General features: G+C 37.2%; 7 protein-coding genes across 10 annotated transcripts in view; 3 read left to right on the forward strand and 4 right to left on the reverse strand.

The window, feature by feature from the left end:
• Window positions 1-8209: 8209 nt before the first annotated feature.
• On the reverse strand, window positions 8210-21756 carry LOC121406764 (A-kinase anchor protein 17A-like). Of its 3 annotated transcripts, none has more exons than XM_041597655.1 (7): window positions 21704-21756; window positions 16880-17069; window positions 15876-16516; window positions 13509-13657; window positions 11848-12067; window positions 11110-11301; window positions 8210-10456 (listed from the first exon to the last, which is right to left on the reverse strand). In XM_041597655.1, exons 2-7 carry the CDS (start codon window positions 17010-17012, stop codon window positions 8990-8992), a joined length of 2802 nt encoding a protein of 933 aa, XP_041453589.1. In that variant the 5' UTR covers window positions 17013-17069; window positions 21704-21756; the 3' UTR covers window positions 8210-8989. The 3 variants fall into 3 exon arrangements, with proteins under 3 accessions (XP_041453589.1, XP_041453588.1, XP_041453593.1); XM_041597654.1 differs by lacking the exon at window positions 21704-21756 and adding an exon at window positions 20753-21249; XM_041597659.1 differs by lacking the exon at window positions 21704-21756 and adding an exon at window positions 20616-20746.
• Window positions 21757-22011: 255 nt separating this feature from the next.
• LOC121406796 (arginine--tRNA ligase, cytoplasmic-like) lies at window positions 22012-40843 on the forward strand. The gene is made up of 15 exons (XM_041597667.1): window positions 22012-22238; window positions 23886-24029; window positions 25656-25850; window positions 27048-27137; window positions 28068-28293; window positions 29357-29493; window positions 30712-30841; window positions 31166-31273; window positions 32278-32456; window positions 33216-33325; window positions 35343-35448; window positions 36821-36934; window positions 37664-37722; window positions 39332-39579; window positions 40585-40843. The coding sequence occupies exons 1-15, from the start codon at window positions 22194-22196 to the stop codon at window positions 40692-40694; spliced, it is 2001 nt and encodes a 666-aa protein (XP_041453601.1). The 5' UTR covers window positions 22012-22193; the 3' UTR covers window positions 40695-40843.
• Window positions 40844-43746: 2903 nt separating this feature from the next.
• On the reverse strand, window positions 43747-54732 carry LOC121406804 (protein ABHD18-like). The gene is made up of 11 exons (XM_041597677.1): window positions 54517-54732; window positions 53304-53388; window positions 52466-52566; window positions 51352-51430; window positions 50978-51090; window positions 50154-50292; window positions 48702-48899; window positions 47628-48276; window positions 46266-46459; window positions 45425-45483; window positions 43747-44338 (listed from the first exon to the last, which is right to left on the reverse strand). The coding sequence occupies exons 1-11, from the start codon at window positions 54612-54614 to the stop codon at window positions 44236-44238; spliced, it is 1818 nt and encodes a 605-aa protein (XP_041453611.1). The 5' UTR covers window positions 54615-54732; the 3' UTR covers window positions 43747-44235.
• A 189-nt stretch (window positions 54733-54921) lies between these two features.
• LOC121406813 (deoxycytidylate deaminase-like) lies at window positions 54922-77294 on the forward strand. The gene is made up of 5 exons (XM_041597686.1): window positions 54922-55573; window positions 61727-61841; window positions 64139-64274; window positions 68080-68293; window positions 69684-77294. Exons 1-5 carry the CDS (start codon window positions 55428-55430, stop codon window positions 69781-69783), a joined length of 711 nt encoding a protein of 236 aa, XP_041453620.1. The 5' UTR covers window positions 54922-55427; the 3' UTR covers window positions 69784-77294.
• A 20152-nt stretch (window positions 77295-97446) lies between these two features.
• On the reverse strand, window positions 97447-113807 carry LOC121406082 (monocarboxylate transporter 14-like). Its single transcript, XM_041597095.1, has 4 exons — window positions 113491-113807; window positions 104303-104443; window positions 101067-101972; window positions 97447-97591 (listed from the first exon to the last, which is right to left on the reverse strand). The coding sequence occupies exons 1-4, from the start codon at window positions 113738-113740 to the stop codon at window positions 97449-97451; spliced, it is 1440 nt and encodes a 479-aa protein (XP_041453029.1). The 5' UTR covers window positions 113741-113807; the 3' UTR covers window positions 97447-97448.
• Window positions 113808-119905: 6098 nt separating this feature from the next.
• LOC121406822 lies at window positions 119906-123727 on the forward strand. Its single transcript, XM_041597694.1, has 2 exons — window positions 119906-121726; window positions 123642-123727. Exon 1 carries the CDS (start codon window positions 120066-120068, stop codon window positions 121695-121697), a length of 1632 nt encoding a protein of 543 aa, XP_041453628.1. The 5' UTR covers window positions 119906-120065; the 3' UTR covers window positions 121698-121726; window positions 123642-123727.
• A 15847-nt stretch (window positions 123728-139574) lies between these two features.
• The window catches only part of LOC121406827 (monocarboxylate transporter 14-like), a 13645-nt gene continuing 9040 nt past the window's right edge, over window positions 139575-144179 (reverse strand). For both annotated transcript variants that reach the window (XM_041597698.1, XM_041597704.1), the window contains 2 exons: window positions 140934-141839; window positions 139575-140434 (listed from right to left, as the gene is read on the reverse strand). In XM_041597698.1, the coding sequence (XP_041453632.1) occupies window positions 140295-140434; window positions 140934-141839 (1046 nt within the window). In that variant the 3' untranslated portion in view covers window positions 139575-140294. The remainder of the gene's footprint in view (window positions 140435-140933; window positions 141840-144179) is intronic.

The following is a 144179-nucleotide window of genomic DNA, read 5'->3' on the forward strand; positions in this document are numbered from 1 at the left end:
ACTACAATGGAGTGATGTATGAACATTTGCCTTGCATGATTGATTATATATTGAATTCTTAAAGAAATATTTTGAACTTTTTACATCTTCCTAATTTACAAGACTTGTATTTTTCTGTAAATATGCTTTTCTGGGAATGATTTTACCATTTGGATGGCAATTTGGATATCGTTTTGATGTTTTGAGTATAGTATAGTTGTTTTTCTCTCATCCATTTTAATATTTTAAATCCTTTATCATGTATGGGGAATATATTTTTGAAGAAAGAAGTTATCACATATTGTTTGAAATTTAATTGCTTTAAAAATGAAAATGAGTTTTCTTTATGCACTATTGGAAAGAATTAAGTACCGGTAGTTAAAAACTAAAAACGGGAAAAAAAATGCAGAAAAAGTTGGACACAAATACATGTAAGAAGAGTCGACTTATGACTTATATATGATGTAATAATTAGGAGTGATTGATAAAGGTTTGTTTATCAATTCATATAAATTCATTGTTTCTATTTCAACATCAGATCATGGTTTATCTGTTAATTACCCATTATTCTAACTGTTTTCTTTGATACCTTGTGCTGACATCATTTATTACTCTTTATTAAACTTTATTCTCTGTGATATTTATCCTTCCACTTTCATACATATATTTTATACTGTGCAATGGTGTATGTGATATTCACTGATACATTGTTTATGTGGCAGTTATCTCACGTTTATGCCGGAGAGTAATTAGAATTATGATTGTACTTGTTTAATATAGCGCCTAAAACTTTGTAGCCAGTTATGCTTGGCAATAATGAGCAATTTTGTTGAGGCAAGAAAATTCATTTCCAACACAATAACAAATGAAGTATTGTATTATATTTAAGATTCAATTTTTGAAGTACCCGTAGTAGTTTGACACACACAAAAAAACAATATTTCTGATGTCTGTATGAATATGACATGGAAAAACCTGGCATTTGATAGAGTTCCATGCTTATTTTTTTGCATTTCTAAGCAATCACATGTACACATTTTCTTCCAGAGCCATTTGGCACATATTTTTTATTCATACATAAAATCTTGGGTGGTAATTTCATTTGATTCTGTTCAAACTCATTTTGAGATCGTTACCACAATTGACTTTTTCTTCAAATACATATAAGTCTTCAAAGAAGAGTTGATATAGAAATGAACAAAAGCACTAAGGATTGATGCTAAAAATAATTTTCATTTGATTTTTGTGTGAATCTTTTTTATCAAAGCTGGGTTCTGTTTCATGAAGACTTTCTATAAAAACAATGCATGATTTCTATAAGAAATTTACTGTCAGCCAATCAGAATGAAGGATTTGTTACCTTGTTGCTTTATGAAACAGACCACTAGTCATTTATTGTAACTTTCATTTGAACATAATTGAAAAGTAGGTTAATGTTGTTCATCTGTTTAGTCAATCCATGTTCATAAAATTGTTTTTCATGTGTGTGCCTTTCTCAGATTTCATCAAACTTCATTTCAAACCAGGGTCGTGGATATAATATGAGATGGAAAATGTGTTACTTTTTTTCTTTTTCCATCATTAATGTCGGTTTCCACATCTCATGACTACACGCATATTCTATTTGTGCTCTAAAAATTCTAGAAGATTTCTAGTTTATTTGTTCTGGCACTTGCTAGAGCCACTTCTCATGTCGGTCATATTTTTTCATTTTTGTTTGTGCACTCTTTTTTTTTCATGTTTGCTGTTGTATTTGAATGCAAATTCACTTCTAGTACTTGCTTCCATCGTATTGCTTTATAAATATCTACTTGAGAGAGAAAAAAAATCTTATAAAAAAAAAGGTTGTGAACTTTTCTAAGCTCTATTTTATCTTATAATGTTGTATATGGTGGAACGAATTGAGTAAACAGACAATAATATGGGATTGATCAAGAAAGATTGCTTGGCTAATTCAAAATCGATTTGATTGAATTCATTTACTTTCCTGAAAATGGTAATTCATATCAATGTTTCATTGTAGCCTTTTATTTACCATATTTAGTTTGATGGTAAACATAATGAATATATGTAAATATAATAAAAAAAATCACACAGTTGTCCTGCTTCTTTTGTTGAATTTCAAAGTTGTGTACGTCTTGTGGAAAGAAGAGAAAACCCCCAGTGCATTGTGAGATTTGTCTATTCTAGATGTTTATATTGTGAGAATTGTTGTCATTCACCACTCACCACCTGGTTGTAAAGAGCTAACAGGTACCTATCCAAGCAGGAGGCACATCATGTAAAATTTGAAAATGTAATAGTTTACCCTGTAGAATGCTTTCAGGTGAGTGTGCACCTTCATTTTGGAGTGGTGACTTTTCTTTTTCCTCTTTGCTTGTCAGATTTTTCATATAAATTCACACCTAATACGAGATTTGACAGGCCTTTGATTTTAATATTTGTAGGGTAAATTGAAGGCCAATGGGAGACCTCAACTTAACCTACCCTGACTAAAACTTTGATCAACAAGTAGGTCTTCACATAAGACTAGCACCTACATATAAAGCGGGTGTGGGAGGGGGCTCTTCTTTCTTTGCTCGTCTCTCAGTCAATCCAGTTTTTCTTACCACTTCTTGATAACATAAATCCTCTTTCTCTGTACCTTTATGGGTCAAGTATAACCCAGAAAATATATCTTACTGAGATTATTTTAAATGCGTAACTTATCTAAAAAATTATGCTGTATCACAAATCTAGTATTAACCCTATATTTCTTAACTGGGCTATTTCAGACCAACATAATACCCCCCCCCCCAGATCTCAGCCATTGATTGTGCGATCGCTGCAAAAATTTGCACGTGTAGAGCTGGATGTAATCTGCAAGACTATTGTAAAATTTAAATGAAATTAATTGCTTATTTTTTTTATTAATTATGCAAATTAGCGTATGAAATTTGCCCTAATTTTGTTTTAGGTGCATGTTTTTGCCTTTAAATCAATTTACATAGACAGTAGAATGCTTATTTATTATGAACATATAGATTTTTTCCATTTCTAACAAAAATCTACAAAAAAACTTGCCGAAAATAATAAATTTCCTCTGTATCTTCTTGTTTTTTTAAATTTTCTTATGAATTTCTTTGTTTTTTATTGTTTTTTTTCAATTAACTTTGTCAGGAACCTTTTGCGATCATAAATAAAATAAAACAAATCCATCTAAACCAAGAAACGTGAAAATAATCATACATTTATGATTTTTGGTTGAAAAACACCATTTGCATCATCTTTATAAATGTATACACGTTTTTGAGCAATTTTGGGACCGACATGCGTATACAAACTATTGCGTAATTTCTAAATCGTGTACCCGGCCATCACAAATTTGGTCTCAAAAGATGCGCAAGACTTGAAAGTAAAGAGTCAGCGAGCGACGCAGTCAAAAAATTTTGGTGACGTAGCGGCTAAATTTGTCGAGGGGTGAGGTCAAGTTGACCCCCACCCAGTTTAATAAGGTTTACAGCCAAGTCATGCTTGGTACACTGAAACTTTTAAGTACCTAAGAACTTCAGGATTTGAAATGCAATCCCCTTTTGTTAGTGAGAATGTTTTTCTTTATTACCATTTTCATAGATTATCGATCAACAACCTTGATCATTTTCAGGAAAAATCCTCCCCCTATAGTTTGCTATAGTAATATTCATCAGTGTTCTGTTTCACTTGTAAGCTTATTGTTGGTGTTATTTTTTTTCTCCCATAATGGAATGGCTCCTGTACACAAGGCATTGTGAGCTGCTCATTCAGACACCTTAACTCGAGTGAAAGGTTTGCTCAGCAGACCTGGCCATGGCCTTGGATTAAAGGGATGTCCAGGCTGAAAAAATCAATATCTAAATAAATAGAGTAAAATTCACAGAGCAAAATGCTGAAAATTTCAACGAAATCGGATAACAAAGTTATTGAATATTAAAGTTTATCAATATTTTGTGATAACAGTTATTTGCACATCGTTATGAATATTCATTAGGTGGGCTGATGATGTCACATCCCCACTTTCATTTTTCTTGTTATTACTTGAAATCATAATTTATTATTTTTTCATACATGTGTAAATGATGTGTCTCCATTATGATGAAATAAGTTGCGGCAATAAATAACTAATGCACTTAATCAGTTGTCAATCCAATTGTTTTAGATCTTGGTTGAAAATTTTTGAATAAACCTAATTTCATGTGTAATAAATACGAAAGAACAAGTGGGGATATGACATCAGCCCTTCTAAAGAATATTCATCAAGACATGCCCAGAACTGTTTCACTGGATTAATGCAAATCTTTAAAATTTAATAACTTTGTTGTCCGAATTTGATAAAATTTTCAGCATTTTACTCTTGAGATAAAAATATTTCCAGCCTGGACCATTCCTTTAAACTTAGTACAGGGGTAAACATTCACTCTGGAGTTGAATTTCATTTTTTGATTTCTCTCTCTTATTCTCTCTCTACTAATGTTTGATGATTTGCCCTGAATAGATGCAGGTTCAAAATGAAGATTAAGATAGAGGTTAAAGTTACGTTTGCAGTTTGGGCTTCTTAAAGGTTGGAAATATTCATTTCCAAATGAAAAGAGTAAAATTCACAGAGCAAAAATGCTGAAATTTCATCAAAATCTCATAACAAATAGTGAAGCCATTGAATTTAATGTTTAGCAATATATCGCGAAAATATGTATGTCATGAATTTTTATTAGATGGACTGATGTCGCATCCCCACTTTCCTGAAATCCCCACATGAAACAATAATCGTCACTTCATTTTTTTATACGTGTTAATATGTCTACCTTGTAATGAAATAAGTTGCAGCAATGAATATTTAATGCACCTAATCAGTTGTTATTCCAATATATTTGATCCTTGAAGGAAAAAAAAATCATGTAATACAATATAAAAGAACAAGTGGGGATATGACATCATCAGTTTGCTCAGACATTGAATATTCATGAAGACATGCCTAGAACTGTTACACCAAAATAATGCATATCTATAAAATGCCATAACTTTGTTATTGTCTGATTTTGATCAAATTTCCAGTATTTTGTTTGTCTGATATTTCTTTATCTGTTCAAATCATATTATTTTCAGCCTGGAGTACCCCTTGACATGACTGGACTTACGGAGCAAATCTGCCTTTTCATGACAGAAGGAAGCATCTCTGTGGAATGAGTTTCTTATCCAATTTATAGGACAATAGTGTCATTTACATTTTGTGTTTACATATATATGTATATATTATCATACTAGATCCGCCAGAAAGGCGAATTCTTGTCTTTTTTCATTGTTCACAGTTCGCCTTGACTCCCTCTACTTTCGCCTGTATGTCGAAATGTCTATTATGACGGAATAAACCCATTCATAGACTTTGCCCTTATGTAGGCATAAGATATATATATATATATATGTAGTGACTTGTTTCTGAAACACAATTTTGAGGGATATGATGAGAATTGAATACCTTTAGCATAACAGAGCAACTCAGCATACCCATAATATCCCAAATCAAGAAAAATAAAATCAATTTCGAAAAAAACCTAAAGTTGCTTCCCTTTGTCAGTGGACAGCAGACAATGGACTTCCTTTTGTCAATGGACAGTCATATATTCATGACGCAAAATAACTTCTTTTGAAATGAAACAAAAATATCACACACAAAATTGTAAAAAAGAAACATGGATAGCACAAACGTGTGCTAAACTTTAATACTCATGTGTTTCACATGGATTATTTTTTTTCTTCTCACGTTAAACTTTTCATCATTAACACGCCACATGTTCAGCTGAAATGAAATTATATGTGTGAAAGAAGATTGTAGTTTCTCGACAAGGTGTCTTGTACAAGAAATGACAAAAAGGGACTGAGCATCAAATCAGTTGCTCTTATGCCTGGTATGAGCCTAAGCTGGTAAATAACCTATTACATAGGATACATTTAATGTCAAAGTTAACCAGGCATAGTGGTTGACCTTACAGACACAAAATATACTCTTTGGTCTGTGTGATTGGCTGAACTCTTCCATGGCAAACATAAATAGCTGTTGCATATATATATATTAAAAAAGAACATCACCTTAATACTGACAAAATGTCACCTCTAATCCAAAGCTGCATGGATGTGAATACAACGCAGATATCAAAGACTGCATATTTGGTTCGGACAGCACCTCTTTAATGCCCATTCATATCCCATATTGTACATAGTCAAACTTTATCATAAAACAAAACAGCATGGGTTGTATCCAGGTTGGGTCCTGTAACACAAGATTTGAAGTTGTCATATGATTGATGTTCACGGTTGATAGTACATTGTGGTCTTTTCAAAATTTGCATGATCAATAAGCAAGTTTATAGTTTCATTCTGCGCATGATCAGAAGGTCATTTGAACTCAAATGGCATGGTGGTTTAATATTTAATGAGACAAGCATCAACTTAAGAGGTCTTGATTATTCATATATTCTTTTAAATTGTGCTTTGCATTAGATCCACTGGAAAACAATGCATCCACTAGCGACTGGTTTTAGCAGATGGCCAAATACATTGTGATAGCAGCATGCTATTCATTCAGGGTAGAAATTAATGTTAGTAGAAATGCAACAAGTACTAGAACCTTTATAATCATGAATTGTTTATTGTGCTATTCTAGTCACCTGGGGAGTGTTTCATCAACATTTTCGTCCGACAAGTTGTCAGGTTGACAACTTTTCTTGATTACGATTGGCTGAGAGGCAATGTTACCATAGTAACTGTCGGATAAAAACAGTACTTCATAAAATACTCCCCAATTCTATGCAATTTCTGCATCCTATATCAGAAATGTTTATGTAAAACCTTTCTTTAAAATAAATTTGCCTATCCTAATGCAAGAAAGGAAAGGTCATATGAACAAACTTGCTCCCATTTGGTACCTATGAACCGGTGGGTGTTTCATAAAGCTGTTCGTAAGTTACGAGTAACTTTACGAAGACTGGTGAACCTTTCTTAGGCTCTGAATCAACATCAAGGACAATTTGGTGTATACCATTAATTACCACAAGAAAGGATCACCAGTTGCTTGTAAAACTTGTAACTTTCGAACAGCTTTATGAAACACTGGTCTATTACCAAGCTGTGTATTACAGGAACTGGGACTCAATCGTAAATCTTAAATGACACTTCTGAGGTTTATAACATAAAGAGATACGATTGATATGTACAATTGATTGTAACTTTTTGTACAATGTATTCCACATAGTTACAGTTACACCTGATTGTACAATTGATTGCATCTTTATATTACAGGGCCCTGATTGGTTACTTGTCCATCTTGTGAACAAAATATACATTCAACAACAACCAGTCATTAGCCATGCATAACTTACAAAGGTGTGTTTTAATTTGGTCCAATGCCAATTCGTCCAATTACCAACTCGTCTACTATCATTTGGTCTACCATCGGTTCATCCACTATCCACATGGTCTAATTGCCAATTTGTCCATTCACCATTTTGTCTAAAAACCAGTTGGTCCAATAGCCATTTAGTCCACATACCATTTGGTCTAATTAGACTAAGTGTTAATTGGGCAAAATGAATGAAAATAAAATGGATATTAGACTAACTAGTTATGAGACGAACTGGTCATAAATGAACTGTTGATTTGACAAAGTGATGATTGGTTATTGGACCAAATGGTTGCTAGATGTAATGTTGATTGACGGAATGGCATTAGACAAAACGAAGGTAAACCACGCGGTGAGTGGGGAAGAGTAGGCAGTGGACGAATGGGCAATTTACCTCTTACAAATACTGTTGCTCTATGAAACGTCCATATGGTACATCAAGATGGAGAATATTTTAAGTTTGGGTGGAATTAGTTTCTGGCTATGGCAAGTAAAAGCATTAAACGGTAAGATAACATAAAGATTCTAAACACGTATCTCTCATCTGGTTAGCGATTGATTGTATGCTTTGATTTTCACTATTAATTGTACATTTAGTCAATGCAATCAATCATAAAATGTTCTATAATGATTGCTATAGCTTTGTGTTACCGGCCCCAAGGTACATTTTAAGACAGATCAATTGCTTAATGCACTAAACAATGTTGACAGACTCATCACATAAAATTTGTGAAGGACAACAGTCAAAACCAGACAAACTATTCAGGGAACTTGTCTCAATTTCTCAAATCAAACTTGACAAATATGCATTTTTCAACAAAAAAAATTGGAACCCACCCATAACTTTTTTGCTTCACATTTGAGAGGTTGTCTTCACTTATGTGGTGATACATTGCAATAGATGTCCATGTTTAATCAATCAAAAATGTCAATGGTGTAAGAAATACCTACATTTTTTAATAACAAGCCTATATCTTAGGACAGAGAAACTGGGGAAAAAACATTAAAAAATAATTGTATCTACTTTGTATGTTTCATCTTCACAAAAAATGCCCTGCACAAAACATGCCATGCACAGTAGATTGCATATAGTTATCCCTGTTGAATAAAAATTGGCAGAGGGTTCAACTAAACACCTACAAAATTAGGTGTTACTTTTGCATGAAAGCCCTCAAACTGTAGGATAAAGAAAACTTGAAAAAGAAATAAACCAACTGGATCTTCTTTCTTGGAAGATCAAAGCCTTATTTTCACATCAAATATGTTTTGCACATTGTAGTTATTCTTGTGTAATGAACATTGAAATGAGGTTTGATCAAATACATAATACTTGTAGCACATACATGTACATACATACAACCAACATCCTCCCTAGAAAAAAAGGTGAAAAGATGTATTTCAGACTGTGCACAGAATAAAACAAAAAGCCTACGCCCCCTACCACCGTCAGATCTAGAGACCGACACTCAACTGCACGTAGACAATCAATTTCAAGATTTATGATTGGTTTTATGACATAAGCTATTAAGTTGCAATCCATGGTAATTTTCCTGCAGCACCTACGGTGATAACGTGGCCCAGCAATCCACTCCCCCAGGATTATCAAAAAGCCCAATTAGCATTGACTTCGTCTTCATTTTGCGGAGTGGAAGCCCTTGATGCATTTCCAGACCCGATTCTGTCCTCCGACTCAGACACAACAGAGAATTCATCTTCGTCATCACCTTCTGGTATAGAGGCCTCTGACACGTTCACCGATTCAACTATATCTTCTTTCCTAGATCTTAGAGTCGATACCTCATTTGATTCATCACCATGATTTGGTGACAGGAAAACCCTTTCAGCAGACTCTAAATTTTCTGAAGCCAAATCATCCTGATCGCGAGTTGCAGAAGCTACAGACACAGGGTTCGCTTCCTCTGAGCTACAACCACCAGATGCAACACTCTCGTCATCATCCTTTTGGGACTGAACATCTCCCATAATATTCCCTGAGGTGAGTGTCTCCTTGGCTTGGGACATACTCGGAGACGCATCTACATGTTGTTTGTCTTCATTGTCTCTTTCTCCAGATTTAGACCTACTGGGTGATACATGTACACTGTCAACTGCACTGTCCAATAGGGGTTCAGAAGCTCTGGAATCATCTCTTGATCTCTCCCTAGACTCTGACCTATGTCCAGATCTGCTCCTAGAGCAATCTCTTGATCTGGACTTTTCTTTTGACTTGGATCTCTTTGTATCTCCAGACTTGGACCTGTCCCTGGTCCTTGACCTATGCTTTGACTTTGATTTCTTTTTTGACTTAGATTTCTTCTTAGCTTTAGATATAGACTTGTCTTGGGACCTACTTCTGGCTTTGTCTTGGTCCCGACTCTGAGATCTTGAATGAGATTTTTCCTCAGATTCTGACCTTGATCTTTCACGTGTCTTAGATCTTGACCTTTCTCTTGATCTAGATCTGCTGCTAGATCTAGATCTAGTCCTATACCTTTCCCTCTTCCATTTTCTGGAGCTAGACCTTGGCTCAGACCTTTCTCTTGATCTAGATCTTGTTCTTGACCTTGTCCGTGATCTAGTCCTAGATCGAGATCGTGATCTTGTCCTTGACCTAGATCTAGTCCTGTATCTAGATCTAGACCTACTTCTTGTTCTATTCCTACTTCTAGATCTTGACCTGGACCTGTAACGGTCCCTTCCCCGGTGCGAATGTTCCCTATCTTTCCAATTCTGATACTGTCTCTTTTTCAGTGTGAATGTTCCATACGGTGAGCGGAAGCTCCCAAACCGTCTTTGCTGGTTTCTGTTCTGGTAGTACGAGTGATTTGCCATATTCCGATGGTACGCTGCCAGCTGCCTCTGGTAGATGGCCAAACTGTGATGATACTCCTCAAGCCTTTGCAAAGCCTCTGGTGATATCATCTGTGTTTGGATGGTGTATGGCTGTTCGGGCGTGGTAGGGCGGTGACTCGACGAAGATGCCGTAACGACGCTGGACTTCAGTCTTGTTTTGGTCAGTTGCTTCCTGAGTTTTTCACGTTTTTCCTCTTGAGCTTTTTCTTCTTTGGTCTGTATCCATGGAAATAAGGCAAAACAATAAAAATACTTTTAGCATTCACCAACTATAAAGCATAAATTTACGCAAAAAAATCATGATCCTGTAACATGAAGCTTAGCAGTTGAAAAAAAAATCGACTTACTATTTGATTGTATACATGACGAGGTATGGACTGTGTGCAGGCAGTGGAAGCTTGTCCCCCCTAAATTTGATAACTTTTTTCTTCTTTTTCTTTTTCTATTTTCCTGAAACCTATGTATTTCCTTTATTTTTAAGCCCCATATATAAAATGGTTTAGATCTTTCAAAATATTTCTTATGAACAGGATGTGCTTAATTAATGTGACAACTTTAGAGTGAGTGTGAGGTTCCCTTCTAGGAAATCTTTATAAGGTCTCACCCTATTTTTGTCACCTTTGCACAATAGTACGAGAGAAAGTGGGCTCAATACACTTATAAGTTTTTGATAACCCCTTATTTCTTTAAAGTAGCATTCCATTTTTAGGAAATGTTCTTTTCTTTGTAATGAGGGCTAGGTTCATCCAATAATAGTGTTATGTATCATAATGCTGAGAATCTCTTCTTTCAAAACAGATATTTAGGTCAAAATTAATTTTTGATGGCAAATCACGGCATAATCAGTGACATAAGAGTTTATTTCTCACCTTCAAAGCGTTGATAATCTTAGATCGGAGTTTCTTTTCCTTGTGTCTGAGTTGCTTTTCCTTCCGTGCTTCTGCCCTCTTTTTCTTTCGCTCCTCCGCTTCTTTCTGCTCTTTTTCTCTCTGTAACTGCTCCTGTCGAGCCTTCTCGAGTTCATACAGCTTCTGCGCTACCTCTTCTTCCTGCCTCAGTGCCTACATGTACATGTACATACAAAGAGATAACAATATGAATTGAAATGATAAACTTCAAATTGTTCTGGGGTGTCAAGTGTGACTATCCAGTTGCATATGGTATACACTGCATTGGTTAGATATAAAAAAGGCGCTCGCTACTGCACATTAATCAATGAGATTGCGCATTACATACAAATGTTCTATGTGTCTGTCAACATTTAAGCACAACTTAAATAAAATTGCACTTAAATGTTTTTTAAATACCCCCTAACGCTTTATAGTTTGATTGTGGAAGAGAATGTCTAAATTCAAAGTGATTTGAAGGACACCTGTATTTTATAATGAATCTACAAAGTTGGTCTGCTGTGAATTAATGAATTTGTGCAAAATAATATCAACTTGAATGCGAGTCTTTTTTCAGAGTCTTTTGCACTCAACACAAAAATTGATGTTACTAAAAAGGAAGAAAATATGCAAAAGAAGTACAGATAATTTATAGAAAAAAAGGGACAAATATGCCAAAAAGAAACAGTCGGCACCTGGACATCTCTGTGAAGCACATACCTGAACTTTCTCTAGGAGCACTGTCAGAAGACGTATGGATTCTAGTTTCCTCTGAGCCAAGACAAGCTTCCTTTCCTCCATCATTATCTTTCTCTGCAATCTCCTTTCCTCTCTCTTCTGTCTCCGTCTCTCCTCTCGTTCTGTCTGTCGCTTCTTCCTCAGCTGTGTTTTCATCTGCTTTTGCAATTGCTTCAGTCTGATCTCCTCTTCTTTTTTTTTCCTGAATGCATGGGCGGATAATTATTTTTTTGTAAAGTGTTCTCAAACTGATCTAATACAACAGAACAAATAAGTGATTGTTCGTTATCCATTTTTTAAAGTTAATGTGATGCCAGTCATTAAGGTCTAAAATTTGAAGCCTACTCTGCCATAATTTGACACAAGGAACTGCAAAAAGTTCAAATTCTACAACAAAATACTGATCCCGCGTCGAGATACATGACTAACATGTGAACACGCCTTTCAGAGATAGAAATTTTAATACACTTTAGTTCCTCTGCTGTAGTTTGACACAGTCAAGCAGTAGACTGTGCCTGTATCCTGATAACACCGATTTCCTCTGATCAACCTAAAATAGAACCATGTCCACCCCAGAAAAAATGTTTATGTGAGTAAATAGAGAACTATCAAACTAGCATAATGCTGAAAATTTCATCAAAATCGGTTGTAAACTAAGAAAGTTATGACATTTTAAAGTTCTGATTATTTTTCACAAAACAGTGATACGCACAACTCAGTGACATGCAAATGACACGGTCAATGATGTCCCTCACTCAGGGGCGGAAATCTCTCCCAAAAGGTAGCGGGGACAAAGATCTGGAAAATTTGACAAGCAAAAAAAAAAAAGGCTATTACCTAAACTTATGGTCATTACGACGAAAATATATTTGACAAGCACAAAAAAAAAGGTCATCTCGTCCCAAAATGCACGTTTTATTCCAATTTTTAATGACATATTTCTTAGCATCACCAAAGGCACAAAATAGTACGGGGGACAGGGGGAACATGTCCCCCCTGGGATTTCCACCCATGCCCTCACTCACTATTTCTTTTGTTTTTAATGTTTGAATTATACAATATTCCATTTTTTATAGATCTTACAATAAGGACCAACTTGACTGAACCATATAGTATTAAATAATGCTTATTCCACATGTTCAGGGAGGAATTAATTGTTGTTTCACTTGGCAAGGAGGAGAAAATTAGAATATTTCATATAATAAGATACAAAAGAAATAGTGAGTGGAAGACATCATCAGTCTCCTAATTTGTGTACCGACCAGGATGTGCATTTTACTATTTTGTGAAATTAAACAAAAATTTAAAATGTCATAACTTTTTTATTGTACATCCGATTTTGATAAAATTTTCAGTGTTAGCTAGTTGGATAGTTCTCTTTCTATTAAAACCAACTTTTTGTTAGAGTGGATTTGTTCTTTAAATGATTACAAGTTTCTTGCCCACACCCCCTCCAAAATAATCTTTAAAAAATTATTATGAAAACTAAAAAAAAAGGCTCACTAAAATACAACATGTAACATATGGATAATAGGCAAATAATACATCTATTTATTTTATGTTTTCTATTTTTTCCTTTCAACATAGATGAATAAACATTTGACGTACATGTATATAGTAATAGGTAAATCTTGAGTACTTACCTTTCTTCCTCTTTCTTTCTCTCTTCCTCTTCTTTCTCCAATCTTTTTTGCTCTTCCCTCTTCCTAATCAATTCTATCAACTTCTGTCGTTCCTTCTCTCTCTTCTTTATTGATTTTGCACTGAGATGTCTTGTCTTATCAAAGTCCACCTTTCAAAAAAGAAATAATTCATTGCATTACATATAGCCCGAATTACAAGCAGACATGATTGTTGAAGCAAACAGCTTTTCTTTTCAAGATGACAACCTCTCCAAAACTATCAACAAATGAAACAATGTTATCAAAACATGAATACACATGATCAACATGGAATACTGTTTCATTCTTGTGAATGTCAAAGTTATGTAATTTTTTTTTGCCATATTAAAGACTGAAAGAAGACAATGGAGTTTTCTTTAAAGGCATATGCATGTATAGGCAGGTCCGTCACAACTCACTTGGCTTCCAAGTTTAACCTTTTCTTAGGTATACACATTACACATTCCCAGGCATGGATCGAGCCAGTTAAGATACCATGTCAGGGACCATATTGTTTTAGCACAATAGTCAGGCTCTCAAAACTATTGTGTCTCATCTGCCTGCATATTCCAACCTCCTCCTTGGTCCTGTAGCATAAAAGATTCTATTATGGTATTGGTATCAAACTTTGCTACATGTACCATCCAATGGTAGCATCAATAGTAACCACTACCGAATTTAAGAATTTGTAGTGGTTTCACGATACATCATGTATCTCTCATGGGCATACCAGTATGTTGGTCCTGAAAAGGACCACCCAACCACCCAAAGTTTGGGTGGTCCTTTTCAGTTCAGAATCAACATACAGGTGCCCACAAAAGAATACATGGTGTACTGTGAAACCAATAAACCCTTCTTATTTGCCATGGAACCCTTTAGAAGTTACATTGAAATGGAGTTAGGGTACATCTGCCTGAAATGTTTTTAGATAATTCAAATATATGTGCTGAGGAGGAATTACATTTATAATGGAATAAGAATCCATTGTCTATCACTTAATTTGAAAGTTTTGGGCTCCATTGCATAAAATTTACTATTATGGGAACTTTGCAACCCAATGTTTACTTTCATGGAGTTCCTGATTTTGCCGGCTGATGAGCATTGCTACAACCGTTGTTATCATTGGATGGTAGAGTTGCCACTAGGGCTGGGACTAAAACCCGGGTACCCGGGTCCCGCCCGGGAGCCTCGGGTACCCGGGTAGAAAAATCAATACCCGATACCCGAAAATTGCTCACCAGTATAACGTACATTTGATTTGTATTGCGTAGTGTAAGACATGATTGTAACACATGATCACAAAAGTACACAAGTCTCATTTTGAATCTCACCAATTACCCTCGAAATGTCCATAAATATACTAGTTTTTCAAGTGATGATGATGTGACTGAGATCGTTCAATCGTCGCCATTTTTCTTTTGCATCGCAGTGACGTCATCCAGCCACTGCGACACAAGCCAATTTATGAATGAAAATATAGTAAGCATGCTCATTTCAAGCCTCAGCCCCACGCAGTATTCCGTCAAAACAAGTCTGCAATACTCTGTCACCTCGTACCAAAATCGACCTAGAATTCCACTTTCCTTTATTTCATGTGAATTATGAAAGGTATTCTCAGAGAATCTGTTTTCTCACCGATACCACGCAGGTAAGCAAATTTTATTATTTCTTGCTTTTCCGTCAAAATCTTACGAAGTAGCGTCGATATTGCATCGTGTTTGTGAGTTTGTAGAATCTATCGCTACGTGAACAAAGTCAATTGATTTCCGGGTTTCGGAGCATACGAGGCGCCAGCCAATCACGTTCTTGATATCATTTTCAGTTCATCATAAACAGAAAATGGCACATTTGACGCTCCGAAACCCGAAAACCAATTGACTTTGTACACGCAGCGATAGATTCTACAAACTCACGAACACGATTTAATATCGACGCTGCTTCGTAAGATTTTGACGGAAAAGCAAGAAGTAATAAAAATTTGCTTATCTGTGCGGTATCGGTGAGAAAACAGACCCTCTGAGAATACCATTTATAATTCACATGAAATATAGAAAAGTGGAATTCTATTTCGATTTTGGTACGAGGTGACAGAGTATTGCAGACTTGTTTCGATGGAATACTGCGTGGGGCACGGGAGGCTCGCAATGCGCATGCTTACTATATTTTCATTCATAATTGGCTTGCATCGCATTGGCTTGATGACGTCACCTATGGGGTTTTTCCACCAGTCATATTTCGAGCGACATGATCTTCGGGTACCCGCCCGAAAATTACCACGGGTACCCGAATAATGGTAACTTTTATGCAACGGGCCCTGGAGCCAAACAAGTTATTGGAGAAGGATCATACCTTGATTTCAGCTGTATAAGACTTTTCATCCTGTCCAATTCTCATGAGTTTCATGCCTTTGAAGGTGTCCATTGCTTTCACAAATCCGATGTACTCCATGAACTGCACATAGACATCAAATGTTAGGTTGGTGCCAAGACTAGAGATCTTTCCAAAGTTCCCTCCAGTCACTTGACTCTCATGTCTGTATGGATCCAACATTGGGATGTCAATATTCCTGATCACGCCACAAGTGCCAAAGACATTCCTCACCACGATCTCGCTTGGTTTGTCCGGTTCGACGTCGATGGCAAACCATCGCACCGGAAGATTCTCCACGTGAATTGTATCCGGTCTCTCCCCAGGATTGTTTTCATTCATGTGCTTAGTATCGCGAAAGAAGACGTCCCAATCGTGGCGGTTTGGGAAAGGGATTTTTGCCTCGGCGGCTCGCACTTTCATGACCTCCGTGAACCCGCTAAGCTTGATGCTCTTTGTGTCGAGTCTTGTGATCATGACTTTGATGATGGAGCGCGCTTCAAGCTCAGCCTCGAATCGCAGGAAGTCCAGTGAACTTTTGGTGACACGCAAGACAAGGAAAGAGTCTGGTTTGGCCATCTTCTTTAGCTTTTCCATCACCTCCCAATTGCTGATTGACTTCCCTGTGAAGAAAAAAAAATATCAACACAATACACATTTCTAATGATATCACATTGTCATGTGACTCTATTTTCTTCTGGTTTGAGTGCAGTGAATAATGAAAACCCTAGACGTTATAGATTGAGGAGACTTTTACATTTCACATTGAATGGCCAATTGCCAGGGCTTGATATTGTTTGCTATTCAAACTCTTCACTCAACAAGAAATCATTCCATCACATTTCTTACCTTTTCATTCGATTGATTATATTTACAATACTTTTCTGTGCAAATTCTGCAGTTGCTTGAAACAAAAACTTGTGAACAGCCAATAGTTTTATCAGGAAAAAAATAGATATTGAAAAAGGAAAGTGATTTCAACTGACCTGGTGTTTTCATCTGGGGCAAGGTCACCGAGATGTTGATTTTCGCAATCGGCTTCAGGTAAAGGAACTTGCTCTCATACAACTCAACAGCCTCTGTTGAGTTGCTACAGAGCTGACACCCAACTGTTGCCATGGTGATGTGTGAATGTCTGCAATTAAGATGATTTTTGCCAACCAGGAGGTACTACCTCTGCAAGGGAAACAGACAAAATATTAATTCAAAAGGAAATATTCTCAGACCATCCCAAAACAAGAAAAGTGGAATGCCTCTGGCCGTCTCACCTGCATCACGCGGTTCAATATAGCAGCAGTGCTGACTTTGAATACTACTCTAACTCGCACAAGATGTTCAGTGATACATGGTTACTCTTATGTCCACTTTTTATGAACTAGACCAATAAACTTACAGAGATATGATGGTTATTCACCAAAAAACCCCAACATGGCCAAAGTTCATTGACCTTACATGACCTTTGACCATGATCATGTGACGTGAAACTCAAACAGGATATTCAGTGATACTTGATTACTCTTATGTACAAGTTTCATGAATCAGATCCATAAACTTTCAAAGTTATGATGGTAATTCAACAGATACACCCAATTCGGCCAAAGTTCATTGACCTTTGACCTTGGTCATGTGACCTGATATGTGCACAGGATGTTCAGTGATACTTGATTACTCTAATGTCCAAGTTTAATGAACTAGCCCAATAAACTTCCAAAGTTATGATGGTAATTCAACAGATACCCCCGATTCGGCCAAAGTTCATTGACCCTAATGACCTTTGACCTTAATCATGAGACCTGAAACTTGCACAAAATTTTCAGTGATGCTTGATTACTATTATGTCCAAGTTTCATGAATCAGATCCATAAATTTTCAAAGTTATGATGGGAATTCAACAGATATCTCCAATTCGGCCAAAGTTCATTGACCCTAAATGACCTTTGACCTTGGTCATGTGACGTGAAACTCATGCAGGATGTTCAGTGATACTTGATTAACCTTATGTCCAAGTTTCATGAACTAGGTCCATATATTTTCTAAGTTATGATGACATTTCAAAAACTTAACCACAGGTTAAGATTTCGATGTTGATTCCTCCAACATGGTCTAAGTTCATTGACCCTAAATGACCTCTGACCTTGGTCATGTGACATGAAACTCTAATAGGATGTTCAGTAATACTTGATTAACCTTATGGCCAAGTTTCATGAACTAGGTCCATATACTTTCTAAGTTATGATGTCATTTCAAAAACTTAACCTCAGGTTAAGATTTGATGTTGACGCCGCCGCCGCCGCCGTCGCCGCCGCCGTCGGAAAAGCGGCGCCTATAGTCTCACTTTGCTTCGCAGGTGAGACAAAAAACCCCGGAAAAAAAACCCAACCATATACCAAATTCTATGTATTTCTTTTCAAGTTGCATTAGCACATATTTAGAAAGAATTCCCAGATAATTAAAGAACTGATTCTAATAACTTTAAAAATAAATCTAAAGTCTGAAATTATCCATCTTCAATACGTGGAATGCCTCTAAGTTCTGGCAGTCTCACTTGCACGATTTAATATCAAGGCAATGCTGAGTTGACCTTAAAAACATGATTGAATACCGATAACTGGTTTACAAAAGCCCCCCATTCTTTGAATGAAAACATTTCATTCATCCATTTTTCAATGATCTCAAAATTTGCAAGTATCGGTACCTCAATCTTATAAATCGATACTAATACATGTACTATCTTAGATTCTTGCAATGAAATATCACAACCTTGGCCTGGTTTAGCTTTCTTTTTTTTATGCCAAAGCTACCACAATAGGATTTATTCTAACATGGTCGGTGCTGATACAGTTTCGCATCAGCCCACTTAAAGAACTAGAAAAATTGGATTGACAACTGATTTAGAGTATTAGATATTTATTGCTGCAACTTATTTCATTGTATAACCCTAACCCATATTATTCACACAAGTATGAAATAATGAAAAAAATATGGTTTTGTGTAATAACATAAGAAAACGGAAAGTGGAGATGTGACATCATCAGCCCACCTAATGAATATTCATGACAACTGTTTTCACCAAATATTGCTTAACTTTAAACTTCAATAACTTTATTATTTGTTATTAGATTTTGACGAAATTTTCGGCATTTTGCTCAGTGAGTTCTACTCTATGTATTAAGATATAAATATTTTCAGCCCGGTTAAGTTTAATTTTTCCGTTTTGGTGCATTTCAGGCCAAAACGGAATAATCTTTATTTTGTTCGTTTTTTAAAATATATTTCTATGAAAAAAAATTGATGAGCCCGTCGGGGGATTTTGCATTGTTTACCCCCTAATGATGGCGGCTGCACAATTGTGAGCAGTCTGTGTACGAGAAAAAAAATGTTAAAAAACTCCTCAAAACAGACTGCGGCCAGCTGTCTAGATCGGGAATCGACTAAATTTCAGCTTGATCTCGACATCATTGTTCAATTCTTATTTGGACATTCACAATCACATTGCTTGCTTCGCTTGTCCTGGCCCTTGGGCTTGGCATGCTTGGCTTTGCCATATTTTGAAATTTTATTTGGACCGAATTTACCATGGTTACCAACCAAATTAAAGATCTGCTTGCAGCTCACCTTCACTCAGTCCATAAGACTAGGGCAAAGCCAAGTGAAGCAGTGTCTGATTGATTCTAAAAATTTTAACATATGATGTCCAGTCTTGAGATCATTCGAACTTGAAATCTAACGCTACATTCAGTTCCTTGAAAGCCAAAAGGTTTTTTTTTTAGTCGATCGCGATATTTCAGATCTACACTGATGGATCAAAACAAGAGGACAAGAGAACCGGCTCTGCTTTTTATATACCAGAACTGGACATTAAAAGATACTATAGATTAAATTCTGTAAGTATAATGAGAGCCGAATTAACAGCAATGGTAATGGTACTTGATTGGCTAGGAGATAACAGAGGTATGTCTGTGGTAATTTTTACAGATTCATTGTCAGCTCTTCAAGCACTCGAAAGCAATCGAATTCAAAACAATCTTATTGTTGATATCTTGTATAAAATCAAAGTTTTACAATCATCAGATATTTATGTCAATTTTGAATGGAAACCATCCCATTGCGGTATTCACGGGAACAAAGTAGCAGACCTTTTAGCAAAAAAACGAGCATCAAAAGATGAAGTTGAATTACACATTCCATACCAAAGAGGAATGGAAAAACCACATGTCTTTGATTTCTAAAGAAATCTGGCAGGCTCAATGGGTATCCTCATCTAAAGGAAGACATTTATTTAGCATCCAACCCAACGTGGCAGAAACAAATAATTATCAAAGTCTCATTCGGTTTGAAGAGACTATGATTCACCAGCTAAGACTTGGAAAATGTAAATTGAATTATTATCAGTTTAAATGTAATCAACATGAAAATGGTTTATGTTCCCATTGTCAGGTTCCTGAGACAATAGAACATTTTTCACTACATTGTAATAAATATGAAAGAGAAAGAAGAACTATGCAAAGAAGCCTGAATTTAAACAAGCCAATATCAGACCTAGCAACATTACTCTCTCTCTCTCTTCCTTTTGTTCTGATGATTATATTTAGTGATGTTAATTCTTATAGACTACTAGAATGAGCTTTGACCGAGCTTCTTATAACAGTTTGCATACTAGTATGAAGTACAAACACGCACAATTTAATGGTGGAGGTAACTATAATCTTAATTATATTGCACCTCGCTATATGACAGGACACACTAGTCTAACGCCGAGGACATTGAAGCGGGAATTAAGCAACTTAAACTCGGAAACGACCTGGTGCAGATAATCTACCAGATTGAAGAGCGCCAACTCAACTCCAACACCAACCAACCTTCAGTAATTCGGTAGACATAACATGTCATTGAGAGAATTTGATAAGTTATTTGCAGTAGAGGCACACACTCACAGCAAATATGGGAGACTGTCTCCCATGAGAGAGATTAGATCCAATATCAGAGACTTTTGTAAAATCCAATTTCAAAGACAATCTCCAGTTTGTTTGGGAGACCAATATCCTTTGTTTACATTTGCTGCAAGAGGATTAGCTTGGTGGCAAATAAAAATGTGATAAGCCGATTCCTCATGAAAAATTACCCCTTTTCACACTCAGTCTACTTTAAAAATCCACCGTCTATATTTGTTTTGATAAAGATTTTTGTTGTCATCAACACACAAAACAAATGGGCTTCTGAAGACAGACCTCTGACTCAGTGAGACAAAATTTTGGATGGAAAATTAGTACGCCATTGGTGTTGTTTGTTTTAATTCTTTTGGCTTTTGCAAAGCAATTAGGCCCTAAGTCTCCAAAGAGTCCAATAATGTCAATGAAAATGAATTGAAAGACAATCTCCCACTCCCATGACTCCCATAATCCATATTGGCGAGAGTATCCCGAGCCCCATATTGGCCGTACGCCTCTACTGATTTGAGGAACATACACTGGTGGGGAAGTTTGCTTGAACTTTGAAGTTGGCCGGTGCGCGTGCGAAACTGCATCAGCGCGCGCAGCGCGAACCTGCCTGCCCTAGTTTTGGGGCCTGTCGGCTCCCCGGCGGCCGCCGCGGCAGAGCTGAGGCGGAGCGAGTCCGGGACTCGCCATTCCATGCCCCGCGCCGCATGAATTCCTTCGATTATTAAAGCTGTGAAAAAAAGTTTACTCTTTTAAATAACAACTATTATGGCACCAAAAGGTAATTCGCAGATTCGATTTAGAATCAGGAGATTTAAATTTGATTTCTGGGAGGAAAAATTATGGAATTGGAATATACGGTACTATTCTCACCGATTACAGAAAAAAATATCCTGTCTAGAAAGCTGCCATATTTAGCCTCTTTCATATATATTGATTACAGAAGTTAAAACATATCAGCAAAAAAAAAAAGGTGATATCAGTTTTATGTTAATAAAATATTAAAATTAATCATTAACTAGTTTTTTAAAAAAACATAAATATATAGGCCTAGCAGTTTAATCTTTACCATTTAAAAATATTGCTCTTACTTTAGTTAAATTACCAAGCTGCTGACGATCATTGCAACATGTGTGTGCATGTGTATTTATGACGTGAGCGCATGAGCTGTGCACCTGTGTAGCCTATTACAGTTAGCTGTGGCTCCTGGGTATAGCTTCGCTCCAGTGCATGCACGCACTACGCTGTCTTCTGATCTTGTCGTGGCATATTGCGAAATAATAAAACCGTGTAGGCCTAGGGTCTAAACAAGTTAACTGCTCATACATATGAACTCAACTTGAAGAACAATCTGGGATTCAGAATGGACAACCTGGTTGAAAAATTGACATCTCGAGCTTCCGAACAAGTAAGTTAGGCCTGATTAACATTGCCACATGATGCCAAAAAATTTATTGAACAAATAAATTACTAGGCCTAGTCCTAGGCTAGAGATTAACAATAACATGTTCAATAAAAAAATAGAAAAAAGGGTCCTATTAAAAAGTAAGAGTATTAAAGACTAACGAGTAACGTTAGATCTAATGTTAGATCTATAGCTTTAAACTTAAAGTTTGACTAATTGTAGGTATGTTGCAAAAGCGCCCTCTAGGTGCATTCTGAATGAGGCATTGTCATTGAGTGTGCTGGCTAGAATTGCAGGGCGACTGTGGAGGCATTGCTTTGTATTGTTTTTGTATGTCCAAGGAAAAGTTATTCCCCATTGGCATTGCATAATTGTTTTTACGTAGTTGAATGTTTATGGCAGCTATATAGACTTGAAAAAAATTCTCACTTGGTAATCTTGCGACTCTGTGTGCTACTGGAACTTTGGCCTTGCTTTCAACCTCTTGCTATTCACATTTACAGGTATCATACCACTCTAAAAATGTATTCATTCCGATAGAGCAACATTTAAACTATATTGTGGTGAAATTTGAATGAAATCTACTGACGCTAAAGATGTTTTTTATGTCCCTGTTTCGGCGGCGTCTGTTATTTTGGGGCACTTCCATATGCAAATGCATGCGCATTGCTGTTTTCTATTAGTGCACCTTGGTCCCAGTTAAGATCACAACTTTTGGCTTAAAAAACAAAGAAATACATAAGAATTGAATAGGCGATTTATATGACCTTAAAACTGCAATAACTTTCTTATTTCTGGAGCTATTGAGATAAATGAGGTGTTAAATTAAAGGTCTTGATGAGCTCTAAATGATGCCATGAAGAAAACTCCTTATTTCTGAGATTTATTTTTTTTGCAACATACCTACTAAATGAAACTTGTTTTATCTTAAATTCTTATTCAACTAAGAAAGTTAAGTAAATTATTTAGACTTTCACATTATAAGTATTAACTTGTTTTTTGTTAAATTTATAAAGTTTTTAAAATTTAGAATCTATCATTGTTGTTGACATGGCAAGAAAATTTTCTCACCATGTTCATGTCTTCTTACTATTTTTTTTAAACTAAAACTTCCATCTTATCAAGTTTGAAACAAAATTACAAGTTTTTGGAAACTGATGATGAATAAGTTGTGTATGCCAAAATATCAAAAACATCATCATGGAGTTCTCAAGGCTAGTCCAAACCACATTTATTTAAATGTCCAATTAGAGTCTACAAGTTTATAGATTCAACGAAAACACTGTTGATTGACATTATTTATACAGAATATCAGTCCAGTTACATTTTCATCCTTTCTTTTTTTTATTACTCCTTTAATATCCTTTTTTTTTCATGGTTATGGAACTTAAGCTAAGGGGGGGGGGGCAGGGATGTTCAAGCCCCTCCCAACTGTATGCCAGTATGATGGGCTGTACAGTACAGCTCAGTATGTAGATGTAGATAAAGATCTGCTATATGAACCAGGTTTGAGAATTTCCATAAAGTTTCATTCTTTTTCAAAGCAAGTCACCAATATAGGGGATTGTCTCCCATATTGGATAGAGTCTCCCATATTGGCCGTGCGCCTCTACCACTAAACCTTGGCTCTTATCAATGCTTTGTCTGCAGGAGGCTCAGATCGCGGAACTGAAGCAGCAGATCAGAGAACTGCAGAATGGTGGGACTGAAGAATGGGAGCAGGTGCCTCCTGAACTTGAGAAACTGCAGACTGAAAATCAAAAGCTCAAGTACCGCATTCTGCACCTAAAGAGGGTAGGTTTGACATGAATACTGGGGGCGTTTCATCAATATTTTTGTCCGACAAGTTGTCAGATCTGACAACTTTCCTGGATTCTGATTGGTTGAGAAGCATTGTTACTATAGTAACTTTCGGATAAAACAGGACTTGATGGATAAAACGTCTTGACATGTCCTTTCATGAAACACTCCCCAGGTTAGTGGCAGACCGTGACCTGGAGGATACAAAGCATTGGAGGGGCACAGCATTGTTCACAAACAATACAGTGTCCCTCGAATGATTGTCCCCTCAGGGTCATGGTCTGCCACTGTTACAGGTAATTAAAGACAAATCTTTCGGACCTAAAAAAATCTCTTTGACTTGGGACTAATTGGATTTACAGAAATAATGTCTTGCATAATTTCATAAAGAAATAGCTTCTACTTGCGCAATTGTTTGATTTAAAGGTCAAGTCCACCTCAGAAAAATTTTGATTTGAATCAATAGAGAAAAATCAGACAAGCACAATGCTGAAAATTTCATCAAAATCGGATGTAAAATAAGAAAGTTATGACATTTCAAAGTTTCGCTTATTTTCAACAAAATATGAACGAGCCAGTTACATCCAAATGAGAGAGTAGATGATGTCACTTACTATTTCTTTTGTTTTTTATTGTTTGAATTAAACAATATTTCAATTTTTACGAATTTGACAATTAGGACCTCCTTGCCTGAAGCACAAAATGTTAAAATAATGGAAATCCACGTGTTCAGGGAGGAATGAAACTTCATTTTTACATGACAATGACGAGAAAATGAAAATATTTCATATAATGAAATACAAAACAAATAGTGAGTGAGTGATGTCATCAACTCTTTCATTTGGATGTAACTGGCTCGTTCATATTACTATTTTGTTGAAAATAAGCGAAACTTTAAAATGCCATAACTTTCTTATTTTACATCCGATTTTGATGAAATTTTCAGCGTTATGCTTGTTGAATTTTTCTTTTTTTATTTAAATCAAGTTTTTGTCGGGGTGGACTTGTCCTTTAAAGAAGGTCACCTTATCCAGAGTTGACTGTATATCAATTTTATATTATCGACCAGTCGCCCTAACATCTGTGTTGTGCAGAGTGCTTGAGAAGGTGATCGTGAAGGATATTGATAATCATGTCGAATCGTTTGTAAAGAAGTAATTATACTTGCATTTTCTAGCTGAAGAAGAATGCCTTAAGCCATTATTGAATAAGAAATTTGATTTTTTTTTAAGTTTGATTTTAGGATTAGAGAAATATATAAAAAGGTATACTAAAAGATAAATTGTGTATCAGTGGTCAATTTTGTTTCCCAAATTTGATTAGTATTTTTGGTCATATGAGGAATGCTCTCAACCACATTTTATACACCCCTATGTAAAACATCTGCACCAAAAGACTTTTTTTTTGTGCAGCAGTCTGTACATGTAAGAAATGTGGAGCAAATTGCAATATGAAACCCGGAAAATAAGTACCTAATAAAAGTGAAGTGTAATTAATTTGAGTTTCCTCATTATTTTTAACAGTTATTTTTCTTTACTTTTCTTTGTTATGTGTGTCAGAATTCTATGCTTCGAAACTTGAAACAGTAGTACTAAAATGTGTTGTTGTTTTTTCTTCAAGAGCATTGATGAGGAGGAGTCTCAAAGCGGTGGTGATAGTCTCGGTAACAATGTCTGTGACAGGCTTACAGAGATCTTCAGGACTGCCCTTCGTGTTGCCTATCCTTCCCTTACCAATGCTGCTGTGTCGGTCCAGCCCAGCCAACAGGAGAGGTTTGGAGACTACCAGTGCAACAATGCTATGATTATTGCCCAGGTAATTTTACAGATGACGCGGTGGGTTCGGGGATACATGTGCTCGGTTGCGCGACCCGCCGAGCATCTCTAGTTTCATATTTGTCTTGCTCGTGATGATGATTATGATGATGATGATGATGATGATGGTGATGGTGAATGTGATGGTGATGATGATGATGATGATGATGATGATGGTGATGATGATGATGGTGATGATGGTGATGTTGATGATGGTGATAATAATGATGATGATGGTTGTGGTGATGGTTATGGTGATGGTGATGTTGATGGTGATGACGATGATGATGGAGATGATGATGATGATGGTGATGATGATGGTGATGATGGTGATGTTGATGATGGTGATAATGATGATGATGATGATGGTTGTGGTGATGGTTTTACTTAAGGTGCTGTTGATGTTGATGGTGATGACGATGATGATGGTGATGATGATGATGATGATGATGATGATGGTGATGATGGTGATGTTCATGATGGTGATGATGATGGTTGTGGTGATGGTTATACTTATGGTGCTGTTGATGGTGATGACGATGATGATGGTGATGATGATGATGATGGTGATGATGATGGTGATGATGATGATGATGATGGTGGTGATGTTGATGGTGATGATGTTGATGATGGTGCTATGATGATGGTGATAATGATGATGGTTATGGTGATGGTGATAATGATGGTGATGATAATGATGATGGTGATGATGTTGATGATGTTGATGATGATGGTCTAATGATGAAACCTCTGGTCTAATGATGAAACCTCTGGTCTAAAGGTGCAGTTGAAGTGTTGAACTGTGGAAAACCAGATGTTTAAAAAAGTTTTTGACATTTGTCAGCTCATTTTAAACATGTATTATTTATAATCATCTGGGAATGATGACTAAAAGTGTTTTCTTCATCAGTATGAGGAAAAAACAGAAAAAAACCCAAAACAAACATCATTTTTATTTTTGTTTAACATTCAGCTTCCCATAATTTGAAAACAGTGAGATCATTGTCTAAGTTAACTTGACTTCAGAAGTTCAGAATACGGGCCAATGTCACTGTTTTGTATATTTAAGTCAAATTATGATTATATCTTCAGTGACTTGCCAAGGGCAAGTACATGTAAGCATTATGGATAGTTTGAGAAGAGTAGCCTTGTTAAATCCAATATGTTTTGTTCTTTTTGAAATACATTTTTCTTCTAGCAATTGAAGGCTCAAGGCTCCCCAGTCTCTCCCCGAGTTGTTGCCCAGCAGATCCAGGCAAATATCCCTCCAAATGATGTCATCGAAAAGGTACGGATACAAATAATCTCCTATTATATGGTGCTTGATGTAGCAGAATAGTGTTTCTTTTTATAGAACTGGGACAAATACCCTTTTTGCCATTTCATTGTTCACCAGGGTAAAAAATCAAAATGGTTTGAAAAATCAAGATCCCTGTTAATCAGGAATGATAAAAAAGTTGGCATAGTTACACGACCTATCAGTGGTCAGTAATGAGCGAGCTTACTCAGTCGAGTGTCCCTCATTGTTATGTGTTGGAAGAGTTACAATGTTTGGATTCATTAATTTGTTTTACATACATTTCAATTGTTTACTGCATTTAGTTGTCAAATATCAAAGATTATATCTATGTACTTTTGATAATCGAATGTCTGAAATCATTATTTAACATCTGGCGATCATTTGTTGGTAAACTGGTTGAAAGCATCGATGGTTTGAGTTTTACTTCCAGGCCTAGTCTCTATATGCTTGACATTGCTTTGGTCATCAGATTCTGACCTAGATTTCTTATTCCATATCACAGCAGAGACTACTAAGCCCTAATTACTAACATATACTACATTGACTTTGCATCCTATTGGATACCCTTCCATCTCCTGAGTGGAGAGTTGGTTTGTGTCGGTTGACATCTGTGATCTAGAATGTAGTTTAAATGTGCTTTTTATCCATCAATGTTATTGGTACCTGATACATTGTTCATGATCATAATTGAAAGATTTAATTCTTCAGGTGATGAATGTTTCTCAATATTTTTGATCTTGAGCTATTAAAGTTAACAATAAATCATATTAAAGCAGCTATGGGGGAGGGGTGGTTGGATTGGACCCTGTTCAGCCAATTCATATACAGAATTTCAGTAGCTTGTTACAGTTTTTGTGAAAAAATTCCATGATAAATCACTACATGAAATACTCCCAATGGTTAACTCTCCTTTACCAGGTTGAAATTGCTGGACCGGGTTTCATCAACATCCACCTCAAGAAATCCTACATTACCCCCCTCATCACCGGTATCCTGACCCAAGGGGTACTCCCTCCGCCCCTCAAAAAGAAGAAGAGGGTCGTCATTGACATGTCTTCTCCCAATATAGCCAAGGAGATGCACATCGGTCACCTGAGGTCAACCATCATCGGGGAGAGCATTTCTCGGCTCATGGAGTTCGTAGGTCAGTCCTGAGAACTTTTTAAGACTGCATGGCCCGAAATCTGAACTTGTGTTGCATTCCACACTGGTCTCTTTTTATGGTTTTACTATGGAATATGGATGGCCAGCTGTGACATACATATCTAAAGGCCTCTGCACACCATACAAGTGGTCTGCACCCTGATTTTGGTATAAAATGTTGTAGAATTTGATGATAATATTGAGACTGGAATATCTTGTCGTGAAATGTTTTATATCATCTTACGAATATCTATGTTCAAATCTGTGACTATGCTTTCATCCGTTATACAATAAAAGTGAATTTAATATCTAGTTGTAATGATGTCATAGCAATGGTATGATTGGATTTGATTTGAAACTCCTATGGCCTTTACTCCAAAATAAACGCTTGCAAAAATCCAAAATTGTTGTATTAGTGTTCTTAGACTTGAAACAACAATGTAAACAGAATTGTGACATTTTCGGCTCCCCATAATTTTAGCTCAGAGTTAGACCATGGTCTAATCTCGACCAGACATCAGAGTACAGGCCTATGACAGGAAGAAGAAGTTATCAGGGTGCTATTGTGTTTTAATAAATTCCTGTCTGAATAGTGTAACTGCAAGGATTGGATTGAATTTTTGATAAATTCATTTGTTTATATATTGTATGAACTATGAAATAGCCTTAAAAACAGACATACTGAAGCTTTTCGACATGCACTCATCTGAGTAAATCTCATGAATGACTAAAACGCTAGAGCAAAACAATATATAATAGAACCGAAACTAGACAATGGATGGTAAATGGCGAGCCACAATTGGCTGTCAAGGTAAACAAGTTAGGCTTAGTACCAGCCGTAAATTGAAGTGAAGGAACTAAAATAAAGCAAGGGTTCTAATACAAACTTCTGGTGGCACAGAATCGGGTCTGTTAGCGGGATTTACGCTGCCTTGAGCATGCACAAATGAGTGAAACTCTTCTGGGCTTTGCACCTTAAAATTATATATTTCAAGTAATGAATTATTGTAAGATATTATGTTTTTGGCTTTAATTTCAATTAAATTTTAATTTGATTCCCTAAGGTCATGATGTATTGAAGGTTAACCATCTTGGAGACTGGGGAACTCAGTTTGGCATGCTCATCACCCATCTCGCTGATCAGTTTCCAAACTATCTCAATGAATCTCCTCCCATTCAGGATCTTCAAAAGTTCTACAAGGTCAGTTCATTGTGCATGTGTGTTTGAGTTTTTACAGAAGTGTATCAATCAGATCTAGTTATTTACGTCCGGGAATGACCTTTTAACGTCACCATCTGAAAGACATGGGCCCGTTTCATAAAGGATGTGCAACTGTTGTAACTTTGTCATTATTGCAACTACCATGGTAACCTTGATTTTGATTGGCTGCTGAGCCCTGATGCCATGGTAGTTGCCATTATGTCAAAGTTGCAACAGTTGCAAGTCCTTTATGAAACGGGGCCCCAGGGCTGGAACTTCTGAATCGATTTGTAACTTCCCCATGCAGCATGGCGCACGCTACAATGCCCAGTTCACTGCGGGTTTTATTTAGTCTTTTCAACGGGCAATTTTTTTTTTTCTACTTTGAGGGGCTACTTTACAATTTATAACCAAAGGGTTAATCTGCAACAATAGGGAAGCTCTAACATTGCAGTGAATAGGGATTTCCCCTGGGCTCTTATGAGCTTTGTGGGGATGAAATTTCCCTGAGTCACCATGTGACTTTTTTCTATAAATAAATAATATAGGATTTGTATAGCGCACGTATCCACCTTGCTAGGTGCTCAAGGCACTCCTATATTACCCCAGCTTAGCCTGTCTACCGATTCTGGTGTGCACAGCTTTTTGAGGAATTACTTCCTGCCGTTATCCATTTAGCTCACCTGGGTCAAGTGCAGCACAGTGTGGATAAATTTCTTGCTGAAGGAAAACACCCCATGGCTAGGATTCGAACCCATGACCCTCTGTTTGAAAGGTGAGAGTCAGAACCACTAGACCACGACCTGCCCACAAGCACATAAACATAAGGGCACTTCCTTCCATTTTTTTTTTGTCCGGTTTCCATTTTTCTCCATTGTTGTTTCACTTCGCAATTTGCTCAAGCCATGATAGTCTTGATCTTGAACCTTGAGGATATGAATCCAGGGGGGTGTTTCACAAAGAATTAAGTATGACTTAAGTCGCACTTAAATGCCGACGCGTACATGATATGCAACGCGCGATCGTATTGATAGATACGCAGTAGTGCGCATCCTCATGACACGATCTGACCAATGCGATCAGGCCTTTCATACCGTACGCAACTCGGTATTTAAGTGCGACTCTAAGTCATACTTAAATCTTTGTGAAACACCCCCCAGAACTGGTATCTTCAATTACTACATGATTACTTTTATTTTGTTTTTTTTTTGGTTGTAGGAATCAAAGGTGAGGTTTGATGGTGATGAAGAATTCAAGAAGAGGGCATACCAGATGGTTGTTAGACTCCAGGGTGGTGAACTGGCCATCATCAAGGCTTGGGAACTCATCTGTGACATCTCAAAGAGAGGTCAGTAATACAATAATAATTCTCATTTGGCACTTGAGAAAAACTTGGCCTGCCGAAATGTTACTTGTAGGTGCCGAATTTTGAGTCGGAAAACCCAACCCTTATCCTAAACCGAACCCCAACCGTATGGTAAGATTGATACTACATGTAAATTACAATAAATCAAATTATATCATAGTAAAAATATTTTTCAACAAACTAGTTATCCTATATTAGACAAATCAAATTCCTTTGTCTTTCACAGGTTTTTTGACTATGAATATGAGGTTAATGTAAGCAGAGTTTGCTGTGCTTATTTCACACTACTGCCTTTTTTCCATCCAGAATTCAACAAAATCTATGAGCGCCTTGATGTGAAGAATTTAATCCCTAGAGGAGAGTCGTTTTACCAAGAAAGAATGAATGTTGTGGTGGAGAAACTTGAGGCCGGAGGTAAGATGCTTTCCTTTGCACATTATTTGAGATTCATTTAGAGTCTTATTTATGGATTTGCCATTCAAATCATACTATACACGTGAGTGTTTGAACGACCAAAGTCCATCTTTTTGTCAAATTGGGTTTTAACGTGAGATATTTTTGCTTACCATAAGCCCATCTTTTGTGTGATTTATATCCTAGAATCCCAGGCAACATTTCCCAAAATGAATGTAAAACGTGACCAAAATCCCCATTGGATATACATGAAGTATACATGAAGATCATTTTCTTTTTCTTGATTTACTCAAAATGAACTATCGTGGACTTGGATTGTTTTTATGTTCATATTCTCACTTGTTTACAGGCATCGGAAAAATGAATCCAATTGAGGTAAACCATAGAAAAATCACTGAACATTTTATGTTATCATAAAAATAATTTCTTTGCCAATTGAATAACTCTTAGAATAATTGGCAACCACTTTATTACCTCTTGCACAATACCAGTACCCACAATGCACAATGACTCCATCTGAATTATAGTACCCAAACTGTCCAGCCTTGCATTTAGGGTGCATCACATAAACTGTGGTCTGTAAAAAAAGAAAAAAAGAGAGAGACACCATGAAATACGAGTAATAGAAAGAAGTCAATGGCAAGGACTTTGATGCTCTTTACTAAGGCACAAATCATGTTCCATGCTTGTGATATCGTTATTGAAAGTAGATGTGGCCTCTAACCTGTCATGTTATATAAAACAAATCATACATAGTTTAATGTAGGCACCTCATATATTCACAACATCATGCAAAAGCACTCAATGCAAGTGCCCCTTGCTTATCGTACATTGAAAATACCCCGAAATGCACTACATCGCCACTATCGCATTCACATTGCCACTAACACATTCATATAATTGTCCATTATTTGCGCAGTACAATATGTTTCAGTCAGTACAGAACAGACTTGTCCCATAAATACCCCATTCCAGAAAATCTTACCCTGACTTTTCTCCTATAGGATACTTGGAGTTAGATGAGGGTAGAAAGATCATGTTCACACCGGACAGCACCGTGCCTTTAACTATCGTCAAGTCCGATGGGGGCTACACTTACGACACCTCAGACATGGCCACTCTGTACCAGAGAGTGCATGAGGAGAAAGGAGAATGGCTCATATATGTAGTCGACATGGGACAGGTGAGTTTACATGCGTTCATTCAATTCAAATAAAAAATTATATTTCTTCCAGTTTAAAGAGAAATGAATGTCGTTGCTGTGGACTGATTTCATTTATAGAAAGTCTTCAAAGTCAAGATTATTTTTCATCACGTCAAGAAATCTGAGCCAAAAAACGATTAACACATATAAGCATGTGTGGGACAGTGTATTATTATTGCTCAGAAATTTAAAAGAAAAAACAGAACTTGGTTGGAATGCCAGGCGTTTTATGCTATTTATCAGCAATTACACATTTTCTCTATCTGAATCATTTGATATGTATTTTTTTTCTTTATTTATACATACAAACACTCATTTTTCAGATTCAAAAGAAGAGGAAAAGACTCGATGGAAGAAGAGAGGCTACAATGCACAAGATTATAAATGCCAGGGAATGTAAAAAATCAGATAGGACAAAATGGAATCCAATGAAATGATGTTGGACGCATAAAAAAGAAAATTGTACTAGACAGAGAGTCGGCGCCAACCAGATATGTGATGATATTGATGTTGGTAAACATGATACATTATTTTAACTAAAAAAAGAAAAAAAAAATCCACTTCATTGTTTATATCAGAGGTGTGAGAGCTTTGTACTCAAATTCAGATTTTTCAGTTATGAGTTTCAGCTTAATTTCAGCTCTTTTCAATATTAATCACTCTTTTTTCAGCTCTTTTTATTTTGTGATCACTTGCACCTCTGATGCGGCATTTACTTAATCTATTTTTCTATGTCAGGGAACTCATTTTGATGCAATCTTCAGCGGCTGTCGCAAGGTTGGATGGTATGATCCTAAGGAAGTCAGAATAGAGCATGTTGGATTTGGTGTTGTATTAGGAGAAGACAAGTAAGTAGTTTATTTTACTGTGTAATCCATTATACCAATAGCATATAGACCAATTTCACAACGTGAGAGGGCAGCAGACTGGTCGCCATGCTGCGGTGGGCGAATCAACTTTTATAGTACACAAGTCAATAGGGTATTTGGTACATTCGTTCGATTTTTTTTTTATTTTGGACCAATTGAGCAGATTTCTTGTAAGATTCACAATGAGCATTAATCGGAGAAGTTCAGGTCGCAGCTGTGCTGTGTTCAATTGCCACAACAATTGGAGAAAGCTTCAGGATTGGAAGTAAAGTGAATGTGAAATTCACTCGCCTTGGTCTCATGAAGCCTGTTTGTGTGTGAAGCCGTACTCCCTGCATAGGTTTCCAGGCCGTGATGAAGGAATGCGTCGCCAGTGGATCTCTCTTCCCCTTCCTCCTTTCTCCTTCCTCTCTGTTTTATTCTCTTGCCTTGCCCCCTCCTTTTGGATACTTATAGGCCTGCATAAAATGTAGTGGTGGTGGTTTTTTTGTGGGGGGGAGAGGGAGGGGGGATTTATTTGATCATGCTTAGATGGAAATATCAGTCCCTCTCTCTCTCCCTCTCTATCTCACACTATCCCTCTCTCTCTATCACTATCCCCTTCTCTGTATTACACTATCCTTCTCTTTCTCTCACACACACTCTCGCTAGCCCCCCCCCCCCTCTCTCTCTCTCACTACCCCCCCCCCTTTCTCACTATTCCCCTCTCACTATCCCCCTCCTCTCACACATACTCTCTCCCCCCCCCTCTCCCTCTCTCATCCTCTCTCTCATCCTCTGCTCTCACTCTATGTCTCGTTCACTCTCCCGCTACTCTAACACAATTTACTAGCAACAAGAAGTGAGCTCCCTGATGAAAACCAACAGCGATTCTTGGTCATCATCAACTCACTTTTACTGACAAAACTAAGGGGAAAAAGTAGCCAAAGTGCAAAAATTTATCATACCTTCATCGGTCAGATATGGCCATTGTCTTACATCGTCTACCCAGGTGTCCATGCTTTATTTTATTGATTTATGATGAAGTTAATGACACAATATCAGAGCTTATCTGTAATCTTTCATTGAATTTGTACACAGAGCCAATCGCGGTCAGCGCACTTGCCCACCGCAGCAATGGCGTCGCCGATAGAGGGCCAAATACATAAAACCGGCCGTGAAATTGGTCTATAGGCACTGGCGAGATGGTATGAGATTTTGCATGAGGTAAAAGAACGATGCTCTAATAGATTGTCTCTGTTTGACCTGATGCAAAATCGTGTACCGTTGCTGTAGTAAAAATATTTGCCATTTGTGTTTGTGCTTAACATATGTTTGTCCTTTTTGAAGCATCACAGTCACGTTATTGTAAACTAACACTGTGTGCAGCTTGAGCTGCCTGCGCGTGATGTCAACCACAAAGTTAGACAAGTATCTTGTTCGCCACAACTGATAGATGGCACACCATATGTGAATCCACTGAATTCTAACTTGATAGGTTTCAGAACTAGGTGGTTGTATGAACTGTGATATTTAATAACTGTCCCAGTACCTTTATTCTCTTACAAAACTTCTCAAGTTACCCATGATTCATTGTGGCCAAAACAATTTAGCCCCCAAGGATCTGTTTCATAAAGATTTGCATTTATTGTACATTTTTCATTATTGTATTAAACTACCATGGAATCCATGATTGTAATTGGCTGCTGAGCCCTGTTACCGTTGCCATAATGGCAAAGGTACAATGAATGTAGGTCTTTATAACTAATCCTTTGAACCTGATAGGACAGAATACCAACCTGAAGGCATGTGACTTGAAAAACATGGGTTCTAAATGTTGGTCTTTGATAATGACATCTCTGTATGTGGCTCCAATTCATTTAGCATAATGCAGAGTGTACAGGAAATATCGTAAATAGTGGAAAAAGTCAAGTTTGAAAAAAAAATAGAATGGACTCATTCTGTTATTGGACGGCAGCAGTTTGGATAACCGTTACTCTTTTTTGTTTGACGTTAGGAAGAAGTTCAAGACCCGTTCTGGAGATGTTGTCAAGCTGGTTGAGCTTCTTGATGAGGGGCTGAGGCGATCATTGGAAACACTTAAAGAGAAAGGAAGAGATGAGGTATTTTCAAACATTTTCCTACATGTTTATTTTACAGTTGTGGCATGGAGGAAGAAAATTATCCTTTATAAAATACGACTGTATGGCCATTCTGAGTACTCTGGTGACTACTCTCAAAACACCTGTATCTCGTTTCAGATTAATGTTTCTGTTTTGTTTTGTTTTGTGGTAACTCCCATAGGAACTCGGCAGCACAGCATTTTGCTGGTAAACGCCAAGCTGGTATATAACCAATTACCTTTGAAACTTTTTACGTCTAGGTTTATCAGTCATAGTGGCTGACGTTATAGATGACAGATATCACTCTCGGGCCTTTTTATCAAAGTGGAGACAATGGCAGAGTTGGGGTTCGAACTCACAACCTTGCGATTATGAGTCCAATGCTCTAACCACTGCACCACACGACCCGTGTACTTTGACTCGTTAGTGACATATCATATAAGATATGCAGCGTAATGTGATTCCATGTGAGATATTATTAAAGCAGAATGTAATGCAATGCAAATTTCGGTTTATAGTTAAAGTAGGGTTAACCTACGACTGCTTTTGCAAGTATACCACCATGAGGTCTGTATTCTGAAGTCTAGTTAGAATTAGAACGTGGTCTAACTCTGCTGAAATTATGGGAAGCCAACAATTTCAAAAGTTTGTTTACATTTTTTATTCCTTATGTTTAATTTCTTCTTTTTGGGAGATTAATGGTGAAGAAGACAATTTTAGTTATCATATGTGTGTGTCAAAGTTAATGATAAATTGAATTTGTAAGCTGATAAATTGAATATGTAGTGTTACAGGTTTTTTTGCAGTTGGCTATCCATAGCTAAACAGTTTATTTCCAATTCGTCCAATGCCAGTTCGTCCAATTGCCAACTCGTCTACTACCATTTGGTCTATCATCAGTTCATCTACTCACTACATGGTCTACTTTTATTTAGTCTAATGCCATTCCGTTTAATAACCAGTTGGTCCAATAGCCATTTATTCCATATACCATTTGGTCTGATTAAACTAAAGTGTTAGTTGTGCAAAATGAATGTAAAGAAAATGGGTATTATACCAACTTGTTATTAGACGAAATGGTAAGAGACGAAATGGTGATTAGACAAAGTGATGATTAGACCAATTGGTTGTTAGACAAAATGTTGATGGACGGAATGGCATTAGACTAAATGAAGGTAGACCATGTGGTGAATGAACGAGTTAGCAGTGGACGAATTGGCAATTTATCAGCTAAACCACAACTTTATACCAGAGTTTTGAATAAAGCCATGTTCAGAATACGGACTTATGAGTCTATTCTTTCATAAAAAACAACATCGTCAGTTCTAAGCATGAGTTGAAATCACTCTTGAAATACCCCCCCCCCTTGCAGGTACTAACAGCAGAGGAGCTCAAAGCAGCCCAGGAGTCTGTGGCCTATGGATGTATCAAGTATGCTGATCTCTGCCATCGTAGGACCAATGATTATATCTTCTCATTCGACAAGGTAATAACAAATTCATGCAACCCACGATGCCGCCAGCAGGCTATATTATCCAGTACCCATCACAAATTAGGAAACCTATTTCCTGTTAAGCTTTTATGCAATCATTTTTTATAGCAAACTGAGAGTACAAGAATTCACATTAACTGTCACGCTTTATGAATCGGTGTTGGTTGAAATCCAACTTAAAAGTCTATCATTGGAAATAAACTCCTTTTCATCTTTGTGAATATTAAATATAGGAAAACAAAATGAGCAACATCAAGACAAATCCTGAGATCGCTACAGCTAATGCAGTTGCGATGTGCTATAGCTACATTACATGTGCGATATATAGCCCGTACATAGGTATTTAGTATTCTTGGGTAACAATTTTGAATGGATCAGGGCCTTGATATGATATGAATAGGCCTATAGAGATAAGACTTGTTTTTCCAAAATTAGATCATATCGTCTGAGGCTTCATCTGAGGGTGTATAGGATCTAACAAGGGCAGTAAATTTTTTTTGTAAATATAGATACTAGCTGTGGTTGACTAAATTTAAACAGAATCAAATAAAAACGACCACCCAAGTGCTAGTTTTCATATTGTATAATCGTGACCCAAAACTTTTGGAAAGGAACACTCGTATCAAAATTCTGCAATTACTTATTGATAACAAGGGTTAATCATGCATTTTCATCTGTTATCATTTATTGAGAGTAGAGATTCATATGTTTATTTCCCATCAGATGTTGGATGACAAAGGGAACACCGCCGTCTACCTGCTCTATGCATACACCCGTATTAGGTGAGTCTGAGAAAGTTATGAATATTGAGGTCACTAATGCTATGGACATGACAAAGTGACCAGGGCTGTGTTGCATGAAATTCACTATTATGGTAACTTTGCCATCCAATGATTACTACCATGGTGATGCTGATCAAAGGCCAATCAAAATCAAGGATTCCATTCAAGTTACCATTGGATTGCAAAGTTACCATCATGGTGACTTTTATGCAACAGGCCCAAGGTTTTATTAAATCACACTTGTACAACTACCCCATTTTGCACATATTTTAATTCAATTCTCACTTTTATCAAGTCTACCTGTAGACCAGGGGGCGTTTCACAAAGAATTAAGTATGAGTTGGGGTGTGTTGCAAGAAAATATTCGTGATCGATTGCGAATATTCTGTTGCAATTTTACAATTGACAGATCAATTTTAATTGTAGCAAATCAGATTACACCCCTTCTTTTAAGAAGCAGTTTAACAATCAGTCAAAAATTGATAATCAATTGCGAGACGAATGATTGATTTAGGGCCTGAAAATAGACTTGCAATTGATTGCAAGTTTCTTGCAACGCCCCATTAGAGTCACACTTAAATGCTGACACGTAAATCTTTTTGTTTAATATGCAGTATGATCTTAGCATGATCTGGCCAATGTGGTCATGCCTTTTATAATGCATGCCACTTAGCATTTCAGTACGAGTCTCGAGTCTTAAGCCATACTTAAATCTTTGTGAAACATCCTACAGGTGTTCCTTTCAATCGAGGTTTTTTAAAAATTATGTATCGTTGAGTTTGTACTATCATTAGATTGAGCAATAAATAGAGATTTTTCAGTATCATGCAAAGGGGACTCATTCATGTGTGATAACACAAACCTTGGTTCGACGTATTGCCAATGGGAAGATCTCTATAGGATTAGTGATCCTTATATTCGCATGGTTAGAACTTGTTTATTGCTTATCCGAATGTTCCCAAACTTATTCAATTTTCCTTCAGCTGTGATAAATGGATTTACCCAGGTTTTCATAAAATTTTGTTTTCATTGAAAAAAAAACATGAAAATCACATTATACAAGGGAAATAAATGGATTTACCCATGTGTCGTTTTTGTGTACTCATTATCAATGAGATGTTTTAATAATCATGCTTCATTGGAAAATTCTTTAAGATGTGTGTAAGCTACGCTTCACTTTATGCATAGCATAGATCATATTTTGTATCCTTTATTCCTAACAGCTCAAGTTTTACTGATTTTTTAGTTGAAGTTCTTGTTGTTAAACGAGAATAGGAATGCAAAGACTTCAGTTTATTAAAATTTGGGTTAGAAGAAATTCAGTTCTACTTCAAAGACCATTTTAGCTCTCACAGGGCTTGTTTGTTGGCTTTTTTTCCTTGCTGTCCCTCATATTTTATCCAATGAATGTTTTTTTATTTTGTTTTCTTGATTTTTTGTATTTGAATTTTGTATATATTTTATGAAAAAATAAATTGAACATAAATAAGAACAAGTTCCAGTTGTGTACAAAGTTATGTGTAATTTATGAACAGCAACCACCCCCCCACCATGGCTGTGTGGTTCTTTATGCCCTTTATCATGGAGAATGTTTTCAATTTTGCTCCAGGTCTATCGCCAGGAACGCCAAGGTGCTGTCTAAGACCCTGCAGGAGGCTGCAAAGACCATGTCCATTCCCGTCGATCATCCAAAAGAATGGAAGCTAGCCAAGTGCCTAGCTAGGTTTCCTGAGGTCATCTCCCGTACGCTGGACGATCTCTTCATCCACAGCATCTGTGACTACCTCTACGAGGTGTCCAACACATTCACAGAGTTCTATGAAGTCTGCTATTGTATTACCAAGAACAAGCAGACAGGTATGATGGTTCTCTTGACAAGGAAGGGAGCATTTAACATAACTTGCAGTTCAGTCTTAGGTCCCAAATGATTGCTGCTCTTCTTATCACAATAGAAAAGGGAAATTGAAATATGAATTAGTTACCATTGATCTATCATTGTTGAATTTTGCATTGAAAATCAGAAAGTGATTGCAATCCAGCCACTTTCCACATCCCCTGTACTTCACAATATCCAGCTAAGTTGGAAATATCTCACTACTGAAAGTTCAGTGGGTAGTGGTACTTGTATTTGGGTTAGTTTATTAATGGCATATCAGTTCTCATGATATTGCGAAAACAGATAAATTGTTTTAGTCAGTCATCCAGGTTGTAATGCCAGTTGAGTCCCAGACGACATTGGTGGCCGGATTCACCTCGCCTCACATGATCACCCTCACTCCTTCCCTCGACTTAATAACTCTATTTGGTGCATCCTCCTCCCTCAAACCAACCCTCCTTGACTTCTCGAGTCTTCCCCTCTGACCAGCCAGCTGGAACTCGAGGGCCCTTATCAAAACATGATCATTATCCCTTAGTACATCAGAACGCATAAAGTGGACATTCAGTTTCATGTTTTGTAGCTTATATAAAATGTAAATTGTGTACAATTCAGCCTCTGGCTGCGAGATACAATTTGAAATTAACCATGAATAATGATAAAAATACCCATTCCGGTGTACTCTGTTCACCTCGCCATGTGGGGGGTGTTTCATCAATATATTTGGTTTGTGGTTGGCTGAGAAGCATTGTTACCATGGCAACTGTTGGATAAAACAGGACTTGTCAGATAAAATGTCTCACAAGTCCTCATGGAATGCTCCCCTTATCCATCATCTGCATCATACCTCTGTCGTCTTCCTTTCTATTTATTCCACACATTGCTCTCACCATCACTCCTCAAAATCCTCATCTTGTTTTCATTCAAACACCATTCATTCTTTTTTTACTGAGTCTATCAGCATTTTTATCTTTGTTCCATTGCAGGGGAAATTGAGAGTGTGGACACAGGACGCCTGCTCCTCTGTGAGGCTACAGCCGCCATCATGGCAAAGGGCTTCGACATTCTAGGACTCCACCCTGTCGAGAAGATGTAGCATTCATTTTCTCTGATGCTCAAATTAAAAAGAATAATGTCCTCGGACTATGAAAGTTAACTAAACCCTATGCCCCATATTCTGAGTCGGGTTTAAATCAAACCCTGGTTTAAAGTTGTGGTTTAACTATGGAGAGCCAATTGGAGCACAAATCATATGTCACCCAAATTGTTCATAAATGTCTGGGAATGATAACTCAAGTATTTTCTTCCTTATGATAGCAAAAGGAAACAAAATTGTAAACATAAGAAATATACAATATAAACATAATTTTTGAACTTTTGGCTCCCCATAAATTTAGCACAGAGTTAGACCATGGTCTAAGTTAAACCTGACTTCAGAATATGGGCCTATAAATCCTAGCTGGTAATCATGATATAGGATGTAAATGGCTTCTGATTATTATAAAAAAATTTCCATGAAAGGTTAACTAATCCCTTCAAATTCTAGTTGGTAATATTATTTAGATGAAGTAAAAAGGTATTTTTTTCATATTTAGTAAGCATTTAAACAAATTGCTAACATTCTAGATAGCCGAGAGTGTAAAGATGCCTGTTCAACACTAATAGATTTTATTGAAATGTCAGACAGGAGAGTTCTCTTATTGTCAAGGAACCACAGGTTTTTGGTTATGTGCACTTATAAAAAGGAAAAAGAGTAATGGGGGAAGTTCCTATAGGTAAGCCAGGTGTATCCTGCATTAATATAAAATGAATTTGTTGAATGAAGGGAAAAAGAAAATGTACATCGGTCGTAAGCGTACACAGTTTATACTCGTTACTGGCTTTGAAAAAGCAATATATAGCATGGAGAGAGGGTCCGGTAATGGGAATAGATGTCTATCTTTATCATTTTTCCAATTCCTTCGAGTTATTACGTTAAAACATTTGCCATATTCAATTGCTTTTTGTGTGTTACTGATACCTGAATTCTAACGAGAGGTATTTAGTCCCAAGGTTTAATATAATATGAAGCTGAAAATCTCAAAATCTTGTTAACATCGAAAGACTGTGTGCTGTGAATGAGCCAATGATTGAAACCTTCTCTGTTGGAAATTTAAAAGATATTACATTATCTACAGCAGGCCTATGTGCTGGAGGTGCAATCATTTGCGTAAATCACTGGCAGATCCAGGGGGGGCAAAGCTGGCCCGCCCCCCCCCCCCCCCCCACCCCCCCCCGAGTCATGATTGAACTTAATAATGTAAACACGCCGTTAAAACAGAAGTGTACCTCCCATCGAAAGTGAAGAGCTTTTTTTTTTGCTTGTCAAATTTTTCCTCACAAATTTGTGCCCCCCCCCCTTTGGAAAATCCTGGATCCGCCCCTGGCGTAAATCATATGAAAAGAGTAGTATGCAACAACATTCTTGGAACCAAATAATGCAAAAATGTGGCCAGCTTTATACAGAGTTATGATTGATCCAATCAATCGTAACTATGGAAATCTATCAATTTCATAATTTTTCTACAGGAAATTTGCACAATGTCCTTTTTAAACAAAGAAAAGCACAGTGAATGCATGAATATACATGTACATCATAGAAAGAAAATATTTTGAACATGTTTAATTACGTTGCTGGCCGTTCATAGTTGTGGTTGATGGGATCAATCACAACTCATAAGATAGGTCCCGGGACTGAGAAGTCTTAATAATACACAGCAAGCAGAAGCAGTTCAATATTGCAATATTTTATTTTATTTACATCAAATGGATTCTTTACATATATTTAGGTGTTATATATTTCCCTTAATATGATTTAATCATACTTGGTAATATATACCCCTTATTTACTTTATTGTATGCAGCATACTCTGTATTAAATTAGACACACTTTTGTTCCCATTTACATTCATGAAAGTCAATATAAAACTCTGAATGATAAACTATTAGAAATTCATCATGTTCATTATTTTCCTTTTCTGGGTACTTTGCTTACAAATTAGTTAAAAAACAACATGAAATATCTGTTTATGAAAAGCATACATGAGATATGATTGTATTAAACTGGTTAACTTTTCTCTTCTATATACCCGTGTGATGTCTGATTATTTTCGAGGATGCATTCATGCTTGATTTTAACTCTAAATAGACTGGGCTAACAAGACTGAAGGGGGTGATTTGGCCCCCCCCCCTTATGATCTGGGCCGTCGATCGTGACGAAAATTGGCATGCGCGTTACCCATGTCATGATCTACAAAACTATAAGATCAAATGGTGCGAAAAATCTCATTGCTAATCAATTATGCTAATTTATGCGTAAAATCGAAAGTTTGCTCTAAATAATGCCCCTAAAATGCTAATTTTTGGTTCACAGACTCTTCATAAGAATCTGATCAAATGTACTTTTAAAAAATTTCAACATCACATTTATTTTTTTATGTATTTTATTGCTTTTGAATTTCTTTTGTTTATCATTATTTGAATAGAAATTATCTGGGACTTTATTTTGACAATAAACAATGAAATTAAATCATTTTGATCAGTGAAAGGTAAAGTAATGATACATTGATGAATCTTTGGTTAAAAACACTATTTGTTGGTCTCAAATGTTGCGTTAGACTTGAAAGTAAAAATTTAGCGAGCAACACAGTAAAAAAAGTTTGTCCGGCAGATTTATCCCGAAATATATTGATCCCCGCCCCGCCTCCATCTTATTAGGGTTAATGTAGATTGTTTTGAATATTTTTTAAAATAATCGATGGGTAAGGATTGCTTTGCCAATAAGCCAGTTCGTAATTTCATTCTGTGCATGATCAGAAGAAGGTCATTAATACTAAAGTGATATGATGGTTATAATGAGATAAGCACCAACTTTGATGTCTTGATTATTCATAAACTCCTTTGAACTGTGTTTTTCACTAGATCCACACAAAAAAAAACAATGCATCCACTAATGACTGGTATTTCACAGTTGGCCAAGTACATTGTTATATAACATGCTAATGCATTCAAAGTAGAAATGCAACAAATACCTTCATGGAGTGTTCACTGGTGTGCTATTCTAGTCAACTGATCTATTCATTTCCTTCATCCTGCTATGTAAGGCATGCTTACATAATATCTAGCTTTGAAATCTGCCTATCATAATGAAAGAAATAAAAGATCATGTGACCAAAATTGCCCAGAACTGGTCTACACTCAACTTTGATGGGCTGAATTCAGTTACCAGGCATGGGTCTGCTAGCAGTATTGCCCAATATTTGGGAGTAACATACCTGCCGATACTATTTCAGTTCACTGATTATGAGAAAGTGTCAAGGTTAGTGGTTCTGACTCCCTCCTTTCAATCAGAGAATCTTTGGTTGAGTATTTCCTTCCGCTAAAAGTAAAATTCATCCACAATGGCGACACTTGATTCAGGTTAGTTGAATGGGTATGCAACGATCTTTGACACCTATGTGGTGGTTTAGTTAAAGTAATAATATGATACCAAGTATTAAGCACAGTAGCATATACTTTTCGTAAATATATATGTGCTATATAAATGGTTCAAATTATATTACTATTCTGGCCCTGAAAATACAAGTATAGATGCACCCTTAGTTGTTTTCCTGCCTTGATTTCAGATCTGATTTGCTTCCAGATGTAGGCATGCTCTCATACTTGATCAAGTACTTGTTGAAGGCATCATTTATAGCTTTCCTGTAGAGAAAGAAAAGGTGGAACAAGAAATATACATCGAGACTGAGATCTTGTTTCTATTAATGGGTGATCCAGTGGCGGACCGTGACCAAGAGGAGACAAAGCATTGGAGGGGCACAGCATTGTTCACTAACAATACAGTGCCCCTCCAATACTTTGCTTCCTCCGGTTCACGGTCCGCCACTGGGGCATTCCATAACATGAATCATTTTTAGCTTTGGAAAGAAAGAAAGGGAAAAAAAGTAAACAGGAAATGCACATTGTGAGAAATATTTTAGAGATATTTTGTTTTTACTTGTGGGCCACTCTAAAAAGCTTGTATGACTGACCCCTTTTCGGATGGATCAAGCTGACTTGGGTCATCATGAGGATGGAGAAAAATGGGGGTCAGGCTGCAAAAAGGATTATTATTTCAAGGCATTGGCCTAGTGCCTCCCACATATTAAAGGTCAAGTCTACATCTCAGCAAACGTTTATGAAACCATCAGATGTAACATAGGAAATGGGATTTATATAGTGCATTCTTTAGAGGATAAAAAGCATTAAAGCACGTTAAGATCGACAATCATAAACAGATGCTTTTTGAATAGATGGAGCGAGGTACTGTTTTGTACAGTTGGAGGGGGTTTGTCCCAGAGACATGGAGCAAAGGGTTGAAAGAATTGAAGCCAGCCTGTTTTCTTGTTTTGGGCATGACATAGGGGCAGTTGTTGAAGAAGAGCTTAGGTTGATCTTTATTGCTGAAAAAGTGAAGATACAGTGATGCCAGGAAGTTAGTGAACCCCACCACAATATGCACTCCTTCATGCCGAGTGTTGAATGTAGACAACCATCACAATGTGCGGCAACCCCACAGAAACAAACTTCATTGAATGCAATAATTTATCACCCGACTTCACAATTAAATATCTAAAACATGGCAGAACTTGAACACTTCATATGTTCATTTTCTGGCAGGTTCACTAACTTTTTAGCATGACTGTATGTGAAGAAGGAAGTGTGGTTGACAGAGGTTTGTAAGGTTGAACTGTTAAGTATAGGATAATGTATTCTGTTTGATTCAGATTCTGTTATATTATACAGTACCTGAATTCTGCCTGCTTGAAGAGAAAGGCTGCAACGTGTCCTCCATCAATGTATCGTACCTGTATCGATAAAACAAGGTTCAGTAAATGGACTGTTAAGCTATTTATTACATGAGCCACACACAACAGCCCAAAGGCTGAATTGCATGTAGTTTACATTGACAATGTTTTTCAATTTCGGTTAAATACAATATGATTTTACATGTGAACATTTGAGGAATCACTCAGAATTGTTAGAAAAGGTACAATTCGATGACATATTCATATTGACCACTATATGTACACCTTAAAACTAAAGGCAGAGGGTGAAGAGCAAGAGGGAAAGGAAAAGTGATATGATTGCAAAATTTACCATGAAACCTATTCATGAAAAGGTCCAATTTCCCTCGTGTTTTCTGGTGACTTTGCTGTTTAAATTCATATGACTACAATGCCAAATTCAATACCAAGTTATAGCACTCATGCCACCAACCTCTTGAAATACACATGTCTCTGTGAAATTTACAGGAACCTCTTTAAACTTATGAGGACTATTCTGCCATCCCATGACACAAGGAAGATTTTTTTTTCTTGATTGGGGATATTTTCTGTATGCTCTCCAACTACATGATGCTAAAAGGCATCACATAGCCTACCTCTAATTTTTTAAATACAAGGGTTTCAAAAGCAAGTACAGTAAACTCTCTTTACAGTATATTTCCAAATTTATAAAACAATGACATATCTAAGAGTAAGATACCCATTCCACAGAATTACAGTATTTTTTTTTGTCATGAGACAGCAGTATAGAGAAACCGCCCAGGGCCCCCCTTCAATTTTGCGTTGACCAAGGGTCAACTCACCTCAACTCCTGGCCATATATCATCAAGCCCTGGCACCCCCTTCCTTGGGATGTAGCCGTCCTTCAAGGCGCTAACGATGATCACCAAGCTAGAATCCACGGGAGTGGAGAAGTTTCCAACAAACGTAGTGACATCCATCACTCCTCTCATGAATTCCAATGCCTCCTTCTTCAACTCCTGGTAATTCTCCATATCTGACAGAAGTGGAGGGTAAGAACAGATTGACAATAATAATAATAATCTGGGGGGCGTTTCATCAATATTTTCGTCCGACAAGTCAGATCTGACAACTTTCCTGGATTCTGATTGGTTGAGAACACTGTTACTATAGCAACTGTTGGATAAAACAGGACTTGTCGGATAAAACGTCTGACAAGTCCTTTCATGAAACACTCCCCTGGTTACTTATAATGCGCTTAAGACATAAATTAGTTTGTACCGTGATAAATCAGTCTTTTAATCAGTCACTCCAGCACAAAATGTATGCACACCCTCCACTCCCCGGGGAGTATTCTGGCCAGTCACCATTGAGCCGTGGTGTAGTGGTTCTGACTCTCTCCTTGTAAAGAGGGTCATGTGCTCGAATCCCACTGTGGTCTAGCGTCCTTTGGCAAGGCGTTAATCCACACTTTGCCACTCTCGACCCAGGTGCTTAATGGGTACCCGGTAGGATGCGAAAGATATTGTATGTTTGAATTTGCCAGCGCCATAATGAGGCTGCGATGAATGCAAGGAATGCTCCCCAGGGAGTGGAAACTTTTGTGCACTTTTCTTGCCGGATTGAAATGAATAAAAAGACTGGGGTAATAATATGCTGTAAAGCGCTTTGAGCCATTCTGGGATAAGCGCTATATAAAAATTGGCTATTATCATCATTAATAACGGATAAGCAACAATGACTTACACATCCAACCAGGTACCAATTTAACCTATAGCATCCAAGTCTTAGGTGCACCAGTGACCACCAGCTCGATCATTTCAGACAGTTTCTAATAATTCAAACTTGACCACCATGGGTAACAGACAAAACTACCCAAAGTAATACCTGTTGTCTTTTCTTTTTTTTCAATCAATTTTTTCATGAAAGCCGACGCTTGACAGTCCACAAGGGCCTCAAAAACACATAAAATCTGCCAATTTGTACACAAGTGATAAATGGTTTATCCAATGACCTGGGGAGCATTTGTCAGATGGTTAATCTGACCAGTCCTGTTAATCCAACAGTTACCATAGTAACAGTGCTTCTCAGCCAATAAACTTTCAGAAAAGTTGGACAAAATTGGTAATGCAACACTTCCCTGAAAATAAACTGCAATGACCTTCCTGCACGCTTTCAATTCAATACATTCTTAAAGTAATTACCTGTGATCTTCCCTTTGTTCTTTCTCTTTTTATTCTCCTTTTCATGAGTTCCACCGCTTCTCTTCTCCGATATCTTGGGGTTGGCTGCAATATTTTTATCTGTAGAAAACTGAACTCCAGCAATATCTTGCACATCCAAAGTTGATCCTTTGTTTGTATCTGTATATCTGCATTTTGTATGATGAATGTGGATCTCACTATCTACAGCGGATGGTCCTTTGCAAGAGCTGTTCAGGTTGCTGACATGTGTCTTTGAATCTTGCGCACATTCTACTCTAACATCGTCTGTTTGGCAACTCCCTAAGTCTCTATTAAGTTCGCTTGGAGAACCATTCAAAGAGTTCACAACAGCTGCTTGCAAGTCCAGTTTACTCATTGGCCAATCATCTATTGCACTTTTATTGTTTTGTTTCTCGTCACTCATCGAGCACGATTCTGTTCTTCCATTGCACTGATTCAACTCTTGGACGGTATTCTTGCTTTGGTTACATCTTGGCGGTTTTGTCAAATCCTCTGGCACAGTCTTGGAGTTCTTGTGATGTGAATGTTGGTGGGTTCTCGCTGGTTGGTCATCTGTGACATCCTGGAGATCGTCCAGGCTCTCGGGGTAGCTCCAGGCAAACTCCTGTCCAAGTCTGAACGCATCCGTCTGCATCAAAAGAGAAAGAATATTGGTTTGCTTTCATTTCCATATTTCACAACATAGCATTCAAAGCCATTGACCAATTGTATCATTTAACAAATATTTAGAGTTTGTTTGTTATTATGAAGAAAATGAATGATGAAAATATGAGAGACATCTATCTCCTGATGACTATATTTGATGATGGCCTAAAAAAAGGAAAAATAAGGAGGTATCGCGGAATGTAAACCTGAAATCAATTATATTAAAATATGTTACAATATAACAACTAGGGGAAACAGAGAAGTGGTCTTTATTAGAATGTAGTCTCTATGGACATGTTCAAGTAATAAATGTTCCAGATCGAGGGGAATGTTTTTCAAGGTACACCAAAATTGTGGTCATTAAACCTGTAGATAGATGGTCACTTCACTAAAGTAGGTTTTATATACCTTGGGGCACTTCTGCAGCCTTTTCATGATCTCCCTCTCATACTCCAGGTGTTGGCCCATGTACTGAGTAACAAGGACGGGCCACGGGATGGACCCGCTGAGGACTCCCTCCGTAAAGACAGGTGTGGCACTGCTCCAGGAAAGACAAGGGATCAAGGGGATGGGCTTATGCCAGTTGGTTGCTGTTAGGGATGCCATCTAGGGACAAAACATAAGTCATGGATTCTAGTTTAAGGCACTTTGTTTATAGGAGCTTTCATAAGGAATCTGTGTATGTATGCAAGTACTTTGGAAATAATAATAATATAATACGTCCATTTATATAGCACAGTTACTATGTGCATATACTCAACTGTGCTTTGATACTTAGTATCATATTATTACCCCGGCTGTAGCTAAGCCGCCATAATAATAGGCGCTAAAATAAAGCGTTCAAGGAATAAATCCTACTGGGTACCCATTCACCTCACCTGGGTCGAGCGCAGCACAATGTGGATAAATTTCTTGCCGAAGGAAATTACACCATGGCTGGGATTCGTACCCACAACCCAGAGACTAATCCACTGGGCCACAACGCTCCACATTCACAGGGATGTTATATCATATAATGTGTTATGCACTATACAAGAACTGCCTATTATCATAATTATTATCATTATTGGTGTTGAATGGGTTTGCTGACCCAGGGATTTGTGAGAAACACTGGAAGTACCTACATTATATATGATCTTTGGGGCTCAGCGAATTATAATGTACAAGCAAATAAACATTACTTTTTTTATTTTCAGGCAGAAGAAAGGAAGATAAATGCATTTATTACATAAGGCAATGGATGGAATATAGAGAGAATTACATGGTATTAGTAATAAGTTTTATTCTGGGTGACTGAAAACACCTGTTACTGTGTATATCACCCACATCTACCTAGCTATACCATGAAAAGACAAGCTCAGTCGGTAGAGCGGGGGGTTTGGATTCCGGTGACCCAGGTTTGATTCCCACTTGGTGCGCTAGTGCCCTTTGGTAAGGCATACATCCTCGGGGAGGACCTTAAGCAGTTGGTCCTCTGGTTGCTTGCTTACAAGCATTCATGCTTTCTTAGCAATCAGGTAAAAAAAAAAATCACTACCATTAATAGGTAAACATCCATGTCAATTTGAACAAAATCAAAATGGGGTTAAACTGCTAAGGCATCAATTACAATTATATAATAGAATAGACATCCTTCTTCATTATTAAGAGAATAAGAAATTATTGTATATACATAAGCAACAACACACTATTGATCGCACAAGATTATGTTAACTTTTCAATTTATTTATATCATAATCTTTACATCAACTTTATTTTTATATTTGTTTACACTTGCTACAAACAGAAAAGTATCTACGAAATTGGCCAGTATAAGATATATAAATTTTCTTTACTATCAAAAAGAGTTTAAATACTTACATGCCCACCCATTGATATTCCTGTCAGGCCAAGGGGTCCAAAGCCTTGTTTCTCACACCAATGTAGCATGACCAATCCCTCCAGGATCAGACCTCCTCCCATCACAAACAACTCATTCACATGCCGCAAGCTGGATCGTCTGAATATAAACATCAAGGTCAAGTGATGACATGAGGCGATTATAATCATCGAGGCCCGTTTCATCTAATTTGTTATGATGGTGACATGACAATTGCTCCTGCGACAATTGCTCTGGGCTAAATTTCGTCTAAGATTTAGGGATAAGGGTAGAGTCGCAATAGGGTTTTATGCTAGGTTTAGGGTAGGGTATAGTGTCACACCCAGGGTTCGAAGTTGTTCATTCGATTAGAGAGTGGAATTTAGAGCAGAACAATTGACGCTGGAGCAAAATATTAGGTTTAAATGTTCAAAGCTATTGAAATCATTGAATTTGGACCAGACATGGTGGCTCAGTGGAAGAGCACCCACCCAATGGACAGCAGGTCATGGAATCAATGCCAGGTAGAGTCATACCAAAGAATTATTTAAATGAGACCTTCTGCATTCCTGTTTTACGTTTGTTTAAGAATGGATAGGTGATGATAATATGTTATAGGAGAAGAGCTCATAGTTATACTTCAAAACTTGAAATTTATAGGAACTTGAACACAGAAGAAAAATACATGGGGATTCAGGCTAACTCGTCCCATCCCCCCCCCCAAAAAAAAAATGCCCCTAAGAGCCCTGGAAAACTAAAATAAAAAGATATAAAAAAAATGTTGCTTAGAGTACCTGGATCCAACAATATATATTACTGCACTTACAGCTGTTCTTTGGGTTTCCTGCATCCGTAGAATGGATTCTCAATCAGCAATGACCCGATGCCGTATTCCTTGATTAGAGGTCTCGCTAGGAATGTCCTCCGTCTCCAGAAAAACTGAAAATGAAGATAAAGAAATATCAACAACTCATCAGGTACAAGGAAAGAACAAGTTTCAGCAGCTCACTTTTATCATTCTTATTGCAATTATTTAATAAAGTGTAAATATTTGGCTAACGATGCTTATAGGTGTATGTAATCAAATTAGCAAAACTTGGAGCTGTAGAAGGTAATCTATATTGTGCTTTTAACACCAACACCAGCACCAACCCCCGAACTTGAAATCACCTAAAGTCTTGTCACTCCTGTACTACTTACATGGTCACCTGTACCCGCCATATGGATACATACTGGTTTCCTTTGGCTGGGCCATCGAGTAGGAACTATCAGCTGAAATCTGAAAGAAAAAAAAGAACAAAAATACATTTAAGTTGTTGACATTGCTGGCTTTCCATAGTTGTGGTTGATCAGATCAATCATAACTCCTTGTAAAACGGGCCCAAATGAACTCTTCTTGGAAAGTATATCAGACTCTCAAACATTTTCTTTTCAATCTGTGCTGAAAGTTGATAACATTCTTGTTGTTACTAAGTATCTCAATGCCAGTCAAAATTAGATTAGGGTAATAGGAAAATTTTCAGGAATCTAGTTTAACACAATGGCCTGTATACCGAAATCCAGTTTAACATAGGCCATGGTTTAACTCTGTGCTAAAATTATGAAAGCCATAAATGTTTACCTTGTTTATACTGCATATTTCTTATGCTTGGTGTGATGCTATACAAAACTGTTTTACCAGGAAGTTGTTATTCTAAGCAAGTGAGAATAATTCAATAATGAAATGGGTTGGTAAACTGAACCTGTACTGTTCCAGATTTTTGTCTCATTAATAGCTATCCATAGTTATCTGTAAACCATGATTTTAGCTCATTTTGAATTCAACCCAAGTCAGAATACTGTACAGGCCTATGGGTCACCGACTGTATTTTAAGTCAAGCATAACTTCCAAATAGGGCAAAGAAACATTACCACTACTCTGGCCAATGTATCCAGGTGGGTCTTTCCTAAAGCTGTTTGTAAATTATGAGCAACTCTGAGGTAAATTATATACATCAAATTTTCATTAATAGGGCCCGAGAAAGGATCACCAGTTACAAAGAACTTTAAGAAAATCCCCGGGAATAATTTTCCTTGTATTACTCCAAATCTTTCCAGGATTGCTACACAAATTTCTTCTGTGTTGCAATTTTATTTTACATTGGACTATATACAGAAAATAGTTGACAACTTTTCTCTTTCAGCCAGATATGCTATAAAATTTGAGAAGTAAAACTATGCCCTGCACCATCTAGGGAGGTGTACGGAAGGAGCGGAATCAATCTGCTCTCCTTTGACCCTTATACTTGATGCCGCCGATAATAATGCATCTTACCTTGCTGTTTTGACCTCTTTTGGCATGATATTAGGAAGGTATCGGTCAAAAGGGGACCTGAAGTTTCCGTCAACAATCCGCACTTCGCCCTTCTCGACATCCTGTTGAGGGATGAACACAATTCTTGTCAAGAGTACATACTATAAACATGTTGGGTAATGCTGAATGGTCAATAACTTTATTGGCAAAATACATTCAGAGCTAATGAAGACAAATACCTTCCAAACTTATTAATCATTTCAAGTAATTGCTACATATAGCAATGATTATTTTTCTAATAATGTAACAATTCATAACTACTGTATGTAATGGACATATATATCCAAATCAGGGAAACTATTTTTGGTGCTTTTTTTAATACAGACTTGAATTTTACATCAAAACCAATAGTAATTTACTGGGGTTTTTTCAACTTATCGGGATTATTCTTTATAATTTTTTTGCTGGTAAATCACTGAATAACCTGCATGTATTTTTGGATTTTAAGCCAAAAGGTTACAAATCAATTAATTTGTAAATCAATCTCCTAGCATGTCTACCTACTTCAATGACAGAGCTTACATGACTGAAATATGACCAAGGGAAGAAGAATAGGCTTACATGTATGATTTCAAACGAATTGTAAATTGCGAGGTTTTTTTTAATTCTCATCATTTTTCTTTCTTCTTTTACAAAAAAGAGAAAAAGAAGGATAAGGGGGATTAAATATGGTAGAAGCAGAGGAGGAATAGAAATGACCAAAAAGTTTTAGGTCATTTTTAATCCCCCTTCTCCTTGTCATTTTTTAAGACTCCGCCCCACCATCCATCATCATTGAAAACTAAAGAAATTTACTCACGCTATCAATGTTTACAGGGTAGTGTTCATTAACAAGATGCTGACATGAAGAACGATCTGCAAGAACTCTCAGGAAATCAAACTGCCTGAAAAGTAAAAAGTTAAAAAAGTTATAAGACAAAGGCAAACTTGATAAAAACTTAGGTCTAGACCCTAGATTTAAAATTCTGTACTTTAAAAAAAGGGGTAGTTTTGAAAGACTGGTCAATCGCAGGGTCAAACGTATTTAGGGTATGTTTTTTTTTCCAAAGCTTTTTTTTTTAAGACTAGCCAAACGTGAATAGAGTATTTTTTTCCCCCAAGCTTTTTCCCGGGGGTCATATTCTGGCGACAACTTGTTTGGGGGCCAAAATGTGTAAATAGTTGTAACAGGGGGTTATTTGCACAAAGAAAAAAACTTGTTTGGGGGGGGGGGTGGAAATAATTTGGCCATGCGTGTGTACAGCAATACATTTGACTGCCTCCCCCCGGGACTCTTACTACCTCAAGTGATGTTTATGCATGCTCCACCTACCCGAACATCAAGGTGGTGAACTCGCTCGGATACTCAGAGTGGCAAAGGTGAGAAAAATGCATATTTATTGTAAAAATTATACTACCAAAATGCATCAAAAAAGAATAAAAGCTTAATTTCTTACTTTACACCCTAATTTCGCTCCATAGCCATTCTCTGGTTAGCCTCAAAATCAGAGATTTAGAGCCAATATGGAGTTTCTCACATGTATAAATAATTTGCTGCAGATATCAAAACATCTCATGTGCATGTGTGAGTGCCAAGCTCAGACCCTCGCACATACGCATGCAATGTTTTGAAATCGGCAGCAAATTATTCATACGTGTGAGGAACTACATGTTTGATGTTAGCTCTAAATCACCAATTTTGAGGCTAACCAGAGGATGGAAAATGAGCGAAATCAAGGGGCAAAGCAAGAAATTATTGCTGTTTCAACATATTTTTTTTACAATAAATATGCATTTTTTCCCACCTTTGCCAAGGTCAGGAGTATCCAACTTAAAGCGAGTTTTGTACCTTGACTGAGGTTGAGGTAGACTTTTTCATGCACACAAAACGGAACAACATTACAGACGGTGCGTCCGACGCGACGGGTGCCTGGACTGGAGCTGCTAGCTAAAGCTAGCTGGACGTATGGACTCGGCTGAGTTCGGAAGCGGAGTTCACGGTGTTAACAGGCCGGTACAGCCCGGTCACTTACCGTTTGATCGTCGCTGGATTCCCCCATCCTCGCGTGAAAAACTTGGATAGCAGCAAACTTCTATAAATTCGATCGAATGCACTCGCTTTTTCATACATGATCTTCCGTTTCTAAAGTTGCTCTTGAATATGTGTCGAGTTTCATGTGACAGCCAAATCCAATGAAAAAAGTGGGAAATATATCATCGGGTCCTGGCTTGGCTTTCTCAACTGTGCAGTGTTCTTCTAGCTTAGCCAACATGCCCAACCCGGAAGTAAACATGATGGAATTGCATGACTTGTGCGTGCGCCAGCTATGCATGCACGTGCCGCGCCGCGGGAAATCTCTCGATCACGAATTTAAAATCTTTTGCCTTATTTAATACGTATACAGTACAGTACGTACATGTACGGTAAACTATACTAATACTACCTTGTACATGGTAGTCATATTCCATCCATATTGACTTGGGGTAACAACTGGAGAGAGATTAGTATTGTGTCTGCTAGTTAGCGCCAGTGGTGTCATTTATTTTGTACATCGCGTCGTAGCAGTTGCAAGCGCTGCGGGAAGCGCTGATCATTTATTTTATTTTGTTAGAATTTGTCGAAGATATCGGTGGTACCAGGTATATGGTATCACGCACTCACCATCCTCACTGTCGCTGATGAGTGATCCTGAGGCTGAGACCTCAGACTCAGTCCGACAGCTCAGGAGTCGGGGGCAGGCTCAGTCAGTCTCATCCATCAGCAGATCAGCTCAGTCAGAGCAGGTCAGTAAAACTCCATCAGGTGCAGATAGATCATCTGAGCTGAGACAGTGCAGAGTCAAGCTTCTTCGAGTTAGAACATTATATTGATAAGTGACTTAGCCTACTGAGCTAGTAGTAACAGGAACAAAACTAGACAGTCAGTGTAATTGAATCCGGCATCATGCAGACACCACCGAGGCAACAAAAATATTTCCCAAGCAAGGCTGCAGAGGAGATAGCAAATGTAACTCCCACAAAGTTGATGAACAAGTCAAAGATTTCAGACATTAATCAAAATGAGAAGAATGAACCAAGACCAAGCCCTAGGTAAGTATAGACCTTCTGGCAGCCATGCCCATGGCAGCTGTCTGCTTCAACTTCAAGGTGTTTTTTTTTACATAAATTTGATTTTTTTTAATTGAACACAGAGGCCTCGCGATCGTGCAGCCGCCATTCATGCCATTAGGGGATTAACAATGCAAAATCCCCCTGACAGGGCTCATCAGTTTTTGTCTCACCTAGTATAGCGACGTATTGTATTACCGGACACTATCATATTTCCGGACGCGCATATAACTGCGTAGGAAATCAATTTCGTACCGTAAGACTTCCGCAGTTCAATATCACAGATCAATTCAAAGAACGAGATTGCAAAACCAAAGCGAAAATATAACTTTTACCTTATTTTTCTCTAAAATTGACAGAAAATGCTGAGCATGATCGGTTAAGGGTTCGCATTGAGGTGAAAATTTTTTTTAAAGGTACTTTTATCAAATTTGCTTTTAAAATAATCTTTGATATCTCAGGTTTCAAAAAACTTAAGTTTCATGAAGATTGATGATTCCGAAAGTACCGGAATAGTCCATTTTATTCATGGGGGTGCTGCTACCTCTCATCACGGACGGACTTTTCTACTCAAATTAAATTCACTCTAGTTTTATTGTTTTTAAAGTTACTCTAATTTGGTTTGGATGTTCTTGCACTCTGAACATTTCTCTATTATCAGACATAATATAGTAGAAAAAAAATATTGGGAAGTAATTTTTTTTGGTAGGTGTTAACATTTCCATTTTGAAATTTCCGTCCGTGATGGAAAAAAAGATGAAAAGTTTTTTTATTCTTTATCAGAGTAGAAATAAAAAATAAAAAGGTTTAGAGGTATCTCTCTAAACACTGTACATCATTTTATTTGAACATGGCTAAAATCCATACATTTTATCCATATCATAAACTCAGTCAAAAATGATCACGGACGGACAAAGTTAATTCACTCAAATTCATTTCACTCTAGTTTTATTGTTTTCAAAGTTACTCCAATTTTTTTTAATGGTCTTGCACTCTGAACATTAATCTATCATCAAACATAAATAAGTAGGAAAAAAATATGGGAAGTAAACTTTCCTTGTAGATGTTAACATTTCCGTCCGTCCGTGATGAAATTAATGTCCGTCCGTGATCATTTTTATTAGGATAATGTCTATGGATTCAGCTTTTTATTCTTTATCAGAATAGAAACAGAAATAAAAGTGTGTAGAAGTATTTCACTGGACACTGTTCATCATTTTATTTGAACATAGCTAAAATCCATACATTTTATGCATATAATAAATCAATGAAAAATGATCACGGACGGACATTAATTTCATCACGGACAGACGAGTGAAATACTTGTGGAAAGATTCATATATGCAAATGAGAAACTTTGCTGAGCAGATTATGAGTTTAATTTTAGCTTCTAATTGCAGTGAAAAATGGCTCTGAGAATTATTCAGAACTCAAATGGAATAAGCCTACAACTCTTCACAATTTTTTGTGATATCTTTGTTTGGCCGTTATTGGGGCTATATTGTTGTCAGGAAAATTGTTAAGCATTATTGGAATGCAGATAGAGTTGAAAAGCTACATGTACATGTATATGCCAAAAAAGCGGGAAACAAAGTATGGCAAGAACAAGTCCAAAGCTGTAGATTTCATCAATTCAAGCTTGCAGAAAGTGATGGAGAAGAAGTAGAATGCAATGCATAATCTGATAAGCAGAAAAATCAATTTTTCCATGTACAAACTTATGGATTCACAATGCTTCTAACAGAACATAGGTTTGTGAAAATTACATGAATACCTTTTTTCGAAGTCCATTTTGGAGCTAATTTTAAGCAAATCGCTTATCTGGTAAACTGTGAAAATGCATAAAGCTTGCACTGCAGTGTTTAGAAGTTAAGCTTTGGATTGGAATATCAATTTCAATTTTGGATTCGGTCAGGGCCTAAATACATGAGGGCTGTTGATGTTATGGGGTGTCCCCGCTTTGATATATGCAAAAGATGGATTTAAAGAGAGCCACTGACAAGTGTTGATCCAACAAACAAGCATAAGAATCAGCGACCTGTTAATCTTTGAGATTTAGTTTTTGGACCTTAAAAAAGCATCTTTGCTCTTGGAAAATTAATGCCTAAAATCATCATGATCATAAAAATACTTGTATCAACATGATCAATAATCAACTAGCTGTTGATTTTGAACCTACTTGTATTCTACACTTTAAAAAGACAATAGGGGAAGGCGGGGTAAGTTGTGACACTTTTTGCATTTTGCACGTTAGAATTGATATGACTAGTAATATTGTAGAAATAAGTACCTTAACTTTAAATTTGATTCTTGGGAAATATTTTTCACCTATATATAACTTTCTACCCCCACGCTGAATGTCATTGTGACCTTTGAAAAAAAAGATGTCAAATTGCTCAACTTGCCCCATCTGTGGGGTAAGTTGTGCCATCGTCTGGGGTAAGTTGAGCCACAAAAACTATGTGAAAAATGTATGCGGGAAGAACCAGGATGTCAATTTTTCATTTAAAGTCTTTTCACTTGCTAATTCTCTATGAATACTAACATCTTCTGAAAGTAAAAGGACTGTCATGTGAATTTGCTCCTTTCTGCCTGCATATCAATGGCTTTTTACGTTTTTTATTTTTTTTTATTATACATCACCTATTCTTTACATTCGATTTTGACAAGAAATGTGTTAAGAGCAATCGTATGTCTAGATTATACTGTGCGTCTAGCATAGAAATCAAGTTGCTACATCTTAAATCAAGTTGCAGCAACTTGATTGTGCAACTAATACTGTTTAATATTATTAAAATATGTACAAATCATCAAAACAATTGCATTTGTTTACCAAAAAAAGTACTAAGAACTTTTTACAGAGTACTTCCATTGTATTTTAATTGTGTCCGTCCGTGATGTCTGTCCGAGATGTCCGTCCATGATGGAAAATATTTGCAATTCTCTCAGAAGTTTGATATTGGTTAAGAATTCAATATGCTGAACATAGAAGCTAACATACCCGAGTGTTAGGTGCATTAACAATAATTGGTCCATGTAAAGCTGTTTAGATAGAAACAATAAAAATGTACAAAAATTCTAAAAACCACATTTCTATCTTGTCCGTCCGTGATATGGCACATTTAGTGGATACCTGTGTTTGTAGGTAACCATGGCAACAAACTTTTTTAATCATTCAGCATACTATGTCCTACCCTTCACTATAAAACACAAAGGAACCTTGTTCATCTTATTCCTAATTTGTTACAAGCCTTCAAAACTTTCAAAATCTATCAAATGTCCGTCCGTGATGAACCGATCATGCTCTCCTTGAAATAACATATAACACAGTTTTGGCATTAACAATTGATCCCAATTGATCTATTTTCTGATTGAAATACGGACCTGATTTGCCGAATTTCAATCTCGTACGCTCCATCGATTAAATCGTCGACGGCTAGTTCTCAATGTTCCCGGTATACCCCGGCCGTGCGCGAGGTTTACCGTGTTGGAGAGCCGTCAATGATCGACAGCGCATCGATAGAACTTAACTTGATGACTGAGTCTTACGATATGAACGAGCATCATTAACACTTGGAAGTGCAATATCGAACGCGCAATTAAAAAAAGGAAATTAGTTAGCAAACGTAAATTTATAACAAAGATCTGATCAGAATCGTTATAAGAAAGCAAACAAAAACTTAGAATTTACTCATGAGATGATTAATCTCGAAAAAAATCACACCAATTCTTTCTTACATCATTATAATCAAGAATATGTTTACCCGTCCGGCGCGCGTCCGGAATTACAATATAATTTGTCACGCACGAAAATAATTGTTTTTCGCGGAGGGGTATGCGGCAAGTGCGGTGCAAAGAAAATGGTTGGAAAATATAAAATAATTTTATCATATTCATGATTTTCAGAATATTTGGAATAGCAAGTGATAATTTTTCTTGATTGTATTTCCTCTAGTTGTCATTTTTAAAGCACTGAAATGAAAGTGTCCGGCAATAGGATACACTGCCATACTGCGAAGCAGAGTGAGACTAGGCGCCGCTTTTCCGAATGCGGCGGCGTCAACATCAAATCTTAACCTGAGGTTAAGTTTTTGAAATGACATCATAACTTAGAAAGTATATGGACCTAGTTAATAAAACTTGGCCATAAGGTTAATCAAGTATTACTGAACATCCTATTAGAGTTTCATGTCACATGACCAAGGTCAAAGGTCATTTAGGGTCAATGAACTTAGACCATGTTGGAGGAATCAACATCGAAATCTTAACCTGAGGTTAAGTTTTTGAAATGTCATCATAACTTAGAAAATATATGGACCTAGTTCATGAAACTTGGACATAAGGTTAATCAAGTATCACTGAACATCCTGCATGAGTTTCACATCACATGTCAAGGTCATTTAGGGTCAATGAACTTTGGCCGAATTGGGGATATCTGTTGAATTCCCATCATAACTTTGAAATTTTATGGATCTGATTCATGAAACTTGGACATGATAGTAATCAAGCATCACTGAACATTTTGTGCAAGTTTCAGGTCTCATGATTAAGGTCAAAGGTCATTTAGGGTCAATGAACTTTGGCCGAATCGGGTATCTGTTGAATTACCATCATGACTTTGAAAGTTTATTGGTCTAGTTCATTAAACTTGGACATTAGAGTAATCAAGTATCACTGAACATCCTGTGCGCGTTTCAGGTCACATGTCAAAGGTCAATGAACTTTGGCCGAATTGGGTGTATCTGTTGAATTACCATCATAACTTTGAAAGTTTATGGATCTGATTCATGAAACTTGTAATAAAAGAGTAATCAAGTATCACTGAACATCCTGTTCGAGTTTCAGGTCACATGATCAAGGTCAAAGGTCATGTAAGGTCAATGAACTTTGGCCATGTTGGGGTTTTTTGTTGAATAACCATCATATCTCTAAGTTTATTGGTCTAGTTCATAAAAAGTGGACATAAAAGTAACCATGTATGATGTATCACTGAACATCTTGTGCGAGTTAGAGTAGTATTCAAAGTCAGCACTGCTGCTATATTGAACCGCGTGATGCAGGTGAGACGGCCAGAGGCATTCCACTTGTTTTCTTAATTTGGCCTAAAATGCACCAAAACAGGAAAAAACAAACTTAAATTAAAGGAAAAAAAATAGTGACTTCGGATGTCGTGCATCTACCACTCATTTTTTAGAAATTTGACAATTTGTAAGGACCAACTTGACTGAATCATATATTATTATTAGTTTATTCGGCATTTCAACAAAAAAAGTTATTATTAAACAATGCTCATTCCACATGTTCGGGGAAGAATTAATCATTCTTTCACTTGACAATGAGGAGAAAATAGCGTATTCTCTATTTTCTATAATAAAATACGAAAGAAATAGTGAGTGGATGACATCAGTCTCCTCATAATTTGCATACCCACCACCACCAGGATGTGCATATGACTGTTTTGTGAAATTAGGCAAAATTTTAAAATGTCAAAACCTTCTAATTTTACATCTGATTTTGATGAAATTTTCCATGTTATGTTTATTGGATTTTTCTCTTTTATTCAAATCAACTTTTTATTGGGGTGGACTTGTCCTTAAATTACGCATGATCATATGATGAGTTTGTTGTTTCAATTAAACTTTGCAAGGTCAGCTGTCTGTGACTCCAGGCATGGACTGCATGGGAAGTACGTAGCCCTGGCCTGGGACGCAAAGTGCACGTATTATCATGGGAAGTTCTAATTGTCCTGGATACGACAATACCACTTGATTATGATTCATGCTTATAAAAAAAAATCATCAGGTTTAATTAAATCCATGATTACAGAATTCATTTGCAATACAATGGAAAAGAAAATGGTTCATCGCTCCAAATTCTCTCATTTTTTACCCAAAAATTTAGAAGAAAAAGAAGGGAAACAACCAGATAATGGTGATTGAACGTCAACGGACAGATAGGACTTCATTTTGAAAAATAATTGCATGCAGATACAGGTACATGTAATTAGCATTTAGAAATTACTTTTTAGGAAGATTATCAATGGATCAACAAGGCAAAAAGTTCAAAGAGATCAATATTTTATTGTCTTAAGAAAAAAGAGTTTTGAGAGTTTCTATATCTTTTTCTCCCATAAAGCGATGACATTATACTCACACAAGCCACAAAGAGATTGGACTATCTACCCTGGGAGGATTATTTCATGGCGGTAGCATTTTTGTCCGCCCAGCGGAGCAAGGACCCAAGTTCTCAGGTAGGCTTTAATCTCTGTAGTCCGGACTAATTCTTCAGCAACATCTTTTGTAGGGCCCAGTTGTATATCAAGTAAATGGTGGATGCAAGGAAAAAATTTCAGAGAGAGAGGAAAGCTTAGGACCAAATGAGTTTAAATTATCTCAATGCGTCGACCAGCAATAATCTGAGCCGGCATACATGTAGATCTGTATTGGTCGCACAGAAAGGTTGTTAGCACTAACAGCACTGTTAGCGCAGTTTTGCCCGCACAGAGGCATAATGTTAGCCCAAACACTAGCTAGCTACATGAAGAGATGTTAGACTAACATGTTGCACAGCTGTGACATGACCTGTCTTCTCTTTCTATTATTGCCCATACCATATTAATTGTAAGTGTTGATTATTATTATGGCAGTCAAAGATCAACATTACCATACCTGGCGGGGGGGGGGGGTGTTTCACAAAAATTTAAGTGTGTCTTAAATACAGAGTTGCGTACGGTATAAAAGGCTTGACCGCATTGGTCACTCAGATCGTGTCATGAAGACGCACACTACTGTGTATCTATCAATAAGATTGCGCGTTGCATATCATGTACATGTACGCGTCAGCATTTAATTGCGACTTAAGTCATGCATGTACTTAAATCTTTGTGAAACAACCCTCTGCGTTACCTACTCTTTTTTTTAAATAGTACATTGGTTTTTTGGTACCTACCTTGTCAGAAGTCTGTGCAGTGTCTTCCAGTAGAAATATCGCTCTAAAGGCACTATGTGCCTTTTCATAGCAGCTTTCCTGTATTCTCAATTGTCTTGTCTATGATGAAGTATGAGAATGGGTAATGTAAGGTCACTTAGAGTATTCTCATGCTACAGCTCTGACTTAAATCTGACAAGGTACTGTACCTTCAAGGTAGTCTGCAGGCACAGACCTTGATTGAAACTTTGATCAACAAGTGTGTCTCTATGCAAAGACTAGCACATACAAAACTTGCTGTTTCAAGCGGGCCTTCAGTACACAAGTCATGAGTGGGCTGCTATTCAGACCCTTAACCCTATCTAGGCCGGGGGGGGGCCTCCGAGGCCCCCCCTCAACGAATCGCGCGATATTTTCGCCGTGCGATATTTTTTGACCGCGCCGCTCGCTGACTTTTTACTTTCAAGTCTTGCGCAACTTTTGAGACCAATTTTGCGTCACCCGGGTAAGTGGTTCCGAAATTACGCAACATTGAGTAAGTGCATGTCAGACCGAAAATGGCTCAAAAACGTGGTTTCGTGTACAAAGTCAATGCAAACTGTGTTTTTTCAACCAAAATTCATAAATGTATGATTATTTTTAGTTTTGCTAGTCTAAATGTATTCATTTTATGCTTTTTATGATCACAGAAAAGTCCCCAACAAATTTCATTGAAAAAACAATGAAAAACAAAAGGTAAAAAAAACAAAGAAATACATAAGAAATTGCGAAAAACAATATAATACATAAGAAAATGATTTGATATCACAATTTTTTTCATGTACACTTGCTAAGGACACCACAAAGAGTTTCTATACCAAAAATTAGTACATTTGGAGCTTTATTTATGGAGTTAGAGGAAAAGGTATGATTTCGCATACTAATTACGCATAAATTAGCATAATCACTCAATAGCGATTCGCATGAAATAAATTACTATACAATCTTGTAGATTATGTCCCAGGCAACCCGCGTGCCAATTTTCGGCGCGATCGCGCGGTCGACGGCCGAGATTTTAGGGGGGGCCTGGGAGGCCCCCCCCCCCCGGCCATAGGAACTCCCAAAATACCCCGGCCTAGATAGGGTTAACTCAAGTGAAGGGTTTGCACAGCAGACTACCTTCAAGGTGCATATAGGTTTTTAACTCTCCGATACATGGGGCCAGGATTATTGTCCTTGGATGAACACTACAAGAAATAAGCTTTGTAATGCCATCTTTAAACCAAGTATTGGGCAATACAATTTTACAAAGTCCAGATCTTCCATGTAAATTGCAGATTGAGATACTAAAGTACAAAACTAATAACATACAAACATTTAGGAAAAAGCAAGAGCAGCAAACTAGTAGAATGAAGGTTTCCAACAGACAAGGTACATTTAAAGGTAGATTTAATGGAAACACTAGATTTTAGTGTGATTTGTATTTTGTACGCTTGTTTTTATTCAGCCTTGGGCTGTGAGACATGTTTTAATATTCCAATTTTTAATTTGAATATCATCATTCATGATCAAACTACATGTAAGAACTATAATGTAAAAAGAGAATGAATGTACATATTTGTATGGGATTTTGATTTACAGGTTGGTGCTTGTATCGTGAATGAAGAGAAAAAGATCGTTGGTATTGGCTACAATGGGATGCCCAATGGTTGCCATGACGATGCATTACCATGGAGTAGAGAAAACGAGGACTGGCTGGAGACTAAGTATCCATATGGTGAGTTCATGAAATAATTAAGGGAGCTTAAAGGGATTTAAGTTTGGGGGGGGGTGTTTCACAAAGATTTAAGTATTACTCAGGGTCGCACTTAACTATCTAGTTGCATGAAGTAGAAAAGACATCACTACATTGGTCAAATTATGCTAAGAGGACGTGCGCTGCTGCCCATTAATCAATGAGAGTGCGGGTTGAATAACCATGTGCGCGTCAGCACTAAGCATGACCTTAAGTCATACTTGTGAAACACCCCCACCTCCCCCCCGGTACATGTACCTGGTACAATAAAGACATTTTATGAGCTTTCACTAATTTGCTTTACAAGTTATTACACATAGGTCTAGGAAGAATAATGTTGAAGGAATTTTTAATCAACCCCCCTTATATTTAGGCTGCTTAAAGATGTCAAGTGAAAATTTGTGGTTTGTGCACAAATTGCGCTCTTATTGTGAAGCTTCATGTAGGGGAAGGCGGGGTAAGTTGTGACAGTTTTTGCTTTTTGCATGTTAGAATTGATATGATTAATAATCTTGTCGAAATAAGTACCTTGCCTTGAAATTTAATTCTTCTGAAATATTTTCCACCTATAAATAACTTTCTATCCCCACACTGAAAGTCATCGTGACCTTTGAAAAAAAACGATGTCAAATGGCTCAACTTGCCCCATACATGGGGTAAGTTTGAGCCACCTTCTGGGGTAAGTTGAGCCACAAAAACTATGTACAAAATGTATGGGGGGAGAACCAGCATGTCAATTTTTTGTTTAAAGTCTTTTCACTTGCTAATTCTCTATAAATACTAACATCCTGTAAAAGGAAAAAAGCAGTCATGTAAATTTGCTCCTTTCAGCCTGCATTTCAATCGATTTTTATGGTTTGTTTGTTTTTTAAGATACATGACCATAGGAATTACCATGGCTCAACTTGCCCCATGCTGTTTGGCTCAACTTACCCCACCCCGATCTTAGTGCGATAATTTTGTATCCACACATTTATTATGCATCCATCATATAAAAGACTATGACAAGAATGAAGATCCATACCTGGACTAATAATGTTGTTATCATGTCTTAATTATATTCAAAGACGTGTGTGTTTATGAAGCACTTATCTATTTCACACTCTTTTTTACTTTTTTGGCTGAAATTCATATTTTTCCCTCTAAAAAACTAGTTTTTGTTTCAAAGTTGGAAACAATGTGGTGGGGTTAGGGGTTATGCTATGGGTCATCAATACATGACACCACCACAATGTCTGACTCCTTCATTATTGGCCTGGGGCTGGTGGCTCAACTTGCCCCTATGCTCAACTTACCCCGCCTTCCCCTACTTGTGTTAATCAAGAGAGACTAGTCAACCACAGTGTACCCAACACCATGCATTGATCACAGTAATTCTCATAATGATTACAGACCTCATTTTAACACAACATGTATTGGAGTCTCACCGCAGATGCTTTTCAAGCAGGTTCCTGTATTAACTATTATAATGTAGGCCTACATATATGTATATATTTGTTTCAGTATTGTGTCCATCCATCCATCCATTGAAGTGACCCGTCAGAATCTTACGTTGCGTTGCGGCGGTTGCCCATCAAAATGTGTCCTTTTCTCGCTCTGCAATGACGTATGATGTCAATGGGCTGTATGCCAGTTGCATCACAAGCTACATGTAAGAGAGGAATGTCAAACGCCGGCGTCCTCGTGCTCTCTTTCCTTCTATAGCACCAGTAGGGGCCACTGTCTCTAAAGCGTTCTTACGAAGAATGTGGCTTAAAAAGTATGGAATATTGTACAACACCTACTTAGCTTGTTGTACGTGAGCAAATGGGAGACTGAATGTCAAAAATTGTACCGTTGCACACACGACGTACCATCCAAAATGTAAAGTTGCACAGCTTCGGAGGTGACGTTGCAATGCGATTCAATTATTTGCGCCGGGTAAAAATTGAAGGTGAAATATGCGCATAGCTTGCTGGCTACATGCGCAGTGCTGCCCGAGGTCATGTGTGCTTGTGGTGTTTTCTTTTTGCTTTCAATATTTTTGCTCCCTTTTCATAGATTACTGCAGGGAAAAACATGTCTTTTTTTCCATTTTTTTGCTTAACTCTGAGGTGTTGTACAACATAAATATTCTTATTCGTGCAATGGTGCGAGATTTTGTATTCGGTGAAAGAAAGAGACGCTCTATTCAACTCGGCTAACGCATCATTGAATAGAGCATCTTTCACCTTATGCAAATCTCACACCATCGCACCCGTGCCTATTCGCTATTTGAGTACTAACATGAAATACGGGTGACCTGCCACCTCATTACCAACAATACGTCATCCAAGTGATTGATTTAATGCAGAAGAAATTCAATGCGAGGTTCAGAGAATGGGGAGAAAACAAGGTTTAAATGAAATGTTAGGGTTCACTCAAGCGTGAGATATGCACACTGCAACCTGTATGAAACTTCTAAACTGTCAGGGGAAAAAAGTGATTAGAAAACTTCTGTATCTCATTTTTGTCTCACCTGCGAAGCAAAGTGAGACTATAGGCGCCGCTTTTCCGACGGCGGCGGCGGCGTCAACATCAAATCTTAACCTGAGGTTAAGTTTTTGAAATGACATCATAACTTAGAAAGTATATGGACCAAGTTCATGAAACTTGGCCATAAGGTTAATCAAGTATTACTGAACATCCTATAAGAGTTTCATGTCACATGACCAAGGTCAAAGGTCATTTAGGGTCAATGAACTTAGACCATGTTGGAGGAATCAACATCGAAATCTTAACCTGTGGTTAAGTTTTTGAAATGTCATCATAACTTAGAAAATATATGGACCTAGTTCATGAAACTTGGACATAAGGTTAATAAAGTATCACTGAACATCCTGCATGAGTTTCACGTCACATGACCAAGGTCAAAGGTCATTTAGGGTCAATGAACTTTGGCCGAATTGGGGATATCTGTTGAATTCCCATCATAACTTTGAAAGTTTATGGATCTGATTCATGAAACTTGGACATAATAGTAATCAAGCATCACTGAAAATTTTGTGCAAGTTTCAGGTCTCATGATTAAAGTCAAAGGTCATTTAGGGTCAATGAACTTTGGCCGAATCAGGGGTATCTGTTGAATTACCATCATATCTTTGATAGTTTATTGGTCTAGTTCATTAAACTTGGACATTAGAGTAATCAAGTATCACTGAACATCCTGTGCACGTTTCAGGTCACATGACCAAGGTCAAAGGTCAATGAACTTTGGCCGAATTGGGTGTATCTGTTGAATTACCATCATAACTTTGAAAGTTTATGGATCTGATTCATGAAACTTGTACATAAGAGTAATCAAGTATCACTGAATATCCTGTTTGAGTTTCAGGTCACATGATCAAGGTCAAAGGTCATGTAAGGTCAATGAACTTTGGCCATGTTGGGGTTTTTTGGTGAATCTCTGTAAGTTTATTGGTCTAGTTCATAAAAAGTGGACATAAGAGTAACCATGTATCACTGAACATCTTGTGCGAGTTAGAGTAGTATTCAAAGTCAGCACTGCTGCTATATTGAACCGCGTGATGCAGGTGAGACGGCCAGAGGCATTCCACTTGTTCATTTTACTTGACAAAGTATTTGCAGTATGAAGAAGATGAGTTACTATTTGAGATCAGTTAATTTTCTGGTATTTCACTTTTATCACATTTATAGACCAAATGTTGTTTTAGGTTTTAGAGAGAGCCTTCTCTGATGACTTACTGTTGGACTTGGGGTGGCTGGTCGCTAATCGCCATATATGAGATGTAAACAACTTTTTTTTCAGTTTGCCATGCCGAGCTGAACGCCATCATGAACAAGAACTCTGCAGATGTGAAGGGATGTACTATGTATGTAGCTCTCTTTCCCTGCAACGAGTGTGCTAAGGTCATTATACAGTCGGGGATCAAAAAGATCATCTTCCTCTCCGATAAATACCATGAGACTGACACAATGACGGCTTCAAGGAGAATGCTGGATTATGCTGGAGTAACTTACAGGTGATAAGGTTTTTATACAAAGTTTACTTTCTGAGTGCTTCTGGATCATTGACTTAATTAAGCCTCTGTATTCAGATACATTATTTTTTAATTACATGTAGACCTTTGAAGTGATAGGCCTTGGGTATTAAAACTACAAAGGTCTTACCTGAGAAGAAAAATAGCTTTACTACTGTGCTAATGGATGAAAAAAAACACCATTGAGGAAAAAATAATCAAATTTGTGCAGACTTAATACAATAACTGTATTAAACTGAAAAGTGACACATAGGAGGGGAAGGGGGCTGCAAATTGACCCCAGTGAATTGAGCACTTGACTTTGACAAATTTCTTGACTGTGCAGTCGTGCAGAACTATTTGACGATGTCATGCAGCTGACTTTTTACTTTCAAGTGTTGTGCATCTTTTGAGACTAAATTTGCAATGCCTAGGTATGCAGTTCCAAAATCCTGCAAGTGCCATATCAGACTCCAAATTGCTCAAAAACATGAATTCTTGTACAAAGTCAATACAAATTGGGTTTTCAACCAAAAATCTTAAATGTATCATTATTGATTATTTTCATTTTTGCTGATTTAAATGGATTTATTTCATGCAATTATGATCGCCAAAGGGTCTCTGACAAAGTTCATGGAAAGAAAATGGTAAAATACCCACAGTTCTAAATGCTCAAGTCTTCAAGAAACAATAAAATACACAGAAAATTAATCGTCAATTCTTTGTAAATATTTCTTAGAAATATTAAGAATAATATTTTCACAAAAATTTGATAATGAATAATAAATAAATAGTAATAATTCAGCATTCTACTAGCTACATGAACTATTTCTTAAGTGACTTAAATAAAAAAAAAAGGGGGAAAACCACATTTAGGGCAAATTTCATATATTTGCATTGTTAATTTATTAAAAAATACAAACAATTGAGTTTTTGAGCATTTTACTGTAGTCGTGTAGTTCACATCTGGCTTTATGAGTATGCAATTTTTTTGCAGCAATCGCGTTGTCAGTGATTGAGATCTGAAGGGAGGGTCAAATTGCCTCTGAAATAGCCCACTTAGATTAGGGTTAAGATTCTCATTGATGTCTTATAAAAGTGTGTTGTAAAAATAAGTGGATGCTATTTTCCTTCAAGATAAAAAAAAAAAGAACCAAATCTGAGTATAAACTCATACAAAGAAAAAGTTAATACTCCTTATATTAAATGTAATTCTCAGTAGAATATGATAAACAAAATCTGTTTTAATTATTTGACCAGACAAAAGAAGTTTGCATTTCTATGGGAAGAGATCTCACCGCCCAAACACCTTTCATAATTTCCTCAAATATGAAGAAGGTCATCCTCTGTTTACGTTTTCTTTTCTTTCCTTCTCATCCATTGTTATCCACAGTAAATTCACACCATCTAAGCAAACAGTCACGATAGATTTCTACACATTGGATCCACAAGCAAGACCCAAAGACGAGAACAAAAACGAAGAGCAACCCTAACTCCTCACATATCAGGGTTTGTCTGGTAATATTTATTTTGCTCAAACTGTTTTTTTTTATTTAAACAGATCTTGTCTTTCCAGATTATTTGTACATCTTATTTATATTTTCATATGACTATATTGGTGATGCAGAATGTTTGTAGAACATGAGAGAGAAAAAAAGAAAACAACTTTATTACTAGCTTCTGAGCTACAAGTAGATAATGGGTAGACCTCAGTCTCAATAACGTAACAGTTATTAGGTAATTGATTATAGTGACTTGATCAATACCAGTGGCAATGATTCTAGGGGGCGGGGGGGCACAGTGCCCCCACTTTTTGAAGCACCGGAAACTTGCCCTTTTTACACAAGAAAAATGCCCCCTTACAAACGTGTACCCTTTCGCCGAGGATGACCCGTTATAGGTGTTACCAAGTGCCCTTTCTCGTATAAGTGCCAATTTTCACCACAAAAAATGGGGGAGGAAAGGAATTATTTGAGCCTGTTTTTATCAATCTTGTCTATCACAGGTATTGTTGCTATGTCTTTTTAATTTCTGTTTATTTTTTTTGTGGCTCACAAGGTTGGCAGGTACATGTATGCTTGCTGAAAACTAACAATAATTACATGACTGTTAAAGTTTGCAATCAAATTATTGCATGAACCCTTTTCTCAGTTCAAGTTGTATACATGTATTGAGATTTTTTTTTCTTTCGCAATAGGTTTGTCAAGATTCACCTTCTGATCATTAGAGAACTTTGGAATTTATAATCCATTCAGAAAAATGTTGGCCTCTTTACTTGAATTCTCCGACCATGTGGAAGAATACAAATTTGAATAAAAACCATGCAATTCTCTTATAACATCCTGAGGATTAAAGATAAATGAATCATCCATACCCATCAGCATATAAATATTTAATATATATTGATTATAAATATTCAATATATAATACTTTTGATGGACCCAGTGCTTGCATCCATTGAAATAACAAGCTACCCAGGAAAAGATTTTGACATGAGCTTGAGGAGGGTGAGGAGGTGTGTTTCTCCTACAGACACAACAGGGGTTGTCATCTTCTCCATCATCTGTCTCGGCAAGCGGATGGTCGAACAGTCTCCTGTTGGTCTTCGATGATGATGTTGATGGCCCTGCCTGACCGCTAGCTTTCTTCTGCTTTCTTTTGGACAACCTGGCAGTACTTCTTTCTTCCTCATCAGCTTCAGAAACACCTGGTTTTCGGTTATGCTGACTCCAGAAGCCCTAAAATAAGTAGTGGAGACCCTCTTCTCTGTAGCTTCAGGAGAAGAAGGCTTTCTTGCAGTCAGGAACAGATCAGTCTCACTAGGTGCTTGCAATCGACCCATGTCTTTTGGGGACCCATCTGCTGCATTTCTGCAGAAGAGGGAGTAGATGTCTGCGGTGTCACGAGTGCTCGTCTTGGACACTTTCAAAATCCTTAATACTGCACTTGGATTGAAAGGAAAGATGGCTGTTTTCCAAAATGCAGATTTGAGGTCGTCTTCCTTCAGAGCCTGGAGGTATGCTGAAGAAGATAGTCGAGCGATCTCGTATCTTGTTATTACTTGATCAAGGGATTCAAGGCACACTCTTGATTGTACGTAGACTTCATCTCAAAAAAGCAGGCGAGGTCAAGTGGTTGTGTAATGTGCGACATGTGAGCTGGCAACATGAAAAGGATGACCTGGTTTGCCCTGGCATAGTCAATGACCTCAGTGCTGATAAGGGATGTGTGGCCATTGTACATCAGAAGGACATATTCTCTATCTTCCCTTGGAGGCAGGGACGGAACGAAGTGCACCATGAAGAACTTCTTGAACATGGTCCGATTACTCCAACCTGTCTTTGTGATAGTTATTTTGGATCTAGGAAGAACACTGCTCGTAAGTTCCTCAATCCTCCTTTTCCCTTTGATAAACACATAGTAGTGTGGAAGAGCCTTACTGGCTGCGTTTCCACAAGCTAGGACTGTGGTGGTGGCAATCCGTTGTGATGTAACTGCATTGGTTCTGGATCAGTGATCTGAGCAAGCTACCTTGGGTGGTTTATGTTCATCGACATTCCAGATGTATCGGGGCTTGTCACAAAGATGGAACTTGTCCATGACAAGACAAAGTTCCTCAAAATAGTTCGATAGAACCTCCTCTGTTGATTTCGCTCGGTTCATTCGCAACTTGCTGGGAGCTATGAGGCGAAGATTGTTTCCTGATTATTCTGGGCCAATTCGATGGGCTCGCTGTATATCTGCAAGTTTCTGCGCTGCTTCTGTTCCCTGTCTAGCATCTTGCAGCAGAGACTGCACAAATCCCGCGCAGTCCCCTCCATCAAATTTCTCTGGCACATTGTATAGTACAATATTGTTATATCTGTTTCGGTTTTCAAGATCTTCTAACTTGATATCTGTCTCTTCAAGTGCTTTTGTGAGTTTTGTTACTTCATCTTTCGAATTGTCTAGATCTCAAACTTCATGGAGGCATGAGCCTCGTGGCACTCCTTCAAGATCTCATTGAACCTAACCTCTTGCTGTACCGCAAAATTCTTGAACCAACCTGGTGCTTCGGTCTCTTGCTCTGGCTCCACACCGAGCCCGACCGCGTCTGGGTGCTGCACTGACACCAGTGCTTGCGTATTGCCTGCTGTGCTAGTGTCCATAGACACACATTACTGTAGTTGCTTGTCCTTTTTCCATCATAATTTTTTTCTTGATGGGTTAATAATCTAACCTTGAAGTCTCTCTGCTCCTTCCACCTTTCATCTGTTCCTCTCTGCCATAGTACATAGCGTCTCCTGCTTCAAAAACTGACTTAAAATCCTCAATCTTTACTCATCACTCTCGCACATGTCTTCACACGAGCGTCGCCATTTGAACCTCCCTTATTTTTTATATAATTATTTTTGACATATTGCACAGTAGTACGGAATATCCTCGTGGTAGTAGAGAATCGCTATAGGAGTTGATATGTTGTCTCTCGATAAGGCAAACTGTTATTGCGACATTCCGACTACAACTGCTAGTCTTTGTCAGGCAACGTGGACAATAGTCACTGCATGCACCTTTTATCTCGTTATACATTATAGAAAATATGAATAAATCTTGTCTTCCACTTGAAGAAGAAAAAAGTATTTGCAGCGATGTTTGAATGTTTTGATCAGATGAAGGATTTGAGCAACAAGCCACTGTAAATACGCGAGGGCATTCTCTTCCAAACCTGTGTCTTATCAGGGCCCTGATGCACAAGACTTAGGTATTGAATGTATGGCTGATTTTTATGACTGATTCACACACAATAATTAATGCAATCAATAGTAGAAATCAGCTCCATGATAAATCGCTTTTCTTTATGTTGCTGGCCCCGGAACACTTTAATGCAACTAAATAAATACATATCCTTTCTGTGAGTATGGTATACACACATGTATGAGAAATTATTAGATTTTTTTCTGAAGCACTCTTGAAATTTCTTACATATTTTTTAAATTTGGACCCAGATATGAGTTGATTGACATATAGTAGCTTTAGATACTAAATGAGAATTAATTATGTGATTATAATTATACACACCTAAACTGTAATAGATAATGCACTTGTTGTAGAGTTTGTGGCAGATGGAATTTAAAACTATGGTAATGGTCTGAATAGTCCGTTCGAAGCTTCTCTTAATGACTATAGCAGGGTTGGCTGATTTAAATCATGATTTAAATCACAATTTAAATCACTTTAATTGAAAAGTTACAAATGATTAACAGTTTTTTTCATTTGTGGCAGTTTTATATTTTTTTACAACTCCAGGTTTATTGTACTAAAAGAAATAATTCAAATAAACTTGCAACTTTTTCCCAATAAGTCACAGCTTTGCAATTCAATGCTTTAAACAATCAAAAAGCTCCAGCCATGGCTTAAATACCAAAGGAGGTTTAAACAAACAAAAGGCAAAAAGAAATATAGTTTTCTTTATTAAACACATGATTTCCAGTCCTTGGCTTGAAAATCAGGTATGTTTCTCTTTCAAGAATGTGAGTCTCTGAGTCATGGAATTCTTCCTAAGAAACTGATCCTCATTTCAAGTTTGAATATGAACACTACCTTTGCAGTATTAGCTTTACCAAGGCAATTCCTCAACTTGGACCAAACCAGTCAGTAGGAGCGAATTAACCTTACACGAGAGGATGCAGAAAACAGCATCTTCATCATGACTTGTATTCTATTTTAATTCTGTTTTGACTGGCTTTAACTATTAAATAGAATAGAAATTAATAATAATTTTAGTTGTGAAATGTATGATTTTGAAAATGATTTCAGGGTAAGGGTTGGTGTTTCCACTTTGTTTTAGAAAATATTGTTAAAAAAAAATCTGATTTAAATGAAAAAAAATATTGTTAAAAAAATCTGATTTAAATAAAAAAATCTGTTTTAGATGAAATAAATCTGATTTTTTTTTATTCATTTTTTTTTAAATCCCCAATCCTGGACTCCAGTCTTAATATGACTTTATGTTTTATTATTTTTGTCAGGGTGCTTATGAAGTTATTGCAATATTCTAGTGTAAAGTTTATCATTTATGTTTATTGAATATGTGGTGGGGAAAAGACACAATGTATTTATTAATTATGTACTGTATTTCTACTACATAGATATAATTTGAGAATATAGTGTAAGTTAATTGTACATTTGCATGTAGGAAAACATTGTAAAAAAAACACTTTGGTTTTTAAAGGTTTTCCTCATGTGGGACTGTCCTACAAGCCTACCAGTAATTTTGTTAGATAAAAATTTTAGGATTTAGAAATATATATTGTTAACATAACATTTATTTTGATATGTGAAATGATAAAAATGACTCACTCTACGTACATAGTACAGTGCACGGCTAATTGTCAACACAAATTAGGCATACCTGATTGTGTATTATCATTATTTAGAAAAGACAGGGGACCGTTTCATCAACATTTTTGTCTGACAAGTTGTCAGATCTGACATCTTTCCTTGATTCTGATTGGCTGAGATGCACTGTTACTATAGTAACTGTCGGATAAAATGGGACTTGTCGGATAAAAAGTCTGACAAGTCCTTTCATGAAACGCTCCCCTGATCTGTTCAGAAAATGCTTAGATGCTTTTCTAACACAATTATAATTTTTTTATTAGAATAATTTTGCAACACGATTTTTTGTAAATACATTTTTGGTTGATTCTCAAACTTATATAATTTACGATTGTTGCCACAATTGGGCTTTATTTTTTAAAGCTGAAGTACCTTATATTGTGAAAATATGTGTGTTTTGGTTAATTTTGGTTTGTGTGAGGTGGGAAATTCTGAAAGGTTTTTTTTTTGCATTTTACAGTTTTGATTAATGCCATGCATTTTGAAATTGACTCGCAAAAGGTTAGTTACATGTATGCTAGCTTTTTAAAATTTCATTTCTTATGAAAATTTCCTTTCCTATGAAAATTTCCACCTATCTCTAAATGTGTGCTTGGCCAAATCCTCTAAATCCACCATCATTTAGTTTGAAATATCATGTGTTGTAGCTCAAATACCAATTTCGAAAGTACATTATGAATTCAGAAAAAATGGCATCATTACTGCTTTAATTTATATACGGCACATTTACCTCTTTTTTAACACCATATAAGATTCTGCAGTACTCCTTTGATAAAAGTACATTTGTGTATGTTGACAGTTGAGTATTTATTCTGATTTCTGAATTCAATTTAGATGTTTTTTGTTTCAGCTCCATGTATTCACAAACAGCCTTGATGCCTGCAGATACAAAAAATACAAAATAGAATTCAGACATGTCTTTAATGAATTGCAATAATTCTAGGGCAAGGCCACAGTCAACAAGGGCACAAAAATAACCAGGGCCAAGAACAGGGGCTTTGAGGTGAGGTCGTCCAATGCCCTCAGAAACAGCATTGATGCCCTTCTAAATATTTAAAGATTTAAGGTAAAAATAAATGCCCTTTCGCCTCTGGCCTGGCACCCTTTGGTAATCCAGTGCATGGATCCCATTAAAAAGTACATTTTACTTGTGATGCCTTTCTTAAATGGCCTTGGAGGCACTGCTAAAGTGAGCACTGCCTTCTGTTTCCTTTTAGGTGTGCCCTTAAAAAAATGGCCTTGCCTCCTTTTAATTCTTAATTTGAGCCTTGTATTGGAGACATCCAAAGTCATGGTTGGTCTTTGATATAATTTACACTTTTAGAAATCATAATGCAATGTAATATGTGCATGTGAGGAAGTAATAACATTCAAAGCAGGTTGAGTGTATTTATATTCCTAAGTTTCAAAGATTAAATGAGCAATTAAATGATAATGTATGCAGGTGAGGTGTGAGTGAGGGTTATTGTATTCGTTAACAATGTCATGTAGATCAAAGTTGTTGTTTTTACATAAATGATTAATTGGATCATTATTCTAATATTCTTTAAGAAACATAATTTCAAATGGACTTGTTTTTCTTACCAAGCCTTCCAAACGACATTTGCCCATTGACTCAAAGCAATTTGAACTTCTTGCAAATTTCATCCGACCAAATTGCCAATTAATAAACTTTTTTATATGATTCGATTTGAATTGTTGAAATTAAAGCCCTATTCATTACATTTATTAAAATATTTGAAACAAAAGTGAACATTTAATATCTGCCTGTAGATGTATTAAGAATTGTCTCTTATTCTAGTCGACTATGACACAGATGTTCAGGTAGCTTTACCTCAAATTTTTTATGCATTTAACATTTTTTTAAATTTAAGATTATATTTTGTAGCACTTGTACTCACAAATATATCATGACATTGTTATTAATATATTTAAATTTCAGAATATTCAAAATTTACGATCAGCTGTTATTTTTTCTGCTTGTCCTGGAATTGCCATATTTTTTTTATGGTATTCATACAATACTATTACATCATTTTCTCTTTTCTGTACACGGCATGAAAATTGACAAAAGTGTGTGAAATGTACATAAGTTATAAAAGTGTCCCATTGTTTTACAAGTTGACGTGGTTTCTTCTCTCTGAGTTTATTGTTTTGTAGTATCTGGAACTATACTTTACGTGTAACTAACATACAGCATGTTTCTTCAAACTGTTGCATACAGTGATACTACATAAATAATAATGAAAACTAGGTTTGGAAACCAATTGATTATCTAATCTATCATGTTATTAAAAAAAATACTGTAATCGTTTATAACATCTTTTCTGCCTGTCCTTGAATTTTCATCTTTTTTATGGTATTTATACAATACTATCACTTTTTTTCTGATCTGTACACGACATGGAAATTGACAAAAGTGTGTGAAATGTACATACTTATAACAGTGTCCCATTGTTTTACAAGTTAACTTTTTGGTTTCATCTCTCTGTTTCTGAGTTTATTGAATTTTTTTATATGGAGGTATATTTAATTACTTAACGTATAACTCATGATACATACAGTATGTTTCTTCCAACTGTTACATACTACATGTATGATAATAAAACCTAAGTCTGAAAACCAATTGATTATGTTATTTTAATATACTATGATTGTTTGTATCATATTCCGTTAAGGGGTTTTCATACCGGGCCCTGTTGCATAAAAGTTGCTATCATAAGAACTTTGACATCCAATGGCTATTGCCATGGTAACAAAGCTTATCAGCGAATCAAAATCAAGGATTTCAGGCAAGTTACCATTGGGTGACATAGTTACCATAAAAAATTTATGCAACAGGGGACATTTTAGCCAGGGTATGTTGACATACAGCTCTATAAAGAATGTGATTTCTCAATATTTTGTGTTAAAGGTCAAGTCCAGCCCAGAAATATGTTGATTTCAATAAATAGAGAAAAAGCATAATGCTGAAAATTTCATAAAAATCGGATGTAAAATAAGAAAGATATGACATTTTAAAGGAGAATGAAACCTTTGGAACAAGATAGCTTGTGTGAAAACAGAAAAATCACCGAAACAGATCAACGGAAGTTTGAGAAAAATCAGATAAATAATGAGAAAGTTATGAGCATTTGAATATTGCAATCACTAATGCTATGGAGATCCTCAAGTTGGCAATGCGACAGGGATGTGTGATGTCACTTGTGAACAACTCTCCCTATTACTTTAGTATATATTTCACTTAAATTGCCTCTTTTATCACATCTATCAGTAGATCATGTGTTCTTTCTATAGGAGGGCATGTAATACAGATTTTTAAAGAATACATCATGGATAAAGAGTTTTTATCATAAGAAAAAGCAAAAAGAGACATTTTTAGGGGATTTTATAATCCATCAAAGGGAAAGTTGTTCATATGTGACATCACACACCCTTGTTACATTGCCAATGGGAGGATCTCCATAACATTAGTGATCTCAATATTCAATTGCTCATAACTTTCTTATTATTTGATTGTTCTCAAACTTTCTTTGTTCTTATTCTTTAATTTTTCTGTTTCGACACAAGCCTACTTGTTCCAAAGTAGTGGCGTAACAGGCGGGGGGGCAAGCTTCTCCCCCCGGCGGATTTCACAGGGAAAATTAAAAAAAAACGGGGGAAAAAAAGAAAAAAGGGAGAGAGAGAAAGAGGGAAAGGGAAAGAAAGAAAGAAAGAAAAAGAGGAAAGGGAAAGGGAAAAGAAAAAAGTGAAAAGAAAAGAACGGAAAGAAGGAAGATAAATTCAGAAAATGAAAGGAAAGCGGGAAAAGGAACGAAATAACATTTGATAAAGTACGAAATATCCAGAAATACTAATGCATTATCATGATTAGCAAGAGAGGGATATAAAATCAAAAGATATGACTCAATGGCACAGACAAGAATGCCGGGAAAATGGGAGAAAGAGGCAGAAAGAAACGGGAAATGAAGGTAGAACCAAAAGTTAAATTAATATATCAGAACATGAAAAAAAAAGTTACAAGAAAAAAAGAAAAGAACTTAATATAACGACCAGGCTGCCGAGGATTAAAAATACAAAGAACGGGAAGAAAGACGGGTGGCGTGTATTATAAGCTTGCTAAATTTTATGCAATAATGGTCGCAATCGGGACAAAAAATCCTTAGCCAAGGGCTAGTTATATATCCCCATGTCGATTTTAATGAATAAAGTAAAGCTTTGCGCCTGCTAGATTTACCGTACAAAGCCTCTTAATGTTTACTTTGGCTAAATTTTCAAAACTATTATCACCTAATTAGAATTTAATTTCAAAATCTTTTTATAAAAGGCCACATTTTTCTGGCTCGCTTCGCTCGCTGGCGACTTTCTACAAATTTTACCACATTTGCTATGTTGTGTTGCCTCAAAATATTTCGTGTATTATCCGCAACTGCTTTGAAGTTATGTGTTTTGTATGTATACCAGCGGTTTCATAATGAAGTGGCCATCTGCAATGTTTTTTTTAAATATCGCGGACCAGTGACATCACCCTCCCCTGAAATTTTGAAAAATAAAAAAAAGATGTGTAGTTAATGTCATAAGGAGACACGGGGGCATTTGCCCCAATGAGTTGGCCCCCACTTGCTCCTCCCCAAAAAACAAATTTTGAAAAATAAAAAAGATGTGTAGTTAATGTCATAAGCATCCTAATTTGCAAAGTGCTCCAAAACAGCTTTTTGTTCTTTAAATTTTGAAAATTTTCTCATTCACTGTTAGCTCCCAACAATTCATGTCAACTTAAAAATATTTAAGGTCATTATATAAAATTTCCCTCGCGCTAACAGTTGAATAACTGAGATAAGTAAATTATATGTTCACATGGGGCATAAAAATTCAGCGTTCTAGTCAATATGCTTCTCGCGATTAGAGTTTTCATTATTCGTTTTAAGCGAGATACTATTATCCGACGTATTCATAAGTTTCATAAATCAAACATTTTCAGCTCGCGCTACGCGCTCGCATCAATTGTTTAGTTAGATAGCCACCCAGTTCATGATAACAAAAAAAGCTTAGAACGTCCAGTTATCATCTCAGGATATCAACAATTTTCAGCTCGCGCTTCGCGTTCGCATCATTTATTTGGTGAGATATATTCTGCATGATCAAAACAATGCAAACAGCTAGTCCTTAACAGGTCCCTTTTCAAGTCGGTAGTGCCTATATACATTGAAAAAAATAACTCACTCTTCTTGCTCGAATTTTTGAAATGGGCAAAAAAGATTAGTGTTGCCCCTCATGTTCTTTTGCCTCTGACCCAATCTGCATAGCACTGGCCAAGACCAAAAAAGAAAAAAATGAAAGGAAAGGAAAAGAAAATTTAAGATATGATGTTATTTTCTGAATACCTTTTCAAAGTCAATTTCAAAGTTAGATTCTCATGAAAAGGTGATTTTTTTTTCTCGCTTGCTTCGCTCGCTCGGGATTTGTACTAGTATATTAGGCAACTTTTTGCCGCGCGCGTCATGCTGTGCACTCATCACGCATCGAGCTACTTCGCCCTATTGCTTGGGCACATTAAAAACAAATCTTGTTCATACCATGATATGACCGGGAAATTTTTGGCTCTTACCCCCCCCCCCCCCCTGGCCACCGACCCCTGTTACGCCGCTGTTCCAAAGGTTTCATTCCCCTTTAAAGTTTTGCTTATTTTTCACAATACATTTAAATGCACAACTTGGTGACATGTAAATGAGACGGTCGATGATGTCCATCACTCACTTTCTCTTTTTTTTTTATTGTTTGAATGACACAATATTTCATTTTTTTACAGATTTGACCAGCTTCATGTTTAAAGTTTATCAATATTTTGTAAAAAATAAATTAATATGCACATCGTCATGAATATTCATTAGGTGGGCTGATGATATCACATCCCCACTTTCCTTTTTCTTATGTTATTAGATGAAATAATAAATCATGCGGATCAAGGGGGCGAGGGGCCCGGCCCCCCCCCCCCCCATTGGCGGAGCAAAAAAAGGAAGGGGGAAAGAAAGAAAGAAAAGAGAAAAAGAAGGGAAAGAAAAGAGGAAAAGAAAAGGAAAAAATTAAAGGAGAGAGACGAGTGAATAAAATCAGGTTAGGGGGAGTCTTGGAAAATGATTTAAAATATTTCATGTCACTATATTAAATTTTCGATTGGGCTTTGCGCTCGCATTCATTTGCCTGTTCGATAAGATACACATCTTGCTCAATAGGCTGATATGTATAGATTAAAATATCAAGTTTTGAAGTCAACCTATATATACAACAAAGCATATTTCAGCTCGGTCATCGAGCTTTCATTATTTTGTTTGATTTACAATTTTTTTAAGTGCTCTGTAAAATGTCGGTTTTATGTTGTGAACATCGTTTGCAGGTTTTTTGCGTTGTGCGCTCGCATAATTTGATTTGCCAAGTAGGCCTACATATTCTATAACAAACTAGTTAAAACCTCCCTTTTATGACAGTTTATCGATAATTTCGTCTCGCGATTTGAGCTCGCAATAATTTTTACAAATATATCAACTCATGAATCCCATTACAAAAATGCTTAAAATATCCAGTTTTCAGGCCTCAATGTCAACAAATTTCACTCATTAGGCTTATTACATTAAAGGGATGGTCCGGGCTGAAAAAAATATACATAGAGTAGAACCCACAAAGCAAAATGCCGAAAATTTCATCAAAATCGGATAACAAATAATAAGTTATTGAAGTTGAAAGTTTAAGTAGCAATACTTTGTGAAAACAGTCATAGGTGGGCTGATGATGTCACATCTCCACTTTCCGTTTTCTTTTGTTATTACATAAAATCATATTTTTTCATTATTTCATACTTGTGTGAATAATATGTCTCCCTTATAATGACATAAGTTGCAGCAATAAATATCTATTGCACTTAATCAGATGACAATTCAATTATTCTAGTTCTTGGAGGAAAAGTTTGAATAAACCTAATTTCATATAATGAAATACAAAAGAACAAGTGGGGATGTGAAATCATCAGCCCACCTAATCCCATCCTTTTTCATGATTTTTTTAAACGTGAATAGGGTGTCCCATTTTTAGGTCTGAAATCTCATTTTTTTCCCGCTCGCATCAATTGTTTGGTTATTTATTTGTATCGTTAATGATTACAAAAAGTGCTGAGAATGTCATTTTTTAAAGTCGGAATGTAAAAAATTTTCAGCTCGCCCTTTGCGCTCGCATTATTTAATAGTTAAAATTAGCATCGTCTAAATGGCTAACTGCAAAACGTCCTTAACAGGTTCCTTTACGATCAAGCCAGAACCCATAATAAAAATTTCTGCTCGCGCTTCGCGCTTGCAGTAATTATCTAGTTGTATACGCATCTTATTAAGGTATTTACAAACATTGGCCAGAATGTTCAATTTTCAGGACAAAATACATGAAACTCCCAAAATGTTTAGCTCGCGCTTAGCGCTCGCACTGAATAGGGATGATGAGATCACACTTTTATATTTAATTTAAACAACAGTTGTTTTATTAGCATAAAGCTAAGAAATTACTGTTAGGACATGGGCGTTTTGTCCCCCCCCCCCAATTTTTCACGACGAGGAAAAAAGAAGAGAAAAGCAAAGGGATGAAAAAAGAGGAATATAGGCCTATTTTTCCAAGTGTTGAGTAAAAATCTATTACAAATAAAATAAAATTATTATGAAATAAAAATGTCAAATTTCGTGCAATATGCCGTATCGAGCCCCCTCAAAAATTTTTGCTCATTACGCCACTGGGACAACCCCTTCAAAGAAAGAAACAAAAATCAACATTGAGCGGCCGATCTTGGAAAATATGGGTGAAAAAAATTCGGCCCCCGCTGGATGCGCCCCTGTAAATGTTTCATTTTTACATGTGTAAATGTTGTGTGCAAATGATGTGTCTCCATTATGATGAAATAAGTTGCGGCAATAAAATAACTAATGCACTTAATCAGTTGTCAATTCAATTGTTATAGTTCTTAGTAGAAAATTTTTAAATAAACCTTATTTCATATAATAAAATACAAAAGAACAAATGGGATATGAATTAATCAGCCCACCTAATGAATATTCATGAAGACATGACTATAACTGTTTCAGCGGAATAATGCAAATCTTTAAAATTCAATAACTTTGTCATTTGTTATTCGATTTTGATCAAATGTTCAGCATTTTGCTTTGTGAATTTTACTGAGATAGAAATATCTCCAGCCTGGACCATCACTCCAATTAACGTATGGGTGTAACGGCTTCATTACATTTTGAATTTTGTACTATTCACGTCTCTGCTTCAAAAAACTGCTATTATTAATCAGTGTTGTAGTCAAGGCTCAAACCTCCAAGGCTAAGGCCAAGGCCAAGGCTTTAATACCCAAGGCCAAGGCTTCAATAACCAAGGCTGAGGCCAAGGCATGGAAACCCAAGGCCAAGGCCAAGGCCTGAAAACCTCAAGGCCAAGGCCAAGGCATTTCAATTGTACAATATATGGGGAAAAAAAGACAACAATGCTTAGGCGGCATACATGACACACAGGACCAAATGTATAAAAGGTGTGAGCGAGCAAAAATTTTTACCCTTGTACATTTAAAACGAAAATAATTTTATGATAGATCATGTAGATTTAGACATCAAATTAAAATAAACATATAGTTACATTTGTACAATTCATTATTGTTCTAGGCGATTCACATTGCAATAATTATTATTACCAAGGTGATCTGATCATGGCATGCCCATTCTCAACATGTCTTTCTCCTCTACCTGGGACAGGGGAGGCAGAATGTATTTTTTTTTGGGGGAGGTCAAAGCCAAAAATGCACTTACAGTATAAGTCCAAATGAGAATTTTGGTGCAGTTCAGCAAAGCTTTTTTAAGTGATTTCTAATTGATAAGACAGATATTTTGATTTAGGCTTTAATTTCCCGCTATAGAAAGCATAGCGAGCAAGTGGTTTTGAAAAAAATATCAATTTTGAAGTTGTAAAACTCGATTTTGGGTCAATTTAATGGTGCCAATCACTGTTTAAAGCGCATCCTTGCGAGAGTTGTAATAAGAAATGAAATTTAAATATTTTGAGCTGTTTTTGTAATCATGAAAAAGGTGTGCATCTTACTAAACAAATTAACGCGAGCACAAAACACAAGCAGAAATTTTTAGTGACCAGAAAAGGAAGCTGTTCTGGACTGCATTTAGTGACTCATAAATAGGATACATAACTCACCAATCAAAAAAATGCGAGCGCAAAGCGCGAGCTCAAAAATTTGTAATATTCCGATCTAAAAACTAGACATTCTAAGCATTTTTTTGTGTAAATTGAATGCGAACCTTACTTAACAATAATTTATGCAAGCACAATCCAAAATTTGTTGATTTTGAAACCTAAAATTTTGCTCTGTATGCCATGCTTGGCCCCTCAAAATTTTTGGCTCATCATGCCATTGATGCCATAGCCCATTTGGAAATGACGAAATTGAAGTTTGTGTTCAAGTTTACCGAATCTTTTCAGAATATCATTAAGACTTAAAACATTCTTGTTGGTCAAAGAAAATAATAGAAGGAAAACCTAATGGAATAGAAATCAACCTTGTTATCATTCTTTAGAGTAAGCTATTTTTAGAGTATGAAAATTGTTGTCAAAATTGTAGTCAGATCTGTCAGAATTATTCCTGTCATATAATCAGTGGCGTACCGTGGGTCACGGCATTGGGGGGCACCAGCAAAAACTTGGAATTGCCTAGTGAGCGCGCAAAGCGCTCCCAGTTGCCAGGTATTCTGAACTAATAGAGATATTTTTATAAGGACAGTGCCAATAAACGGACATGTATCTCACTAGTCAAATAATGCGAGCGCGAAGCGCGAGCTTAAAATTTTTTATATTCAAACCTAAAAAGGGACATTACAATCAATCTTTTGTAATCATGATACGTACCTGTCTCGTTAAATAATGCGAGCGCGAAGCGCGAACTGAAATTTTTGTAGATATTGACCCCAAACAGGAAGATTTTAAGGACTATATTTTAGGAATCTTTTATCTATTAAGATTATACACATCTCACCATAGTCATCTAATGGGAGTGCCAATAAGCGCTTGCTGATTTTGTTAGAATTACATCTAAACATGCACATAAAGCACTTGTAATCATGATTAACAATTAACATACCCATCTCACTAATCAAATCTTGCGAGCGTGAAGCGCGAGCTGAAAATTTAGGAAATTCAGACCTGAAGAGTGCATTTTAAGGCTTGTTTGTAGGAATTCAAGAAGGACTTACATAGTTCACTAACCAAATGATGCGAGCGCGAAGCGCGAGCTGAAATTTTTGATATTCAGATCAGAAAACAGAAAAAGGAACATTTTAAGGACTCATTCTAGGAATTGATGGAGAGCAGACATCTTTCACCAATCCACTACTGCGAACGTAAGCACGGACAGGAAATGTTTTATATTAAGACCTTAAAATGGGACAATCACTTACAGTATTCATGAAAAAGAAGCATACTTTTGTACATGTAAAAGAATAACTCGAAGTGCGAGGAAATATTGGTAGTTTGGTGTATATTGACTTGAAAACGGGAGGTTTTAGTATAACAGGATTATATATCTCGGTAAACAGACAATGGGAGCACCAGGAACAATGAAGACATGCCCTGAGCAAATTATGTTTCATTTATATGAAAAAAATGTTTCTTATGTAATGTAACATAACATAATTATAACATTATAATGAACATTGTCTTCTTTCCCACTACGTTTCTCTTCCTTTCTCCCTCTTTTCCTCCTTTTTTAGTCAGCCGATGGGGGGGGGGGCACGTGCCCCCATGCCCCCCTGTAGTTACGCCACTGACTATAATCCTAATCGTAATTATTATCATTATTATTGATATTGTCATTATCCTTATTAGTCATGATTACGTCATATTACCAATAAATAATATTAATTTTCATCACTTCTCTTTGTTACATAATTATGTGATGATAATTGCAATTGATGGCACTGCTAAGTACACATACTGCTTCTGCTGCTGCTGACTGGTAGTATTTAGTGTCATTAGATGTACAGAACAATTGAAACATTTATAATTACTTGTATAAAACAAATGAAAAGTACAAAATACAAAATGCCTTGAAAAAGCCTTGAAAATGCCTTGAAAATGCCTTGAAATTTCAAGGCTCAAAATCCTCAAGGCCAAGGCCAAGGCCCTCTCAAGGCCAAGGCCTGAATGTTCAAGGCCAAGGCTTTGAAAAAATAGGCCTTAAGGCGCCTTAAGCCAAGGCCGAGCATCAAGGCACTTCTTCAAAACACTGCTTATTAATAACACTGGTATATAAGTTCCAAAAGCACATACGAAGTTTTATTATTTGCTTTGGTGGAAAGGTAAAATGTGATCTGTGTCAACGTAAGGCATGACTGAAATGAATAAATCCCAGATGCCATTTAATAATGATAACAGCTGGATTTATAAAGCGCTTTTTGCCTGAGGATACAAATGGCTGCTATTATTACCCCGGCTTTAGCTCGAACTACTATCACCGGCGCTCAGTGCTTTCAAAGAAATATCCTTCCGGATTCCCATTCGCCTCACCTGGATCGAGTGCAGCAGAGTGTGGATAAATTTCTTGCTGAAGGAAAACACGCCATGGCTAGGATTCGAACCCACGACCCTCTGTTTGAAAGGCGAGAGTCAGAACTACTAGACCACGACGCGCCCACACTTTTTATCACTACAGAATGCCTTTTTAATGTAACTAAACTGGGTTCCAAAAGAAACTTTTTCAAGCTCTGCTCAAATTCTACTAGGTCAAAATGAACGATATTTTACACAGGCTAGTTTAAGTAATATGTAGTAATCACTTGTCAATAATTAGATCGGTTCAATCATAGACAGGCAATAGCCCCTCATGTCAATTGTTTTTTTAATCCAAAGTCACAAAATTGCAAAAGAAAATAATGAAAATGAGATGGAATTAAACAAAATTCTCAGTTTATTGCACATGTCCTTCGCGGACATGTTTAAGAGATTGGCACAATCACAAAAAAGGCTATACGAAGTAAACATCACAATTTTGAATGACTTGAACAATCATACGGCCATATACGCAGAACCCCAGGGAAAGTACACTGACATTCAGGTATACTGACCTAATAGTGACATTTTAAGGACATGTAGTGCCATTAAACGGATATGTATCTCACTGATTGAATAATGCAAGCGCGAAGCGCGAGCTTAAAATTTTTTATTTTCAGACCTAAAAAGGGACATTATAAGCAATTTTTTTTGTAATCTTATACGTACCTGTCTCGCTAAATAAACAATACGAACGCGAAGCGCGAGCTGAAATTTTTATATATATTGACCCCAAACAGGTATATATTTTAGGAATCCATTAAGAGTATACATATTCATGTAATGCTAGTACCATCCTTTGCTGATTGTGTTAGAATTACATCTAAACACATTTAGCACTTTTTGTAGACATGGTAATCATGATTATCATACGCATCTCACTAATCAAATACTGTGAGCGCGAAGCGCGAGCTGAAAATTTAGGAAATTCAGACCTGAAGAGGGGCATTTTAAGGCGTGTTTGCAGGAATTCACTACGACCGTACGTATTTCACTAACCAAATGATGCGAGCGCGAGCTGAAAATTTTTTATATCGAGATCAGAAAAAGTGACATTTTAAGGACTGATATTAGGAATTCATGAAGAGCAGACATCTCACCAATCAACTAATGCGAACGTTAGCACGGACAGGAAATGTTTTATATCAAGACCTTAAATAGGGCAATCACTTTAAGTAGTCATGAAAAAGAAGCAAATGTCACTACATGAAATAATAATAAATCGAATTGCGAGAAAATAATTATGTTTGGTGTCCAGTATATTGATTTTAAAACGGGAGGCTTTATTACAACAGGATTATATTTCTCGTTAAACAGTCTATGCGAGCACCAGGAACAATAAAGACATAGGCCCTGAGCAAATAATGCTTCATAAAGTTATGAAAAAATGCTTCTTATGTAATATAACATAATTATAATATAATATTTATAATGAACATAATTTCTTCTTTCCCCACTACGTTTCTCTTCCTTTCTCCCTCTTTTTCTCCTTTTCCCCGTTCTTTTTTTTTGGCCAGCCGATGGGGGGGGGGGGCACGTGCCCCCATGCCCCCCGTAGTTACGCCACTGCTGACATTGTACAGTGCGTCCCAGAAAAAACGAAACCGAGATTTAGCGATCATTTATCATAACTTACCCATAAATAGAATAGACAAATGACCTACCAATTTAAAGCTTAGAATCTCCTCTTTCATCTGATATTACTTACGTTATTTCTCACTCACGCATGAGTGAGCAAAAACAATTTGAAGAAACGATACAAAAAACTCATTTGGCGGGGGGTATCTGGGTTTCAAAAAGAAAACCACATTTTCGAAAAGTTCAATATCTCCTCTTTAATTTGATACCTCAATTACAGAAAATGGTCAAGAAATAACAAATAAGGCTTGTATTTCAATAATTTCATTAGATAAACGTGTTTTCACCAGTTTTCCACAGAAGCTATCGCATGGTGAACAAAAGATTTAATGCATGGTTAATCTTCAACAAAACGGAGTGTCAAGTGAGTTTCAACGCTATTAGTGTGGTACGGTATGTCACTGATACAGCTCCCGTAGGACTAGCGTGCCAAAATTGATTTTTTGGTTGTTTTGGCTTCAATAGGGTCCCCTTAGGCCAAAAACGATGGGGTTCAAATTTTCAGACCCCTCCTTCCCTTTGTAGGGGGTCATTTTTGGCGCCATATTGGCCTGTACAAAGCCCAATAGGATAATCCATTGTTTTCAACCTTATTTCTCACTTTTCTTCACCAATTATATTTTTAAGTTGTCTGAGGTGTATGAGAATGAATATTTGATGATGTTGTGATGTCAATGTTTTTTAAATTTTACCATATGGGGGCGGACTTTACGAAAAATGCCCCAAAATTGTAAAATATTGCCCCAAAAATATTATTTTTCCCTTTTTTGGCACTAAAATTAGGACAAAAGGATTACAAAATGAAATGAATATGTCTTTTTATACAATCCAAAAACAGAGGAATATATCACCTGTAATATATATCATTATTTTTTGGCAAGTGATGTAAAAATCATCCCCATTTCAGGATTTTATGCAGTGAAAACCTTACTACAACACTAGAGGGCGCCATAACTTATGATAAGCACTTCCCTAAAAAATCAAATTCTAGGCACTGTAATTTTATCAATAAATTTGAAAGCTGACACATTTCAAGAGCAATTATTTCCAATGCCGATTCATAGTATGGGCATCTAATTTGTTTGATTCTACCCCCCCCCCGGGGGAATAGCTGCCTTAGGCTAAAATAAAAAAATCCTGGATTCTTTTTTTTTTTGTTAAATGACCTTTATTTGGTTTCTATTCAAAGATTTTTAAGGCTGAAGAAGTATATCGGGAAAAGTTGCAAGGACCCAGAAATCCAAGATGGCTTCCAAAAATGGAGTTTAAAATGGCTGTTGATACTTTAAATGGACATAGCACATTTTATATACCTGAGATAGATGGAATTGGTGTCTAGACCATGGTTTCAACGATCAAAATTGGGACAAGAATACCGTTTCCTTTTTTTATTTATTTAACTTTTGGAGGCCATCTTGGACTCAACATACCGGGACAGTCGGTGGTCCGGTATGTTAAAAAATCCAAGATGGCTTCCAAAAATGGGGTTTGAAATTGCTGTTGCTGCTTGAAAAACCAATACAGTTTGTTCAATATCCGGGAATATGAATGTGTGTGACTACCATGGAAAAGTGAGTCTAATAATACATTAGACATGTTAGAATAAGTTACAAGGAGAGTCGTTGGTCGAGTATGTTAAACAATAGAATATAAAATAGCCACTGTTATTTACAAGTGGACATGTAATATCCATCAAGAATATGGTTTGATGTCTAAACCATGATTTTTAATGTCTGAAAATTAGTTACAACCGTTCGAGTGTTATGGCCTAGTGGATTGGTCTTTTGACTTTGAAAGGGTCATGGGTTCGAATCCCAGCCATGGCATAGTTTCATTCTGCAAAAAATTCATCAACATTGTGCTGCACTCAACCCAGGTGAGGTAAATGGGTACCCGGTAGGAAGAAATTCCCTGAATGCGCGAAGAAATTCCTTGAATGCTAGAGCGCTTAGGCAGCCCATCTAAGGCAGGGGTAATAATAATGGCAAGGCCCGCTGGGAGAACAGTTTTTAGTACTGAAGTGGCTTCCCTAGGTAAATATACCTATATTATTAATATTATCATAACAAGGACAGTCATTGGTATATGCCGTTAAATCCAAGATGGCGTGAAGAAATCTGAGTCTAAAGTGAATGATGTTGCTTAAAAATGGACATAGTTCATTTAAAATTCACCAAGGACATATGATTTTGGTGTCCACTCAATGGTTTCATGATTATAGTGATACTTTCGACTAGTTACAAAGATATGCACTTGTCCATTTTGCCTAAAAATCCAAGAAAGTTTTCAAAATGGCATCTAAAATGATTCCTAAAACTCATTAATAATGGTCAGAGTTCATACAATATTAATATGTGAGGAATAATTTGGATGTCTACATGGTGGTATAAAGGGTCAGATAATACATTCAACAAATAACAAGGATATTTAGTTTTCCATTTTGTCTAAAATCCATGGTAGATTTAAAAAAATCATCAAATGGGTGCTATTACAAACTCATGAATCAATATGATAACTTATCCCATACATTTAAGTGTATACATTTAATATTTTTCACAGGTTTGTATTGTTTGAATAATTTCTCCACTTTTAAGTAACAATAGTCATTTTGGAACCCATTTTTTAAAGCCAACTTGGATTTTAAGGCAAAATGGATAACTGCATAGTCATTGTAGCCAGTCCTTAATAAATATTTTTAATTTCAACTCTTGAAATACTAGTGTAGACACCAAAATAATATCCCCAGGTGTATGTTTAATGTTCTATATCCACTTTTAAGTACATGTAATAGCAGTCATTTAAGCACTCTTGACTTGACATCCGACTGTTCTTTCAACTTGAAACAATACTTGATCCTTTAAACTCTAGTGTAGACACCAAAATCAAATCCAAAATGTGCATTTCTAATGAACTATGTCTACTTTTAAGAACCACAGTCAATTTAGACCCTGCATTTTGGAGGCCATATCGCATTTCTTGACATACCAGACCACTGACAGCCCTTATTTACTTATCCAAATGTCTTATTTGACCCTTGAAACCATTGGTTTAGACACCAAATTGGGGGCCATTTCATAAAGCTGTTCGTAAGTTAAGAGTGACTTTAAGAACGACTGGTTATCCTTTCTTACGCGGTAAACCATCGCCTATGATGTATACCATTTACCAAAAGAAAGGATCACCAGTCGTTCTTAAAGTCGTTCTAATCTTACGAACAGCTTTATGAAACACCCACCTGATATCTCCCAGGCCGATATGAAATGAACTATGTCCGCTTTAAGTATCAGCAGCCATTTTAAGATCATTTTTTGGAATTCATCTTTGATTTTTGGACATACCAGACCACTGACTGTCCTTGTAACTTATCCTTATATATTACTTGACCCAAACCAGTGGTTTAAAATTAAACATCGAAATCACATTTCCATGGACGATATGAAATCAGCTATGTCTGCTTTAAGTTTAGCAGCCATTTCAGAATAATTTTTTTGAAGCCATCATGGATTTTTGGACCCACCAGACCACTCACTGTCCTTGTAACTTTTTCCAATTTACTACTTCACCCTTAAAATCATTGAATCAAAACCAAATTGCGGATTTTTAGCACACGGTAGCCTTTTTTGATGCCATCTTATATTTTCCAGCTAGGTATCCTGGGGTCATAATTCACTCTATCCTGTGTCAACAAATTATCCTAGACCATGGAGTATGAAACTAATTAGGATTCTAGGGTGGATAATGAGTGAGTCGTATTCATTAATTTTAAGTGAATGGTGGCCATCTTGGATACTATCTTGAAAATAACCACTTTCCCTGATGCAGATTTTGGTAGATTTTTAGTACATTATTCCTGAGATCAATTAGTACTAAAAACTGTTGAAAAACAATGTAAGTTCGGAAGTTCTCTAAACACCACATGTTATTTCAATAATGATTATTTGCATGTGTGCGTGTGTGGGGGGGGGGGGCTAAAAATATATTTTATGTGTTTCTTTCTGTCTATCAGTAATTGGAAATTAGCCGAGAAGTATATAATTGACAATTCGAATTGAAGTCCTTTAATCGTAAATTGTACTCTAGAACGAGTGGCCGAATGGTGAAAGTTGTATGTCAGTCAGTGGGGGGGGGGGGGGGGAGTAGGGGATATGGTTGGTAGGATGCTCGTCTAACTTGAAACCTTCAGATAGGCATTCTAACTGTCTAGGGATGATAAAATACCATAAAACAATTCATTTTTTAACCGGGCGCAAAATTACTAATACTCCTGATTATAGTGGGTCTTGATATAGGTGACCCCCTCAGGCAGTGGGTGAGGGTGGGGAAAATTAGAACCCTATCATTTCCTGATAGATTGGACCCAAGTGAATAATAAAAAAAAAACAATTTTGGCACAAAAATCCTGCAGGAGCTGTGTCATGATATACCGTACCACACTAATATCATCATGATAAGTTATGGCGCCCTCTAGTGTTGTAGTTAGGTTTTCACTGCATAAAATCCTGAAATGGGGTGACTTTTACATTAATTTACCAAGAATAATCATATAAATTACATGTGATGTATTCCTCTGTTATTGGACTGTACAACAAGACATATAAACTTTATTTTGTAATCTTTTTGTCCTAATTCTAGTGCCAAAAGGGGGAAAATTATATTTTTGGGGTAATATTTTACAATTTTGGGGCATTTTTCGCAAAATCCGCCCCCCGTATGGTAAAAGTGAAAATATATTGACATCACAACATCATCAAATATTAATTCTTGTACACCTCAGACAACTTAAAAATAAAATTGGCGAGGAAAAGTGAGAAATAAGGTTGAAAACAATGGATTATCCTATTGGGCTTTGTACAGGCCAATATGGCGCCAAAAAGGACCCCCCACAAAGGGAAGGAGGGGTCTGAAAATTTGAACCCCATCGTTTTTGGTCTAAGGGGACCCTATTGAAGCCAAAACAACCAAAAAATCAATTTTGGCACGCTAGTCCTACGGGATGACACACCATACCCCACTATATAGCCTGGAGAACCTCTTCATTTTATGAAATTATTGAAATTCAAGCCTTATTTCAAATGACCAGAACTTTGTTATTTCTTGACCATTTTATGTGATTGAGGTATCAAATTAAAGAGCAGATATTGAACTTTTCAGAAATGTGGTTTTCTTTTTGAAACCCAGATACCCCCGCCTAATGAGTTTTTGGTATCCTTTCTTCATATTGTCTTTGCTCACTCATGCGTGAATGAGAAATAATCTAAGTAATATCAGATGAAAGAGGGGATTCTAAGCTTTAAATTGGTATCATTTGTCTATTTTATTTATGATTTAGTTATGATAAATGATCACTAAATCTCGGTTTCGTTTTTTTGTGGGACGCACTGTATAATAAGCGGGGATAATCTGAACACAGTGTGTATTTCACACAGCCACACACATTTCTGTGCGATCTTGCATGGTTTTTTTTATCAGACCGGTGACGTCTTTAAATTCATTACTAGGGGAGTACATGCCCCCTCAACGCACGACTGAGTCAAGAACATAGAAAATGAAATTGTCAAATGCCCTCCTTGACAAAGAGTATCAAACCAAGAAGGCTTTAATGAAAATTTGTGACACAAAATAGCAGCTTCGCCCTGGACTAACGACATGTTTTTCATTTTCATCAGTTCAATTAAAGACTTAGGACGAAACTGCTGTTCCGATTCACCAATGTTCGACAAAGACCTCTCTGCTGTTCATTGTCATTAAATGTTAATGGGTTTTTCAATACTGTATTCTTGAATTCGACTTGCGTCGTGGAGGCGAAATCTTCTTAGTCAGTTTGATCGGTACGGAACTTAGATGTCAGATTGAATGAACAAATCTTGTTGCTCGAAGTTAAACTTCCTCTGATTTCACAATGTCCTTATACTATACAGGTGAACAATATGCTAATGATGGTCTGACCATAGAGCTCCATGGTCTGACTATTCTTCACAACCAAAGAGTACGTCGCGCAAAACTGGATTATATCAGCTGAAATGTGTAATTGCTCTTTTTAGTCCCAAAATGACCGCATTATACACCGAAGTCCTCTTTGTTAGTTTCAGATGACATCCCCGACTCGCTTCTTAAAGATGGCGGAATCTCTTGTTGTTGCCTCTGATTGGAGTATCAAGTATTACTAACTGTTCACAAGGAATGTCAGTCAGAATTTTTATTGGTGGAAATTTGTGATCCATAACAAAGAGGCTTCCTGAGAGACCGTAGTGCTCAAGCTTACGTTAGATGATGATGACGAATCTTGTCAAAGGCCTTGCATAGTGTAGCCGAATCAAACTGGAGTCTCTGGACAAATGACTCAGTCTTGCGAGCGAGGTCATCCCACTGATCTGTATACTATCAGATCAGTAGGTCATCATAGTTTGGATGGGCTGTTACAAGATCTTGCTTTTCTGAATCAATGCTACACAACGGTGAGAAATTTATCGACGTCAAGAATCCAGATGGCCCATCGCGGTACTTCGGACAAAATGCTTAGTAATCTTATAGCATGATGGTCAAAGAGAACGGGCAGGAGTTAGATCAAGGCTCTTGTCTTCTTTCTTACAACCTCATTGTCGTCAGTACTTTGTGCTAGCTTTTTTCTTTCCCTTTTTGGTTGTACTCATGTTCTGCTTTGCATCCTTTGCTTGAAAACCACACTATTCGTATACGTGGATGCTTTCAGGCGAGGGGTGTCAATCTCTACTTGACATGCAGCGCATCCGCGTACTGGCGTAAATCCGTGTTGATGGGTTGGTGTGACGGAAATATTTTGGCATTTTTTTTGCAATCATGTTTTTAGATATGCAAGGAATTGTCATTGATATGTCCACAGTGGCGTACCGTACGTGGGTCACGGCAGGGGGGGGGGCACCAGCAATTTTTTGAATCACTGAGTGAGCGCGCTCAGTTGCCAGTTATACTGACCCAATAGAGAATTTTAAGGACAGTGTCATTAAACAGATATGTATCTCACTGATCAAATAATGCGAGCGCGAAGCGCGGGCTGAATTTTTGTTTATATTCACACCTAAAAAGGGACATTATAATCAAATTTGTGTAATCCATTATATAGTATGCATTTCTCACCATAGTCATCTAATGCGAGTGCCAAGCGCTTGGTGATTTTATTAGAATTACATCTGAACACATGAAACACTTTTTGTAGTCATTGCAATCATGATTATCATACGCATCTCACTAATCAAATATTGCGAGCGCGAAGCGCGGGCTGAAAATTTAGACAATTCAGACCTGAAGTGGGACATTCTAATGTTTCTTTGTAGGAATTAACTAGGACCATACGTATTTCATTAACCAAATGACGAGAGCGCGATGCGCGAGCTGAAATTTTTTGATATTCAGATCAGAATAAGGGACATTTTAAGGACAGATTTTAGGAATTTATGAAGAGCAGACATATCTCACCAATCCAGTAATGCGACTGTAATCACGGACAGAAAATGTTTCATATATACGAAGATCTTTACATGGGGCAATAACTTTTTGAGTCATGAATAAGAAGCATATGTCACTACATAAAACAATGATAACTCAAGTGCTAGGAAATACATTTGGTTTATATTGACTTGAAAACGGGATGTTTTAGTACAACAGGATTATATATCTCGTTAAACAGATAATGCGACCACCAGGAACAATGAAGATGTAGGCCCTGGGCAAATTATGTTTCATAAAGTAAAGATAAAAATGTTTCTTATGTAATGTAACATAACATAATTATAACATAATATAACATTGTAGTGAATAATATTTTCATCTTTCCCACGACGTTTCTCTTCCTTTCTCCCTCTTTTTCCTCCCCCCCCCGTAGTTACGCCACTGTATGTCCATGCGACAAATACCCCTCCAATATTATCTTTTTTTACCCCATGATGGTTTAATGGTTTTATTGTCTCACCTGCATAGCAGAGTGAGACTATAGGCGCCGCTTTTCCGACGGCGGCGGCGTCAACATCAAATATTAACCTAAGAATAAGTTTTTTAAATGACATCATAACTTAGTAACTATATATGGACCTAGTTCATGAAACTTGGCCATAAGGTTAATCAAATATTACTGAACATCCTATTAGAGTTTCATGTCACATGACCAAGGTCAAAGGTCATTTAGGGTCAATGAACTTAGACCATGTTGGGGGAATCAACATCAAAATCTTAACCTGAGGTTAAGTTTTTGAAATGTCATCATAACTTAGAAAATATATAGACCTAGTTCATTAAACTTGGACATAAGGTTAATCAAGTATCACCAAACATCCTGCATGAGTTTCACGTCACATGACCAAGGTCAAAGGTCATTTAGGGTGACTTTGGCCGATTTGGGGGTATCTGTTAAATTACAATAAAAACTTTAAAAGTTTTTTGATCTGATTCATGAAACTTGGACATAATAGTAATCAAGTATCACTGAACATCCTCTGCAAGTTTCAGGTCACATGATTAAGGTCAAAGGTCATTTAGGGTCAATGAACTTTGGCCGAATTGGGGGTATTTGTTGAATTACCATCATAACTTTAAAAGTATGTTGGTCTAGTTCATAAAACTTGGACATAAGAGTAATCAAGTATCACTGAACATCTTGTGTGCATTTCAGGTCACATGACCAAGGTCAAAGGTCAATGAACTTTGGCAATAATGGGGGTATCTGTTGAATTACCATGATAACTTTGCAAGTTTATTGATCTGACTTTTGAAACTTGGACATAAGAGTAATCAAGTATCACTGAATATCCTGTGCACGTCATGGTCAAAGGTCATGTGAGGTCTATGAACTTTGGCCACATTGGGGGTATTTGTTGAATTGCCATCCTATCTCTGTGAAGTGCATTGGTCTAGTTTATACAACGTGGAAATAAGAGTAACCAAGTATCACTGAACATCTTGTGCGAGTTATAGTAGTTTTCAAAGTCAGCACAGCTGCTATGTTGAATCGCGTGATGCAGGTGAGACGGCCAGAGGCATTCCACTTGTTAGAGATTATATTCAAATTTTGTTGACATTCCATCTTAATCCCTCCCAAAGACCCCAACATTGATGAATTGGAAGAAACGGGGGTTTCTCTTCAATGTTATAATAAGGAAATAACTATTTCGTTTGGAAATGGCGAATTATGACTCTTTATTTGCATTTCATATGATTCAATAATATTGTTTCCTTTGTTAAGTGGTATTTTATGAAGAATTTTCACCAATAAAACAATTATCTCTTGTATTTTTTTTTCACTTCTTTCGTAAAAAGTGGGGGGATGTTTGTACAGGCTATCCCCCCTCCTCGAAAAGTGTGGGGGGGGGATATATCCCCACACCCCAACCCCGGGATTTATGGCAGTGCATCCGCGTCCAGGAAAAGTGCCGGTAGGCTCCCGGCTACAGGTATGCACCTAGGTTCCTCGCCTGCCACTGTCAATTATTACGTTCTAGAGAGTCTGATGTTAAAAAGAATTTCTCTTTAATCATATTCCTTTGGTCGGGCTGTTTGCCAATCGCATCCTGGTGACTAGGAGTAAGATGATGATGATGACGACATTAATCGCTTGTAAGACACCGAGAATATAAAAGACTATCCCATTCGATTGGGTTAAATCGTACAGCAATCCTGTAGAGTAGAACCAAATTCGAAAATGATAAATAGAATGACAGATCGTTAAAAGTGTGTAATAATGATTCATAAAACAGCTTTATGTTATCCAAAGTCTTATTTTAAACGCGTCAGCCTCTAATGCGTCTCTCTTATCAACGATAAACCAATAGTCCAGGATAGGCCCCATAGAAACTTGACCAAACCTTGTTTTTTATATATACAATATTTTTGATGGTTTCTTGTCAATTCGAGGGTGCTGATTACGAATCTGGATGATGCCACTCGTGTAACCTTGAGCATTTTCCGCAAATTGGCAAAATCCAATATGGCCGCCAAAGTATGCAAATTACCCATAAAAATCCTAAAATTGTCCGCACATTGGCTATGAAATGCATGGAAGCGTGTGGCAGGAGTAAAATACACTCTGAAAAAATAATTTTTGACAAAATATTTATTTTCCTGATATTCAAAATGGCCGCCATAGTCCATTGTATACTCTATTATGTACAATATGAATAGGGAAAACTAATTTTTACAAAAATGAGCACTAAACCGCCAAAAATCGCGATATATGAACGAAGTAATATTATGCAAATCATCATTACTAACGAGATATATCATTTATTATGTCATAAATGGGAACATTTCTGCATTTTGATGTCTAAAATGGCCGCCACTGGCCCAAACAGTATTACGTACAATGGCAATGGGGGCCAAAAAATTCACAAGAGTGATCACTAAAATGCATATTATTAAGATTAAACGACTGGAATACTGACTAAAAACATAATTGTTAACGAAATATATTATTAATATGCCATGTATGTGATGAATGTTGTATTTAGATATTCAAAATGGCTGCCAAAGGCCCTAAAAGCATTATCCACAATGAGAAAGTGGGGCAAAGAAATCACAAGAGTGATCACTAAAATGCATGTTATATGTGATAAATTCATGGGATACTGTTTAAAAACGTATTTTCTAACGAAATACATCATTCAGGTTTAAAGTTTGTGTGAAATACTGTATTTTTACTTTCAAAATGGCCGCCAGAGACATTAACAGTCTTATGCACAATGCAAAGTGGGAAACCAATATTCACAAGAGTGAGCACCATAAATGCAGATATTAGTGATCTATGAGTAAAATATTGTCTGAAAGCATAATTTCTATTAAGAGATATCATTTATTATGCCAGATAGGTGATAGATACTGTTATCGGAAAGTCAAAATGGCCGCTACAGGCCCTACGATATTATACACAATGTAAATGGGAACAAATTATTTCAGCATAATTTGGCTTTGCTTGGCCAATTGGGGATGTATGAGTGAAATATCGTCTGAAAACATGATTTATAACAAAATATATGATATCTTATGTAATTTATGTGATGAATGCTGTATTTTGACATTCAAAATGGCCGCCATAATCCCTATATTTATCATGTACAATGCGAATGGAGAAACTAATTTTCACAAGAGTGAGAATCATGAAATGCATATGACTGTGATATACGAGTAAAAATATTGTCTTAAACATGATTTCTAACTAAATACATCACATATTGGTTGTGGAGGTTATGAATGCTGTACTTTGAAATCCAAAATGGCTGCAATAGGTCCTAAAAGTATTATGTACATTGTAACATTAGACATATAATTTTGACAGAATTTGGCTTTGTTTGACTCTAAATATTGCCTATTATTGTGAATTCTGATGCAAGGGTGAAATATTGTCTAACACCATGGTTTCTAACGAGATATATCATAATGTTGTGTATTTAAGGTGATAAACACTGCATTTTTAAATTGAAAATGGCCAACATAAGCCCTTATCGTATAATATACAATTTTAGTGTAGAAAAATAATGTTCACAAAAAAGGGCATATGGCAGCCATTTTGTATGTTGAAATACAGTATTTATTACATAAGAGATGATATATTTTGTCATAAATCATGTTTTCAGACGATATTTCACTCATACATCACCATTTGGCCAAGCAAAGCCATATTTCTGATGAAATAATTTGTTCCCATTCACATTGTGCATAATATCGTAGGGCCTGTAGCGGCCATTTTGATTTTCCAATAACAGTATTTATCACCTAACTGGCAGAATAAATGATATCTCTTAATAGAAATCATGCTTTCAGACAATATTTTACTCATAGATCACTAATATCTGCATTTATGGTGCTCACTCTTGTGAATGTTGGTTTCCCACTTTGCATTGTGCATAAGACTGTTAATGTCTCTGGCGGCCATTTTGAAAGTAAAAATACAGTATTTAACACAAACTTTAAACCTGAATGATGTATTTCGTTAGAAAATACGTTTTTAAACAGTATCCCATGAATTTATCACATATATATGCATTTTAGTGATCACTCTTGTGATTTTTTTGCCCCTCTTTCTCATTGTGCATAATGCTTTTAGGGCCTTTGGCAGCCATTTTGAATATCTAAATACAACATTCATCACATACATGGCATATTGATAATATATTTCGTTAACAATTATGTTTTTAGTCAGTATTCCACTCGTTTAATCTTAATAATATGCATTTTAGTGATCACTCTTGTGAATTTTTTGGCCCCCATTGCCATTGTTTGAAATACTGTTTGGGCCAGTGGCGGCCATTTTAGATATCAAAATACAGAAATATTCCCATTTATGATATAATAAATGGTATATCTCTTTAGTAATAATGATTTGCATATATCACTTCGTTCATACATTGCGATTTCTTTGCGGTTTAGTGCTCACTTTTGTGAAAGTTAGTTTTCCATATTCATATCGTACATAATATAGTATACAATGGACTATGGCGGCCATTTTACATATGAGGAAAATAAATATTTTGTCAAAAATTGTTTTTTCAGGGAGTATCTCACTCCTGCCACACAATTTCATGCATTTCGTAGCTAATGTGCGGACAATTTTAGGATTTTTATGGGTAATTTGCATATTTTGGCGGCCATATTGGATTTTGCCAATTTGCGGAAAATGCTCAAGGTTACACGAGTGGCATCATTCAGATTCGTAATCAGCACCCTCGAATTGACAAGAAACCATCAAAAAATATTGTATATATAAAAAAACAAGGTTACGCCTCTTCTATCCTGGACTACAATGTATTCTAACGCATTACACTCAATGATATATTTTGAATGATCTTAGCGACTGGCCGATTTCAACTGATTCCAATTGAAGTCCGCAAGCTTGAATTCTTGAAATACATTATCTTTGTCTATCTTTCTCTCTCATGTGTTCTGGCTCACACATCAGAGAAGTGGCAGCAAACCCCCTTATCAAATTCAGATGTAGTTAGTTTAAGCTCGCCTGAGTCTTTTGTATTATCCAGTATGACCACTCTTCTCCGCTTCCCATTGTATCTCTCCCCGACCAGGACAGTTTTAATTGGTATACCACATAAGGAACACTCACTAGTTATCATCGAATGGTAATTCATTCCATGAGATGACTTACCTGAACCATAAGCAGCCAGGACAGAAGCGAGGCCTTTGAAAAGATAAGAGATAGAAATCGTTGTGGGAAAGACTTCTGGCTTGACGACGTTGGAAACCAATGCTTCAATGAGGCAAACGCTACCGTAAAGACCAAAGCCCAAGAAGAAGGAGCAGACAAGCAGGTAGGTGTAAGACGCCCTCAAGGGTTGAAGAAACAGCATCAGCGATGTCAGAGAGCAGAGGACTAGGAATTGACCAAACACCCAGGTTGGATGAAAGTGTAAGATAACAGTGCCCGACACCCTGGCAACCAGGCCTCCAACACCTCCCATAGTTCCAACAAAGACTGCATTGGTTTGAGGGATTCCAACAGAGATGGCAAAATGTACGATGAATATGCTGAAGCCGACTAAAGTGAAGGAACCAAAGATGTCGCATGGCAAAATGAAAGCAAGGAAAAACTTTGCTTCCTTAATGAATGTCTTCAGATCGGACATTATTTCAATGAGTCGTTTTCGTGTGACAGTGAGACATCCATGAGCTTCAGTATTTTGATCTGTGCATCTCTTTTTCGAGTTGGGGAAATAATCAGTGTTTTCAGGCATTTTCCTAAAATAATCGCATCTTTCAGTATCCGCAACCTCCAATAGATGCTCACAAGCCGGCGCAGGTGGTCTCTTTTGAATTTCCTCTGGCAATTTGAAGACCAGACCAAATGGTAACATGTTAAGGCAAAGACCACCTAAAACGAGAAGGGCATTGTGTGGTCCGTATGCCTCAAGCAAGACATTCGTTATGATGGGCAAGATGAAGACCCCCATTAGGGAACCCACGAAGGCAAAGGAACTGGCGAATGCAAAACCTTTTTTATAGTGACGATGTAGACAGATGATTGCTGGAACTATTATCATACTCTCACCAATACCTGTAGAAATTAAACGGAGAAACGAAAATAATGCAAGTTTATCGTTCATGGAATGTGAGAGAATAAGAATTAACCCTAACTAGGCCAGGCTTCTTTGACTGTTTTTATGCTAATTTATGCATAAATCATACTTTTTGCTCTAATTCACTAAATAAAGCTCCTAGAATGCTAATTTGTGGTAAAAATATTTTTTGTAGCATTCTTAACAATCGCAATCAAAACAACTTCGGTTTTGAAATTAATTTCTTATGTATTTCTTTGTTTTTCAACCTTTTGTTTTTCTTTGTTTTTTTCACCAGGTTTATTGCACAACCTTTTTGAAGCATAATTATGCTAAAATGAATTGATTTCAGCTGTTTAAATTAAAAAATAATCATATCTTTATGAATAAGATGAAAAAACTCAATTTGCATTGACTTTGTACACAAAATCACGTTTTGGAACAATTTTTGGTCTGATATGCACTTACGAAATGTTGCTTAATTTTGGAACCGCGTAATCGGGTGTCGTAAATTTGGTCTCAAAAGATGCGCGAGACTTAAAAGTATAAACTCTGTGAGTGGCGCGGTCAAGAAATTTCGCGCAGCGGAGTGATCGCAGAAAATGTTGAGGAGGGTTTATTCAACCCCCCCCGGCCTGTTTAGGGTTAATGTCTGTTTCAGCACATCACTAAGCAAGTAGTCATTTTTTTAATGCCTTAAAACGTGGCTTTATTTATTGTTCAAACGGTGATGTATTCAGGCAAATGAAAATAAAGGGGCTAGATTAAGGAATGGTGAGTTATTGTTGGGAAAATGGATATTACATATAATGCCATATGACGTTGCAGTCATACCAAGCGATAAGCGATGCCTGGAGATCAAATTATGAGTTATTTAGAATCTGGTTTGCAGTCTGCTCATTGGTGGGACTGATCCAAGAATGTTTGACTTTTTGTCTCACTTTTTGCAACCTCGAGTATAAAGGATGTCAGTACCCAGAGATGTACCCTCTCAGAGTTGTAGACTCGAGTCTGCTTGGAGCCGCTATTTTGCTAGCCTCATGTCGAGGCTCAGGCGGCTGCTCTTGATTTTTCGATTATATTCCGAACAAAGTGAATGATCTGGCGAGCGCAGCGAGTTTGGGTAGGATTTATTTTCAGCCGCCAGGGCATCGACAAGAGGCTATTGTTTTGCTGGCTTGCTACTTGACTTGCTAAATGCCCAGATAACTTGGGGCTTGATTTTACTTGCCCTGTTGCCAAAAGAGTTTGAACTTAACTTGGACTGTCAAAAATGACTTGAGACTTGACTTACACCTGCATACAACTCTGTATATTTCTCTTACCTATCAACTGTTGATATAGCCTATGCATCGATAACAATGATGATAATAATGATGATAATAATGATGATATATTGGCATTTATATTGCGCCATCTATCAAGAAATAATATATTCCGAGGCGCATTGGTATCATTATTTCCCCAGTTTTAGCTCAAGCAGCCTTCCAGCTGGGTACCCTCACCTGGGTTGAGTGCAGCACAATGTGGGTAAATTTCTTTTTGAAGGAAAACATGCCATGGCTGGGATTCGAACCCACGTCTATCTGATTGAGAGACGAGTGTCGTAACCACTAGACCACATATCGATAATGCGGCGAAATAAACGACAGAAGCAGGTAATCATTTAAAAACTTAACCAAGGTTAAGTTTTTTAAATGTCATCATGAGAAAGTATATGGACCTAGTACATGAAACTTATTAAGTGTAATCAAGTATTACTAAACATCCTGCCTGAGTTTCAGGTTACATGACCAAGGTCAAAGGTCATTTAGGGTCAATGAACTTAGACCATGTTGGGGAATTAATATCGAAATCTTAACCAAGGTTAAGTTTTTGAAATGTCGTCATAACTTCGAAAGCGTATGAACCTAGTTCATGGAACTTGGACAAAAGTTTATGGATCAACACATGTAGTTTATGAAATATAGACATACATGTAAGGGTAATCGAGTTGTTTTGCACATGTCTGAGGTCACATGATCATGGTCAAAGGTCATGTTGGGTAAGACATAGTATTTTATTATTATACAAGTGTTTTCTTTTATGAATAATTATTTAATAGCTGTTTTCAAAGTCAACACTGCTGGTATACCAAATCGAGTAATGCAGGCGAGAATGCCAGAGGCGTTCCACTTGTTTTATATTTATATGATATTTATATTCATATAATAATGAAACCTGGTTGGAATTTTGATCTTGCTGCTACCGCCGCTGATTTTAGAATTAACCCTTGTCATGGCAATTTAAAAAAGTTCCCTCTTCATATTTCAATGAGTCTTGCATTTACCAAATAAAAAGAAGAGAATTCCAAGAGTGGAGGTTGTACGAGCGAAATACGATGTTGTTAAGGAAACACCAGCAATCAGTCCGCCAGCAGTTGATATCTTGTGTGGATCAATGTGGCTGGTCAGAGGCTTCACAATAACCGCTGTAAAGGAAAAAATGTACATAATTGTTTAAGAAACATTGCCATTTAGAGTGTGTACACAACAAAACCTTTTGTGTTAACTGGTGTTAACAGGACCGCGACAGTCATTTTACTTCGGTGTTAATTTACAGTATTAGTTCATTACTCCAGGATGTTATTACAACACCTTATTTCTTTTAAACTCTATGGGACTCTGGTGTTATGTCGAACCTCTACACCTTTAATTCATGGCCCTAGGAGGCGGGGATGCTATACACCATAGGCAGCACCTGATATAAGATCTGTATACGCTAAAAAGTAAAAAATTAACAAACGTGACCCTCATGTTAGGAGTGATTTTTATTTTGGGGGGGGGGGTTGGGCTTGAGTTTTTTCCCCTAAACCAACACCAGCACTCCTATTGAAAATTCGTTCACATGCAGATCCCTGCTCTGATTGCTACTTTTTCCCCAATAATCAATGAAGTTGTTTATGAAGAAAACCAACTTTAATAATGTAGCTCTTTTGTCTTTATAAAAGTGAATGTCTGGAGATCTCGACCTATAAGAACAGAGCATTTTTTAACCTTGGTAAGGATGGGTATCTTACTAAGTTCAGAAGCACACTACTTGTTTTATTAAAGAAGTTCGAACAGAAAATTTCATAAGGTTAGCCTGAACATTTGATATTTAAGGACTATCCCGGGAGGACTATGAAGATGATACAGCATATCTCACTATCAAAATAATGTGAACACGGAGAACGAGCTGGAAATTCTTTATACTAAAACCTGAAAACGTGACATTTCTTTGAAACCATGAGAAAAATGCATATCTTGCTCTCAGGACTACTACACGAATTTTGCAAGCTTCTTTTATAACCAAAAAATGGTACGTTTGGCATGAGCAGAAAGTGTGGCATTTTAAAGGAGAATGAAACCATTGGAACAAGATAGCTTGTGTGAAAACAGAAAAATCAAAGAAACAGATCAACGAAAGTTTGAGAAAAATCGGACAAATAATGAGAAAGTTATGAGCATTTGAATATTGTGATCACTAATGCTATGGAGATAGCAAATTGGCAATGCGACAAAGATGTGTGATGTCACTTGTGAACAACTATACCCATTACATATTTCACTAGAATTGCCTTTTTTTTATCACATCTATCCATAGATCATGTGTTCTTTCTACATGAGGGCAAGTAATACATATTTTTTAAGAAAACATCATGGATAAAGAGTTTGTATCATCATAAGAAAAAGCAAAAAGAGACATTTTGAGTCCACCAAAGGGAAAGTTGTTCATCAGTGACATCACACATCCTGGTCGCATTGCCAAAATGAGGATCTCCATAGCATTAGTAATTGCAATATTCAAATGCTCATAACTTTCTCACTATTTGTCCGATTTTTCTCAAACTTTCTTTATTCTTATTCTTTGATTTTTCTGTTTCTACACAAGCCTATTTGTTCCAAAGGTTTCATTCCCCTTTAAGTATTTTTTATGAACAGGATGCGTAAAAAACAAGTAGAAAATATATAGAAGACCGAAGCAGATCGAAATGAGTTGTGAGATACCTATCTTCTTTGGAAATTCTTTCCAAAATTTGTCAAAATGCTCTTTTATCATGTCAGTATATCAAAAAATTAAGTCTCTTACCATCCACTTCACTTCTTTTATTCATCTTATTCTTATCTCCTTTCCTTCCTTTTCCCCTTGCTTTATGCTTAGAGATCGACTTATCCCGTTCAGAAATTCATGCTTACCGCCCTTTCACAAGGTAAAAATCGCAAATTGAATGATGATTCTGATGAAAAACTAGATTTTAATTCGTCATGAGGACGAATTAGGTGGTCTGTCATGATATTTCAATAAGTGTCGGCTAATCTATTTGACAATCTTGATCATAGACATCATGGGTTTAAATATTGACCATTGCTAAATAATGTGGTGATGACAATCGTGATGGTTAAAAAAATATGTTGGTGATAATGCAATACGGCAATTACGAAATGAAGTTTGGAGCAAGTAAAACGCCTTAAAAACTCCTCAAAAATTTCAGACGATTTTACCGAAATTGGCTTTCCAAGATTGAGCGATGAAAGGCGCCTAAATTTTCACAGCAGTTAATTTCTAATCGACGGTTCGCTGTTTTTTGTGCAATTTTTTTTTTAATTCTGTGTACTGACAGCAATTTTTTTTCAAGATTTCAATCAAGTTTCAAGCAAGAATTTTCACAATGTCAGTGGGTGTTGATTTCACAGAATATTTGAGAATTCACAGGAGATACTTTTTGAAAACTAAAATATCTTGAATATTTTATTCACAATTTCTGCTAAATTTCAATAATTTTTAATGAGAAGTTTCACAATGCTACAATTTCACAGCATTCACTTTAAGTAAAACTCATCAGTGATTTTTTTTTAAAAGAAGTATATGTAGATTTTTTTTAAAGTTTGCAAAATGTCTGCAAATTTCTAAACATTTCACATAATTTTTTCCGTCAAGAATTTTCAATATCAATTAATTAATTGTGTATGACTTTGACATTTACTTGAAAATTCTTTCTTGGTGAATTTTAATGAAAAAAAGCAGGGACCTGGCAACGATTTTTTCAGTGGGGGTGCTGAAAGCTCTCCTCAACGGTGGTTGGGGGGCCGGGGGGACACAATTGAGTTTTCCATAATTACACACACAAATACACACACACACACACATATATAGATTGAATAATTTATACATACTATATATATATGTATATGACAGTTACTTCTTAGCTTTCTTCTTATAAAAGAACATAGATATACAATTAGATAACTCGAGCGCGAAGCGCGAGCTTTTTTTGGGGGGGGTTATGTTTTTTGTCTTGAAAATTGAACATTTTTAGCAATGTTTGTGTTCCTGAACAAGATGCGTATGTAACAAATAATAACTGCGAACGTGATCAGCGCGAGCAGATATTTTTCATATACGCTCTGGTCTGATCGAAAGGGACGTGTTTTAAGAACTGTTTGTAGTTACCCATTAAGACGATACATGTATCAACAATCAAATAAAGCGAGCGCGAAGCGCGAGCTGAAAATTTTGACATTCCGACCTAAATACTGGACATTCTAAGCACTTTTTGTAATCATGATCAGGATAGGTATATGACTACACAATTGATGCGAGCGCGAAGCACGAGCAGAAATAAAAAATGGGATTTCAGACCTATAAACGGGACATCTTAAGCACTTTTCTAATCATGAACAGGGTAGGTATAGAATTATACAATTGATGCGAGCGCGAAGCGCGAGCGGAAACAAAATTGAGATTTCAGACCTATAAACGAGACATTCTATTCATGTTTTGTAAATCAAGAAAGTGAAGGGTAATTTGATATATTCTTATATTAATAATGAGAGCGCAATGCGCGAGCAGAAAATTTTTGATATTCTGATCTGGAACTCTGGAACTCCGCACTGAATGTAATATGGCTTAAACAGATAAATAAAAATCAGACAAACATAATAATAAAGATATGATAAAAATTCGACAAGGAAATCAAAGTTATAGCATTTTAAAGATTAGCATTATTCCAGTGAAACAGTTTTAAGCATGTCTTTATTAATATTCAATGAGCAAACTGATGATGTCATATCCCCACTTGTTCTTCTGTATTTCATTATGTAGAATTAGGTTTATTCAATATTTTCCCTTCAAGAACCAAAAACAGTTAAATTGACAACTGATTTAGATATTCTTTGCTGCAACTTATTTCATTATAAGGGAGACATATCATTCACACTGGTTTGAAAAAAATTGAAACAATTTTGATTCCATGTAAAAATACCAGAAACAGGATAGTGGGGATGTGACATCTTCAACCCACATGGGCAGAAATCCCAGAGGGGACAGGGGACACAATATCAAATGTCCCCCTCCTATTTGGGGTCTTTCATTATGGACGAAAATGCATCACCTCCCAATCGAAATAATACATATATTTTTGACTAAATGACCTTAGATTTGGCCAGGGTGAAAACTTTTTTTAGGGGGGGGGGGGCTTGTCAAATTTTGTTTAAAATGACCCAACATTTAGGGTGATATCCTTTTGGGGTTTTTTTTGCTTGTCAAATTTTCCGGGCCCTGGTCCCCCTACCTTTGGGGACAAATTTCCGCCCATGTCAACCCACCTATTAATTATGACATGCATATCACCATTTTCATAAAATATTGCTGAAATTTAGAATTAAATAACTGAACTATTTGTTATCAGATTTTCATAAAATTTATTTATTATTATAAAATGTATTTGATATATTTTCAACCCGGAGTACCCCCAAAAGCTGCGTATCTTAAAAAACTTGCGTATGCGTGTTTAGAGACAGACTTATAGTATCTGGGCATTCTAAATACATTTTTTTTTACATAAAATAGTGCAAGCGAAAAGCACGAGCAGAAAATATTTGATATTCCGATCTGAAAAAGGGTAAATTTAAACACTATTTTAAGTACTGTGTTGGAAAATTCTGAAGGGGGGGAGTTCTACAAAAGGTCGTTCATTTTCATTACATTTCTGTCATTCATTATACCTACCACTAGCTTTCCAGGAGGTGCTGCCTATGGAAAATGACATGCAGCACCCCCAAATTTGGGGGTTGCTTCACCCCCAGCACTCCCGCTTCCCAGGGCCATTGGGCAGGGCAAAAAAGACTTTGATTTCTATTGTCTGATTTGTAATTGTTTATACAAAAACATGGGCGTTCGGGCGCACACTTATTTCGACATAAAACCTGGAAGTTTCAAGTCCAGCCACACCCATGTGTCCCTCCCTGCTATCGAGTAGTGTGTAAACTAAGGTTATACGTATCGCGCGCGACTACGTCTATATCGAACTGCCGGAGCCTGATTGAGTCGCGTTATAGGCATGATAGGAGCGATGTTATTGGAATATGTGAAAGATTATGTAAATGATTTGCGATTTTTGGATGTGATAATTATGTACATTATAACATATTTAAAAAAATACAGGGGGAATCTGATTTCGTGGGGGTGCTGCCTATGGAAAATAATACACGCAGCACCCCCAGGAAAATTTTTGGGGGTGCTTGAGCACCCCCAGCACCCCCGCTTCCCAGGTCCCTGAAAAAAAGTCAGGTAAAAGATTCAAATACCGGCGATTTTTCCGCAAAATTTCAGGAAAATGTGTAATGAACAGAAGGTACCTGAAAATTTGTTATACGTTATATATAGTAAAAATGACCAAACAGAAAAAAAATTGCGGGAAATTCCGCATAATGTCCGAAAAGAATTTTTCAACCCAATAGCGTTTGAATATTGCAGTGTTTAATTGAAAATTCAATAATGATGTTTTACAAAGTGTTATATAAGAAGAATTGTAAAAGCAATTACATTCATTTATTTAGTTATTTCCTCTTAAAAGATATTTATAGAATGATTATAGAATGAAAGTTGGATCCGCCTGGGGGTAGCAGGGGGTAATTGTACCCCCAAAAGAAATAACAGGGAAATGCTATTTTTCCAAAATGGTAAATTCTTTTTTTTTTCAAAATAAATACTCTTTTTAAAGTATACATTTTAGATTAATTTTCAGGAGAAGCTCTTATTAAAAATGACATCCCCTCCAATACAAATCCTATTATCTGGAGGTTACTCGCAAACGACCAACACACTTAATCCAATAGCTGCATCTTTAAACCATTTGCTTTTGCAGCATTTGCTCAGATAAAATCGAAATTAAGCGTATGTTTGATCCGGGCGCCTATTCTTAATCAACACAGTTCGTTAGTTTATCATTGCATAATATCCTGTTATTTTGCAAGAACAGCACCGTTCTTGTTACCAAAATGAATTAATTTCATTTTCGGAAATACGAACCTTATTTCATTTTCGGACTAACGAACCTTCGGATTAACGACCCTTATTTCGTTTTCGGTCTACCGAACCTTCGGAATTACGAACCTCATTTCGTTTTCGGATTAACGAACCTTCGGAATAACAAACCCTATTTCGTTTTCGGATTAACGAACCTTCGGAACAACGAACCTTATATAGTTTTCGGATTATCGAACCTTCGGAACAACGATATTTCGTTTTCGGATTATCAAACCTTCGGAACAGCGAACCTTATTTCGTTTTCGGATTATCGAACCTTCGGAACAACGAACCTTATTTCGTTTTCGGAATAACGCCACAATTGTTCGGATTAACGAACCCTGTTTCGTTTTCGGATTAACGAACATCGATGTATAGGCAATTTACGTGTTTCGGAATTACGAACCTTCGCAATAAAGAACCTTCGGAATTACCAAGTGTAACCATAATGGCAGAGGTAAAAATAGCAGAGGTAAAAATGGCAGCGGTAATAATGGCAGAGGTAAAATGGCAGGGGTTATAATGGGAGAAGGTAAAAATTACAGCTCTAGGTAAAATATGGCCAGTCTTAAACCCCCATGCAATGAATTATCAAAAAGCCCCCGCATGTACATAGATTAAATTAGAAAAGCATGTCACGGTTAGGCATTTCATCACATCATTATATCTATATCGGCCTAACAATGCTATTTACGAATTCGCGGGAGGTGTACCGTGAAGGCATTTTAAAAAGAAATCAAAAGACAGATATTTTTTCATTCAATTTATCAAGAGCAAAATGAAACTGCACTATTCTCATTTATCATTTTATAACATTTCATTTTGTCTGGCTGTTTTTTTTATATCTTAATTTTTTCCAGGTTTACAGATGCAAAAAAGACTAAGAGTAGACATAAGAGAGGTGGAGAGACAGAGAGGGATAGGGGCGGGGAAAAACATAAAGAACGTAGCGTTGAAATTGTCACGAATGAATGAGGTTAAATATTATGTCCTTATTTGTAATGTCGTCTGTACTATTCTTTTTCAATATTTGAATGTCAATAATCATGCGTTCCCAGGTTTGGCACTGAATATGTAACTGATAATGAAATTCAATAATAATCTTGTTTTGACTGGTAAACCAATTTGGGGTCGATCGAGGGGAAGAAGACCCTGAACCTCAACCACTGCATCCAATATGATATAAACGTCTTGATCATGTTGATGGTCATAACCCTTGGAAGCGGAAGTGCTGTTGTGTATTTTGTACACCATAAGCAGCACCCTCTTGGTAATTAGCTTTGTATGCTAAAATGTAGAGATTTGATACAAATCTCTGTTATCTTTCAAACAGAAGAAAAAACATTGTTTATTATCTAATTGTTATTTTTTTGTAATTCTTTTTCTGACTTAAAAGAACTTCATTTAGTTGAATAATTTTTTGTGTCATTTTCCCCCTTAACCGAACCCCCTTTCCTTTTGGAGTGAAAACTTTTTTCTCGGCTTTTTAACAAACCAGCACCCCATATCTCTTTCATGTTTGCCTCTGCCATCTGTACCTTTGTCACTTTCAAATCCGCCATTTTTTACACTGCTATACTTAAAAATAAAAAAAAATCCTGCAACAGAGGCTGGAGGACACCTGTAATCTTACTGCACTGTCTAATCCTACATGCAATTGTGTAAAATTACAGATAATTGGTATTTTGTGCGTGTACCCTTACAAATTTATTGTAATAAAAAAATCCCCCTTTTTTAAAACATATCTGTTCTGTAAAATTGTAGAAAATTTTTGGAAAATCCTAATGTTATTATAATTTACAAAATTATTTGTTTTTTTTCTGTAAAACCTGTTTTTTAATTTTTCTTCTGTAGAATCTACTGTTTTTTCTAATAGTGTACCTCGGCCATTTTTACCTCTGCCATTATCACATCTGCCATTTTTACCTCTGCCATTATATTACCTCTGCCATTTTTACTTCTGCCATTTTACCTCTGCCATTTATTTTTACCTCTGCCATTATTACCTCTGCCATTTTTACCTCTGCCATTTATACCTCTGCCATTTTTACCTCTGCCATTTTTACTTCTGCCATTTTTACCTCTGCCATTTATTTTTACCTCTGCCATTTTTATCTCTGCCATTATTACCTCTGCCATTTCTACCTGGCACCGGAAGATGTGCATGTGCATATAGTGTGTGCGGGCATGCCAGGATCCGTTGACCGGCCTAATATATAATTATGAGGAGCTTAGAGACATCATTTCGTTGTATATAATAGCGGAATATTGTGATTATCATCACAGTCTTTGTGCCAATTAGCATAGTATGCCAAGTAATTTATCATTTTGCTTCGCGCTCACATTATATTTTTAATGATATACTGTACACATATCCAGGGTGACCAGATTTTACAAAATGAAATACGGGAAAAATTGACAGATAAAGATCAACAAAGAAGCCCACGCGCAGTGTTAGACTTGTGAAAAAATATAAAGAATTGAAAGGGAGGGTGAACGAAAGAATGAAGGAGAGAAAGAAAAGAGATGAATTGAGAAGCAAAGAAAATTGAGGAAAAATACAAAATAACAGAAAGTTAGAACCGGAAGAAGAAGGATGAAAGAAAGAATAAGAGAAAAAAGGGTTTCTGTCATTCTTTGAAATGAATATAGAAAGAAAGAAAGAAAGAAAGAAAAGAAAAGAAAAGAAAAGGAAGTGAAGATGAATAAATGTGTGAAAGACAAAATAAAGGAGATTGGCCATTTCTGTTATGAATCATAACTAAATGGCCGATCGAGACTGGGGTAGAAGGAGATTCCAGTCAGTGCCTTGATGTCAGGATACTACCACTCATTAGACCATCATCCATATAATCGTGGTAAGTGCATAATTTCTGTTTTCATAATTTATCTTGCTAGATATTTTAACCATAATCTACCCTTGTCCCGTGCGCGGGCCGGCGCTCCCTGGGTTAACTAGTACGAAGTTAGTATCAGGTCAGTACATCAACAAGAACAAATCGCGCTCGCATAACTTATGAAGGCAAAACGATCCTTCGTTCCTCTTTTAGCTCTTCGAGAAGCATATCGGGAAAATGTAGATATTTTATTCACCCCTTCCCATCACCAGCCCCTAACCAGTGCTTAATTGGTTCTCGGAGAGTGACCAAGATTTAGACAAAATTGAGTAAAATGATTTTGTAACTTAACCGCATATATATTCCACAGTCCATGGCAGACACAGTATCACACCGACGGTTGCAAAGTTGCTGTCAAGCTGGAAAACCATGGGTGAGAGAAGAACTCCAAATGATTTGATAATACCAGCTTCAAGAAAGAGGAAGAAAAATGTTGCCAGCAAAACTAGATAACGCTGGGGATCTGATGGAGTGTCACAGGGCATCTCGTCACCATCAGCCTGTTCTCGACCGGCATGATCGAGGCGCGTTCTTGACACCATTTTCAGTTATTATTTTTTTAACCTCTTTTGGCAAATTTGAAAAAAAAGTTTGCTTGTTAACCAGCCAAATCTTTGTGCTTACGATAAGAATAGACTTATCGTTTCAGCACACAGTTCGGGATCGCAGCATGAAATTGACACTCCAGTGACCTTGTGGAGCCGTGTTATGTGCAAACGTCGGGATATGTGAAAATAACGGTATACATGGTATACATGGTATATGTGCAAAATGTCGCTGGGATTTGTGCAAACAACTGAATTTGTGCAAACGCCACGCCGGGAAATGTGCTAATCTGTCAAAATTTATAAACGGCATCTGTGCAAGCGTGGCGACGGGATGTGCAAAATAATGAACAATATTTTCACGGGAAATGTGCAAACCCCCGGGATAGGTGCAAATCACTGTTTTTATCCATAACAAGACTATTTCTGCCTGAACAGGGGAGTAGGTTCAAAACCATTAGTGTGGTACGGTATGTCACTTGACACAGCTCCCGTAGGACTTGCCAAAATTGATTTTTTGGTTGTTTTGGCTTCAATAGGGTCCCCTTAGACCAAAAATGATGGGGTTCAAATTTTCAGCCCCCTCCTTCCCTTCGTAGGGGGTCCTTTTTGGCGCCATATTGGCCTGTACAAAGCCCAATAGGATAATCTATTGTTTTCAACATTATTTCTCACTTTTCTTCGCCAATTTTATTTTTAAGTTGTCTTAGGTGTATGAGAATCAATATTTGATGATGTTGTGGTGTCAAAGTTTTTTTTCACTTTTACCATATGGGGGCGGAATTTATGAAAAATGCCCCCAAATTGTAAAATATTATCCCTAAAATATTATTTCCCCCCTTTTTGGCACTAGAATTAGGACAAAATGATTACAAAATAAAATGAATATGTCTTGTTATACAATCCAATAACAGAGGAATATATCACATGCAATTTATATTATTTTTGGTCAATTGATGTAAAAATCAATCCTATTTCAGGATTTTATGCAGTGAAAACATTACTACAACACTAGAGGGCGCCATAACTTATGATAAGCACTTCCCTTTTAAAAAAAAATCGAATTCTAGGCACTGTAATTTTATCAATGAATTTGAAAGCTAATACAGTTCAAGAGCAATTATTTCCAATGCCAATTTTCTGTCTACCATGGTAAAATGGGTCGAATAATACATTAGAATATGTTACAAGGAGAGTCGTTGGTCGAGTATGTTAAACAATGGAATATAAAATAGCCACTGTTATTTACAAAATGGGCATGTAATATCCATCAAGGATATGGTTTTGATGTCTAAACCATGATTTTTAAAGTAAGAAAATTACTTACAAGCATTCGAGTGTTGTGGCCCATTGGATTAGTCTTTTGACTTTGAAAGGGTCGTGGGTTCAAATCCCAGCCATGGCATAATTTCCTTCCGCAAAAAATTATCCACATTGTGCTGGACTCAACCCAGGTGGGGTAAATGGGTACCCGGTAAGAAGAAATTCCTTGAATGCTTGAGCGCCTAGGCAGCCCAGTTTAAAGCAGAGGTAATTATGATAGCAGGGCCCGCTGGGAGAACAGTTTTAGAACTGAAGGGGCTTCCCTAGGTAAATATACCTATATTATTAATATTATCATATTATCACAAGGACAGTCAGTGGTCTATGTCGAAAACTCCAAGGTGGCGTCAAGAAATCTGAGTCTATAAAGTGACTGCTGTTACTTAAAGATGGACATAGTTAATTTAAATATACCAAGGACATATGATTTGGTGTCCACTCAATGGTTTCATGATTAAAATTATACTTTCGACTGGTTACAAAGATATGCACTGGTCCATTTTGCCTGAGAATCCAAGAAAGTTTTCAAAATGGCATCTAAAATGATTCCTAAGACTCATTAATAATGGTCAGAGTTCTAACAATATTAATCTGTGAAGAATAATTTTGGTGTCTAAATGGTGGTATAAAGGGTCAGATAATACATTCGACAAATAACAAGGATATTTAGTTTTCCATTTTGTCCAAAATCCATGGTAGATTAATATTTTTTATCAAATGTGTGTTATTACAAACTCATGAATCAATATGATAACCTATCCCATACATTTAAGTGTAGGCACCAAAATATTTCTCACAGTTTGATATTGTATGAATGATGTATCCACTATATACAATAGTCATTTTTAGAACCCATTTTTGAAAGCCGACTTGGATTTTAAGGCAAAATGGATAACTGCATAATCATTGTAACCAGTCCTTAATAAGTATTTTTAACACATAAAATACTAGTGTAGACACCAGAATAATAGCCCCAGGTGTATGTTTAATGTGCCATATCCACTTTTAAGTAAAAGCAGTCATTGAAGCTATCTTGGATTTTTTGACAAACTTGACACCGACTGTTCTTTCAACTTTAAACTCTAGTGTCGACATCAAAATCAAATCCACAATGTGAATTTCTAATGAACTATCTACTTTTAAGAACACAGTCAATTTAGACCCTGCATTTTGGAGGCCATATCGCATTTTTTGACATACCAGACCACTGACTGCCCCTATTAACTTGTCCTAATGTCTTATTTGACCCTTGAAACCATTGGTTTACATGGTTTAGACACCAGAATTATATCTCCCAGGCCGATATGAAATGAACTATGTCCGCTTTAAGTGTCAGCAGCCATTTTAAGATAATTTTTTTGAATTCATCTTTGATTTATGGACCACTGACTGTCCTTGTAACTTATCCTTTGACCCAAACCAGTGGTTTAAAGTTAAACATCGAAATCACATTTCCCTGGACGATATGAAATCAGCTATGTCTACTTTAAGTTTAGCAGCCATTTCAGAGTAATTTTTTTGAAGCCATCATGGATTTTTGGACCCACCAGACCACTCACTGTCCTTGTAACTTTTTTTCCAGTTTACTACTTCACCCTTAAAATCATTGACTGGAAACCAAATTGTGGATTTTTAGCACACGGCAGCCATTTTTTATGCCATCTTGGATTTTCCAGGTATCCTGGGGTCCTTATAATTCACTCTACCCCGTTTTAATAAATTATTTTACCTCCTATACCATGGAGTATGAAACCAATTAGGATTCCTGGGTGGATAATGAGTGAGTCGTATTTATTAATTTTCAGTGAATGGTGGCCATCTTGGATACTATTTTGAAAATAACCACTTTCCCTGATGCGGATTTTGGTAGATTTTTAGTATATTATTCCTGAGGTCAATTAGTACTAATAACTTTTGAAAAACAATTTGTCGCAATTTTTCCGAGTAAGGGTATTTTTGGTCGTACATTGAATAGTCTATAGGCCCTACCTTAAAAATTGAGGCCCAATGCATGTTTGTAAGTTCGAAAGTTCTCTAAATCTTGTGAAAGTCAATTAATAAAACATCACATATTATTTCAATAATGATTATGTGTGTGCGTGTGTGGGGGGGGGGGCTATAAAACGTTTCTTTCTGTCTATCAGTAATTGGAAATTAGCCGAGATGTATATAATTGACAATTCGAATAGAAGTCCTTTAATGGTAAATTGTACTCTAGAACGAGTGGCCGAATGGTGAAAGTTGTATGCCAGTCAGTTAGGGGGGAGGGTAGGGGAAGGGGTAGGGGATATGGTTGGTTGTATGCTCGTCTAACTGGAAGTCTTCAGATATAAGCATTCTAGCTGTCTAGGGATGATAAAATACCATAAAACAATTCATTTTTTTAACCAGGCGCAAAATTGCTAATACACCTGATTTTAGGGGGTCTTGATATAGGTGACCCCCTCCCCTCGGGCAATGGGTGAGGGTGGGGAAAATTGGAACCCTATCACTTCCTGATAGAATGGACCCAAGTGAATCCAAAATGAAAAAAATAATGGCGCAAAAGTCCCACAGGAGCTGTGTCATGACATACCGTACCGCACTAATATCATAAAGATAAGTTCTGGCGCCCTCTAGTGTTGTAGTAAGGTTTTCACTGCATATAATCCCGAAATGGGGTTGATTTTTACATCAATTGACCAAGAATAATCATGTAAATTACATGTGATATATTTCTCTGTTATTGGACTGTATAACAAGACAAATGCATTTCATTTTGTAATCTTTTTGTCCTAATTCTAGAGCAAAAAAAATGGGGAAAATTACATTTTTGGGGTAATATTTTACAATTTTGGGGCATTTTTCGCAAAATCCGCCCCCATATGGTAAAAGTGAAAAGGCATTGACATCAAAACATCATCAAATATTCATTCTCATACACCTCAGACAACTTAAAAATAAAATTGGCGAAGAAAGGTTAGAAATAAGTTTGAAAACAATGGATTATCCTATTGGGCTTTATACAGGCCAATATGGCACCAAAGAGGACCCCCCCACGAAGGGAAGGAGGGGGCTGAAAATTTGAACCCCATCATTTTTGGTCTAAAGGGACCAAAAACAACCAAAACAACCAAAAAATCAATTTTGGCAAACAAATCCTACGGGATAACACATCATACCGCACTACATGGGCAATTCACGTTATTCAAAGAGGCCAGGGTGGAAGGTGGGGGCGGCACCAGGCTTAAAGAGAGATCCAGTACTGTTTCGAACAATGCATGGGGCAATTGATTAAGGGGGTGGGGGATCGAGGCAAGCATGATTTCCACTGATCCACACATTGAACTTGATCTGTTGATTTAATTTCCAGATTTTATCAGATTTTTTTTTGAAATTTAAATTCAATATGGTATTGGATATTAACTTTTAAAAATCTATGAATATACAAATAAGGCATTGTTTGCTATCTCCTTTTACACATCCAAAGTGATGAACAAACGCAGTGGCGTAGCTAGGATTTTTTTCCCGGGGGGCACTGGGGAGTCCTTGCTTTTTCAGGGGAGGCACCGGTCATTTTTCCGGTGTGTGTGTATGTGCCACAAGAGCGGATCCGACTTTCGCCAATAGGGGAGGGGGCTCGAATTTATCTTCACCTATATTTTCCCCGATCAGTCACTTCTTAGTTTTATTCTTATATAACAACATAAACATGAAATAATCTCATAAGCCTTATGAAAAGTGCGAGCGTGAAGCGCGAGCGATTTTTTTAACTTTCATGTATTTTTTCCTGAAAATTTAATTTTCTGGGCAATGTTATGTGTGATCCTGAACAAGATTCGTATGTAACAAATGGTTACTGTGAACACCAATATATTTAGATAATGCGAGCGCGAAGCGCGAGCAAATTTTTTTGACATTCCGACCTAAAAATAGGTCATTCTAATTTTTGTATTAATAAATGGGATAGGTATGTAACTTAACAATTGATGCGAGCGCGAAGCACGAGAGGAAGAAAATTGAGATTTTAGACCTAAAAGCGTGACACTCTATTCATATTTTGTAAATCATAAATAGGATATAGTCAATTGGGTATCATTAATAATGCGATCGTGAATCGTGAGCAGACAATTATTGATATTCTGATGTGAAACTGGATAATTCAAGTACATTTTAAATAAAGAACATGCAGGCTATCGCACATGTTTTAGATTTAGACCTTAGAATCTGGGCATTCTGAATACATTTGTTAAATTGAAAAAAACATTATGGAATACACGGAGACAATATGAACTTGGCAAATCAAACAATGTGACCACGCAGCGCGAGCTTATAAAATGCTATGTAGACCATAAAACGGACATTTTATCTCGTAACTCCGAGTTACGGGATTATATGAGATACGAGCTGCGCATGCAGCATAATATATCTGGATATTATATTGGGAATTCCATATAGATACCATTTTCTTTCTTCTGTTTCTCTCGGATTTTTAATAAAACAAAGGTACGGCAGTACAGCGCTTATATGCTTTCGAAAGACACTTTATTAAAACCAATAAACTAACACCCACATCCATGAAAGGAAAATTATAAGCACGAGTACTAACTGTTAAATCTAACAAACGATGTTTAAACAAAATACTCATAAGATTTGAATACTACACAACGCCTTTCCTCGGTGAATCTATATCTCACAAACAGTGCAATATAACAAAATCGAATGTCGAGAGCTGTACAGGGGAGGGTGAAATCCCTCTCGTTTAGCCTGGCGGAAATCATCGGATATCGATGGATAGCGCCACCTCTACACTAAACTCAACCAACCAAGCATGCGCACATCAGTGAGCCTTGTGCATGTTCGACTGACCACGGGCAGTCATTTTTTCGTCAGTTATTTTTGGAAGAATTTTGCGCTTTTCGCACTCTACAGGAGGAAAGCGTTAGAGTGCTTATTTGTATACTAATTTTACAAGTTCTGAGCCCGGTTCTAGAACTGTAATTTGTGAATTTAGCCTGTTATGGCTAATTTTGCAAGTGAAGAAAACCAAATGGAAACCGCCACTGACACTGTATTCTCACCGGAGGCCGTCCGCACGGCGGTACGGGCCTCCAATGCAGAGGTGAGTGCCCGGAGAAACGGGACGGCTGGAGGTGATGGAGTGGTCTTCGCAGGCACGGCTAGCGATGATCAGATAAGTGAAACCTTTGTAATACCTAAGATAACTAATACTAAGTCAGGCAAAAGTAAAATTGCTACTGCTAAGAGTGCTAGAGAAAAGGTTATGGAGTCTCATTTGCAGTCTCAAATGTCAGTTCCTAAACAAAGTATTTGTAAGCCAAAGGCTAATACTACTAGTACTAGCAAGGGGAAGACAAGACAAAAAGCAGGACAAGTATTGTCTGATTTAATTCCTAATCAAGGGAAAGAAAGGTCCTTTGGAAGCGGAACCCAAAATTATAATGCTAGTTCCAGCAGCAGCCAGTCAGAGTCATCCTCTGCTGTATCTGAACAAAGATTCCAGACCTTAGAAAAAGCAATAGAAAAGCAAAACCTCATGTTCGAAAAACTCTGTGAAAAGTTATCAGTCGATGAAGCTGGTAAGAAACAATACACAGCTCATACTAGGCCAAAACCTAACCCTACCCATCAAAGGGCACAACATTATCACAATTACATGGGAAGTTTTGCCCTTGGAGAAAATGGAGAAGGGGACTTTGAACCGGATTATGAATATCCTTATGAATATGAGGAGGATGAGAATTCTTTCTCCCTCCCATCTGCTCAGGTACAGGTAGACCGTCCTGATGAAGAAGAAGAAAATGAAGTAGAACAAGTTTTGGTTCCACCAGGGAATACTGAAGACACAGTTAGCCCTGTAGTTGCAAGGGGTTTTGCGGCACGTTTTCAGGCGCAAGCCCCCTCGGGACCTGACGTGAGCGATGAACTGGCAGACAGCCTAAAAATCATGCTATCAGAGCGTTTGGGAATGGACAATATGGCCACCCTCATGGACAAAATTGTCCCACCAAAAAATGTCCCTAACCTAGTGGTACCTAAGGTCAACCCTCTGATCTGGGAAAACATCCCCTCCAAAACAAAATCGAGAGATTTGCGTCTGCAAAAGCTCCAAAAACCTTTGATCAAAGGCCTGACAGCAGTAGCAAATTTAATGACAGAGAATTCATCTCCACAGCATGAAGAAATTCTGGCCCTGTTAGCCCATGCAAATTATGAAATAAATATGTACAGAAGAGAGAGTATCAGACCGGAACTAAACCCCAAATACCAGCCACTCTGTCGGCCAGAGGTGAAAGTCACACAACACCTGTTCGGCGAAGATCTCGGCAAACTAGTAAAAGACATGACTGAACAACAGAAAGCGGTGGCAGTGACAAAAATGGGCACTATGAAGTTCAAAGAGCTACGTTATGCTCCGTACCCAGGAAGCCAAGCCAAACCAACCTATGCTGGTAGGGGCCGGGGAAACCCGATTCCTTCGTCAGAAGCTCTCCCTTTTTTAGTCAATGTGCCGACCAGAGGGCGAGGACACTTCCCGAGAGGCAGAGGGAGAGGACTGATGTTCATGAGGGGTCAGAAGAAGATGAGAGGTGTCAAGGCACCATCCACCCACTCCAGGCCTGCCTACTAGAAAACCACCTTGACAAGACAGACGATCAGGTGAGAAATGTTTGTCTTAAGAGTAGCACTCTGAAATGTATCCCTTTCCAAGGAGGCCAAATAAACTTGCATTTAGATCAATGGGAAGACCTCACTTCAGATAGGAATATTTTGAATATTGTAAAGGGATACGAATTGGAATTCATAGGACTCCCCCCCATGCAAAAATTCATACCTCACCCTTATAAGCTCACGCTTGATGAAACAGTAGCTGTAGATGCAGAGATTAATAGCCTTTTGCAAAAAGAGGTCATTGAACCTTGTGAACACATACCTGGTGAATTTATTTCTAATATCTTCACAAGGGAGAAGAAAGATGGAAAACTTAGAATGATACTTAACTTAACTTATCCAAGCTAAATGAATACTTGGACTTCCACCATTTCAAAATGGACACATTTGAAACAGCTATCCAATTGTTGACCAAAGAATGTTACATGGCATCACTTGACTTGAAGGATGCATATTACAGTATCCCTATAGATCACAAATGCAGGAAATTCTTACGTTTCCTCTGGAAAGGGAAATTGTTTCAGTTCAGAGCGCTACCCAATGGGTTATCATCAGGGCCGAGAATTTTCACTAAAGTGCTCAAAGTGCCTTTAACCATACTCAGGAGCAGGGGGCATGTTATCATTTCCTACATTGACGACACTCTGATAATAGGAGACTCTAAAGAACGTGTAGTCCAGGCGGTCTGTGACACAAAAGAGATACTCTCAAGGTTAGGGTTTGTCATTCACCCTGAAAAATCCAGATTTGAGCCAAGCCAACAACTTACTTTCTTGGGCTTTGATATAAAGTCGGACACAATGACTGTCAGACCAACAGAGAGAAAAGTCACTGAAATTAGGGAGTTTGCTTTGAAACTGCTCAGAAAGAGTATAGTGACAAACAGACAACTGGCCTGTTTCATTGGGAAAGTTGTAGCTACCCTTCCTGCCTGTGAGCATGGGAAAATGCACTACAGAGCACTTGAGAGAGATAAAATCTGTAATCTGAGGACACATAGGGGCAATTATGATGCTAGTGTTACACTAACAGTTGCTGCAAAAGAAAATTTGGTCTGGTGGAAAGAGAACATAGAGTCTGCAATCAGACACCTGAACAGGAGGAAACCAGACATTGAGTTGAGTAGTGATGCTAGTGGTTCAGGCTGGGGAGGAACAGATAATAAGGCCCAATGTGGTGGTCGATGGAAGCAATCAGAATCCCTTGCCAACGGGAACAATATCAACTATCTCGAGTTACTTGCAGCTTTCTTTACGCTGAAAGCCTTTTGTAAGGACAAGAGAGGCATACATGTTCTCATGAGAATAGATAATACCACAGCTGTTAGCTACATCAATGAAATGGGCGGAATAAAGTCTAAAGAATGTGATGAACTAGCTCAGATATTTTGGAATTGGTGTATAGAGCATGATATATGGGTCACAGCAGCTCACCTTCCCGGTGTATAGAATGTAATTGCTGATAGGAGGTCTAGGCATTTCAGAGATGAAACAGAATGGATGTTAAATCCTAAGTTATTTAGAGAACTATGTAACTCAATGGGTACACCAAACATTGACCTCTTTGCTTCTAGGCTGAATAACCAGTTACCAATTTATGTGTCATGGCAACCGGACCCTGGGGCTCTTGCTATAAATGCATTCACATTAGATTGGGGTGAATTTGAGTTTTATGCCTTTCCCCCATTCTGTATCATAAATAGATGTCTTCAGAAAGTTGTGGAGGACAAGGCAGAGGGGATAATGATTGTTCCGAAATGGGCCACACAATCATGGTTTCCCCGGTTGTTACAATTACTAATTGAAGTACCTATTGTTCTACCACAAAATGAACAGACATTAATCCAACCAGAAACGGGAAGAATTCACCCATTATGCAAAAAACTGTTTTTGCTTGCTTGCAGATTATCATGGAATCCCTCCAGGCAAAAGGAATTCCGGAATCGGCTCGACCTATCATTCTGGCCTCATGGCGGACATCAACCAGGAAGCAGTACATCTCTTTCATCAGGAGATGGATTCACTTTTGTCATGGACGGTCGACAAATCCACTGCAAACACATGTTGGGCAGGTTTTAGATTTTCTGACAAGCCTTGTAGAAAAAGGATTAGGATATAGTGCCATTAATACGGCAAAATGTGCTGTAGGGAACTACGCTGTCTTAGAAGGAGGACATTCTATAAAGGAAAGTCAGATGGTGACTAGATTCATGAAAGGAGTCTTCAATTTGAAATCACCGAGGCCTCGGTATTCTGACATTTGGGATGTCAGTCAAGTGTTGAACTATGTTCGATCTCTACCAGTAAACTCCAGTATTTCACTACGACAATTGACTTTGAAACTTTGCATTCTCATACTTCTTGTGTCAGCACAGCGGGTACAGACACTCCATCTATTGAACATAGATAACCTGAATTTTCATGCAGATAGCGCAGTGTTTGCAGTTACAGACATGTTGAAGCAGACTCGGCCAGGACACTGTGGCACAAAGATTTGCTTGAAGGAGTACCCACATGATGAGCGTTTGTGTGTGGTACACACTCTTCGTCTTTATTTGGACAAGACACAAGCACTACGTGGGGAAGAGAAACGTCTGTTCGTAAGCTACAAGAAACCACATTCCGCAGTATCCAAGGACACTATAGCTCGTTGGGCAAAGGAGGCTTTGTCAAATTCAGGGATAGACATTGCTAAATACAAACCTCATTCTACAAGGGCAGCCTCAACGTCTGCTGCTGAAGCGAGAGATGTGCCCATTAATGACATTATGTTGACGGCAGGCTGGTCGTCTGAGAACACCTTTCGTACATACTACAATAAGCCTTTGAGAGACACTCATGTGGATGTTTTCCAAAGGGCAGTGTTGGAAGCTTGACTGTTATTTATGTATACATTACAATGCACGTTTTGAATGCAACTCAAGTTATGCCTTGCATACAAGTGGTTATGCAACTTTGAAAATATGTTATGTTTGGGTATTTTGATAAATCCCTATGTTTTTAGTTTGTTGAAGCACATGTATTGAACAAAGTATTAAAATCTGATACATGTACTTTTCTTTTTCATGTGTGATTATAGTGAGTCCAGAGTGGCTTTCAATATCTCATATAATCCCGTAACTCGGAGTTACGAGATAAAATGTATAGATTAAACGAGAACTTACCTAAGTTTGAAGTTTGATCTTCATTTTATGAAGTAACGGAGAGTCTAGGGATTATGTGCCCGGCCCTCCCTCCCAATGTGTTTTTTAAAGGTTTAGCCTAAATGTAATGCATGTAATACATTACGGAAAGGTACAATGTTTTTTCCGTTTAATCTCTCCATTTACTCTGGCATCACTATTTCCTTTCAAAACTGATGTGCGCATGCGCAGCTCGTATCTCACATAATCCCTAGACTCTCCGTTACTTCATAAAATGAAGATCAAACTTCAAACTTAGGTAAGTTCTCGTTTAATCTATACATTTTACAGACCACTTAAATTTGTAAATGAAAAAAAAATGATAAAAGCTCGATGTTCGAGCTAAAATATGTTTTGTATATTGACTTCAAAACTTGCCCCATATCAGCCTATTGAGCAAGATATGAATCTCCTCGAACAGGCAATTCTGGCGCGAAGCGCAAGCAAATTTTTTTTATAGAAACATGAAAGATTTGTTTTTTAATTGCAAGTCTTCCCCTCAAATTGTTTCATTCACTCGTCTTCCTCCTCTTATTTTCCTCTTCTTTTTGTCTTCTGTCCTTCCTCTTTCCTTTTTTCTTTTCTTCTTTCTCCCTTTTCTTTCTTCTTTTTTTTTGCTCTGCCAATTTTTTCTGGGGGGGCACACCATTTTCTTTCTTGAAAATAGTCCTGAAAAGGACTGTAAACCAGAAGGAATGTTGAGTGAGAACAGCTTGAGTAGTAGAGCTGATGAGGAGATGCTGGCTTGAGTCGGCGGGTAGAGATGATTTCGGACAGCTCTACTACTCAAGCTATTCTCACTCAACATTCTTTCTGGTTACAGTCCTTTTCAGGACTATTTTTAAGAAAGAATACTCTACTCTCAAATCTCCACTTTCTCACCTATCCACTTCTTCTCTTCGTCTATCCACTGTTTCTATAACACTCCACATGGTGTACCGTAAACCACATCAGCAATTGTACATGCCACCATGCAAACCTTCAAACAACATCTAAGAGTCCAATGTTTTATGACTTAAAGTCCAGTTCAACAACTTTCAAACGTAGTCGTTTATCAGTTCTTTGGAAACATAGGTAGAGAGACTGGAAGGCTATTATGTCTAGCCCTTCTTAACATCACCACGGATACTGAATGAGTTTCCGGAGGTCTTCCTTTCTCCGGTCCAACAAACATGACAAACCGAGCGGTGGTACTTGACAGCGGTTGTGCGAATGGCCAGGTTTTCAGTTCGAAACCCTGACTTCTCTTCATGCGAACCGTCTGTGATCTCTGTCGCCTTCTTCCATCGCTGTTCATTTGGTCAAGATATATCCTACTCTCTAGTTTGGATGGTCGTACCTCTTCCGTTTCATGCTCCATGCTGTCTTGCTGCTCATAAGCAACTTTCTCAAGCGTTCGGCTATCAGGTGAGACATAACCGAAGTCCTCAAACGACCTTGGCACTGATTCCCGACATTCGACTGGAACATCCTGCACAGTCTCAGCCAACTGGTTCTGCAACTGCTTCGGCCCGCCCGTCAAAGTGCACCCACCAAATTGCTCCACACCTGTGACTCCCTTGTCCATTAGGCCTGTGACCGATATTCTAGTTCTATCGAATTGTCCTACAGGGATTGCTGTACCACTACATCGTTCAGTGCTCCTTGTCTCTTGTTCCTCACAGTCAGTCGAGATAGTACCCAACTGCTTTCCAACAATTCCGCAAACAAAGGTGTTCCCCTTTGATGATTCAACACCTGCCTGATCAGCTTCGGAATATTTCTCTCCTGATTTTCCGTCATCTGACTCTGGCTCTTCCGATTCCATTTGCAGGAGAAGGTCTTGAATGAGCCTTTTCGTTCTCACTTTCAAGGAGGGTTTTCCAGTACGGACTTGAATTCCGTCGCCATTTCGGGTTACAGCAGGGCTGTACCTGGCTTGCTGGTATTCCAACCTTTCATCCTCCACCCTTGAGAACGCCTCCGCATTCAAAGCAGCTTCTATTGCCTCGTCCAGAGATCTTGGTTGCGAGTGGAAAACCCCTTCTCGAATTTTGCGATCTACAATCGCATCTAGAAAGTGCCCCCTTGCCAACCGGTCTTGTCTGACTTCATCAAATTCAGGATAAGCGAGAGCCGTCAGATCTTTAATGCTCTGTCCTAATTCCTGAAGTGTCTCTCCTGGTCCTCTCCATCGCTGTCGCAACTCGGCAAGGTAGACCTCTGCCTTACCACATGGAACATATCTTTTCCTCATTCTGTCCACTAGTTCATAGTAACTAAGTCGCCTTCCTGTTTTCTGCGTAAGCAGTGTAACCGCACAACCTCTCAGCCTGGCTGCCAGATATTCCATTGCTTCGGATTCTCCTCAGCGATTTACCACAATGCACGTCTGAAAATGGTTCAGAGAGTCTTCAACCGGAGTGCGGCCGTCAAACTGGTCTGGTACTTAATTTGGTTCCTTTGATCTAACTTCATGATAATTTAGCAGTAAATTTCATGATTCTGTTTTCATTTCTGGTGCTCGTCTACGTCGGGTATTTTGTAGCCCAGTCCTGAAAAATTCCTGTTCCAGTCCGGTAGGTTGCGGTATCCGTGCTGCTCTGAAGTTGTCACTCGGTGAAGATCGGAACTGAATTCTTGGCCCATGCCTACCGCACGCCTCATCAGTCCCCCATAATGGCGTCAACCCCATCTTGGTCCGTATCTCCGCCATCATCTGATCAATCTCCGCCATACTGCTCTCCAACTTCTCCATCACATCAACCGGCGATACCGCACGCCCTCTTTGTCCTCGAACATCCATTTCCTCTGAACTTCTACACCAACAATCCCACTTCTGACACCACGTGTAGCCGAACCGACTTTCTCTCCTGACGGGCTGGTTCGTTTCGGCTGCAATATACAACCAGTTGGTGTAAAGTACGTCTTTTTCACTTCTGACTCTTTGCTCCTTCTCAGCAACTTAGATTATATCTCATGGATTTCAACATGCATGTACGCATATAGTAAGTCTACTATGATTTCTTCTTTTCCAAGGGGGATTCACAATTTTACAAGCTTTGCTTTTTAGTGGATCCCCCTCATTTCCATTTCCATTTATGCTCTATATTATACTGTTGTTGTTTTTTACGAAGTAAGAATGCCCTTCTGTAAAATTGTATTTGATTTGTATTGTTTTATATTACTTTGTATTATGTTTTGAATGGAAATGAAATAAAAGAATTGAATTGAATTGAAAAAAAACATATCCATTATTCTGTATCTCCATTATCTCAGTCATTCCAGTATTACGTATCTCCGTAATTTCAGTATTTGAGAATCTCAGTAATTTCAGTACTTTAATTCAGTATCCTCACTCATCTGAGTAATGTCAGTATTTTGAGTATTCTCAGTAAATTCCGTATTTTCAGTATTCTCGATAAATTCAGTATTTCCGTATCTCAGTAAAGTCGGTGTTTTCACTCTCTCGAGTCAGTACTTCTGTTCTTCCGACCATGTATACTTGTAGCTCCACGCAACAGAATGTAACGACAGGCAGGAATCAAATCAGGAATCATTCAGTTCTTATAACCTTACTGCAGAGAAGTCATGCTCATCCTGTCACGGCATGTTTCAAAAAAATTGACCAGGGTTTCGTTTTAAAATCACCTACGGTGAAGCATTCTGCATGGCTCGCAATTGAACCTAGAGCTTTATTACGCTCAACGATGTTGAAGGGAGATTGCCAGTAACTAAAATTTAATCATCTTTTAAAACTGGTTAAAGTAATGAAATTTTATTTTTCAACATTAGCTATGGTGATTGTCACTACTATTAACAACTAAACAGTGAAAAAGAATTGAAGATACATTTCTAACATAAACATACAGTTGTAAACATCGTTATTTTTCAGGAAATAGTGCTAACATATATTTTTTCAGAAAATACCTACATAATCGATAACAAACGATTACTGAATTTCACTATGCAACTATGTACATGAATTAAAAATTATTCTACGCTCATCAACGTTCCAAAATCATGCTAAACATTAAATAAACGTTTCATTTTGTTACACAACTCCCTCCTTCGAAAAACTCGGTCCCCGAGCTGACCAATTCAGTAACAAATCAGAAATATACCAAAATGTAATTCTAAATATATAATTATATATATATATATATATGTCTGGAGTACATTTTCGGGTAAGAGAGTAATTCCATTTGCCGTTGATCTTGATCTTTGTGTGTACTAGTTTGAGGGTGTTATTGTGGGTATAACATCTCTCGCCCGAATGATAAAAAAAATACTCCTGTGCCCCATTTGCCTCGAAAGTGCCTCAGGCAGTGTTCGAAATTGGGTGTCCCATAGATTTTAGTCTGGTGCCCCCCCCCCCTCCTCTCTGAAAAGCGCTTCATTACCGATGGCACTGTAGCTTCTCCCTTAAACAGGCATGTTTCTCATTTTTAACAGAAATAGCCTTGATAAAAACAGCGATTTGCACACATTATTCCGGAGGTTTGCACATTTTCCGTGAATTGCACAGATGCCGTTGATAAATTTTGACAGATTTGCACATTTCTTGGCATGGCGTTTGCACAAATTATGTTATTTGCACAAAACCAGGCGAAATTTTGCACATCTGTTGTTTGCACATATCCCGGCGTTTGCACATAACGCGGCTCCACAGTACAGACTTCCAATTGAAATGCCATAGCCTATTTTGTACAAATTGATCTTTGTGGGTATACATAAAAAAGACGTATGCTTGCGATAACAATATACATCATATCGAATGCGCAAAGCAAGTTTTAGTTAATTTTGCTACATTCGGCCGGGCCCGGTAATACAGGGGAGGGCCATGGGACGACCTCCCACCTGTGATATTTTCGAATATTGAAAAATGAGCGGGAAAGTGGATAAGGAGAAAGAAGACTACCGTATCAAAAATGTATAATCTATGTAATAGACTATGTGAAATGCAGTCTATGTCGTACAACTGCCATATAATAGGGAGATTTCGCGACGGGACGGATTCTTAAACGGATTCTACTGTCAAAAGACATTAATCATGACAATCAGTCTTTGTTGAAAAGCTGTGAAACAAAACAGCAGTTTTCGTCCTGGAGTCTGAACGAAATTCGTCAGTTCAGAATCTTATGGCTATCAGGTGACAAAGACCTCTCAGCTGTTCATCGTGATATATTGTAGAATTCGTCCCCGTCGCGATTATGAGAACTCTCAGACGATTTCTATAACGCTGATAATCTTTGTAAAACTTCAATTCATAAGAAAGCGACCTTTGTCGAAAATCGGTGCATCAAAACAGCATTTGCGTACCTGGATCGACTCTGGACAAACGACATATTTGTATTTCTTCGTCCGGTCCGAATCTTGAGACGATGTGCTGTCCCGGTCCACCAACTTTCGACAATTTCCTCTTATCTATCCATTGTGATTTGACGGGCATGATCAATAGATTCTGAACTTTGCAGAAAGCGCCTGCGTGCGAAGTGGGATTATTCGATTGGAGAAAACTTGACCTCAAGTTTGGGTCATATTGCACCACCCACAATCAAAATCCCCAGGCGCGGCTCCTTACGGGCCCGGCGAATTCTCGAAGGTGGCCCTACTTGGTCCATGGGCTAAAAAACGCGTTACTTGATGTCATGCGGCCCACGGAGGCTAAATTTTGCATTTCTCGGTGGGCCAAATTAGCTGTGGCTGCGGTGATTTTTTTTTCTTGTGATAAACAGCAAAGGTGAAGGAACCCGCGGTCCATCAATAAAAAAAAATCGAGGGGCGCGAGTGAGAATGCTCTAACGCCGTCTGGGTTCGCTGCAGAAAATCTTAATCTTGCGCATTTTGTATCATGGTATATCATTCTCTTTCCCTATCTCTATCTTTGTAATGTTTTGCTGTTACTTTTCATTTTATTTCCTGTCCATGTCCAAGCTTTACTAAACAAAAAAAAAATGAAATGTCCTATTTCCATGTTCAAATTATCAAAACCATAATATCAGCTTCGCTTTGTCACGATTGTTTATTCTGTTATATTATTATTATTGTTTCACAAAATTAATATTCACTAAAATGCCCCCTGGATACGACTTCGCATCATACATGTCATACATACAGAAAAGGATCAAGTTGTGTTTTTTTTTCAAATCTGCACTGTCAATCTTTTGATAATGGCGATACTTATGGTATAATGACCCCCACTAAATTGATGGGCACTACTTGGCGTGTAACAAAATTTCTTAAAAGTCCCGAGCGATCGAAGCAAGCGAGTGGAATTTTAAACGTTTTCAAAATGATAATCCAACTTTATGACAGAGTTTGACACATCAGAAAATTACATCATGATTATAATTTCCTTTCCCCCTTCTTCAAGCTATACCGATTCCCGTGCATCACAGCTTTTTGAGGAATTACTTTCTGTCGATACCCATTCACCTCCCCTGGGTTGAGTGCAGTACAATGTAGGTAAATTTCTTGCTGAAGGAAAGCACGCCAAAACTGGAAATCGTACCCACGTCCCTCAGATTGAAAGACGAGTGTCTTGACCGCTAGACCACGACGCCCCCACCCCTCCCCACATACTAATGAACATTTCCTAAAAGATATGATCTAGGTTTATGTGCTAGCATACACTTCAATCTTTTGCGCTCTTTCGAGAAGATAATCTTACTGTACACTCTAAAAAACGTTAGGCAACATACTTTCCACACAATTGATTCAAACCTTTATCCAATTCTGGGTAGTTTTAAACCAATAATGTGTGCTTTGGGTGAAAACTACACAGTATTGGTTGAGAACTACCCAGAGTTGGATAATTTTTTTAACCAATTATTGTGTGGACAGTATGTTGCCCAATTACATTTTAAGAATGTAATCAGATCGCATTTTGTCACTTATTGGCACGATCATGAAGCAACATACTCTCCAAAACATTACATATTTTTATTTTAGATTCAAACTTGAATAATTATCTTATGTGGAAATTAATTTTAATGCAATGTGCTTTTAAAAGTGGTTAGGGAGGTAACCTATAGTTGCATACGATTCCTTTCCTTCATCGGTCATCATTCTAGCTTACTCTCATCTTCCTTTAAATAAGCATCTCCAATTGATTATTTGATTTCATGAATAATTATGTTATCAGTTACATTCACAACAATTTACCTTGTCTTTCATTTAAATAATTACTTTTTTACATTTTGAATACTTCGATCAAATTATTTTATCGACCCTAGGCCTATTTAAGATCAGTAAACTCGTCCCTGGCATACGATGCAAAGTTATTTGAAACGCATTTACAAAAACTGTCTTAGAAAACACTATATAGAATCTATCAGTATGAACAAATCTGTTCTATAAACCTATCTTTGACATTATTTCATCAAAGAATATGGTACGCACAGTTATTACAAGCTATGGCAAGTTTTCAGGTTTTCAAGGGAAACCTGTGTTACAAAACAATATTAGTAATAATATGCAACCTTTTATATAACGCTTAATACAAATGTTTCTAAGCGCTGCATACTATTACCTCGGCTTTAGCACGGCTACTTTTTATCAGGCGCTCGAGCATTCAAGGAATTTCTTCCTACAGCAGGGGCGGATCCAGCCTTCGCCAATAGGGGGGGGGGCTCGGAATATTTTCAGCCATATTTTCCCCGATAGGTTACTCGAACATGATTTTCCTTTGTTTCTTTGAAGGGATAGTCATAATAGTTGTACGTCTTAGCTTTATTCTTATAAATCAACATAGAAATATGATATAATCCTCATTTCTATATTGTGAGCGCGAAGTGCGAGCAAATTTTTTTGAAATTTTATGTAATTTTTTCCTAAAATTTGTTGATATCCTGAAAAAGATGCGTATGCAACTAGATAATTACTACCATCGCGAAACGCGAGCAGAAATTTTTGATACACGTTTTGAACTGATCGAAAATGTAGGCATTACTACTGCTTGCAGTTAGCCATGAAGACGTTACATATTTCAACAATCAAATAATTATCGAGATTTGGACCTAGAAACTAGACCCTCTATTCATGTTTTGTAAATCATGAAAAGGATGAGAAATTGGGGATCTCCCTTACATTAATAATGCGAGCGCACATTTTTATATACGTTTTGAAAAACAAATCTTTCATGTTACTATAAAAAGAATTGCTTGCGCTTCGCGCCAGAATTGCCTGTTCGATGAGATTCATATCTTGCTCAATAGGCTGATATGGAGCAAGTTTTGAAGCCAATATACAAAACATATTTTAGCTCGGACATCGAGCTTTTATCATTTTTTTTCATTTACAAATTTAAGTGGTCTGTAAAATGTCCGTTTTATGGTCTACATATCAGCATTTTATAAGCTCGCGCTGCGTGGTCACATTGTTTGATTTACCAATATCATATTGTCTCCGTGTATTCCATAATGTTTTTTTCAATTAAACAAATGTATTCAGAATGCCCAGATTCTAAGGTCTAAATCTAAAACATGTGCGGTAGCCTGCATGTTCTTTATTTAAAATGTACTTAAATTATCCAGTTTCACATCAGAATATCAATAATTGTCTGCTCACGATTCACGATCGCATTATTGATGATACCCAATTGACTGTATCCTATTTATGATTTACAAAATATGAATAGAGTGTCCCGCTTTTAGGTCTAAAATCTCAATTTTTTCCTCTCGTGCTTCGCGCTCGCATCAATTGTTAAGTAACATACCTATCCCATTTATTAATACAAAAATTAGAATGACCAATTTTTAGGTCGGAAGGTCAAAAAAAAATATATTGGCGTTCGCAGTAATCATCTACTTATATACGAATCTTGTTCAGGATCACACATAACATTGCCCAGAAAATTAAATTTTCAGGAAAAAATACATGAAAGTTAAAAAAAATCGCTCACGCTTTGCGCTCGCACTTTTCATGAGGCTTATGAGATTATTTCATGTTTATGTTGTTTTATAAGAATAAAACTAAGAAGTGACTGATCGGGGAAAATATAGGTGAAGATAATTTCGGGCCCCGTCCCCTATTGGCGAAAGTCGGATCCGCTCTTGTGGCACATACACACACACCGGAAAAATGGCCGGTGCCCCCCCAAAAAAGCAAGGACCCCCCAGTGCCCCCCCCCCGGGAAAAAATCCTAGCTAGTACGCCACTATTTTTAATCCGAAGTCACAAAATAGCAAAAGAAAACAATGAAAATGAGATGGGATTAAACAAACTTTTCAGTTTATTAAACATGTCCTTCGCGGACATGTTTAAGAGATTGGCACAATCACAAAAAAAAGGCTATACGAAGTAAACATCACAATTTTGAATGACTTGAACAATCATACGGCCATACTAGTCGATTTGACAGTCTCATAGGCTCAATACCCCAACCTAGAAATGTTCTTTCCGATGACGTTTTTTTCTTTATTCGTGTTCCTATGGGGTCCTAGAACGAATTCAGCTTGGTTGCCCAAAGTTGCCGTTTGGGCAATTTTGCTAATTTGCATAAATCCAAAATGGCCGCCAGATGCCATCTTGAAAACCTAACTTTTGAACCCCTTTCCACAAAATGATGAGTAATGACTCGTTTTAGGGGTTTAGAGGTGTGTAGAACCGATTTCTCTAATCATTTTTGCAATACAAGGTCATCTTCAGGTCAAATCCAAGATGGCCGCCAGATGTCATCTTGAAAAATTAACTTTTGATCCCCTTGCCCCAGAATGACGAGTAATACATCTGTTTAGGGGTTTTGGGGTGTGCAGAATCCATTTCTGCTGTCTATTTTGCAATATAATGTCATCTTCAGGTCAAATCCAAGAAGGCCGCCATTTGACGCCATCTTGAAATATCAACTTTTGAACCCTTTGCCCTAGAATCATGAATAATTCATGAGTCATTTGGTATGTTGATTCAATTTATGCTTTAATTTTGCATAAAGGATAACCTTCAGATCAAATCCAAGATGGCTGCCAGCCGCCATCTTAAAAAATACTTTCCGAGGCTTATGCGTGTTAAAACTAATGTAAAGGGATTTCAGTAAGAATACTTATTTCTTTTATCAATTCTCAAGTTTTGGTCCTAGAATCCATTTTTTCATGGGTTATTTGGTATGTTGATTCAATTTCTGTTAATAATTATGCAATATAGGATCATCTCCAGGTGAAAATAATCCAACATGGCCACTAAACGCCATATTAAGAAAAAAAAAAACTATTTCCAGAGACTATTGAACCTTGAAGAAATACTCTCATACTAATAATAGGTTACTATTATGTATGGGAGCTCATGTAATGGGAATTCAGTGAGAATGATTCATTTCTTTTAATCACTAGATTTTAGTTCGAGGTCAAGTCATGTCTACGATAGATGATTGATAGATTTCGTCATTAACCGCTTACTTTAGAATGAAACCATTCAAGGTTTGAGCTATGATTTCGGGAGTTCTAATCCCTTTTTATTTCTGTCCAACCATACTTTTCCAGTGAAACGACGTTAAAACATTATTTGAATTAAAAAAAGATTTCTCCGTATTTTTTCCCCCAAAAAAATAGTTGACATATTAACTTCCTTTATATTGCACTTTTCCTTCTGACAAGAGCCATTGACTTGGTTAGCATTTAGCCTCATTCCACCTTGAAGAAGTACTCTCCCCAAATGCGTACACGCTGTCCTGGAGAGGGTTGTGCTGTGTCAGCCTGTCAGGTGCTGCCAGTGCTTCAGGTGATGTGGCGATCCTGTGGTGGTATTCTTCGTGCACTATATACAGTGTGCGGGTGGTGCGTGTGTGTCCCTCTTACAGCATCTTAAGGGGAGGGGGAGGCAACATTTGCTGAATGATAGGCAATGTTGCTCCCCGGTACCAGCTATAGAGGTCGAAGTCACATCAGCATTTGGGAGAGTATTCCAAATACGGATGGTTCTTGGGAACATACTGTACATGTAGCAGTTCACTCTAGGAAAAGGCTGGGTGTACTTGAGCTGATGTCCAGTGTGTTGTGGACGTTGTAGATGAGAATTGCTGCTAAACTTAATCTGATGTGGCATGTTGATGTAAACATAATTGTGATGAATTTTGTAGAACATCTCACATTGGCTAAGTAGGCGTCTGTGTTGGATAGTATCCAGTGAAGAGTTGACAACATCGATGTTACACTGGATTCTCTGCTATAGTCGTGAAGGACAAACCAAGCACCCTGACGCTGAATGTTCTCAATAATGTTTACATCTTTCTGTATGTGAGGATTCCATGCACATGAAGCATACTCTAGTTGAGGTCTGACAAGGTGCTTGTACGCAATGTTTCTCACTTTCAGGTAACATTTACCCAATGCTCGACGTATGATTCCAAGAGTACGAGCAGCTTTGGAAGATATCTTCTATGCATGGGAGTTCCAACTCAGGTTGTCTGTGCTGGTCACACCGAAGTATTTACAGGAGGTTGCCATTGGAAGATAGACTCCTGCATAAGATAGGCTCCCCCAAGACTGTTCCATGGTCAGGATTGTTCTCATTCAAGAAGTGGGAGTACAAGACCTAGTCATACATATCAGCTGCCTGTCCTGTGCATGTTCAAGGGTTTGGATTACCCATCAGCCTGTGAGACAGAAATTCTGATCGACCCAAGACACCGACTGTCCTCCAGATATATATATCAACAGCACGTCTAGTTGTGTTGGACTCCTCACCTACCTTGGATCGACTATATGTCTCTAGCTCCCCTTCACTGGACAAGTATATAAGCACCAGGATAGTAAAATCTGTCACAGTCATGGCCAAGTTTCGTACGGAAGTAACTCCTGGAAAACCTACGCCGGCTAACATGACCAAGAAAAGCTGCTAAACACCTTCCATGTCAGCTGCCTAGGACGTATCATACACATTAAATGCCAGGACAAAGTGAAAAATACAGAGGCCCTTAAGCGTACGAGCTGGCATCCCAAGCTTATTCTCGCTCCTTAGTCAAAGGCACCTCAAGTGGTTGGGGCATGTTCGCCGCATGAAACCTTGGCGATTCCCTTCTTGGATTCGCCAAAGTAAGGTGAGCTGTGTGATGAATTTTCGGTAGATCACACCTCCGTTATAAAGACACCTGCAAACATGACATAAAACTTGTCGGCATAGACACTTACACTTCTGAAAATGTAGATGATAGTCGCCATTCTATGGAGAGCTACTAAGTACAGGGGGTCAAGACGTCAGAAAATAATCCGAATGCTAAATTGGCAGACCAAAGACCTAGGAGGAAAGCTAGAGCAGCATCTCTATAGAAACGTATCTCAGTGCCATCCATCAATGAGTATTCTTACTGAAATCCCTTTAGCTCTTACACGTATCAGCCTCGGAAAGTATTTTTCTCAAGATGGCGGTTGGCAGCCATCTTGTATTTCATCTGAAGGTTATCCCTTATGGAAAATTAAAGCATAAATTGAATCAACATACCAAATGACTCATGAATAGAGTTATCATTCATGATTCTGGGGCAAAGGGTTTAAAAGTTGATATTTCAAGATGGCGTCATATGGCGGCCCTCTTGGATTTGACCTGACGATGATATTATATTGCAAAATAGACAGCAGAAATGGATTCTGCACACCCCAAAACCCCTAAACAGAGGTATAACTCGTCATTCTGGGACAAGGGGATCAAAAGTTAATTTTTCAAGATGGCATCTGGCGGCCATCTTGGATTTGACCTGAAGATGACCTTGTATTGCAAAAATGATTAGAGAAATCGGTTCTACACACCTCTAAACCCCTAAACGAGTCATTACTCATCATTTTGTGGAAAGGGGTTCAAAAGTTAGGTTTTCAAGATGGCATCTGGCGGCCATTTTGGATTTATGCAAATTAGCAAAATTGCTTAAACGGCAACTTTACACAACCAAGCTGAATTCGTTCTAGGACCCGATAGGAACACGAATCAAGAAAAAAACTTCATCGGAAAGAACATTTCTAGGTTCGGAAGATGACAAATCGACTATACGCAGATCCCCCAGGGAAAGTACACTGACATTGTACATTAACTCCTCAAAAAAGGTTTGGAAATCTGACTTTGATCAATTATCCCTCCTTGGTTCTAGTGAATATCAATGTGTAGTTAATAGCAATGAATAGAACAATTAATTCTCGTTAAAATGATGCCCTACATGATATGATTATGGTTCACGTGGAGGTGCAGTGTCTTGAAATTTGGAGCAAGTTCAAAATTCAAAAGTTGCAAAATGACACAATATTGAACGTCACTTTTTTTTTCCGTGGTCATGAGTGAGTTTCTCAGCGTTTTTTTTTTACTTTGATCAATAATTCCTCATCGGTTTTAGTAAATATTAATGTGTAATTGATATCAATGAATGAATCATTTAATTTTCTTTAAAATGATACCCTACATGATATGATTATCGTTCACACGGAGGTGCAGTGCCTTGAAATGTGGGGCAAGGTCGAAATTCAAAAGTTGCAAAATTACACAATGTTGAAAGTCACTGTTCTTTTTTCAGTGGTGACGAGTAAGTTTCTCAGCGGTTTTTTTTTCATGCACCTTAACATCAACATTAACTTGGAATCTGCACAAGCAAAAACATAACAAACAAACATGCATGGGTATTTGAAACCACGACTCAAACAATGTTATCTCACTGTACCATCACTACAGAAGCAGGGGCCTGATTTAAATAGATTTTCATCTCTATCATGTCTATTGACACAGACAAAAGAATCATGTTCTGTATTGACCCATCATGACTATTTCTGCTCGTTTTGCAGCTTTTCAATTCAGACCTCATCCAACACTTTTGAATCCTGCTGTTTTCGTGATGACATGATCATAACAAGCATGGTAACATGTTACAGAGAATTAAATGATCTTCTGAATGATGTACAATATGCATTGTGTAAAATTGGGAGTTGGGAGAAATTAATGGCCAAACACAGATTTCAAAACTTTTTTTGAGGGGTTAATAAGCGGGGATAATCTGAACATAGTGTGTATCTGTGTGTATTTTACACAGCCAAACACATTTCTGTGCGATCTTGCATGTTTGTTTTTATCAGATCGTTGGCGTCTTACTAGGGGAGTTCATGCCCCCTCAACGAACGACTGAGTCAAGAACATAGAATAATGAAATTGTCAAATGCCCTCCTTGACAAAGAGTATCAAACCTTTGTTGGAAATTGGTGACACAAAACAGCAGCTTCGCCCTGGACTAACGACAGTTTGTCATTTTCATCAGCTCTGAAAATTTGGACGAAACTGCTGTTCCGATCGACCAATGTTCGACAAAGTCCTCTCTGCTGTTCATTGTCATTAAATGTTAACGGGTATTTCAATACTGTATTGTTGAATTCGACTTTCGTCGTGGAGGCGAAATCTTCTTAGTTTGATCGGTACGGAACTTAGATGTCAGATTGAATGAACAAATCTTGTTGCTCGAAGTTAAACTTCCTCTAATATTACAATGTCCTTTTACTATACAGGTGAACAATATGCTAATGATGGCCTGACTATTCTTCACAACCTCCAAGGAGTATCGTCGCACAAAACCACAAAACTGGATTATATCAGCTGAAATGTGTAATTGCTCTTTTTAGTCCCAAAATGACCGCATTATACACCGAAGTCCTCTTTGTTAGTTTCAGATGACATCCCCGACTCGCTTCTTAAAGATGTCGGAATTTCTTGTTGCCTCTGATTGGAGTATCAAGTATTACTAACTGTTCACAAGGAATGTCAGTCAGAATTTTTATTGGTGGAAATTTGTGATCCATAACAAAGAGGCTTCCTGAGAGACCGTAGTGCTCAAGCTTACGTTAGATGATGATGACGAATCTTGTCAAAGGCATTGCAAAGTGTAGCCGAATCAAACTGGAGTCTCTGGACAAATGACTGAATCTTGCGAGCGAGGTCATCCCACTGATCTGTATACTATCAGATCAGTAGGTCATCATAGTTTGGATGGGCTGTTACAAGATCTTGCTTTTCTGAATCAATGCTACACAACGGTGAGAAATTCATGGACGTCAAGAATGAAGATGGCCCATCGCGGTACTTCGGACAAAATGCTTAGTAATCTTATAGCATGATGGTTAAAGAGAACGGGCAGGAGTTGGATGTATAGGCTCTTGTCTTCTTTCTTACAACCTCATTGTCGTCAATACTTTGTGCTAGTTTTGTTTTTCTTTCTGGTTGTAGTCATGTTCTGCATTGCATCCACGTACACTATTCGTGTACGTGGATGCTTTCAGGCGAGGGGTGTCAATCTCTACTTGACATGCAACGCATCCGCGTCCAGGAAAAGTGCCGGGCAGGCTCCCGGCTACAGGTATGCACCTAGGTTCCTCGCCTGCCACTGTCACTTATTACGTTTCACAGAGTCTCATGTTAAAAAAAGAAATCTCTCTTTAATCATATTTGTTTGGTCGGGCTATTTGCCAATCGCTTCCTGGTGACTAGGAGTAAGATGATGATGACGACATTAATCGCTTGTAAGACACCGAGAATATAAAAGACTATTCCATTCGATTGGGTTAAATCGTACAGCAATCCTGTAGAGTAGAACCAAATTCGAAAATGATAAATAGAATGACAGTTCGTTAAAAGGGTGTGATATTGATTCATAAAATATCTTTATGTTATCCAAAAGTCTTATTTTAAACGCGTCAGCCTCTAATGCCTCTCTCTTATCAACGATAAACCAATGTACATGTATTCTAACGCATTACACTCAATGATATATTTTGAATGATCTTAGTGACTGGCCGATTTCAACTGATTCAAATTCGAAGTCCGCAAATTAAAAATATATCTTAGTCTATCTTTCTCTCTCATGTGTTCTGGCTCACAAATCAGAGAAGTGGCAGCAAACCCCCTTGTCAAATTCAGATGTAGTTAGTTTAAGCTCGCCCGAGACTTTAGTATTATGACCACCCCACCCCGCTCTACATTGTATCTCTTCCCGACCAGGACAGTTTTAATTGGTATACCACACATGGAACACTCACTATGTAACCATCGAATGGTAATCTATTCCATGAAATGACGTACCTGAACTATAAGCAGCCAGGACAGAACCGACGCCTTTGGAAAGATACGAGATAGAAATCGTTGTGGGAAAGACTTCTGGCTTGACGACGTTGGACACCAATGCTTCAGTGAGGCAAACGCTACCATAAAGACCAAAGCCCAAAAAGAAGGAACAGACAAGAAGATAGGTGTAAGACGCCCTCAAGGGTTGAAGAAACAGCATCAGCGATGTCAGAGAGCAGAGGACTAGGTATTGACCAAACACCCAGGTTGGATGAAAGTGTAAGATAACAGTGCCCGACACCCTGGCAACCAGGCCTCCAACACCTCCCATAGTTCCAACAAAGACTGCATTGGTTTGAGGGATTCCGACAGAGATGGCAAAATGTACGATGAATATGCTGAAGCCGATTAAAGTGAAGGTACCAAAGATGTCGCATGGCAATATGAAAGCCAGGAAAAACTTTGCTTCCTTAATGAATGTCTTCAGATCGGACATTATTTCAATGAGTCGTTTTCGTGTGACAGTGAGACATCCATGAGCTTCAGTATTTTGATCTGTGCATCTCTTTTTCGAGTTGGGGAAATAATCAGTGTTTTCAGGCATTTTCCTAAAATAATCGCATCTTTCAGTATCCGCAACCTCCAATAGATGCTCACAAGCCGGCGCAGGTGGTCTCTTTTGAATTTCCTCTGGCAATTTGAAGAGAAGACCAAATGGTAACATGTTGAGGCAAAGACCACCTAAAACGAGAAGGGCATTGTGTGGTCCGTATGCCTCAAGCAAGACATTCGTTATGATGGGCAAGATGAAGACCCCCATTAGGGAACCCACGAAGGCAAAGGAACTGGCGAATGCAAAACCATTTTTATAGTGACGATGTAGACAGATGATTGCTGGAACTATTATCATACTCTCACCAATACCTGTAGGAATTAAAAGCAGAAACGAAAATAATACAAGTTTATCGTTCATGGAATGTGAGAGAATAAGAATTAATCCTAACTAGGCCAGGCTTTTTTGACTGTTTTTATGCCAATTTATGCATAAATCGTACTTTTTGCTCTAATTCACTAAATAAAGCTCCTAGAATGCTAATTTGTGGTAAAAATATTCTTTGTAGCATTCTTAACAATCGCAATCAAAACAACTTCGGTTTGGAAATCAAGCCTAATCTGAGGAATCATGTCCCACCCAACTTTTTTCTTCCAAATATAATAGCTCTTATTCCCTCCCGTAAGCGATTTGGATGAGCCTTGTTGTCACTTTGAAAACTGGTGAATGAGCGTGTTTGCTGTGCTTATATACGGTTGTGCTCATTTGCATATGAAAGGCAACCTTTTGTTGCTTTGAATTTGTGGCGTTTTGATCGGTAGCAGGTGTGCAACCCATACTAGTAGACTTGTTAACTGCAAAAAAGGGGCTTACGGCTGCATTATTGAGTACAAATGTCCCACTTGGCACAAATGTTCCTTGAGTCAAAAGAAAAAGATTCATCCAAAGAGACACGCTGTATCTATGCAAATAAGCAAGTAATTTGCATAAATTTGCATATTATGTCGATATAGTAAAAACAAGTAATTCAGAATAAATATTTCAACAGAACTGCCCTAAAATTTGAAATAAAGACTTAGTGTAAGACAGGGAAGAAAACTGTCATAAATAATTGGGATATCCTTGTTTATTATTACCTAATTTACATAAATTATGCAAATTATAATTTAAAACAGAGTATTCTTTCAAGAATCCTGAACTGTTTTTATAAATAACGGCAATTAATACAAAATGTCAACATTCTACATGAAAGAGAATATATTAGCGAAAACATCGATATGCTTCATGACAGTATTAGTGTCTTAATTTGCTTAGAAAGAGGGCAAATATGTCAAAATGTATGACGTGATATTGCGCTAAAACGAGACCAAAACAACCTCTATATAACAGTCACACTCACGAATCAATAAAGCGATCAATGGTATGTCATTCGAGATAACACAATCTCAACACAATAGCTTCCATCGGCTTCTCGTATCGCTTTTGTTGGTGTGTCTGCCACACCGTAATCTGTGATACATACGGGCAAAATGTATTTCGGTATCGGTAAAACACTATTAATTTTGTTTTATTTGTTTCTAATTGGTTTCTCTTGGAAATTTACAGGAGACATTGCTTTGCAGGTTACTGCTTAAATGAAGCTCTGGCACATGAATCATGACGAATGTAGCCCACATCAATCCATATTTTAACTTTGTTAAAATATATGTCTTTTGGAGACCCCGAAGTGGCGAAACTGCATTCCCCCGCGGCATTCTCGCTACTTTACAAAACCAGTTTGACTTGTATTATCGACTTGGAAAAGACAGATATATGAGACATCAGTGAACATGTTTCCTGAAGATAGTTTTTTTTATTATTAAAGCCTATACGTCCACGGGAGCCCTCCGTATTTACTCCATCATCTCTCTGTATTTCGACACTAAATAAAAATATATCGTGTTTAAAAACCACCCGCAAGGCAAGTTGCGTTTTTGGTATAATAAAGCAACTTTTATATCTATATTTCATATTTATCTATATTAATAATGTTATTAATGTTATTATTATTATTATTATTATTGTTCTGCAGTTTGTAATAATGTTCTAGCACAGTAAAGGCTATAACCCAACAGGAGCATGCCTAGGATACCCTTTTCCCTTTTGGTTTTATGTATTAAAAAATAGTTTATTGTCTTTAGAACACTTAAAAGATTACTTTTGTATCAGGGGCGGAAATTTCTCCCAAAAGGTAGGGTGGACAAGGGTCTGGAAAATTTGACAAGCAAAAAAATAAAACGCTATTACCTAAAATTAAAGGTCATTTTCACGAAAATATATTTGACAAGCAAAAAAAAAATTAATTAAAAAAAAAGGTCATCTCGTCCCAAAACGTACGTTTTATTCCCATTTTGAGTGATATATTTCTTAGCATCACCAAAGACCCCAAAAAGTAGGGGGGACATTTGATATTGTGTCCCTCCTACTATTTTGAGTAGGGGGGGTCCCCCCTGTCCCCCTGGGATTTCCGCCCATGGTTTGTATTGATATCTTGGAATAGATTGAGGAGAAAATACTCTACAATTCACATGTAGAAGAGCTGTAGCACATTGAAAAAAAAACACACGTAAGCTCTAAAATACTCAAACCCCTTTATTGCTTCCACTCTATGTTAAATTTAAATATTTTCAGAGACAATTCGGGAGAAGGATACATTTCTACTACACACAGTA

This window comes from Lytechinus variegatus, chromosome 1 (assembly GCF_018143015.1).
Source record: "Lytechinus variegatus isolate NC3 chromosome 1, Lvar_3.0, whole genome shotgun sequence".
Lineage (NCBI taxonomy): Eukaryota > Metazoa > Echinodermata > Echinoidea > Temnopleuroida > Toxopneustidae > Lytechinus > Lytechinus variegatus.

What these genes read in the sequence shown, in the direction of transcription:
- LOC121406822 (XM_041597694.1), top strand. Translation starts at nt 120,066, where the DNA reads ATGGCTAATTTTGCAAGTGAAGAAAACCAAATGGAAACCGCCACTGAC.
- LOC121406804 (XM_041597677.1), bottom strand. Translation starts at nt 54,614, where the DNA reads ATGTATGAAAAAGCGAGTGCATTCGATCGAATTTATAGAAGTTTGCTG. An exon ending in AAAGAGGTCAAAACAGCAAG is followed by an intron (nt 51,431 to 52,465) that starts GTAAGATGCATT and finishes TTTTTCTTTCAG; the next exon opens with ATTTCAGCTGATAGTTCCTA. An exon ending in GGCTGCAGAAGTGCCCCAAG is followed by an intron (nt 48,277 to 48,701) that starts GTATATAAAACC and finishes CTTTTGATGCAG; the next exon opens with ACGGATGCGTTCAGACTTGG.
- LOC121406764 (XM_041597655.1), bottom strand. Translation starts at nt 17,012, where the DNA reads ATGGCAACAGTTGGGTGTCAGCTCTGTAGCAACTCAACAGAGGCTGTT. An exon ending in AGAAAGAAAGAGGAAGAAAG is followed by an intron (nt 12,068 to 13,508) that starts GTAAGTACTCAA and finishes CCATGCATTCAG; the next exon opens with GAAAAAAAAAGAAGAGGAGA. An exon ending in AGATTATCAACGCTTTGAAG is followed by an intron (nt 10,457 to 11,109) that starts GTGAGAAATAAA and finishes CCATGGATACAG; the next exon opens with ACCAAAGAAGAAAAAGCTCA.
- LOC121406813 (XM_041597686.1), top strand. Translation starts at nt 55,428, where the DNA reads ATGCAGACACCACCGAGGCAACAAAAATATTTCCCAAGCAAGGCTGCA. An exon ending in GAACCAAGACCAAGCCCTAG is followed by an intron (nt 55,574 to 61,726) that starts GTAAGTATAGAC and finishes TCTCCCATAAAG; the next exon opens with CGATGACATTATACTCACAC. An exon ending in GCAAGGACCCAAGTTCTCAG is followed by an intron (nt 61,842 to 64,138) that starts GTAGGCTTTAAT and finishes TTTGATTTACAG; the next exon opens with GTTGGTGCTTGTATCGTGAA.
- LOC121406082 (XM_041597095.1), bottom strand. Translation starts at nt 113,740, where the DNA reads ATGGTGTCAAGAACGCGCCTCGATCATGCCGGTCGAGAACAGGCTGAT. An exon ending in GACTGTGGAATATATATGCG is followed by an intron (nt 104,444 to 113,490) that starts GTTAAGTTACAA and finishes TTTCCTTTACAG; the next exon opens with CGGTTATTGTGAAGCCTCTG. An exon ending in CCTGGCTGCTTATGGTTCAG is followed by an intron (nt 97,592 to 101,066) that starts GTAAGTCATCTC and finishes TCTACTCTACAG; the next exon opens with GATTGCTGTACGATTTAACC.
- LOC121406796 (XM_041597667.1), top strand. Translation starts at nt 22,194, where the DNA reads ATGGACAACCTGGTTGAAAAATTGACATCTCGAGCTTCCGAACAA. An exon ending in ATCTTCAAAAGTTCTACAAG is followed by an intron (nt 29,494 to 30,711) that starts GTCAGTTCATTG and finishes TTTTGGTTGTAG; the next exon opens with GAATCAAAGGTGAGGTTTGA. An exon ending in ATATCTTCTCATTCGACAAG is followed by an intron (nt 36,935 to 37,663) that starts GTAATAACAAAT and finishes ATTTCCCATCAG; the next exon opens with ATGTTGGATGACAAAGGGAA.